The following is a 144,179-nucleotide window of genomic DNA, read 5'->3' on the forward strand; positions in this document are numbered from 1 at the left end:
GGCCTAGGGCTATTGTTGTTTGAGATATTTTAACAATAGGATGGGATCTTCAAACACTTGACCAAGGTGTTAGAATATTTATATCCTCTTGACATTTTGTTTAAGTGAGAGCCTTAGATGAAAGACTTTGCGTCTTTATCTTGGTTCATGTGCATAGAAAATCTTCTTAATTTTAATTAAATGAGAAGTAGGTAGTCTTTTAAAATCTAAATAAAATATTCAAGGATACAATGGATGGATACATTTAAGAAATTTTTAGGAACTCATATATTAGATCACATCATTAGTGGTTGAGAGGAATATTTTATCACATCATGAGTGTTTGAGAGAAAGATATTGAAGAATTTACCTAGGACCTTCTAGATTTTATCACATCATGAGTGGTTGAGAGGAAGATTTATCACGAGTTCTCCATTACCAATGAAGAAGAGGAATAATAGAGGCTACGATCAACGACTAGTTGAAAAAATAAGGGACCCCATGATTTTTAATATGTAAGAGTTTAGAAAATTGAGTGAACGTTAAGAGAAAACCCTATTTTCAAGATTTTTTGGATAATTTTTAGGCCAAAATATGTTAATTCTATATATATTGACTATTTTTTTAGTTTTCAAGCCTAAAAACTTAGCTCGCTGACCAAGGAAACCTTTGAAAAATAGCATTTGGCTAAAACTCACTCCTTAGTATTACCTTGTCAAAGAGAGATCACTATAGGTGAGATAATTGCAACACACTATTGGTGAGCTAAGAGGGGCTATATGCCTACATGATTTCATCCTTTGTGATTGAAAGATGTAGATGTTTTTCCCTTGAACCTTGAATTATTGTTGCTAGTCTTGTCAAATAGAACTCATGTCAAACAAACCCTTAATACTAGGTCACAAAACCTTTCCAATACTCCTTAGTATACTGATCATATGTGTTTGTGTGGGTTTCTCCTATGAGCTAAGCACATGTGTGATTTCAATATAGAAAATCTAATCAAACTTGAATGGATAAAGACAAAAAAAAATATTTTCTTAGTTTCATGGAAGAAAGGGTGAGGATCCTCAAAGGTTCCTAGAAAAGCTACAACTAGGTTACATTGTTCATTAACTTCTTAAACGAGACTTTGAGAGACTATGTAGACATTGGAATGGTGCCACGAGAATTCTCAAAGTAAAGCACATTGTGGATAAAATCCAAGGAAAAGTAAGGAAAATTTTGGAAATTAAGGAACCATACACATTTGAAGAGGTAGCAAGGATAGAACTTGAGAAAAGAAGTAAAATTGAAAAGTTGAAAAATAGAGATCATTTTGAAAAACCTAGAGAGTAGAGATCTAGTATTGAACTTTGGAAGCCTTGCCTAAAAGTCAATGACTAGAACTAGCAATTGTTGGCTAGATAGGGAGCTTAACTAACACCTAAAAATGAAGGCCAGTTAGCTACCTAAATACAAGATATGAGGCTTATTTTCTCGAAGGATAGATAATGGAGAAGAGGAGCTACAATATCTATTAGTGAAGGAATGTAAGGAGACATGTTTAGGAAAATTTATAGAGGGTTTCCAAAGGGAATTCCTACATGTTTAAATTGTTATGAGATTGATTACATAAGTCTAAACTTTGCATAACCTAGAACAATAAGAGGTCACATTTATCCACTCCCAAACAACTTACATAATAGGAGAAATCATTACAAGATTGAGATTCATAATCCTTCAACTTGACATGCATTCTAGCTGCGAAAACAAGGAAAGGTTGGCTGTAGTACATATTGCTAAGAGGAGAAAAGAACTAGATATGGATGAACATGAAAGTAGCAATGGTGGTGAGAGACAGAGAGTTGAGGGAAACTAACAAAGTTGGTGAGAGATGAAGAGCTAAGGGAAAGAAAGATGCAATGGCTCAAAATAAGAAGACTAAGGAGGCTACCATGAAGAGAGACATTAAGACTAGAGCTCCTAGAAGGCATTAGTATTCCACTAACATCTATTTAGAATTAAGAGAGAAGGATTATAACATAGTATCTCCTGGGTGTCAGGATAAAAAATGATATTGACATTGGCTCTAAGGGTCTAGCCAAGCCTCCTATTCTCATCAAATCATCCTCAGGGCCTCGTGGCAGTGGAGCATGTCTGGAGGCTATATACTAATCTAGCTAAATCATCATTTGTATCAAATTGTAGTCCAATGATTTTTCCCCTTCCCAACTTCAATAGAGGGAGTATCCCACACATATGGATGACTAGTACCTCATTGCACACACATACAGAGCACCCCCAACTGATCGCTATGGCTCTATGGCTCTTGTACACCTGAGGGATTAGCCCTAGAATGCATCATCTCAAACATAAGGCACAATCATAACATTGTCCACTCTCTTTCCAAGTTGTATGTTCCAAGAGATACTTTCTTTTTCTCACTTAATTAGTCCCCAAGGAAAATCATACTATCCTATAGCTTAGGGATCCTTATACTCTCATCGTTGGTCAATAGTTTTGGCAAGCGATTGCAATGCATCTAGGAGAATTTCTCTTTCTTGATACCATGTATGAGAATGCAAATGCAAGTTATAATTTCATATAGTGCTCAAACAAATTAACCACAAGTCAACCAACATGTCATGTAAAAACATTCTTTCAATGATTTCCTTTCTAATGTATTGCTTCGTTGCTTAGAACTAAGATGCGACTAATCTGTGCTATTGTCCCTTTAAACTTAAATGAAACAAGTCTTATATATCATGATATGCATGGAAGTCAAACATTGATTACTACTTAACTTTCCATAGCCCCTTTTTCCCTACTGTTTAGGCTTTGCAATCATGCATTAGTTTAAGAGGGAGTTTTATGTCTTTTTTTCCATGAAGAAAAGTAGTAAACATATAAAATCACATAAAGATGGAGGTAGGCCGAGGCAAATCCCCATGCCCCACCTTCATCATACATCTGTACACATATACCTAATTTATAATAAGTTTTTATACATAAAAAATAATTTTCCATATCAAAAAAATATTTTTAATTTTTAATTATTTATTATAATATTAATTATTATTATTTTATGTTTAAATTTATCAAGCTAATGTGAATTATGATTTAGTATTTTATTTAATATAACTCTATAGAAATATCATTTAAACCATAAAAATATGTGAAATTATCATTTCTCTATTAAATCTTGGATTGGACGTTTTATGATTTCGATTTTCATTACATGAATTTGCTTAAAATTACTTATTATTCTACGATTTCAAACATATTCAAGCATATTCAACTATTTTCAATCATTTTCCATCACAAGAAGAAAGATTCATCACAAAAATTCAATAAAGATACTTACGTTGTGTCAAGTGTTTTTGTGAAAAATGAAAAAACCTAGAAAGCTATAGATAGATAAGATTTTTGTTAGCTTAGTTGTTTGCATGACTATTTATTTTGTTGATTTCAAGTTGGATTTTTTGTGTTTTTGTCTAGCTTCTTAAGAAAATTTTTGTTGTTATTTTCAATTTTTGTGTGTGAAAACTTCATAACCTTGGTCAAGATTGGTATTCTTCTAGACAAGTTAGAGTTTGAGATTATTAAAAGTTGTTGATAGTTGTAAAACATGTATAGTTTTTAGCCAATACCTTTGCACATCGTAGGGATTTGGGGATCACAAGCACTTGAGGTTGCACTTGTTAGATACACTGCACTCAGAGGGTCATCTCCTGATTTTATCAATTATTTTCATGCAATGGGTTTGGTTGATGCACATTTTGCACCATCATTGAGCACTAGCATAGCATGATGCTCGTTGTAGCTATATTCATTAAATCTTAGATGCATATGCACATGAGGGAGCACCTTCATTAAGCATGCATTGTTTCTTGCATGCACGAGAGTTGGGATTTTCATCACCAAACTAGGAAATTTTGGATGAGTGGGAAAGGTGGTTGGGTGAGTTTGAGTATCATGTAGGACAACTTCAATTGTGAGATGGGTTGTTTTCCTGGTCAACATCTTGAGGACTGTTATTTTCTTGAGTAATTGTGAGATTTTGGGTGGGTGGAGTGGAATACAATATTTTTTTGTTGAGTCAAGAGAGGTGAGATTAAGGATCTAATTTAATTGAGAAATTTTATTTGCATTTTTCATGATGTAAGGATACATGTAGTTAGGCTAGGCACTATTTTTCCAGTGCATCCACCTTTTTGTGTGGAGCATCACTTTTTTGACTATATAGCATGGATTTGAGGTTGCATCTTTTCTCAAATCATGAATAGTTGAGCATGATGTACATTTTCAATAGAATAATTCTACTAGGGCTGATTGCATCAATCAAAAGCAAGAAGTGATGAGAGTGCAAGGTCGTCGAAGAAGCGGAAAGAGAAAGATAGTATTGTGGAAATCCAATTGCATCAACATTTGGTAAATGCAAGTAATCAGTTGGGCGCTGAAAACATTTTGCAAAGAATTAAGCTTGTGTTCACATCCTAGCAACAATCTATGGGTTACCCACTATTTTTTGGCGAATGAAGTCTTTTTATTTTTGGTGGAGGAGTGTTTTTGGGAAACTCTATTGGTGCCACAAGAGTTCATATCATTATCAGTCTCATCACATGTCTTGCCTTGAAGGACAACAAGATTGGCATTGCTGCGATAAGTAATGATAGGAAAGGCTCTTCATGCTAGAGAATGTAATTTTTGGAATGAATATCAACATCATGGAACAAGTGAATTTGATCATTTCCATGCAAGGAGAAGTAGATGTTGCTTCTTTTGGTGCTTGGGATTAGGAAACCATGACGTGGCTTTCTCTTGCTATGGCACAAAGCTATAGGGAATTTGGTCCCAAGGGAGCAGGGATGAGCATGCATGCAAGCAAACAAGGAAACTCACCACCGTTGAGAGAGTTTTTTCGAAGGCAAATGAACCTCAAAAGGAACTCCCTTGATTACTCTTCTAAGGTCTTACTTCTGCAAAATTTGGAAGAATATTTGAAACAAAAGACCCACACATAGAGGAGTTGGTTTCTTCTTCGATTGTTTGTGTCCATCCCAACTATGTGCAAGACAAGCCCAAGATGATGGTTAATCAACAAAGGCTTGATTTTGTATGTGAGAATTCATTGAATCTTAATAATTCAAGCTATCCCAATTTCGCGGGCAACCCTAGTTCATAGTGCATTGGTATGGCTTTGCTACAGAAGAAGTGGCATTGGTAATTGATGCTATGGTCTGTCATTGGATAACATTACAAGCTTGGAGAGAGAATTGATGTTTTGAATAAAGACAAAAAGAATAAGATGTGTGCGCGAAGCTACATGTTTCAATCTAAGCCACAATAATCAATTAAAGAGTCAATAAGAAACTGAGCTGCAGCAATTGAAATGAAAAGAGAGGTTAAGTAAACTAAGAATTGTGACACAATGGCTTTTAAGTCATTGTCGAGGACAAAATGGAGGTGAGAAGGCTGAACCAGATGGTAGCATCTTACGCATGACAAAACACAAACAAAGAGTGAGCTTTAGAGATTATTAAGCTTTTCGTTATTTTAAAAGTTAAAAGCCTTTAAAAAAATCCTAACTCAACATGTATTATGTGAGGAAAAATCTATATAAAGGGAAATTGTGAAGGCTTAGGGGCCCTTGTCCTTCCCTTATTACTCAACTTTCTGTGTTGTGAGAGAAGTGAGTGGAGGGTCCCAAACAAGTATATGGATACTTATTTGTGTTGAATCAACCTTACTAAAAATTGGATGCTAAAGAGTCAAAGTATTGTGTATAAAAAATCAAAGAGGTATGAAGTATACTTATTTTTAGATTCAAGATATCATATTTTGATGTTTTTGATGCTCAACTTGGGTTTTATCAGGATTACTTGAAGCTACAAGAGGTATATTTGGTCATTTGGGTTCACGTGTTGGTTGTGTTGTGTTTGTGAAATGTTGAAAATCTTTGTTCTTCAACATCCATTGACAAAGTCAATTCACTAAATGGCACTCCTTAATGTCTCATTTTTGGGTTGTGAGTGAGGATTTTCCTTGGTCATCTCTTGCTAAACGTCTCTGTTTTGGTGCCCCCATTGGGGAGGAGTGCCAAAATCGACTTTTTCCTCGATGTTGGTTTGAGTGTGACTTAATTTTCTTGCAATTGTTGATTGTTGATTAGTTGAGGTGGTTGATGACTTTCTTGAGTTATATGGCAATTAGATCGAGGATGCCCTAAGATTTTTAGAAAAAATTGAGCTATGTTGTTTGATCCAAAGAGTGATGGACCCTGAGGATAAACTCCAAATTACTAGGTATCAATTGCACGGAGAAGCAAAAATTTGGAAGGTTGACTTTGAGAGAATCTTGAAATTTAAAAAATATAAAATTGATTATGAGACCATTAGAATTACTTTTCTATATAGGTATAAAAAAAGAAAAAGTAAGAGTGAGATTTGGGCAAAAATAGAAACTTGTGTGTAAAAAGAGGATCAGAGTATTGAGACTTTGCTAGGCAGTTTGAAAGGTTGTGGGAATGATGGAGCTTGACATTGCTAGAAGGTGAAAGAGCCCTAGAAATGTTGAAAATATTGTATTTTGTAAATGGGTTAAAATAAAAAAATTGGAGATTGAAAATACAGGTTAAGAACCCTAAAGCTTTTGAGGAGGCAGTGAAGATAGAAAAATAATGTGAGAAGAAGACCAAAAGAAAAAAAGAGTTAAGATTAAACTTTGAGTTACCATGGAGAGGTTGAGTTGAATGCAAGTTGAGATAAAAGTTTTTTAGGAGAAGAGAGTTAGTTATGCCTATCTTGAAAGCGTTATATTATATTCTCTATTTAGGAGAGATAAGTTGACTTGTGAGGTATCAATCAAAGTATGTGAAGAGAAAGTCCCTAGGGTGGCTGAAGAAAAAAATACTTGTTTGAATGAATATGATTTGAGTGAAGAATCTAGGAGTGTGAGCTCTTATCCAAATAATTCTAGTCAAGCAATTAATTATTTATCTGAAGAGAAGGGATCTACCAACATTAATTTGGAGCTTGAGGGCTATGAGAGTGAGTTTTCAATAGATAGTAGAGATGAGTTGGAGATGGAGCTTAGTCTTAGGGAAAATAGGGAGAGATAGATTGCCTTAAGAGCCAATATATTTCATGTTCTTTGGGGGAAGATGAGAGTCCGAAAAGTTTTGATCTTTCTAATGAGGAAAGGAGTGATGAAAGTTTTGATAGTCTTGAAAGTGTTGAAAAAAGTAGTGGCAACTTAGAGAGTGAGCTTCTATGCCTTGATAGTAGCAAGGACATAGATAGATCCGATTGTTTGAGAGATAAAGAGAAATTTGAGGAGGATTTTTTGATTTTTTTAGAAGATTGTGAGGGGGAGGGCTTAGAAATTGGAAGATTTAATGTTTTAGTTGAGTATTTAGATTTTTTGCCTGATGAAGTTGATGTGTTTGAGTGTGTTAGTGAGTTTCTGGATATCGATGGTGTTGATCAAGAGAGTTTTGAGGTTATATGGATTCTGACTCTTTGGTGATGGTTTTATTGTTGTTGAATCTGGTGAGTCTTCTGAGTTGTTTGATGATGGTTTAAGTAGCCTTGGGGAGGCTTCTATTTGTAATGTTGTTAATGTGGTTTTGAGTAGACCTAACCTCATGCTTCTTGATGTTTGTGTGAATTATTGTATGGTTGATTTAGGCAATAATGAAGAAGAGAAAACTTCATTTGAAAGTTTTCTAGTTTCTTTAAGTTCTTCTAAAGTTTTTGATGATGATTGTGATGATTCTGATTGGGGGTTTTGAGGATCCTGAGGGTGACATTAGTGAGAATTGAGAGGTAATTTAAGTACAGCTTTGAAAAGAATTAAAAATTTGAGGGAGAAGAGGTTAAAAAGTAGGGAAATGGAGTTGGAGGGTAATTGTGAGGAGGTAGTTGAGGATTAGGGAGTTAAGGAGTATTTGGCTGAGGTTTACGATATGAAATTGTTGCATTATGATAATATTTTTTGTGATGATGTAGGCATAGAAGCTTCTTTAGTTTCTTGTGAGGATACTATGGAAGGTGTTTACTACTCTCTATTTATGAAGAAATTAATGGAGTCATGTATTGTTGATGAGTTGAGTAGATCAACCCATGTGTTGATGTATTTGGTGCTTGTGGTGTTGTGAGTTCAAAGTTGACTTCTTTTGATATTGTACTTGATTTGGATATTGAGGTGGAAGACTATTGCATAGTATCTTTTGGAAAAGTTGTTCATGATTGCATAGATAAATCTATGGATGAGTTAGGATTTGGCAATAAAGAAAGGGTTGAACCTTTGTTTAGAAACTCTAGAAGTGACATGTCTTCTACTAGGGTGGATGGGTGGGATCTGAAGAATTTGGAGGAAGATATGTTTCCCTTTGATGGTGAGGATTGTATTGAAGCTTTTAGATCAAAATTTTTTGGTCATGTTGATGATAATTTCATGGGTGACTTTTGTTTACTTGCAGAGGAGTTGCTAAGAGAGATGTAACATTGAATTCTTTAGATTTTGAGTTTGTTGAGAAGCTTGTGGATAGATTGTTGGATTAGATTTTTGATTGGCTCATAAACATTGCATCATTTTATGAAAGCAATTGTTTCACATAAATGCTTGAAAACTAGGGGAAGGGCTCAATATGCCAAACATTTTTGCAAAAACTAAAAACAACTAGAAAAGTTGTAGATATGTTGTATTTTTGTTAGCTTAGTTGTTTGCATGACTATTTATTTTGTTGATTTGAAGTTAGAAATTTTGTATTTGTCTAGATTAGATATTATTTATCGTTATTTTGGATTTTTATGTTTGAAAACTTGATAGGCTTGGTCGAGATTGGTACTTTTTTTGGATAGGCTGTATTGTTGATAGTTGATCATTGTGAAATAAGTATAATTTCTTACTGATATTTTTTCCCATCACATTGATTTTGGGATCACGAATAGTTCACATTTGTAATGAAAGAGACCTAACTGTCCTAACTAAGGGAGAGAAGAGAGAGAAGGACTACATGAGAAGAGGAAGAGGAGAGAGAAAGACAGGAAGAAGAGAGAGAAAGAGAGGAAAGGGAGGAGGAAGAAGAAGAAGAAGAAGAAGCCATGAGAGCTTGTGAAGGTGAAAAGAGAGATTCTTGATAATTCTGTGTTGCCTCAAAATACCCTCTTACACCTTATATACCTCAGTGTGACTGGTATGTTCCCATGCCATGTTCCTATGATCCCCGCTCACTACAAACCATCCCGTCTCACAAAGTTTTTGTCCTTAAAAACAAGGGATGTTGTCTTGTCCCGTAAGGGTGTGCTATAAGAAATCAGCCATAACTTTGTGTGAGAAACTCCGAATGGGACAATTGAGGTGTCGTTACGGAGCCCATGAGATGTACTTTCAGTCTATGTGGGTGAGGGGGCGCTGCAATTAGGTCAGGACCAAAACTGCTGCAAAATATAGGGCTGTCCAGGAGTTACTAGTGTGTTGTCCCAGATAGTATGGCTGGAGAAAAACAGCCATAACTTCCTCTAGGAAACTCCGATCGGGACGAGTCAGGTGTTGTCACGGAGCCCTTGAGGTGTACTTTCAACCCATGTATGGGGAATGGGGCTAAAAGGACCAAAACTGGTGCAAAACAGTTGGCCGTCCAGATGCAGACTGCAGCCCAAAACAAGTGTCATGGTTAATTCCAGCTAATACAGCCTCCTTGAGGTGTGGAAACTCATCCAAGATAGATGCTGGGCGCTAAGAAGCTTCCTCTATTGGTAGGCCTTTCCATTTGATTAGGTGTTCATGGATGGAACAACTCTGCAGAGTTGCTTTTCACGCTGCCTAATGACCGCTTCAGGAATATACTGGATAAGGCACTCCTCATCTATGGGGGATAGCTCCACTACATGATCTTTGGGAGTGCCAATGAAAGATTTCAATTGGCTCACATGGAAGAAATTATGGATCTTAGTAGTGGGAGGGAGTTGGAGACGGTAAGCCAATTCCCCAACCTTCTTAATGATTGTGTAGGGCCCATAGTAATGGTGTGCCAACTTGTTGCAAGAACTGTCCTTTAGTGTAGCATAACGGGACTTGGGAACCTTGGGGAGTACCAATTCACCCTCTTGAAAGTCGAGGGGTCTTATCTTTGCATCAGCATGGTGGAGCTTTATGTGCTCTTGAGCCCTTTTGAGGTTTGCCTTGCATTGTTGAAGTAAAGCTTACATGCGGTCCAACTCTTCTTTTCTAAGGGGGTTGAGCTTTTCATTGAAGATCACGGTGGGAAGTGGCACCCGATAACTATACAATGCTTCGAAGGGAGAGACTCCAATGCTTGAATGAGTGGAGTTGTTGTAAGAAAATTCAGCCAAGTGCAGCCACACATCCCAAGAATTCTGCACATCATGACAAAAATGTCACAAATAAGTTTCAAGCCACTTGTTGACTCGCTCGGTCTGCCCATCCATTTGGGGATGATAGGCTGTAGACGGAGCTAATTCGGTCCCCATGGAGCTGAAAATTGTTTGCTAAAACTGACTCATAAATTTGGTGTCCCGATCATGTAATAGATGTGGGGTAAGCCATGCAACTTAAAAACATGCTCCATAAACTGAATGGCAACTTGAGATGCTGTAAACTGAGATTTTGTAGGGATGAAATGGGCTACTTTAGTGAGTCGGGCAACTACCACATAGATGCTATCCCAATCCTTATTGGTTGTAGGAAACCAGTGATGAAATCCATGGTAATGTGGGTCCATTTTCCTTCGGGGATAGGTAAGGGCTGCAACAATCCACCCAATTTAAGAGTGCTATCTTTATTTTGTTGATAAGGCACACATCTAGACACGAAGTCTTTAACATCTCGCCATAGGCCTTTCCAATGGAAGCTTTTTCAAATGGGGTCATATGTTTTGAAGACCCCTAAGTGGCCAGCAATCGGTGAAGAATGCATCTCTTCAAGGATCTTTTGGGTGAAAGGAGAGGCATGAGGAATCACAATATGGCCATGGATCCAAATGAGGCCGTTGTGGAGCTGATATTGAGATTGTCATCCATAACACCTTGCTGTAATCTCTGAAAAAGAGGGCTGAATTTAGCATCAAGCAAGTAGGCCTCTTGGAGCTCTTCAATCCAATCATGGTGGAGTTCAGTGATAGATGAAACCTTGCATGCCCACATGTGAGAGAGTGCATCGGCCACTACATTGTCCTTGCCACGAGTGGGGTAATCTCAAAGTCATAGTTTTGTAGGGTAGCTACCCATCTACGTTGTTTGGAGTGAGGTTGGGCTGAGTCAAGAAATATTTGAGCACATGGTGGTCACTTTTCACCTTAAATTTACTACCTTACAAGTAGTGGTGCCACTTTTTAATAGCATGAATGACAATCAACATCTCCTGATCATAGACATGCAACTCTCTCTCTTTATCATCTAATTTCTGGCTCTCAAATGCTATTACCCCATGTTCTTGCAGCAAGACTGCACCAATACCCGGTCCACTAGCATCACACTGGATGGTAAAATCCTTTGGAAAGTTGAGGCATAGGAAGATAGGGGCTGAAGTGAGCAAGTCTTTCAGCTTCTGAAAACTACGATCAACCAAATCATCCCATAAGAAAGCCTCTTTTTTTAGCCTGTCGGTTAATGTTGCTACAATTGTGGCATAATGGCAAATAAATCTCTGATAAAAGGAGGGGAGACCAAGAAAACCACACAAGGAGGTAGTGGTAGTGGGGGTGGGCCAATCCCAGACACACTGCACTTTCTTAGGATCAGCTTGGATGTCTTTTTCACTAACAATGTGTCCCAAGTACTCAACCTCTGTTTGCATGAAGACACACTTGCTTTCCTTGGCAAATAACTGCTGCTCTCTTAGTATATCAAAAATTTGTTTGACATGCTTCAAATGCTCATGTAGTGACTTGCTCTAAATGATATATCATCAAAGAATACCAACACAAACTGGAAAAGCCATGGCTACAATATTTTGTTCATTAGGCTCTGAAACGTGGCAGGTGCATTACTGAGCCCAAATGGCATGACAAGGAAATGGTACAAGCCATGGTCAATCCAAAAAGTTGTTTTAACTTCATCACCCACTCTCATTTTGATTTGGTGGTAGTTGGATCACAAATCAATATTGGTGAAGTAGCGTGCTCCCTTGAGCTCTTCAAGCAAGTCATCAATTCTCATCAAGCAAGTCATCAATTCGAGGGATGGGGTATCTATTTTTGATTGTGATCTTATTGAGATCACGGTAGTCAATGCACAACCGGAAGGATCCTTCCTTTTTCTTAACCAATAGTATCGGGGAGGCATAAGGGGAAGAGCTAGGCTCTATGAATCCCATTTCAGTGAGCTCCTTGACTTGCTTAGCTACTTCCTATCTCTCACATTTAGAGAGCCGATATGGGGGTTTATTGATGGGCTTGGCATGGGGCTCCAAGTCAATCGGGTGATCCACCGATCTCTGAGAAGGGAGAGTTGTGGGGGGCTAAAATAGGTTCTCATATTCAGCCAAAAGTGCTTTGAGTGCTGCAATTTGCTTCCCCAAGGTGTGTTGGTCATCATTATCCTTATGCAAATGTAAGACAAAGATCTGGGAGCATTTCTTGAATTCCTTTTTGAGTTGTCTTGCTGTTATAAGCTGAGATCTGCAATTTCTTTGATGCCCTCCAAATGTACAAGCTGCCCATGCATTAGAAACTCCATATACAGCTGAGAGAAGTGCATAGAGATTTTTCCCAACTGCTGAAGCCAATCACAACCCAAAACAAAATCCACGGGGCCCATATCAAGGGTAATTAAGTCCAGCTTTGTTGTATAATTTTCGACCAGCATAAGAGATACTTGTGTGCATACATGGGAGCTTACTTCTTCATTTCCATTGGCCACTTGAACCCTAAGAGGTTGTTGTAATTCAGTAGGAACACATGTCAAACGGCCAAGAGTCGATTTATTCACAAAACTATGTGTGCTGCCACTATCTATGAGGATGTATACATTCTTGCCCTCAATGTTACCATGTACTTGTAGGGTGTTCGGGCTCCTAGAGCCGGTCCATGCATCCATGGAGATCGAGCAAGCTGATATAGTTGTAAATGTGGGGTGCAAGGGGTCATTCCCAAGCATGTCATCCATGGGGCAACCACCGGGGTCAAAAGGGAACCCATCCGGTGAGTCATAAAATTGATCGGTTTCAAGATCCTCTTCATATTCAACATTTTCAGCAAGTGTCATCGTGGGAGAGTTGTCATGCAAGTCCTCTTCCAACTTCTCACTATCTTCTAGCACATACATGCTATTAAACTTGACAATGGCATTCTTAAAGGGGCATTTGGATGCATGATCAGTCGTGTACTTATCCCCGCATTTAAAGCACAAGCCTTTAGCCTTGCAATCCTTGACAACTTCAGGAGGAATGAATTTTTGACCATTAGGACTGAAGCCATTCCATGTCTTATTTTCAGCATACTTTGGGTCACTTTTGGAGGGGGGTGCTGTCCCAAAACTGTCATATTTTCTTTCAACATTAAAAGTGGGGTAAGTGGGGATTTTGGGGCTGCCATTCCTTTTGTGTTGGTAAATTGAAGTAGGAAAAGAGCTTAGTGATTCCAAAATTCACTTTGTAAAATTCTTTTTAAAAGGACCTTTCCTCGAAGTATAATGAGCAATTTACTTCACATGTGTGGCAAGTATATTGTTGTTGCCTCAGAACTTATGCCATGTGTCACTGACCTTTATGGATGTTATGGCCCTTTTTTATGGCATTATCTTCTTTTTCTATATTAAATATAGCACTTTTTAATTACTGCATGGTACCTTTTGAGCAAGTTCCAAGGTGACCGTTTATAAATAAATACACATTCCCAAGTCAGGCTAGTTTTTACACAAACTCTCCTTCTATGCATTTTTTCTCTCTACTGCCAAACTAGACACTTTACACATCACAGGCCGAGAATACATGTGCTCTTTACCAAATAAATTCATGCTCATAAAGCAATACAATTCAAAGGTAACAAACTTCTATTTGTCATTTTTCTTGTGCATAGGCAATTGTTGCTGCGATAATTACCGGCATATGGGGATTGCTTGATAGGGTATCTTTGTTGTCCTGCAATGGGCTGCATGCCCTCATTGCGACGATATTTCCCACCATATCGTTCAGCCAATTCTATGGCTGTAAACAAGGTGGCTAGCTTTTGAGCCATTACATCCGCTGAAAGATGCGCATCTAGCCCATAAATGTATTTATTCAATTTGGCCTCATCATTGACTACCTCAACATACATGGATAGGTTCATAAACTGGTTGATATACTCCCTCACGGTGAGATTTCGATGATCAAAATGATACCATTGCCTAGCCAAGCGTTCTTTTAATATCGAGGAGAAAAAAACTTAGATCATATGCATCTTGAAATCTTCCCAATCATGAAACTGCTGATTTTCTCTTTGAAAAAATCTCCACCATGTGTGGGAAAAACCTTCCAAATGAAGGGAGGCAAAAATAATCTTTGTCTCATCGGTACGGGTGTAAATGAGAAAATAGGCTTCCAATTTAGAGGTCCATTCCTCTAATTCAGCTAGGGATGAGGACTACCAATAAAACTTAGTAAACACAATCTTGTCACATAGCTCATCTGGGCCTTGTTGTCCATGAATGCCATGTGCTACATGCTTCCCATACATGCCTTGCTGTCCAAACCCTCGCTGTCCAAAATTTCCATGGGGGCCATGCTGCCCATGCATTACATGAGGACCAAATTGCACATTAGGACCTTGCTGTCCAAAATGACCATGCTGCCCAAAACTGCCATGTGCATGTTGCCCAAGATTTGAATTAGGCCCTTGTTGGCCATTCCCATGAGTGTGCATACAGCTTCCGTTACGGGGGAGTTGTGGTCCCATGGATGGGCTTGAAGGATTCGTAATGGGGGAGGGAAGGAGGGGTTCATCATGTCGAGTGGAGGGCTCACCCGTCTCATAAGTGCTATGGGAAACACCATGGGTACCACCAAAACCTTGTGGGCTACGCCCAGTCTCCAAGGGGAGAGGGTGATTAGCCGCACGGGGAGAGACATACTCCTTGGGTCGATCGGAGGGGGGTGCAATGGCGGGGATGAGGGCGCCCATGTGCTCTATGAGTAAGTCCATCTTGGCCATCATCTCAGAATGACGGTGATCTTGGCGGGTTTCCATCTCCCTATGGCATTATTCCATCCCTCGATGTCATTTAGCATGACGGGTCTCATGTTGGCGTAGAGTTTGGTTGAGCATGAAGAACCAGCCCATCTTGGGGGCACCCTCTTCAGACATGTCTTCACGATCCTCTTGGGCTGAGCTAGGATGATTCTTTTAGAATGGGAGTCTCTTATTTCACGCTTGAGGTCCTCCTGGACCTTTGCTTAACCCTTGTGGCCTGCCATCCCCAATGCAGTCCACCAGACCCCTTGTTACAGAAATTGCAATAACTTGGGCTAGGGAGCTCGAATCGCCAAAATTTTTAATTCAAATTAAAGCTCTTAATCCCCTCTAAGAGGCTATGTAAAAATATCTCTAATAGTAAATGATCAGGGATTCTCTGTAATCACTTTTTGTTGGCTGACTATGTAGGACTGCTACCTATCCCACAGTACCTCTAAGCATAAAATTAAGCTTATCTCCCAAACCATAGGGCCGAATGGGGAGATTTTTGTTTCAGATCAAAGGGGGAGATGCCCTTTTCAAATAGAGCTATGGGGCGTGCACTCAATCACACAACAAAGCTTTAATATAATTGACTTTTGTGGGCTGACTATGTAGGATTGCTGATTGTCTCATAGTACCTCTGAGCACAAATTTGAATGTATCTCCCAAATTGTAGGGAAAAATGGGGAGATTTTTGGTTCAGATCGAAGAGGGGAATGCCCTCTTCAAAGCCGGCACTCTGTCACACAAGAAGGCTTTGGTCTAATCAACTTTTGCGGGCTAATTATGTGGGACTGGCTGTCTGCAATACCCTGCAAGGACTCCCTCAAGGAGCATACCTTATCCCAATGGTGAGGTGCTTATTCCAAGACATCCAGGGCCTCAACAGTGGTTCTCAATGCCATATAGAGCCATACATCATTTTCATCCATAGTTCTATTGCTAAGACCATTTCCATGACTGCATATCCTACCCTTCTTGCATGCATCCACCATACATTTCCGAGTGATACATGACATTACCAATGCATGTAGAGGGCTGTAGACTCAAATTATCAGGGCTCAGGCTATTCCATCAAGTGTACCTGCACCTGCAAGAATCTTTGGGCTCCAGATCACCGGGAAGTGGGCAAAGTTCCCCACGGACCGGGTTGTGCATCCCTTTAGGTCTTTGATGGCAAGGGGGGTCACCCTTCTTTTGTCTTGCCACCTCGCCTGGCATCGAGCTTTTCCTCACCCAGAATATACATGGCAGACATTTATTATTAAGCAACCAGCATGATGTGCATTTACAAATTGAGGATTGTTCCTTTCATGATATGCATGATCAATAAGGAAATGGGATGGGGAAAGGGGTTACCTCTGCAATTCAATGACTCACTGATTGCATGACTTACCCTTCTTACAAAATTTTTTATCAACCAGAATCAAACAAGAGTACGATTAAGGATTAGAGTAAAATCTTGAGCAATGGGAAAGAAATTGAAAGATTATCCAGTTATGTATGCATTCCCAGGGTGTGGGCTGAGGATGGGAATCCCATTGGCACTCTCAACCCAATAATTTCTTCCATCTCTCTCATCAAGTGGTTGAGCTCAACAATTGGATGTAAAAGAGAGATGAAGAACTGATTGACATACCTTGTTCAAGCATGGGGAAGAGTTATTGGCTGCCTCCTTCAAGAGCTTTGTGATTACCCATCTTCTTGCTACCTGTGGTTGTATGGGGGCCTTCAATGTCATATATCTTCACTTGTTGAAGCTTGTGGCTGCTCCCAAGGCTCCTGGGGTGAGAAAATTGGAGGGGATTTAGTGTGCCCTGAGCTGGGCTGAAGGTTTCATGGCTACCATGGCTGCTGCCCAAAGTAGGGTTTGAGGTATTATCAAGAACTAATGATGGGGGTCGATACCCATGCTCAAGCTTGGCGAGGAGTGTGCCAAGGCTGAGGGATGAAGCAAGGAGGGATGGGACTGAGCTAGAGCAGGAGGAGTGAGCCAGAAAGCTCAGCGCAAAATGTGCTATGTTTTTCGGGATGCTCCCTAGTGGCTCCAAACAAGACAAGCATGGCTCAAGGCTGCTCTAGATGCTGAGCAAGGTGAGGGGGAAGCTCTGGGACAAGTCATTCCTACTAAGGAAGAGGAGGGAGCAAGATCTCTGAGGTTCTTGGGGCTGAAGGTTCCATGGCAGCTTGACGGAAGGAGGAGAGAGAATGTCCTCTTGAAAAACATAACTAAGGTTTTGGTCTTCTCTAACTCTGCTACACTCTTTTAAACCCTCAGGAAACTTACATGAAAATTAGTGATGACCTGTCAAATTTGTCTGCCCGCCTCCAGATGTGTCCATGGTTCTTGAGAAAGCTCCAAGAAAGGCTGCCATAGTCTTTAAGAGGGCCGACAGCCTACTTGAGTACTCCTGTGTACCTGTGAGAGAGATGTAACTGAGGTTTTCTAACTATGGGAAAGTTGTGAGAACCCTAAATCTATGGGAAAAGAAAAGGATCAAGGACAAAGCTCTGATACCACTTGTAATGAAAGAGACCTAATTGTCCTAACTGAGGGAGAGAAGGACTGCAGGAGAAGAGGAAGAGGATAGAGAAAGACAGGGAGAAAAGAGAGAAAGAGAGGAAAGGGAGGAAGAAGAAGAAAAAGAAGAAGAAGCCATGAAAGCTTGTGAAGGTGAAAAGAGAGATTCTTGATAATTCTGTGTTGCCTCAAAATACCCACTTACACCTTATATACTGTTAGTGTGATTGGTATATTCCCATGCCATGTTCCCATGATCCCCGCTCATTACAACATTGCACTTGTCAGATACACTACATTCAAGGGTTATCTTCTGATTTTATCAATTATTCCCATGAAATGGGTTGGGTTGATACATATTTTGCACCATTGTTGAGCACAAGCACAACATGATGCTCAATACAACTATATGCAGTAAATCTTTGATGCACATACACATGATAAGAGAGCACCTTCATTAAGCACACACTATTTTTTGCATGAATGAGAGTTGGGATTTTCATCACCAAACTAGGAACTTCTAGATGAGTGGGAAAGGTGGTTAGGTGAGTTTGAGGGTCATGTAGGACACCCTCAGTTGTGAGATGGGTTGTTCTCTTGGTCAACATCTTGAGGACTATCATTTTCTTGAGTGATTGTGAGATTTTGGGTGGGTGGAGTAGAGTACAATATTTTTTATTGAGGGGTGAGATTAAGGATCTAATTTAATTAAGGAATCGTATTTGGATTTTGTATGACATAAGGGTACATGTAGTTAGGATAGGCACTATTTTTCCTGTGCATCCACATTTCTCTGTGTGGAGCATCGCTCATTTGACTATATATCATGGATCTGACATTGCATCTTTTCTCAAATCATGAATGGTTGAGCATGGTGTACATTTTCAACAACATATTTCTACTAGTTCACATTGCATGAATCAAAAGCAAGAAGTGATGGTAGTGCAAGGGTAGCCATGTCTCAAAACTAGAGCAATCCTCTAAGAAGCGGAGAGAGAAAGAGAGCATTGTGGAAATCGAGTTGCATCAACAATTGGTAAATGCAATCAATCAATTGGGTGTGGAAAACAATTTGCAAAGAATTAAGATTGTGTTCACATCCTAGTAACAATCTATGAGTTACCCACTATGTTTTTTGGCAAATGAAATCTTGTTAGCGGTGGAGCAGTGTCTCTGGGACATCTTGTCGGTGCCACAAGAGTTCATATCATTATCAGTCTCATCACATGTCTTGCCTTGAAGGACAACAAGATTGGCATTGTTGCGATAAGTAATGATGGGAAAGGATCTTCATGCTAGAGAATCTAATTTTTGGAATGAATATCAACATCATGGAACAAGTGAATTTGATCATTTCCATGCAAGAAGAAGTAGCTATTGCTTCTTTTGGTGCTTGGGATTAGGAAACCAGGAAGTGGCTTTCTCTTGCTATGGCACAAAGCTGGAGGTAATTTTGTCCAAAGGGAACAAGGATGAGCATGCATGCAAGAAAACAAGGAAACTCGCCCTCTAAGAGCATTTTCTAAGGCAAATGAACCTCAGTGGTACCCCCAAGAAGACAAGGCATCAAACTCATGCCTAGGAACCTACTAGGCCTTCACAAGGCAATGAACATTTGCTCTTGGAAATTTTCTTCCTTTGTTATTTATTTTAGGAGTTAGAACCCCTTTTTACATGCCTCCATACTTTATATATTCTAGATATACTCATTGGTTGTTTTTTTTCCGAATGGCTTTCCTATATATGCCTCACAAGTAATAGAGATTCCTAGAAACAACTCCCTAGCATGCTAGCAAAATAGGGTCACTAGAACTACCCTAAAAAATAGCTCTTAAGAGTTCCTGACAATGTCTTTACAAGAGGTGGATAACTAACTAAAACCTCTCGAGACATATCTAACCTAATCTTGGGACTTCATACCTTGAATGCCAATCCCCAACAAAAGAAAAATTTCCCAAGTACATACATATACACGTGAAGTATAAATGGAAAAAACTTGTAAAGAAAGGACATCACCTGTACTTTACCAGAAGAAGCTTCTATCTAGCTAGAGGCTCCCTCTAGGTGCTCCATTGAATTTGTTTAATGTAGCACTAGAACAAAGAATGGATTAACCACACCCACACCAAACAAACCAATGGCTCTAAAATAAAACAATTCTCTACAAGAATAAAGGGCCCTCTTGGCCTAAACAAAATGTAACCATAAAGAACACCATTCAACAACCTATTACTAAAAGCAAACACTTGGTCCCCACATAAATCCTATTGAAGCAAAAAACTAGACCAAGGGGATCTCCATTCACGTCCTACACTAAGTAAATCAAATTATTAGCTAACCTCCATGCGTAAATGGTAAAGGGAGTCCAATAAATATGTCATTGAATGATCTGATGCATCCATGATAGAATAGAAAGATGGTTAATTGCTATCTGGCTCATAATCCATACTAACCATAAGCTACCAAAACAAGACATGCTAGTAGTAGTCCCCATTGTAGCCTTGTAGTAACATCAAGAGGCAATTATAAAAGCCCCTCAGAACCACAATTAAGAAAGACCTCTTCAACAAAAGCATAATTAGTCAGGGGGTTTGCAAAGTGATTCCACTATTGGGGTATTAGGTTGCAAGTGACTGTCACAAAGATCTCAAGGGTGTCCAAGGTTGCATGATGGAATATCCCTAGAATGGGATCTCTCATACCATAGGTCCCATTCAATTGGTTGATCATTGAGAATGAGTTGCCTTTTATTAATAACTAGTGAATACCACCACATCCGGCTAGATTTAACCCCATAAGTAAGGCCTTGCATTCTACCATGTTATTCGTAAAAGTAGTACCTAAATGTACTCCCATTTTTAAAATCACTCGATGAAGGGGGTCTTTTATGACAACCCCTACACTCACATTCTTTGCAGCTACTCGAGAAGCTCGATTAGACTATATTGTGTAAACCACAACTTCATTGATATAACTTTCCATGGCAATCAACCTATTTGTACTTATGATAATCAATTTGTCTAAACTAGAGAGGGGATATAAGACAAGTACAATCTCTCCTTCCTCGAGTGAACTCAATAGGGATGCTAGTAAGAACCCAATGACAATGATGACAATAGAATCAAGTATCCCATATGAAAGAGTCGTCTTGCTACTCAATAATGTGATAATCCTTACTTCACCAGATCACTTTGCCTTGGTAATAATGCTCCTCTAAGTATGGATTCTCATGATAAAAATGACTTCTTCCATCCAATAATCTTGGTACCCTCTACAAGTTTAACCTCGATCCTAAAGGACCTACAAAGGCATCAAGTCCAATGTCAACCACTATATATAATAGGGCTCTAGCTTATTGAAGTTTACTTTAGTTTTGAACTACTCTATCCCTTGGAGATCTACTAAAAGAGATGTAGAGCTATTCTTTCCTATACAGACAACCTTATATGGACCATCCCATTTTGGTTCCAACTTGCTTGGAAAGATCTCACAATGGGCATCATAATATAGGATCAATTGACCCTTGGAAAATTTATACTTCCTAGCATGAAGATCATGAATCATTTTTATCCACCTCTTGTCCACTTTTGAATGTAACAAGCCTTCAATTGAATCTCTCAAGCTGTATAAGGGAAGTAAGCCTTTCTTGCAATGCTTCCCCTTTACCCAAACAATGGCTTAGAGCAAACCTTACTATAGGTAGCTCAATCTCCAAAGGTAAAAAACACTCTTTCCCATTTATTAATTTAAAAGGAGAGCAGCGTGTAGCTCTTTGAACGTTGTCGTGCCAGTACACGAACACATTGTGAAAAACTCTAGAATGCATTGTCATTCGACTTTCTTATTGATCTAGAGAGGCAATGCCATATTAGTCATTAATGTCAGTGTCTGTAGTGTGGATGGTCCAAAAATACTAGATTTTTGGACAAGTTTAGCCAATTTTTGATATTTTAGATATTATCTCTTGTAAAAATCCAAAAACTATAGACAACTTCTAGAATAGGATGAAATGTAAAAGAAAGCATGTAGCTTTTAGCCATTTTGGGAGGATTTTATGTAAAAAGAAGGATTGGCAAAATTTTTCAATGCACGATCGCAGTTTTCAAGTAGTGAACAACACTCCAAAGAACTAGAAGAAGAAGAAGGAGTAATCTGGGAGAGTTCTGGTTAGGTGTCTTGGTATTTTACCCCCCTTTCAAAGCCAAAGGAAGCATCAGATTGGCATTCTGAGTAGCATAGAAGAAGTTATTGTTTTATGCACATTTTTGTCTACAAGAGATTTATCTTCTCATAATGTAGTAATAAACTGATAGGCTTCACCTCAGTGAGTATTTTCTACATCTTCTATGTGTTTGAACCCCTTCTCTTCAGTCTACTCCTCTCCTTGAGTCTCCCTTCACCTTGTTGTCTCTTACCCCAATGTTAGAATTTTGACCCCACGTGCTCCGACAATATCGTATTATAAGCCTAAATAGCCACATACAACTTTCTATCCCAATTACACTTATCTTCAAATACAGTCTTGGATGAAATCCCCACAAGCTACTTATTAGTACTCTCTACTTGTCTATTAGCTTGCGGGTGGTAAAGCATTGTCTTATTATGTTTAATCTTCAATGCTTTTATGAAATCCTCAATAATTTTACTCAAAAAATATATCCCACATTTAGATACAAGCTACTTAAGTAGACCAAAATGGCAAACAATCTATTTTAAAATAAAACTAGTCATTTCCTTGGTATTATCATTTATCATAGCATGAGCTTTAGACCAGTTTTTGAAATAGTCTATCACCACAATGGTATGATGCTTTCATGTAGTTTACGAATGATATATAGATCCAACAAGATCAATGCCCCACTTTTCAAATAGTAGTATAGCCATGATAAGGGTAAGTGGGCACTTCCTATTCTCCCTATTGTCATGTTTCTAACATGTATCACATCTCTTAACATAGAGAAATGCATGCTAGAAAATGGACAACCACCAGTATCTAGTTCTTAAAGCTTTCTATGCAAACAACCATCTATCAAACTGTCCTCCACAAGTAAAGTCATGATACTATTTGCAAGAACCAAGTATGACACATTGCTGATTAACATCATTGACCCCTTTCCAACATCGTGTTCCTAAAATCAAGGAAAAATTCAAGGCTTGCTACCTAATTTTCCTCTTTTCAGCATTCGACAAAGCAACTCCAACACCTCTTGTGGATAGATAGTGCATTATGATACCATACCAGGATGGAATGGAGACAGTATCGATATTAAATAGACCCTTGAGGTTAGTACCTTTAGTCAAGACTACATTTGGCTCCCACAAGTCCACAACACATTCAATGATGACATGCAACTTTTGTGGCTTACTTCTAATTTCATACCCAAACTCCTGCAAAGTGATCAACCACTTTGCTAGGCAATCAGGTAGATAAACTCGGCCCTTCTATCTTCGTACAAAACACTACCTTTTCATACAAGATATAGTGCCTAAAGTTCTTCATTGCAAAGATCGTCCCAAGGCATAATTTCCCCATGTAGGTAGAATTAATCTTGGTCACTTCTAATTTGCGAGTTCGGAAAACATAATCGGATGGTACCATTTCTCCTCCCAAATCTGGGCTAAACAACCAGCTGATATTATGTGACATAGTCATTGTTGAAAATATATAAAATATCGAGTTATCCCTTTTAGGTGCTTCTGGGATTGGTACTTTTGCTAATTCTTGCTTTACATCCTTGAAGGATACTTGATACATATCACTCCAAATAAATAGATAACTAAAGGATAATAGATTCATCAATGGTAATGTCGTCTTAGCCACTACATCAATAAATCATCGATAATATTTGACTAACAGTAGAAAGCTATACACTTGTTTAGGAGTATGTGATGGACTCATAGTGATGATAATTTTTATATTTTTAGGATCGGTTGCAATACCAATTGAGCCATATGGCCCAACAACAATCCATAGGGCACTCCAAAGACACATTTTATTGGATTGAGAGCAATGTAGAACTCTCTGCACTAATCCAAACATTTTCTCAAAATAACTAGTTGTCTCTCCCTAGTGGTGGCTATCCCCAGGTCATCAATAAAGACTTTCATCTTCTCTAGGGAAATATCACCAAAAGTTTTATCAGTCACGCATTGTCGAAGGGTTTTTGAAAGCAAAGTCATGACCACAGAGGACTTTGAATAATTTCAGGATAGAAGGTCAATCTAGCAAGATCAAATTCAATTTGAAAGTTGAAATTCAGATAATATGTGACATACAATCAAATTCATCTGAATGGGAGCATCTCCAGTAAACATCTTGACAAAAATGTCTATTACTTCAGGTTCAGTTTGAAGGCTTATATAATATGTTAACCTGCTGGTCATTGATATTCTCTTTTTATCTAAATCTGTTAAACAGAAAATCTGCCACATGATGCCTCTGAAAAATATACTCTATAGCAAGAAATATCAGTGATAATAAACAAATCAATGGATCATCCTGTGTTAGATCCTTTCTATTCTAAGCCATTAATCTCCCCATTTGATCCTGGTGAACCAAAAGCTAAAGCTAGCTCTATTGGACTTCTTGTTTAACTGTTTTCCTTTCTTCTACAACTGGAACAGGAGCATAGATAGGGTTCAACATATCTGTTTCAACATTAGCATCATCATGATCAGAAAAATGGGATTTCTATTCCTTGCATATGTAGAATGGCCCAAGAACAACATCGTTGTCCTCAACATGATTTCCTCCTTCATTGTTTGACATAAGACTAATATTCCATTGAAGGCAGCAAGGAGAGTTGCAACCTATTCTACCACTTTATCGGCTTCTTCTACTATTTCTTTTTCTTCTCACATTCAATCAAGGTTGCCATAAGGGAGGGTAGGAGCATCATGGGATCCATCTCCTTCGAGGTCTTTCATCTACAGATTAGAATGTATGGGATCCCCAAAGGCTCTGACTTCTTCTTTAACTGTAGCTACTCCTTTCCTATGTTTTCTGCTTGTGGTGAGTCAGGGTCTTGAGTAGTGAGAACGGCCTGAATACAATGACAAAATCTTCTTCGTCGGCACCAAAAACATCATCTTCATAAGCTTCTTTCTCTTAGAATTCTCCTTTGGATTTGATTACTTCATCCAGCTTGCAAAAGAATTGATGCAAGCTCTAGGTGGGATGCAATTTCTAGACAACTATGGGTTCTTCTCGTGCATAGGCGGCTTCTTCTTCTTTGTTAAGGTTCTCGATAGGAGTCAATAGAGAGGGATCCATAGAAATTGGGCTTCTTGGGCTACATCTTCTTCTGCTACCTTTCTATCATTGGCTGCTTGCACTAAAGCAGGGTCAGCAGCATCATCGACTAGCACTGTAGAATTCACTGAAGCAAATGATAGCTTCTATATAAAAAAAATCGTGCTCATGCTGCTGCACATCCGAGCCATAAACACCTCCATTTTTGTTGTGCATGTGTGTTATCTTTTCGTGTGTTTCATTGTGTTTGATTGCTGCATTATCTTTCCATCCTTTTCAATACCCACATCCAATGTACATACTCCACTTGTGTGTTTATGTTTGTGTGTGTTTCTGTTTGTGTGCAAATTTAATGTGTGTCAGAAAAATATGAAAAACTGATGCCAAAGAATATTATCAAGCTGTTAATTTCAATGATGAACTCCAAGAAAAGTGCAGGATACCGTGGAATCAAAGGAAGCTTACATTTAAGCTATGAAGATAAAGGTTGCATGTGAACAAGGCCAACGTAACATGCGGAATAAAGCATTTTTGAAGAAGATACATTGGCACTACATGCAATGGAGATTAAGATGGAGAGGGGACCTTGAGACCTACTTGAGGATCAAAAACAATGGAGATTATGTTGTTCCGATGATGACGAGATAAAATCTAGAAGTGATAATGACGATGAAACAACACATCGGAGCCATTAGATGACGATGAACATGGGCGAGTTAGCAATCAGAAACTCAGCCATCCTCAATGAAGAACAATGTAGAAGGAGCCGATGCCTATGAGGATGACAATGAGAAGAAAAGACATGAGATTGATGCAGTGCAGGGATCCCCCAGCGAGACGAGGAGCGGGCCAATGAGTGAGTGCCAGCGCATGATGAGGAAGGTAATGGCGAGCATGACGATGGCAATGAGATGATGTTGAAGGGTTGCGAAGGGATAAGGGTTATTAGCAAAGGAAAAATGGAGGGAAGAGAGATGTCAACAGGGTGTTCTCCCTTTTTTTAAAATATTTTAATAACCATTTTAGAATGCAGAATGGTGGAGAATGAGCAGCAAGATCAGGGCCTCAACAACCCATCATCTTCTATATCTTCTCAGGCCCAAGCTTTTCTTTTTGAGGCTTTCATAAAAACTTGCTTCTTACAAGCTCCATAGCCACCTCTTTCCCGGCCAGTGCACCAAATGAAGAGCACCCTGCCACGACACAAATAGAACAACGAACCGACTAGGTAGAGGCTGCAAATACATTGCTGGCCATGAAACCTGCAAGAAAACTCTCCTTCTTCTCACCAAGAACCATGCTCTCCAAACGCACAAGAGAGAGACACACAAGAAATTTGACAATTCTTCCATCCTCACGCTCTTCCTCTTCCTCACTCTCCATTAGAAATGAGCATGAAGCACAAGAGAGGAAAGCAAGAACAAGAAAGATGAGAGTTGTGCCAAAATGAGAGAGGAAGAAATGAACCGTGAGAGGAGAAGATAAAGGAAGAGAGAGGGTGTAACCACCTCAACCTCCCACCTCCCCAAATCCCACGGATGCAACCACCTCCTTTTCCTTTCTTGAATTATAAAATTCAAATTTGCATACATTGGCTAAGGTCTAAGAGACCTTTCAATTTTTGGAATGAGACAAAAGGGTTTGACCTTTCCTTTTCCTAGGAATATTTTATAGTGTGTCTCTTTTGGACTACACATTTTACATTGCTTCATATTTGAAATTTTACAAAAAAGTACAAAAGCAAAGTGTCAATTTGCAAAGGATGTTTCCATGTTGAGCACATTTTTGTGCCTATGTTTGCACTGATTTGTCGGTCATCAACTATTGGCATTCTGGAGGATAAGCAGATCGACAAAATTCAAGAAAGAAAAGGTTCTAATTACCATCATTTGGCCTCAGAGAACCTTAGATCATTCAGCCGATTATCTAAGTTCAATAGTTCCCATGAAATAGAGTTGAAGGAAGTCTCTCAAAAGCTGCGTGAACAAGTGAATGTACATATTAGTGATATCATTCTGAAAGGGTGCGGAAACTCAAGCTCAGCAGCTTCTTCAATCATTAATAAAACCTGGTCTAAGCCAAAGGATAGGCCCTTGCTAATAGGAGCAACTAAATTTGTTGGGCCTTTTTGGGAGCTAGCCTATTCTGGTCAAAGGGGAGCTTTTTCGCTCTCTACTGGGGAGAAAAAGGAGGGAGCTTAGGGGCAATGGAGGCTGCAGATGATCCAGATGAGGAGCTTGATGAGAATGAGAGCTGACCGCTGGACTTTACATTGTTGTTGGGAGCGATGGAGCTTAATATGAAGCCGCCTCGCCCCTGTTCTTGTTCGGCTACTATCTGTGGACTGCGCCACGCTTGACGGTGGCCTGTCTCGTTTCGCCTCCCATACTATTGTTGCACTCTGGCCTATTCTTCCTGGGCGCAGACGGATCAAGGAATTGAGATTCTATTAGTGACTGGACAAGGGATGGAATCAAATACAGTTTAATCTTTTGGATTTTACAAGGTGTGCATATGGCACAAATTATGTAGAAACTCTTCATGTTCAAGTGCATGCCAATTGTCGCATTCGAAGAATCTATTTCTCTGATCAACTATATTCAGAAGAGGAGCTACCTCCATAATTCAAGTTGTATCTACCAATTCAGAAAGCTTAACATTCTCAGAGAGGACGTATACTGTACCTGCATTTTGCACCTCAAAAGACCACTCTGGGAGCACAAAATCTGATGCGAGTCTATTGTCATAAAGGGCATGAGAAAATACACACTGAAATGAAGCAATTAGGTGGAAATGTCTTTGTTTCAAGAAGTGTGGTATTTAGAAATAACTGGAACACAAGTAATCTTAAATGGTGATAGTGGCATGGCATTCCTTGATGGTATGCAACTTGAATGTTGATAGAAATCCAGGCCTCATGGCTACTGCTGAGTGCCACTAGGCACAGAAAGTTATGAACTGATCGAAAGGCTTGCATACTATGGTATCACTTCAAATCTTCTCCTATACTTCACAGAGGAGCTGAATTTACAAACAGTTTCTGCAGCCAAAAGTGTGAACATTTGGACTAGGGTCATCGCCATATTGCCTAACCTGGGAGCCTTCTTAGCTGATGCATACTGAGGACAATACAACTAAGTCCTGAATCTAGATGAATTACTTGGTGCCCTGAAAAGAAAGCTCTTATGCTTTATTGTAAAGCAATGGTCAGATTGTAATGCTTTGTTATTTATTTTGTCTCTATACTCATAAGTCTTCAACACTGGTCTATGAAAAGAGCTTTATCAAAACATTGCAGCCGAGAGATGCTTAGCCTATGCAAATTCCTGCACAAGCTAGATGTTCAGAATGAGCACGCATGGATCTCTTGTAATTTACTTGACAAGCAATATAGTCATCTTTGGCATCAAAATTTGAGATCTTCTTGTTAGCCTCTTTCCTTGTTGTATCTTGAACCCCGTGTTTTGCAGCTCTTGCATGAACTCTACGACATTTCTGGTGAACCTGACGTGAAAGTGCTGCGTTAATTTCTAGCAAGATGGGAGACTCGCAAGAAGAGATGACGGACGAGAATGTCATGAAGCATCTGTTTCAGTCATTTACATCCTATATGCAACAGTAAGCACACGCGAAATGTGATAGTGATGCCATGGATGCCTTGAAGGCTGTCCAACAGGAGATGAAGCAGTTCAACGGCCAACAAGTTTCAACTTACTTGCATTTGTATGAAGAAAAGATGAAGTTTTTTGGGGTTTCTCAAGACGTTTGGAGCCGCTACTTCTTGCGGATCGTGGTTCGCGCACTTGAAGTCTGAATTTCAGAAATTCAAGGAACACATGCTGGTTGGACAGAGTTTAAGAAGGCATTAAAAGATGAATATTTCCTGGAGGATACAGGCCTTATGAACCGCATGAATTTCTTAGCATGGGTTTCTATGCCTAATAAAGGACTTTCAGTTACCGCCCTTCTGCGAGAGTTTGAGAGCCACTATGAACAATTGGATGAAACTGAGCAGCAAGCTTTGGAGATGCAGAAAGTGGAATTATTTTTACAAGCTGCTGATGCTGATTTACAGGAAAAATTTGATGATCTTTTGGAAGATCAAGCTACCGATTCAGGTTTAAAGACTGAGTGCAGACATGTCATTGATGCTGTGAATGCGCTTGTTAAAAAGCAGCGCAGGAGGGTACAATTGCATCGTAATACAGGATCTGCTTCTGAAAAATCCTTGGAGACCTCTACTTCTACCCCTGCTGCAAGTTCTATGCCTAAGCCTACTCCTCCTGTTTTAAATCCATCAGTTCCTACTGCTCCAGTGCCCTTATCAGTAGATGATGTTATTAAAGCCTTAGCAGATTTGACGATAGAGGCAGTTAAAGCTGAAGTTGGGAAGTTAAAAGAGCAACTTATGTCAGTACCTGCTGTAGCACCTGCTCCAGTGACTGCTTTTCCAGCTGGCCAAAGAAAAGGGAGACGATGTATTTGGTGCGATAGTACAGAGCACCAACATTGCAGAGATTGTGATGCTTTTCAGGAAGCGCGTAAGAAGAACATAGTGTTTTGGGGACAAGATGGGAAGATATGGCTGACAGAGACTGGTGCTCCTCTTAACACGAACTTTGGTAAGGGAGGCATGAAGAAGCTCGTTGATGATATGGCTACGTGATCAGCTTATGTGAGTGTTAGAGGAGATGCTTCAGCTTATGGAGTCCAGCTTGAGCAGAAATCAGATGGAGACTCAGCCTTATGGTCCTCTGCCTTGGAGATAGCGAGAAGAGGGAAAGTTCAGGCATCCACTATGACTTGTGTGGGCTCCAGCATCCGAGGAGAAACGGGATGGGATTCTCCTATTGACAGGTATTCTATTTTTGCTTATATGGCGAAAACACAGGGTTTAGATGCCATGGTTGAGGAAAAGAGAAGAAGAGATGAGGAGGGTCTCAGCACCTCCAAAAAGACTAGAGGGGGTGACTTTGTTTCACCGCCTGTTACAGCTCCACCTACGACGAGTTCTCCAGCACAATTAGGTCTTGAGCAACCTATGGGAGACAAACAGATGAAAGAAAAGAGACAACCAAGAAAGGAGCCAGGATTCAAGCTATTGTCAGACCTTGATATGCAGGCGAATATGAGTAAGATTTTTCATGAAAGAATTTTAAATAGTGAAGTCACTTTTACTGTTGGTGAAGCTCTTGGGATTGCTAGAAGAGAAATACAGGATCAGATGCAGGATCTTTTGCGGAGGAAACGACATGCAATGGAAGGACCTGCTTTACAGGGGTTATGGTATGGAGCTCTTGGGGAAGAGCATGATGATGCAGTGATGGTTGAGAATGCTTCTGTCAATCCGCAGTTGGAGAAAATAGTTCAACCTATGTAGTATGAAGATGATGATACCCCTATTCTCATTCCTCGCAACCATTTTTCACGCAGTCATTGGGCTAGAGCAATCACTGAGACGGTGGTAAGGATTGGAGAGAAATAGATTCCTTTGGTCGCTTTAGTCGATCATGGTTCCGAGATTAATCTTATTTCTCGAGGTGTTTATGAGAGTGGCAAGTGGCCTATGGATGCAGAGCATGGCTGGCGCATGAGAGTAGCCAATAATACTTCTGGTGATATGTATGCTGCTTGTTCGAGCATCAGAATTTCTATTGGTAATGTTGAAGAGGATTATCATTGCTTTGTTTAGGATTCTTGCTCTTATCCAATTATTCTTGGACAACCTTTCATTACAGAAGCAAGAATGGAGACGAAAGTGATGGATGATGGCTCAGCCTATGCACGGATACGTAATAAGGATGGTATGCGAGCTGTTCAGTTTATGACTGTTGGAGTAAATCATCCAAGAAACAAGGACTCCTTGCGTGACGCACCACTACCTGCGAAGGAGTTGGATTTTCATTAGGTACCGCTGTCTTGCGAGATGCCAGTGGTACGGAGCGAAGAAAAGAGGAGATATCGCCTCCTGGCAGCCAGTCTTTCTCCACTAATTTTTATGGTTTTTCTTCAGATAGTTCAGTGAGTTATCAAAAAGTTTCAGATTTTTCTAGAGCTGCCAGGCAGTACATTGGTCGTAAGGAGAAAGAGTTGAAGACTGCAGGTATTTTGCAAGCAGAAGAGCATGTGGATGGGCTGTATGAAGGAATGTCTTATGCAGATACATTGTCTGAGATGGAAAATATGCTGAAAACTGATGTATGTAAGGGCTCAAGGATCATACCTGTGCAAACCTTGGATATGTATCAAGAAATTTCTGATTTTATGCTGAAAACAGAGTCAGAGGCTGAGAAAACTCAGCAAACCGAATCTATGGCTGATCATGAACAGCTTTCAGAGTTGTAGAGGGCTGAAACCTTTCAGCCAGCAGAGTTAAATGCTGAAAAAACTCAACATATAGAGTATGAGGCTGCATCATGGCAGTCCATAGAGCAGAGGGCTGAAACCTTTCAGCCAACAGAGTTTAATGCTGAAAAATTTCAGCATACAGAGTTTCAGGCTGCACCCATGCAGTCTATAGAGCAAAGGGCTGAAATCTTTCAGTCAACAGAGTTGAGAGTTGCTGAAAAATTGCAGAAATTGCAACAAATAAAAGAGTGCCTGACTGATGCCAAGGTTGACACGAAGTATAAAACAGTTGATAAGAAGGTTAAACCGGTTGCAGGGCCGCTTCCTCCTGATAGTGATGAGCAGATAGAAAAAGCTATGAAGCAGCCTATGTTGAGAGATCCTGCAAATATTGGACATAAATTTATAGCTGAAACTCTTGCAGAATTGAAGATTGGAAATGATGATTTCTTGCTTCCAGTGGAAAAAGAATGTTTTAGAGAGATGCTTGGACGACATGGCAAGGCATTTGCTTTCTTTCCTCATGAAATTGGCTGCATTAGTCCTGAATTGGTTGCGCCTATGGTCATCTTCACTGTTCCTCATGTGCCATGGAATATACGTCCTATACCTGTGCCTAGAGCACACTTGCCAAAGCTAATAGAATTGCTGAATGAGAAGATTAAGATGGGAATTTTGGAACCCTCTTCTGCACCCTATTCTAACAGGTGGCTTACTATACCAAAGAAGAATGGAACCTTGAGATTTATTCAGGATATGTAGCCCATGAATAAAGTGACAATCAGAAATGTGGGAACAGGTCCAGTTGTAGATGAGTTTGCTGAGGCTTTTGCAGGACGAGCTATCTATTCCCTAGGTGACTTGTATTCTGGTTATGACCAGTTTCAGCTTGCCTTAGAAAGTAGGGATATTACCACTATGCGGACACCTATTGGTCTTATGAGGATGTGTACCTTGCCTCAAGGTGCCATCAACTCATTTGCTCATATGATGAATGCTATGCATAGAGTTCTGTGAGACTATATTCCGCAGTATACCATGCCTTTCCTAGATGATGTGCCTATTAAGGGTTGTGCAGAAGAAGAAAAGAATGAGAGTCTTGATTTGCGAGGATGTAGACAGTTTGTGGCTGAACACTTGGTTGCTTGTGAGCAAATATTGATACGATTAGAGGAGGTGAATTTGACTCTTTCAGGGCTAAAATCTGTTTTTGGTGTTCATGAAGTCATCATAGTTGGGCATATGGTTGGTTATTATGGCAGGAAGCCTTCACCTGGAAAGGTGGATGCCATAAGCAGGATTGCAGAGTATTGCTCGACTACTTCAGAGGTGCAGAGATTTGTGGGAGCTTGTGTATTTTACATGATTTGGATTCCTCATTTTGCTCACATAGCAGATGTTCTCTATCAGCTGCTTCGAAAGGGGCAGAAGTTTCATTGGGATGAGAAGCATTCGAAAGCCATGCGTAAACTTAAGAAGCTGTTGCAGTCAACTCCTACTCTTCGCAAGGCAGATTATCAATGTGGACGGCCAATCATGTTGACAGTTGATACTAGCCCTATTGGCATAGGTTGGGTAGTGGGACATGATGATGCTGATGGGAACATATATGCAATCCTCTTTGGAGCTAAAGTTCTTAATGAGCGACAGAGGAGATATCCGCAGATTAAAAGAGAGTTGTGGGGAGTAGTCACTGCACTGAAGTGTGATAAAGGGTATTTTATTGGTGCTTCAGTTGTTGTGGAAACAGATTTCTTGCCTTTGCTTGGCATGATTACTAGCTGTTCGACTCCAGATATAGCGATGCTTCGGTGGATTGCCTAGATCAAATCATTGAATCCAGAATTTCGACACATAGCAGGAAAAGATAATCCAGTTGGCTGACATGCTGTCTAGAGCGAGATATGAGGATGAGGAGTCAATGCTTGCAGAAGATGATGAGACAGAGTTTGTAGCTTCTGTCCTTGTTCATGATTGTCATGTATCTACTGTTGAAGCCTTTACTGAAGAACTCTATGTTGGCGAGTGGCTGCAAATTGGTCAGTATCTGAGTTCATTGACTCGAAGAGCTGATTGGTCAGATGATGTATTCAAGAAAATCAGAAGAAAGGCTTATGGGTATTTCTTGAAAGATGGTTTTCTTTGGAAGCACCCAAAGAAGAGAGGCGGCCTATCCTTGAGAGTAGTTTGTGAGGCAGCGATGCAGATACAGATTATGCGAGAGTTTCATGAGAGTTCTTGGGCTGGACATAGAGGTGTGTGGGCTACCTATGAGAAAATCAAAGAAAGATACTAGTGGAAAGGGATGTATAAAGATGTTTCCCACTTTGCGGAGACTTGCAGGGACTGTCAGCTTTACTCTTTAGTGCGGCATCGTGATGAGTTGCATCCGACCTATCCGCTATGTATGCATTATAAATGGGTGGTTGACTTGGTTACTTTGCCAGTGGGACTTTGACAGATGAGATATCTTGTCTTGGCCAAGGAGGATCTTACAAACTATGTTGAAGGCAGATCTTTGCGGACGAAGACCACCACTACAGTATGTAAATTCTTGTTGGAAGAAATATTTTGCAGGTATGGATGTATAGGCAAGATTACTGCTGATCGTGGAGAGCTAGATGCAGATGAAGCTAGAGAATTTTTCTCACGGCTTGGGATTAAGTTGGCTCTTACTACTGCCTATAATCCAGAGGGGAATTGCAAGAGCGAAAGAGGACATCCGCCGATAGTTAAGGCATTGGCAAAAGCTTGTAGAGGTCGGATTGGAGATTGGCCAAGATTACTACCTTTTGCATTGTGGGCAGACTGCTCTACACATAGCGTGACTACTGGATATATGCCTGCAGAGTTGATGTATGGGCAAAAACCTATCATGCCTACTGAAATTTGTGCTCTCACGTGGAGTGCTCTTCCTTGGCATGAAAACTTATCAAGAGAGGAACTTCTAGCTCTTCGGATTCGTCAACTAGAGAGAAGGGCAGAAGATGTGCAGCTAGCAGTTGATCATTTGAAGGCAGCCCGACTCAGAAACAAGGACAGGTTTGATTTGAGGCATCCCTTGCAGCCTAGAGTCATAAAAGAGGGAGATTGGGTTCTAGTCTATGACAGTAGCCTAGAGAATCAGCATAGCAGTATGAGAAAAATGGTTCAAAGATGGTTTGGACTGTATGAGGTGAAACAGGTTTTTGACAATGCTACCTATGAGTTGGCTGAATTGGATGGGACGGTATTGAGGGTGCCCATTGCTGGAAAACGAGTCAAGATTTTCAAGAGAAGAGAAGATGAAGAGTATGCACTTGAAGAATTGGCAAAAGAAGAGCACTCAGAAGAAATTCTAGCAGAAGAAGTAGAGAATATGGATGATGAAGCTGATGGAGAAACAGGTCTACCGGAAATTGATGAAGGACTGGACCTGTTTGTGGACTTAGACGATCATGGATAGTTGGCTCATCTGGAGGATGCGCAGGTTTAGAGGGGGTGGATGTCGTGCTACTGCACATCCGAGCCGTAAACACCTCCATTTTTATTGTGCATATGTGTTAACTTTTCGTGTGTGTTTCATTGTGTTTGATTGCTGCATTATCTTTCCGTCCTTTTCAGTACCCGCATCCAATGTACATACTCCACTTATGTGTTTGTGTTTGTGTTTGTGTGCATGTTGTATGTGTGTCAGAAAAATATAAAAAACTGATGCCAAAGAATATTATCAAGCTGTTAATTTCAATGATGAACTCCAAGAAAAGTGCAGGATACCGTGGAATCAAAGGAAGCTTACATTTAAGCTATAGAAATCCAGGCCTCATGGCTGCTGCTGAGTGCCACCAGGCACAGAAAGTTATGAACTGATCGAAAGGCTTGCATACTATGGTATCACTTCAAATCTTGTCCTATACTTCACAGAGGAGCTGAATTTACAAACAGTTTCTATAGCTAAAAGTGTGAACATTTGGACTGGGGTCATCACCATATTGCCTAACCTGGGAGCCTTCTTAGCTGATGCATATTGAGGACAATACAACTAAGTCCTGAATCTAGATGAATTACTTGGTGCCCGAAAAAGAAAGCTCTTATGCTTTATTGTAAAGCAGTGGTCAGATTGTAATGCTTTGTCATTTATTTTGTCTCTATACTCATAAGTCTTCAACACTGGTCTATGAAAAGAGCTTTATTAAAACATTGCAGCCGAGAGATGCTTAGCCTATGCAAATTCCTGCACAAGCTGGATGTTCAGAATGAGCACTCATGGATCTCTTATAATTTACTTGACAAGCAATATAATGATCTTTGGCATAAGGAATTGAGATCTTCTTGTTAGCCTCTTTCCTTGCTGTATCTTGAACCCCGTGTTTTGCAGCTCTTGCATGAACTCTACGACAACGTTCCTTCAGATCATCCGATCATATGTGATTATCACATGTTGCCTTCACTACGCAATGATTCAGCCCGCTAGCTCTCTTCTGGATGCGTCAGTTGTTGTTCCCCTTCAACAGTAATCCCCCCCCCCCAATCCTCTGCTCCTTTGCTTTTTTTTTTCTTGTCAATCCACTATGCTCCCAGAAAAACGGCCTTCTTTCTCTGCTATTCTCAAACCACACCCAGCTTTTTCCTACCAAAAAGCGGCCTCCTCCAAACAGATTACCACTTCACTTTTGGGGATGAATGTTAAAAACCAGTGAAGTTTACAGGCAAAGCCTCGTAGTCTCCATTTTCAAGACCTGCTTCAGCCATTTCCAACAGAAATGCTTTTGCAAATCTTTCTGTGGCATGAATGTCTTTCATTGAGCCCAGAATACCCATCCAAAAGTTGGACTTTGCTTCATTCAAAATCTCACCTAACATGTGTTCTGGCATCCGGGAGCTTGCACCAAAACTAACTTCACTGACATCAAACTTCTGCTCAATGTATTGATGCAATCTAAGAAACATCTGGGAAGCAACAACATATGCATGACCTCTCGCCTGCAAAATTTTCCCAAAATTTCCCCAATAACAAGAAAGCTATCTTTTCTCTTATCACTATTAGAGCACTCAAGTTTCCAGATTTCTTCTGCAGCTTCTAACAACTGAGAGGTAACTGAAAGATGGAAGTTTGGTGAAAGCAGGGAAAAAGGTGCCTCTGGCTGAGCTTTGTCTGGTATGGAAGCAATTAGTTGTACCAAACTAGAAATTGTAAAGTTTTTCCCAGTTCTGTTACTCGTTATCACTGCATAATCATTGCTGATGCCTCCAAAGTCTAATACTATCTTCTTCAAACCCTCATTTTCAAATAGGCAATTTACCAAGAGCCTTTCAGCTACTACACATACAGATGTGTTCAAATGATATGCTTCATCAACTGCACTATATGCTGGCATTAGTGTTGGTACTAGACCAAACAAAGAATCACTTGGAGGAGCAATCATAAAGAACGAGTCGAATAAATTGGTCTGCTCATAGGATGTAAAGCAAGCCAGCCAAATTGACGACACTTAGCTAATTCCTTGAAGTAATCTTTGTAGTATGTCACCTAAGCCTTCCAAATCCTCGCTTGTCATATATCTTAGCAAAAGACCTATAGCTACAGTTATATAAATTTTATGTTGCATCTTAGTAGTTTGAAGGAAGTGTTCTCCTCCCCAAACATTGATAAGCTGCCAGGTGACATCTTTCCTAAATCCATTGTTGTCAATACTATGACTAGGTGGACAACAGAGTACTACAAATTGCAATATCCATCTTAGGCAACGAATTGGAAACACACAACAGCAAAAGAATTTCTCTGTGAACAACAACCTCATAGTAGATTGCTTTGCAACAAGTCCTCAAAACAAAACTGAAAGCATGCAATAAGCCATGCAATCTGTGACCCATACTCTCTCTTTGAAGATAAGCCTTCTGCATGTGCCCAGTCATTGCTACAATCAAGCACAACAGTGTGCCAAACAAAACAAGCGAGAGCATGGATTTGGTGTCACCATGTCTATAAAATCCACTTTGGAAGACGTCCATAGACATGCGACGAGTCCCAATCCACGAGAAGGGTGATCTAGAAACAATTATTTAACTGGTCAGCCCCTTCATGTTTCCAAACCCCTCTCCACTATACCGCCCATGCAAAACAAAATACAAAAATAACAACTATATATGTACAAAGTAACAAATGTCACACACACAACGTTTTGGTGGATTCCACACCTCGGATGCGCAAGAGTACGACATCCACCCCCTCTGATCCTGCGCATCCTCCAGATGGGCCAACTACCCATGATCATTTTTGTCAAGATCCACAAACATATCAATCTCTTCATTGTGTATTTCGAGTATATCAACAAGATTATCTGTCATATCATCTGTCTCTTCTATTGGAGTTTCTTCTCATTGCTCTTCCTGCGCATCCTCCAGATGGGCCAACTACCCATGATCATTTTTGTCAAGATCCACAAACATATCAATCTCTTCATTGTGCATTTCGAGTATATCAACAAGATTATCTGTCATATCATCTGTCTCTTCTATTGGAGTTTCTTCTCATTGCTCTTCTCTTGCAAATTCTTCCAATGCATAATCCTCATCATCTCTTTTCTTAAAAATCTTGATTCTTTTCCCTGCAATAGGGATTCTAAGCACTGTCCCATCCAATTCTATCAGCTCATATGTTACATTGTCAAAGACATGTCTGACTATGTACGGCCCAAACCATTTTTTCACCATCTTCCGAAGTGCAGTATGCTGATTTTCAAGGCTGCTATCAAAGACTAATACACATTCTCCCTCTTCTATTGCTCTAGGCCGGAAGCGATGCCTGCTGTCAAACTTGTCCTTATTTCTTAGTCTAACAACCTTCAACCTGTCAATAGCTAGCTGAATATCCTCTGGCCTTCTCTCCAACTATTGGATCCGAAGAGCTAAGAGCTCCTCTCTCGCCAAATCCTCCTACCAAGGTAAAACTGACCAAGTCAAAGCACAAGTCTCAGTCAGCATAACCGGTTTCTGACCATACATCAACTCTGCAGGTATATATCCAGTGGTAACACTGTGAGTCGTACGATCAGCCCACAAAGCAAATGGTAGAAGTCTCGGCCATTCTCCAATCCGTCATGTGCATGCTTTGGCTAATGCTTTCACTATCGATGGATGCCCTCTTTCACTCTTCCCATTTCCTCTGGATTGTATGCTGCGGTTAGAGCCAACTTGATTCCTAGTTGAGAGAAAAACTCCCTAGCTTCATCTGTATCCAGCTCACCATGATCTGTAGTGATCTTACCCACACAGCCATACCTACAGAAAATTTCTTCCAATAAGAACTTACACACTGTACTAGTGGTCTTCGTTCTCAAAGGTCTGCCCTCAACATGATTGGTAAGATCCTCTCTAGCCAAAACAATATATCTCATCTGCCATAGACCCATAGGCATTGTAACCAAGTCAACTACCCACTTATAATGAATGCATAGCGGATAGGTCGGATGAATCTCATCTCGATGACGCACTACCGAATACATCTGACAGTCTCTGCAAGTCTCTACAAAGTGAGAAACATCTCTATACATGCCTTTCCACCAATATTTCTCCTTGATTTTCTCATAAGTAGCCCACACTCCTCTATGACTAGCCCAAGGACTCTCATGAAACTCCCTCATCACCTGTAACCGTGTGTCTCTATCGCAAACAACCCGCAAGGGCAATCCACCTCTTTTCTTCGGGTGCTTCCAAAGAAATCCGTCCTTGAGAAAATAACCATAGGCTTTTCTTCTGATCTTCTTGAACTCTTTATCTGTCCATTCATCTCTTTTGCTTAATGCACTAAGGTACTTGCCAATCTGCAACCAATCTCCAACATAGAGTTCTTCTATGAAAGCCACAATATCATAGACATGGCAAACATGATCAACCATAACGGCTGAAATTTCTGCATCATCCTCTTCTGCAAGTAGTGTCTCCTCATCATCATATCTGGCTCTAGACAGCATATCTACAACTGGATTATCCTTCCCTGCTATGTGTTTAAATTATGGATTTAATGACTTGATGTATGCAATCCATCTCAGCATAGCTATATCTGGAGTAGAGTAACTCGTAATCATACTTATCAATGGCAAGCAATCTGTCTCTACCACAATTGAGGCTCCAATAAAGTACTCCTTGTCACATTTGAGAGCCGTAACAATCCCCAGTAACTCCCTCTTGATTTGTGGATATCTCCTGTGTCTCTCTTTTAGGACTTTCGCCCCAAACCGAATAGCATACCTGTTTCCATCTGCATCATCTTGACCACAGCCCAACCTATGCCAATTGGACTAGTATCAACTGTTAATACAATAGGCCTTCCGCAATTATAATCCGCTTTCATGAGAGTAGGAGCAATCTGCAATAACTTCTTCAATTTCCGCATGGCTCTAGTGTGACTCTCATCCCAATAAAATTTCTGCCCCTTTCGAAGCAGCTGCTTTCCAAAGCCGGCTGAAACTGATCATATCCCGAATACAAATCACCTAAAGAATAGATGGCACGTCCAGCAAATGCTTCTGCAAACTCATCCACAATTGGACCTATACCAACATTCTTGATAGTAACTTTGTTTATTGGCTGCATGTCCTGAATAAATCGGAGAGTACCATTCTTCTTTGGAATCATAAACCACCTATTTGAGTATGGTGCAGATGAAGGCTCTAGGATTCCCATATTGATTTTCTCATTCAACAAGTCAATTAACTTTGGTAGGTGTGCCTTAGGCACTGGTATAGGTCGGAGGTTCCATGGAATATGAGGAATAGTAAAGATCACCATAGGAGCAACAATATCTAGATTCACACATCCAATCTCATGCGGGAAAAAAGCAAACCCCCTTCCATGTCGCTCAAGCATCTCCTGAAAGCATTGCTTCTCTGTGGTGGGTAGCAAGAAATCACCATTTCCAATATTTAATTCAGCAAGAGTCTCTGCTGAAAATTTATGGCCTATATGCTCTGGATTCCTCAAAATTGGCTATTTGGCAGCCCTCTCTATTTGCTGATCACTGTCAGGTGGAAGCGGTACAGCTGCCGGCTTCACCTTCTTATCCACAGTCTTGTATTTTTGTCAACCCTAGTTTCATTATGATCCTCTGCATTACTCAAATCTTGCTGTAAATCAGCAATTCTGCACTCTAGTGGTCAGCCCTTTGCTCTGTGGACTGCATAGGAACAGCCCTAAACTCTAGATGCTGAAATATTTCAGCAGTAAACTCTGTTGGCTGAAAGTTTTCAGTCTCTGTGTCTCTATAGGCTGATCATAATTAGCCGAAAACTCTGTTTGTTGAATTTCTTCAGCACTCAACACTTTTTGCTGAGTTACCTCAGCCTCTGACTCTATCTGTGACACAAAATCTGCAATTTCATGAAACATGTCCAGGGATTGCACTGATACATTACTGTGACAACTCTGCATATCCGTTTTCAGTATATTTTCCATCTCTGTCATCGTATCTGCACAAACCATACTATCATACATCCCATCTATATGCTCATCATCCTCTAAAATACCTGCATTTTTCAAATTTTTCTCCTTCCTGCATATGTACTGCTTGGCAGCTCTAGGCAACTTAGAAGTCTTCTGATAACTCATCAAACTGTTTGTGCTGAAATTCCAACAAAACTGGAGGAGAAAACACTGTTGCCAGGAGGTGAGAACTCCAATCTCTTCTGCTTTGTACCACCGTCGTCTCGTGAAACAGCGGTACCTAATGAAAACCCGAATCCCTCACAGTGGGCAAAGGTGCATCTCTAAGAGTATCCCTGTTTCTAATATGGTTCACACACACAGTCATAAACTGAACTGCTCTCATACCATCTTTACTGCGAATCCGTGCATAAGCAGATCCATCATCCATTACTTTTGTTTCCATGCGTATCTCTGTGATGAATGGCTGTCCAAGAATTATGGGATAAGAGCATGAATCCTGCACAAAGAAATGGAAATCCTCTTCTACATCTCCAATGGAAACCATGACACTAGGATAGGCAGCATACAAATCACTTGCAGTGTTGTTGGCGGCTCTCATACGCCACCCATGCTCTACATCCATAGGCCATCTATTACTTTCATAAACTCCACGAACTATGAGATTAATCTCTGAACCATGATCCACCAAAGAAACATATGGCACATGTTTCTCTCCAATTTTTACCATCGTTTCTGTAGTTGCCCTAGCTCAATGATTCCGCGAAAAGTGACTATGCGGTATCAAGACAGGCTCATCAGTTTCAGCATAATGCATAGGCTGAACCCTCTTCTCTATCTGTGGAAAAACAGAAGCATTCTCAACCATAACCTCTTCCTCATCCTCATCCAACTCCCCAATCAAAACTCCCTGTGTATCAGTAGTAGGCAATGCATGTCTTTTACTCTTCAGGACTTCTTGGAACTGATCTTGAAACTCTCTTTTCGAGATGCCCAAAACCTCAGAAATAGTAAAAGTCACCTCACTGCCAAGTATCTTGTCATTAAACATTTTCTTCATGTCTGTAGATGTCTCAATATCAGACATCAATCTAAACCTTGGCTGCTTTCTCTCTCTAGGCTCTTGCCTCTTTTCTTTCTTTTGAGCATCTTGCATCTGTCGTTCTGGCCCTGGCCTCAAAGACAGTCCTGCAGTAGGTGGAGTAACAAACTCACCCTCTCTAGTCTTTTTAGCTGCATTTGGATTTTCTTCATCCCTCTTATGCTTCTCCTCAACAAGTACATTTGCTCCCTGAGACTTAGCCAAGTAGGCATCAATAGTGTACCTGTCAACAGGCGAATCCCAACCTGTCTCAGATCTAATGCTAGAGCCTGCACTAGTCAAAATAGTCTACTGAATTTTTCCCTTGTTTTCCATCTCCATAGCATAAGTCCATTATGCTGATTGATTCTCTGATCCTTTCTCAATCTGGAATCCATATGCAGAAGCATCTCCTCTAGCTGCCACATAAGAAGTACGCGCAGCCATGTCATCCCCTAATTTCTTCATTCCGCCTTTCCCAAAATTGGTAGCAAGCGGAGCTCCTGTTTCAGTCAACCAGATCTTACCATCTTGTCCCCAAAATACCAAATTCTTCCTCCTTGCATCCTGAAAAGATTCACAATCCCTACAATGCTGATGGTCTGTACTATCACACCAAATACATCTTTGATCTGTCCTAGGTGCACTAGGAGCACTCCTAGGTGCAGTAGGAGAACTAGAAGAAATAGTAGGTGCAGTCGAAGCAAGCTGCTCTTTCAATTTTCCCACCAATTCTACTTTAACTGACTCGAGTGTCAAATCCGTTATGCCTTTGATTATGTCATCAAGAGAGGAAGGCACCAACGGAGCGGATGGTTTTGGAGCAGAAGGAGCCGGCATCGGTCTTGGAATAGGAGGAACAGGAGGAGTAGAAACAGCAGGCACTGGCATAGGCCAAGAAACTGGCTGAGGAAGAGAAGAAATAACAGGGATAGAAGAAGGTATAGATGTAGAAGACGGCATCAGTGTCATAGATCCATTCTGTAGGCGGGTCTTCCATATCCTCCTCTTGGTTAAAGTCGAGACTGCATCCTGGGCATCTTGCCAATCTGTTTTAAGACCATAAGCTTCGTGCAATCCTCAAGAAGCTCTCCTAATTCTTCCTGAAGAGCAGGATCTGCAGCTTGTAAGAAAAGCTCAACTTTCTCAACGTCCAATACTCTTTGTTCAATGGCATCAAGCTGACTATACCTCTCTTTGAATTCTCGTATCAACTCTGAAGTAGCTAGACCTTTGTTTGGCATGTAGACCCACTCTCGGAATGACCGCCGTGTAGCCATCCCAAAGTCCTCAAGGAAATACTCTTCTTTCAGGGCCTTCTTAAAATCTTGCCAATGCGAATTTTGAAGAAAAAGATAAGTCACTTTTGCCCTCAAGGTGGGTGTGACAAGATGAAGGAAATACTTACTCATAAGTCATGTTGGTACTCCAAAAAATCCCATCTTGATCTCATACGTCTTCAAATAAGCCGAAACATTACAGCCATCAAATAGCTTCTTCTCATTCTCAACTGCTTCAATCGCCTTAGTCGCGCTGATTGCATTCTTCTGCTCTGAATATAGTTGCCTTTGCTGAGACAACTGTTGTTGATGCAACTACTGCTGCTACTGCATATACAATTGTGTCTGCTGATTTTGAAGCTGCATATACATAGACATATTCTGCAAAATCTGCTTTAAATCATCCGTTGAAGTACTTGAAGCAACAGTCAATGATGGAGCTGAAGTAGAGGACAAAGCAGGAATTGTAGAAGAGGCTGAAATTGATGCTGAAGTATCTCCCATCCTGAAATTTATGCGACGCTTTCACATCAGGTTCACCAAAGATGTCGAAGGGTTTTTGAAAGCAAAGTCGCGACCACAGAGGACTTTGAATAATTTCAGGATAGAAGGTCAATCTAGCAAGATAAAATTCAATTTGAAAGTTGAAATTCAGATAATATGTGACATACAATCAACTTCATCTGAATGGGAGCATCTCCAGTAAACGTCTTGACAAAAATGTCTATTACTTCAGGTTCAGTTGAAGGCTTATATAATATGTTAACCTACTGGTCATTGATATTCTCTTTTTATCTAAATCTGTTAAATAGAAAATCTGCCACACGATGCCTCTGAAAAATATACTCTATAGCAAGAAATATCAGTGATAATAAACAAATCAATGGATCATCCTGTGTTAGATCCTTTCTATTCTAAGCCATTAATCTCCCCATTTGATCCTGGTGAACCAAAAGCCAAAGCTGGCTCTATTGGACTTCTTGTTTAACTGTTTTCCTTTCTTCTACAACTGGAACAGGAGCATAGACAGGGTTCAACATATCTGTTTCAACATTAGCATCATCATGATCAGAAAAATGAGATTTCTATTCCTTGCATATGCAGAATGGCCCAGGAACAACATCGTTGTCCTCAACATGATTGCCTCCATTGTTCGACATAAGACTAATATTCCATTGAAGGCAGCAACCTATTCTTCCACTACATCAGCTTCTTCTACTGTTTCTTTTTCTTCTCACATTCGATCAAGGTTGCCATAAGGGAGGGTAGGAGCATCATGGGATCCATCTCCTTCGAGGTCTTTCATCTACAGATTAGAATGTATGGGATCCCCAAAGGCTGTGACTTCTTCTTTAACTGTAGCTACTCCTTTCCTATGTTTTCTGCTTGTGGTGAGTCAGGGTCTTGAGCAGTGAGAACGGCCTGAATACAACGACAAAATCTTCTTCGTCGGCACCAAAAACATCATCTTCATAAGCTTCTTTCTCATAGACTTCTCCTTTGGCTTTGATTACTTCATCCAGCTTGCAAAAGAATCGATGCAAGCTCCAGGTGGGATGCAATTTCTAGACAACTATGGCTTCTTCTCGTGCATAGGCGGCTTCTTCTTCTTTGTCAAGGTTCTCAATAGGAGTCAATAGAGAGGGATCCATAGAAATTGGGCTTCTTGGGCTACATCTTCTTCTGCTACCTTTCTATCATTGGCTACTTGTACTAAAGCAGGGTCAGTAGCATCATCGACTAGCACTGCAGAATTCGCCGAAGCAGATGATAGCTTCTATAAAAAAAAATTCGTGCTTCCAATTATTCACGTTCCTTCAGATCATCCGGTCATATGTGATTATCGATGTTGCCTTCACTGCGCAATGATTCAGCCCGCTAGCTCTCTTCTGGATGCGTCAGTTGTTGTTCCCCTTCAACAGTAATCCCCCCCAATCCTCTGCTCCTTTGCTTCTTTTTTTCTTGTCAATCCGCTATTCTCCCAGAAAAACGGCCTTCTTTCTCTGCTATTCTCAGACCACACGCAGCTTTTTCCTACCAAAAAGCGGCCTCCTCCAAACAGATTACCACTTCACTTTTGGGGATGAATGTTCAAAACCAGTGAAGTTTACAGGCAAAGCCTCGTAGTCTCCATTTTCAAGACCTGCTTCAGCCATTTCCAACAGAAATGCTTTTGCAAATCTTTCTGTGGCATGAATGTCTTTCATTGAGCCCAGAATGCCCATGCAAAAGTTTGACTTTGCTTCATTCAAAATCTCACCTAACATGTGTTCTGGCATCCGGGAGCCTGCACCAAAGCTAACTTCACTGACATCAAACTTCTGCTCAATGTATTGATTCAATCTAGGAAACATCTGGGAAGCAACAACATCTGCATGCCCTCGCCTGCAAAATTTTCCCAAAATTTCCCCAATAACAAGAAAGCTATCTTTTCTCTTATCACTATTAGAGCACTCAAGTTTCCAGATTTCTTCTGCAGCTTCTAACAACTGAGAGGTAACTGAAAGATGGAAGTTTGGTGAAAGCAGGGAAAAAGGTGCCTCTGGCTGAGCTTTGTCTGGTATGGAAGCAATTAGTTGTACCAAACTAGAAATTGTAAAGTTTTTCCCAGTTCTGTTACTCGTTATCACTGCATCATCATTGCTGATGCCTGCAAAGTCTAATACTATCTTCTTCAAACCCTCATTTTCAAAAAGGCAATTTACCAAGAGCCTTTCAGTTACTGCACATACAGATGTGTTCAAAGGATATGCTTCATCAACTGCACTATATGCTGGCAATAGTGCTGGCACTAGAGCAAACAAAGAATCACTTGGAGGAGCAAGCATAAAGAACGAGTCAAATAAGTTGGTCTGCTCATAGGATGTAAAGCAAGCCAGCCAAATTGGCGCCACTTAGCTAATTCCTTGAAGTAATCTCTGCAGTATGTCACCTGAGCCTTCCAAATCCTCCCTTGTCATAGATCTTAGCAAAAGACCTATAGCTACATTTATATAAATTTGCTGTTGCATCTCAGTAGTTTGAAGGAAGCGTTCTCCTCCCCAAAAATTGATAAGCTGCCAGGCGACATCTTTCCTAAATCCATTCTTGTCAATACTATGACTAGGTGGACAACAAAGTACTACAAACTGCAATATCCATCTTAGGCAACGAATTGGAAACACACAGCAGAAAGGAATTTCTTTGTGAACAACAACCTGATAGTAGATTGCTTTGCAACAAGTCCTGAAAACAGAACTGAAAGCATGCAATAAGCCATGCAATCTATGGCCCATACTCTCTCTTTGAAGATAAGCCTTCTGCATGTGCCCACTCATTGCTGCAATCAAGCACAACAGTGTGCCAAACAAAACAAGCGAGAGCATGGATTTGGTGTCACCATGTCTGTAAAATCCACTTTGGAAGACGTCCATAGACCTGTGACGAGTCCCAATCCACGAGAAGGGTGATCTAGAAACAGTTATTTAACTGGTCAGCCCCTTCATGTTTCCAGACCCCTCTCCACTATACTGCCCACGCAAAACAAAATACAAACATAACAACTAAATATGTACAAAGTAACAAATGTCATACACACAACTTTTTGGTGGATTCCACACCTCGGATGTGCAGCAGTACGACAGCGTTGCCAAGATCTTGGCACATTGCATAGTCCAAAATCCATAGCATGATACACAAAGGTATCAAATATAATGATAAATGTTGTTCTCAACTTATCTTCCTCTACAATAGCCATTTATTTACAACCAACAAAGCACTCCATAAATGAGTCTATATCCGTACCTGCTAGTTGATCTAGAATCTCATCAATAAATGGCAATGGAAATTTATCTTAAATTTTTTGGTTATTGAGCTTCCTTAAATCCATGCAAAGTCAGATTTGATTATTTTTCTTTTTTCTACTACTGGAAAACACTACTCTATGTGTTGTATAGAAAATATCAAACTAGTCTTACACAATCTTTGTAGCTTCTTAAATAGTCGATATCCCTTGGCTCAAAAGGTATAGCCTCACTTTTTGTTGAATAGGATGACTACTCTCCTTTAGGAGAATAGAATGCACAACTAGACTAGTAGAAATACCCCTCAGTTCATCATAGCTTCGGGTAAAAATATCACAAAAATCTTAGATCAAGGACATGTAGTCCTTCTTCTCTTGTAGACTAAGCACAGATTCTAATTTAATCGATCGTGTCACATTCAACATATCAAGATCAAGCTCAATCACATCCACATCTCCGATTTTATCTTGAGCTTCTATTGGCTCATTCAAAGTCACCTGGTAGACATCTTCTGTAGCGGATCCCTCTCTTCATTCATCATTTGGTGAAGTCTCACTGCTAGAGGGATCCTCTAATGCATCTAATTCTATTGAAGATATGGAAACTCTCTCGCTTTGAGGAGATTCAAGATATGCATCCACTATTATACAAGTGTAGTATCTCTACCAAAAATCAGACAACCAGTCGCGTATATTAGCTTAACACCTAAAGTACAAAATGCATTCCACATTAGTAATAGCCATGTGGACTTTGGCAATATAATCTTTCAATTACCTTAAATTTTCATTAGCCATCTAGAGAATTGTGGAGGTATCCTTTTGGATTTCTAGTCCTAACCATTCCATCAATTCTCAACTCATAATATTGATGAAGGATCTTGTATCCACATTGATATGATCCACTAATATGTTGTCAACATATGCTACCACCCTTGGGCAATGCTTTTCACCATGTTCAAACTAGTCATCTCCCACACAAGCTATTTCCAATGGTTTGACAATATACCTTGTGCAAATGATCTTCTTCAAATCGTTATGCACTCTTAGAGATAACTTGTTCAGCTTCTGTAAGAGATTCACATCAGGCTCACCTCACAAAGAGAATTGGCTAAGTTAAATTCACAATAATTATCAATGGTTCTCTTCTCCCACTAGAACATTCTTTATCTTGGTCATCCAATAGGCTTAGGTGCCTCTTTCTTGGCTTTTACCTTCTTCTTTGGTAGCTTCTAATTTGAGTTAGCTTTGCCATCATTAGCTTTTATAGGACTAGCTTCCATAACAAGGTTAAGGACTTGCATTTCCTTATCATCCTATTTAGGGTTTGCCTCAATAGGTTTTATACTATCCCTATCATCTTCTTTAACCTTCTCTCCTCTTGTAGTGTCTCATAAATTGGAAGCCTAAGTGATGTCGATATGTACAGCTTTGATAAGGCTAACACCACTACCACTAGGCAGCTCTTCCACGATAGCTTTTCCTCTTTGTAATATTTTCTTTGGTCTCTTATCTTGTTGAAGGTTATTCCCTTGTGTTCAATGATTAATTGGACTTGGCTACCTACTCCCTTGCTAAAGACTCCAGCAAGTAATGGCTAGATTATCGTACCTCCCACATATGTCACATTTGACATTAAGGTAGTTTTTGGAAAAGTGCTGACCATCACACCACTTACATCTAAATCTTGAGAGCAGACCACCCTCTTTAGGATGTTGACTTCCTATCAAGTTTTCCTTCTTCTTTAGAAAATTAACATCTACGACTATTTGTCTATATTGTTTCATTATCATGCAGATATAATGCTTCATCATGTACTTTACTTTGCCAAGAACATTTAATACATTGGAGTTATAACCATGATCATCTTCTTTCTGTTCAATTGACCTAACCACTTGATGGATCAGTCATTGATTTCTTGGTATGACATTAGAGTTTGTCATTTGGCTTCCATGATTTTGTGGAACCATTTGGCTAGCCATCGGCATAGCAACACTAAGAGGAGATGACAGCATGAGCACATTCTACATTATGATTCCTCTTGCATTCAAATTGGTCATAGCTATACTAGTTGCACCTTGACTTCCACTAATCAATGCTAAATTATTTCCAAGACCTAGACTCAAATTTAGGTTAGTCCTAGATACATAGGCTTCTTACAAGTGCGACTCTACCTCCTCTGTTCATGTAATAACAGTGTCTATATCAGCAAGAGAAACACTACTCAACTATACTTGGATATTGAACATTGATTTCTGAAACTCTTTGATGTGGAGCTTTGCATCTTCCTCTGCTAATCCATTAAAAATGGGTAGGGAGAAACTAAGGGTTGGTAAATTTGGTGTTCCTATAGGTATTGCAGTGGATTGTGCCATACTGATGATCAAATTTGATATAAGGGTTTATATTGGAGGGGTTACACTTCCACTCGAAGTAGATTGACTTTTCAAGGAAAGGAGAATTCTAAAGCTTCCTCCTTCTCATGATAGACTAACTAAGATATAAAAGGGTCAACAAGACCTCTTTCTCAAGAATGTTGGACTACTATGCTTAGGAGAATATCTCCTAAGTATCTCCACTTGCCGTCTAGCTTTTTGTCTCTTTCTTGATATTGAATATTAGCTTGATAGTGTTTATTAGGAAATAATGGATCTATTTTAATGCTTTTTGGTATACATTGAATTGTTAGCCTGTACTAACAAATATATTGTAATATTTCTATTAAAAAAATTTACTAGTCCAACTTTCCACACCCTACGTGAGACTCATGCAAAGGTCAATTCCGGCATTAGAGTTACCGACAGTGCAATCTATAAACTGTACGCAAGGAATCATGACCTCCCCATTGGAAAATCCGGACCGAGGATCAAAACCCGCATAACTACAGGTGAACTCCCTCTTGGGAGGAGGTCAAGAGGATAATGATGGGATTATTGCAAATTTTTTTATTCACCTTCCCCCAGCCGATGCGTGGCTGAGGGAAGGGGATGGGCTATTATGGGCAACTGGAGGAGGTGGAAGGGAGGATACCATGCAAGGGGGCCATGTGGGAGGGATCCCTCTCCCCCCTTGTCCTATATATACACCCTCTAAGGGGGAAGGTGGTAAAAGAAGGAGATCTATGACGCTGCCATTGCAGACATGTGTGGAGGAAGGAGGAGTGGAGCAACAAGTCGCCGCTTTTCTGCAGAAGAGCCACCGCCAATCCGCCAGCCGCCGTGCAAAGGGTGTAAGGAGAGAGAGGCTAGTCGTTGTGCTATGCCGTAAGGAGGAGAGGGAGCCACCAGCCACCATGCGGGCCACCATTGGCCATTCGGTGCAATCTTCACGCCACCTTCCAAATGGCCTATCGGTTTTCCCCCTTTCCACGTAGGTTCAGCAGCCCCCAGAAGCTTCTTAGAAGCTTCTAAGGGGGCTTCTCTAAGCCCCCTTGCTATTGGGATCCACCACAAGTCCATATTAGCCCCAATTTTTTTTAAAATCCTTCCCATTGGATCTCCATAAGACCATTGTACCCCGAGATTTAAGCCCTCCTTCCCCTTGCATCCCCCATAAAGCCATTTTACCCCGATTTTAAAGCCCCCTTCCCGTGGATTCCCCATAAATCCATTTTACTTCGGGTCTTGTAAAGAGGAAGAGGGGTTTCCCTACGCCCCTTCCCACTCGATTTCCCCATAAGCCACCCCTATTTTTTTCCCCTTGGGTCTTGTAGAGAAGAGGAGGATTTCCTTAAACCCCCTTTTTTTCACGATCTTTACTCGGGATTTTGAAGAAATTAAGTATAAAACCTTTCCACCAATCACCCACAAGCCCTAGGCTTGGGATTTAAAGTTTCCTTTTCCACAAGGGCCACAAAATCATTCCTAGCCGGAATTTCAAGGAGAAGAATCTCTCAAGCCTCCGTTTTGGCAAGGGCCTTCACAAGAACCCTAAGGCCTTCCAAAGCCAAATTCCGCAAGTCGGTACTTCTGTCAAGGAGCTGTACCTCAAAGGGATTTGCGCGTACGAGGGAGACAGCCAAAGATCATAAGACTGCGAGCCAAGGCAAGAAGTTCGAATCCACGAAGGCAAACAAAAAGTCGAATTCACGATGGCCCCTAAAAAGTCACAAGGCACAACTGCAGGAGGATTGTCTCCTAATATTCATGTGGATATTTCACTGAACCCACAAGTCCAGGTTTTCTTCCTATTTTTGATTTACGTCAAAGTATTGAAATTATGCATGGTTAATTCATGGAATTAGGATGCACTTTTGCGATTGAAATACTTTGGCTATTTTAAAGGAAGTAACTCACGATTGAAGATCGGTCATTTGTATTTTTCAATGGAATGAACGAAAAAGAACATAAGATGTCTATGCATTCTTAGCAAGTTGTTTTTGTGCATTGTAAAGTAACGAATCTAGATTAACTAATGACTATCATTACAAAGTCAAAATTATTGTAGTACACCTTCGATTACGCATGGAAAGATTAAATCGCATGTCGCATTATTAGACAAATCTTTTTTCATAATGATTCATTAAAAAGTCATTATCAACCATAGGAAACTGCAAAGCATGGAAAGATTCCAAAGTTGCATGAAGTAGGTTAACTCTAGCTTCAATTGGCATAAATATCATTTAAACTGTGTAGTAATTAGGAAAGGTTGCATAATTCCCATTCGTCGTACGAATAAATTCATTTAGAAACGTAGTTAGGGAAAGGCTGCATGGTTTGTTTAACATAAAACCTTAAAAGCTTAGTAGCATGAGTCGTAAATGCATGTCCTAGTAGGATCAATGGAAGTTATGCAAATTTTAACATGTGCTTGGTCTTAACAAGAAAAGTTAGGGATTGCGAATCTAGAGGAAATGAATCGCATGCTTACGTGAATTATGACGTAATGCAACTAGTTTTTCTCCTCTTTGATCAAGACAATATCTTTAGGAATAGTTCCTCCTTGTCGTATGACAAGTAAATTGGTTTACCCAAAACACCTAAACCGCAAATGATTCGCATAGGATGGTTAAATTGATACAATATACTCCAAAAGCTAACTAGGGTTTAGCACGTTAAGGACTTGACCTAGTCGCACTTATTGCCAAGTCGAAACTCTCATACCCTAAAGTCTTGCCCACATTCACAGAATGTAGGGACAATTGGACGTACCTGCAAGAAACGAATTAGGGTTTTTGCCCTAAAGATCACTCATTTAAAAGATGAAACTCGGACTGAGTTGGAACCCCTAGGACCGACGATGTCGGTCTAGTGCAATCAGGAATGGAGTGGATATGAAGACACCCTAAACCCTGTTCTTATCTAATCATGATTTCGTGATTAGAAGACGTCGACGGATGGGTGAAATAGTCCCATGGATTAGATGCGACACTTGTGCAACAAGCTGCAACGTTGCATGATCTTGTGGTTTGATCACAAGAGAATGGCCAATCCCTTGGAATGAGATTGGCAAATTCTTGCGCAAGTTTAACTTGCAAGAGGATGAATAGTCATTGTGTAATATCACCTTTCTTGGGAAAAGTTGCCAAGACAAGGGAATTAGGCATTTTCTTGGAAGCAAAGGACCAATCAATAATTTGGAGCAACATATTCGCCATGATTTACTGTTAATAGAACTTAAGGTATTGGTTAAGTTGGGTTAATAGGGTACGGCCCTAACCCAAGGACATAAGGGTTAACAAACAAACCCTTGGGAATCTTTCCGAGTCACAATTGATCCCAGATCGAATGCTCGATGCATTTGGAGAGAAGGATTCACTCCTTCGCAGTTGGCCAATTAACGACCACTGGAAATGATTGTGCTTGTAACAATTTAGAGAGCACTGTTTGCTTTGTTTTCTCAAGGAACTAAAGGATGAAAAGATATCTAATGCTTTAGGTTGAAGGCCTGAAGGGATAGGCAGCCTCAATTACCCTCGATAGTCTGCCTGACCCTAACCAGGGGGGTTGTTAGCCGCACCGGGAAGGTGGACTGAACCCACCACGAGAGGTCTCTCCGTTGAGTGCTACTTGGAGCAGGAGGATGATTGGGTGCCATGGGGGCTCTGGCCGTAAATCCCTAGCCTTCCGGGCCCTACACAAGAGGCCAACGTGACTCGAGATTGGATCTCGAGGCCCGCATACTAGTCTACGGGTGAAATATTGGATTAGTGATCCTGTGGATTGCTGGATAGCCTTTGGTCGGATTATGGATAAGCCTGTGGGCTAGACTTTATGAATGTATTTCAAAGATAAATATGATAACCTGTTGAAAAGAAACTTGGTTGACAATGCTTTTCTATGTCAAGTGCTAAGATTATGTAAAGGAACCAGTGTCTAACGGGCTAATTAAGGAAGCTGCTTGATACATGTCCAACTAAAATGTGGTAGGTAATTAGACAACTAAAACAACGTGAGGAAAGTGCAGTGGATGTGGCCATGGGTCCATCCTACGGATGGGTGGTCCCAGTTGGCCGGAAACTTTTCACAATCATAATGGACAACAAGGAGATCTTCTCAAAGGAAACGAATAGCAAGGGCGCTGACCTAGAGTCTAGGTTATAATAATCTCGATTTACACTATTTTAGGGGAACGGAATGGGACTATGCCTTATGGCAGGGAGGTCGAGCCTTGCATCCCTCCTGTTTCCCATTCTCCTTGAACCAAGTGCAGCATGAATCCGCTTCGACCTTGGCATTTCTGCGTAAAGTAGTTTGCTTAGGGTTCGATGCTAGTTGCCGGTTAGGAAATGACCATTAGGAAAAACCCTGATTCAGGTCGGTCCTAAGTGGGAATGGCCAGAATACTTCCGCTACGTGGCAGATGCGGAATGTCCTAGATCGCAAACCCCTTGATATTCTAAGGGAGTGCCGGGCGAAGCTTTCTAGACCCCATTTCAGATGGATTGCTAAGACGTGTCATGAAGGGAATAGGTGGACATGTTACAGTTGGTATCAGAGTGAAACAATGAAGGATTTGTTTTTTTTAATGAAATCTTAATAAGAAGAAGTAAAGAAAATGTTATCGTTCAGAACATTTCCTTACTTTCGATGCTGTCTTGCAGAATTATGAAGCGTGGAACATGTTCTTAGTGTTTCGAGTCATGTTTATGACCACAATGCATTCCCCGGATTATTGACAAAGGATCGATATGATGAACATCTTAGACCGTATTTATAATCCATTGCCTTTGTACGTGGAACGGTTCTTCTCAAGTAGATCAAGCCACCAGAATTTGACGGGAAAGGTACGACTATCCAAGCGAATGCTGAGATTTAAATAGAGTCCATGGAAGATTACTTTGAAGCAGCCGGTACTGCACCCACCAACTAGGCTATGCTCGCCAAGCTAAAGCTAAAGCTCACCGGCGAAGCCAGGCTTTGGTGGAAGCAATGGTGTAGAGATCAAGGGATCTCGGAAGGATCCGTTACCTAGGAAAATCTGAAGAAAGTTGTGCAAGGAAGATACTTACCACCTGTGTATCGCACGTAGAAAATGAATGAGTTCTACGAGTTGAAACAGCTAGGACTCACTCTTGATGCATACTACTCAAAATTCATCTCACTTCTTAAGTATGTGCCACGGATGGACATGACACAGCAGGTGTCAAACTTTTGTGCTGGTTTAAACCCACTAGTGAATACCAGCCTCGAATCTATGTGCCCAATAGATCTACAATATGCACTGATTCGAGCTATGCCCATAATTAAGGAGGTGCAGGCTAGGCCAAGAAGTAACAAAACTTGGTCTTATAATGACCCGAACAGAGGAGCATATACGCCTCAAATGAAGAGAGTTCAAGATCAAAACCGGGGACAAAGAAAGAAAGCAAGGACTAATAATGTCAACAACTTTGTCCCTACCCAAAGCAATGGCCAAAATCTCCATTGTTTCCACTGCAACGAGCCCGTCATTTCAAGAGGCAATGTCCCAAGCCTGGCGGAGGACATCATCAAGCACCTTTCCAAGGAACTGGCTGTGGTCAGGGAGCCGCTACCTGAGGCAGAGGAAGAACTGCTTGTGTTGCCAATAGGGAATTGTGGGAAGAAGAAGACCCGACCATGGAAGCAGAGTTTGAAAGGGCGACAGTACATGCCACTCTTCACAAGAAAGGCCCGAATCACCAGTTTTCGGTGATTCAAACACCATCGGACTATCAAGGTAAAGGTTTCAAAACCTTGATTGATTGTGGTAGTACACATTCCTATATCTCACCAGCTTATGCAAGAAGATTAGGAATAGCCATAGTAGAAGTGTTAGAAATGCGGGATCTAGAGCATGACATAACCGGAAGCTATGGAGGATGGAAGGAAAAGTGTAGACTCATGATGGAATGGACACTGTTTGTTACACAAGTGAATTAGGTTCCAAGATTGAGACTTGGACTCATAAACACAATCTTGTGTATGTGGACAATGACATTGACACTCTACTGAAATGAAAAGAGTACTATCATTGCATTAAGAAAGGAAGCAAGTACAATGCTTTATAGGAAAGTAGGAAACTGCAGTAGGCACTATTGTGCATATGGGATAAGTTACCCTGCATATCCTTGACCCTGAGATTCCATACAAAGAGGCTGTTTGAGTGTGATTGCTGATTCTCAATACCCCTCCTCAATCACAACTAGGAAAGGCACAAAGTGTGTAGAGGCTGTAATGAGAACCACCTGCAAAGTGTGGGTATACCACAGACATGGCAAAACACCAGAGGCTGTTGCAGAAAAAGCTAAGTGTGGGTACCATAAACATGGTGGACATCCAGAGGCTGTAACAGGGGCCTCACAAAGTGTACAGGGACTGTAATGCCAAGTTACATAAGGAGTTTACAAAGCTTATGGCAGGAAACATTAGGGCAAGGAAAATACAAGGCTATTAAAACAGTCTATCAGAATTATGAGAGTACAAGGACTGATGAGTCTTGTCCTTCCGATCCTGGTGGTCTTCATCTTCATCTTCCTTTGCTTCATTTTCTTCTTCTTCTTTGACTGCGACTAGATAGGCCTTTTGGGATCTCTTTCTTGCGTGGCAGAACTTCTCGGTGTGTCCGGTCCTTTTGCAGAAGTCACAAAAGAGCTGATCTTTCTTGCCTTTGTACCTGTTGCCAACATATAATGCATGCTCATCTCTAGAGGTACTTGGTTCTTCTTTAGTTTTTAGCTTCTTTTCTTCTTCTAACAGTGATGCCTGGATATCAACAAGTTTAGGATTTGGCATGTTGATTAAAGTTGTTGATACGTTATTATATTCAGGAGGCAAGCTCTTAAGTAGAACACCGATGCAAACATCTTCATCCATTTTAATGTTGATTCCTGCAAGTTGGGTTAGGAGTCCTTCCATGTAATTAAGATGTGTGGCAAGTGATGTGCTGGACTTCATTTCAAGCCTGAAGAATTCAATTAGGAGACCATACTTTGATGATTTAGATTGTGCACCGAACAGGGTGTCAAGTCTTTTCCATGTATCCTGTGAGGTCTCACAGTTATCCACGTGATGGATATAACTGTCATCTAGCTCCAATTTGATAATGGCCTGGGCTCTGTCATCATTCTTTTGCCAAGTAGTTGCAAGGTCCGCGTCTCGAGGTTTCTTCTCTTTGCCATTTGTGATGGCCCAGAGACCCTTCTTCATCAGGATGAGCTTGATGCGGGTTTGCCAAGTGTGGAATCCGACTCCTTTGAATCGAGCATTTGGCGAGTCTTTGCCCATGTTAGATTTACGGGAACAGTAGCAAATCAACTTCAGACTTTATTAGATTTGAGCAACAGAAGAATTGATTGAGAGACACAAGTGCTAAAAAGCACTAACTGAGTGTCAATGAATACCAAATCTGCAAAAGTCTTTTACTCCAAGTGATCTTCCCCTTCTTGATTTGATGCTGATGTCGTCAGATCTGAGTGACAGTACTTTAACGAACTTCAGAGAGTATTTCTCAGTGATTAAAATCACTGTTGATAACTTCAGTGAGAGAAACAGTGAAAAATGTCAAGATTTTGAAGCTTTTGGCTATGGTGGATTTAGGGTTTCTGAGACAGGGGCCTGGTTTTTTGCTTATTGCAGGAGCTACAGTGCATCATTTTTAAAACTTTTTACATATCTAGGAAGCTTATGTCATGGGCTACCAAAGCCCCATGAAGATTTGCAGATCGTGGTCAGTATAAGGCGCGCAGGTGCCGCGAACAGATTCGGCGCAGATCTGGACAGCGTGGTCGAATTTCTGCAATGCTGGAGCCAGGGAGCATCAATGTCATTGATTGTTGTGCCAAGATGAAACGCCTTGAGCAGAGGAACAACTCTCCAGAAGAAATCGTGGGCTGAAATGGCCTGGTTGAAGAGTTATGGAAGCTCCAAGCAAGGTAGGTCCTGTCTGGCTATGGCAGACACAGAACAGAGATTTGGGATTTTCACAATGCTGAGCTCCAGATGGTCCAATGTCCTGGATTGATGTGATACAGAGAAGCTTTATGAGTTGGGGAATACTTTTCCAGAAGGAAGCTGTAAGAGATTTGACCTGTGGAGTGAGATATAAGCAGTTCAATCTGATAGGGTGCTGCTGGCTATGGCTGCCATGGAAGCTTCAGTGAGAGTAGAGTTGGGAGATGAAGTCATGAGCTGACATTGAGCTGGATGGAGGTTCAGAAGAATCAAGAGAGGCTAGAGAAGCAAAGCCATGCCCAACTGGGCTTTGATACCATGTTAGAAATGCGGGATCTAGAGCATGACATAACCGGAAGCTATGGAGGATGGAAGGAAAAGTGTAGACTCATGATGGAATGGACACTGTTTGTTACACAAGTGAATTAGGTTCCAAGATTGAGACTTGGACTCATAAACACAATCTTGTGTATGTGGACAATGACATTGACACTCTACTGAAATGAAAAGAGTACTATCATTGCATTAAGAAAGGAAGCAAGTACAATGCTTTATAGGAAAGTAGGAAACTGCAGTAGGCACTATTGTGCATATGGGATAAGTTACCCTGCATATCCTTGACCCTGAGATTCCATACAAAGAGGCTGTTTGAGTGTGATTGCTGATTCTCAACAAGAAGCACCTACCTTGCTTGTGGAATTAGTAAATGGTCGTGAGGTCACTTGTACCAGGCAAATTGCTAAGGTGGAATTCTTTCTGGGAGGAAAGACGACTTCGGTCAAATTCAGAGTCATGAACCTAGGTATCCATGAGTGTTTACTCAGAATGGATTGGCTTAAACCTAAGGATGCCCACATTCATTGTGGAAAGGGCCAAGTTTCCTTTCGAAACTCTGAAGGGGAATTGATCACAACTCAAGGTGAGGCTGGAAAGCCGAAAATTCAATTGGCCAAAGCAGCTCGGATTATAAAGGGAGTTAGGAAGGGACTACCTATCTACTTGATTAAGCTCAATAAGTTAGATCAGAAGCAGGAGTTTAGTGAAGAACCTTCATGGCTAAAGGAGTACACAGATGTATTTCCTGAAGAGCTGACAGAACTCCCTCCTCAGAGAGAAGTGGATCATGAGATCAAGCTAGTACCAGGAGTTGCACCAATTGCAAAGAGACCTTATAGGATATCCATCCCGGAAGCAATTGAGCTGAAGGAGCAACTCAAGCAACTGCTAGATCAGGGCTACATCCATCCTAGCAATTCACCATGGGGTGCTCTAGTACTGTTCCAAAAAAAGAAAGATGGAATGCTTCGACTGTGTATTGATTACAGAGGGTTGAATCAATCAACTGTTAAGAACAAGTACCCTATTCCTAGAATAGATGAGCTTCTTGATCGTCTTCAAGGTGTGAAGATCTTCTCCAAGATTGATCTCAGGTCTGGTTACTATCAGATAAGGATCAAGGAAGAAGATATCCCAAAGACAACCTTCAACAAAAGATATGGACACTTTGAGTTCCTAGTTATGTCATTCAGGCTCACGAATGCGCCTGCCACCTTCAACAGGTTAATGTAGGATATCTTTAGGCCATATCTTGATAACTTCATACTCATCTTCTTCGACGATACCCTAGTCTATTCCAAACAAGAAGAAGATCATGAACCCCAACTTCGGATTGTCCTTGAGACAATGAGGGTACACAAGCTCTATGCTAAGATGAAGAAGTGTGTGTTCTTCAAGCGTCGGATTGAATATCTGGGATTCATCATATCAACGGAAGGAATCTCAGTGGATTTGGCCAAAGTCAGAGATGTTTTAGAATGGCCAATACCGACAACTGTCAAAGAAATACACAGTTTTCTTGGATTAACAGGATGGTATAGGGTCTTCATCAAAAACTATGCTTTGATTGCAGCACCTCTGACAGAGTTACTGAAGAAGCAAACATCCATTGCATGATTAGCTGCCGAACAATCTAGCTTTGATAGATTAAAGCAAATTTTGGTATCAACATCTATACTGAAACTCTTGGACCTCAATAGGAGTTCGAGGTAGTAACTAATGCTAGCACGCTTGCTTTAGGATGTGTGCTCATGCAAGAAGGTCATCATGTAGCATACTCTTCAAGGAAATTGAAGAGCCATAAGAAGAATTATGCTACCCATGATCTAGAACTGTTAGCTGTCATCCATGCTCTAAAGCTTTGGAGACACTACCTGTTGGGTAACAAGTTTACTCTAGTGACTGATCATAAAAGTCTCAAGTGGATCTTTACCCACAACAAGCTCAACATGAGGCAACGTCAGTGGATTGAAGTGCTGGAGGAGTATGATTTTGAAATCAAATACCGACCGGGAAAGGAGAATGTAGTTGCCGACGCTCTCAGTCGCAAAGTATTCCTTAATTCTCTAATCTTGAAAAATCCGTCAACAGCTAGATCTCTAGCCACAAAGGTATCCATGCCAAACAACCCAATACTTGAGCTAGTGAGAGAAGAAGCATGCCATGATCCAGCCTATCAAAAGATGCTAAGGGAGATCCCTATCAAGGAACATGACCACAAGCTACAGGCTAAGTATCATGAATTCTCTATCAATAGTGAACTTGTCTACTATAGAACGAGATTATGTATACCGGCAAGCCAGTCACTTAAGCAGAAGATATTGTGGAAAGCTCATGATTCCCCTTTCTCAGGACATCCTGGCTATGCCAAGACTCTCAATGCAATTACAAAGAGCTACTATTGGGAGAGGCTTAAAGGTGACGTTCTCAAATATGTCACTGAATGTTTGTCTTGTCAACGTATCAAAGCCGAACATGTCAAAATGCCAGGAAAGTTGCAACCACTTGACATTCCCCAAATGATATGGGAATTCATCAGTATTATGGACTTTGTTGTTGGCCTACCCCAAGTTCAGGGTAGATACAACTCCATCATGGTTGTGGTTGACATGCTTACTAAGGTTGCACACCATATTCTAGTAAAGACAAACTATAAAGCCTCAGACACTGCAAGGTTTTTTATCAAGGAGATATTCAAGCTACATGGGTTACCCAGAAGAATCATTAGTGATCTTGATTCTCTCTTCACATCACACTTCTGGAGAGCTATCTTTGAAGCCATTGGGACTCAACTCTGTTTTAGTACAACCTACCATCCCCAAACTGATGGCCAAATGGAGCAAGTCAATCAAGTTATCGAGGATATGCGAAGGGCGCACTGCTACCGTGAACCAAAAAGGTGGATTCAATACTTACCCTTGGTTGAGTTTGCCTACAATGCTTCTTACCAACAAAACATTCAGATGACCCCTTTTCAAGCATTGTATAGTCATGACTGTCAAAGTCCCCTAAACTTCTTAGATCCAACCTTGAGGGTTGAAGCTTGAAGGCAGATGTTGGAAGAGATGGATGACCAAGTAAAGTCAATAAGATAGGACATCCAAGCTGCCAAGGATAGACAAAAGGCATACGTGGATTTGAAGCATCAAGGTAGAACCTTCGAGGAAGGAGATGTGGTCTTCATTCACGTATGCCCAAATAAGAGTTCCCTATCCTTAGGAGATTGCAAGAAGCTAAGTCCAAGGTATTGTGGACCATACAAGATCCTCAAGTGCCTAGGACCTAATGCTAATAGACTGCAACTCCCTGAGAACCTAAAGGTTCATAATGTATTCCACATCAGCCTACTGAAGAAGTATGTACCTAATCCTAGCCATGTACTTGATGACCAACAAGTTGTAATGCCTAGCCAAGGAGTCCTTGAGCTAAGGCCTGACAGGATCTTAGATGTTAGGGAGAGACAACTGAGATCTAGAACCTTGAGAGAATGCCTCGTCTAGTGGAAAGATTATCCCGAGGAGGATGCCACTTGGATGGATGAAAGCACTCTCAACCATCAATATCCCCAGTTTATCTCGAGATGAGGACATCTCGATTCCTCCAAGGGGGAGAGAATGTAATACTTCTGTTAAAAAATATTACTAGTCCGACTTTCCACAACCCGCGTGAGACTCATGCAAAGGTCAATTCCGGCATTGGAGTTACCAACAGTGCAATCTATAAACCATACGCGAGGAATCATGACCTCCCCATTGCTAAATCCAGACCGAGGATCAAAACCCGCATAACCGCACGTGAACTCCCTCTTGGGAGGAGGTCAAGAGGATAATGATGGGATTATTGCAAATTTTTTTATTCACCTTCCCCCAGCCGATGCATGGCTGAGGGAAGGGGATGGGCTATTATGGGCAACTGGAGGAGGTGGAATGGAGGATACCATGCAAGGGGGCCACGTGGGAGGGAGCCCTCTCCCCCCTTGTCCTATATATACACCCTCTAAGGGGGAAGGTGGTAAAAGAAGGAGATCTACGACGCTGCCATTGCAGACATGTGTGGAGGAAGGAGGAGTGGAGCAACAAGTCACCGCTTTTGCTGTAGAAGAGCCGTCACTGAGGCTCAATAGCCACTGCCAATCCGCCAGCCGCTGTGCAAAGGGTGGAAGGAGAGAGAGGCTGGTCGTTGTGCTGCGCTGTGAGAAGGAGAGGGAGTTGCCTGCGGCCGTGCGGGCGGCCATTGGCCATTCAATGCCATCTTCATGCCGCCTTCCACGTGGCCTATTGGTTTTCTCCCTTTCTACGTAGGTTCAACAGCCCCCAGAAGCTTCTTAGAAGCTTGTAAGGGGGCTTCTCTAAGCCCCCTTCCTATTGGGATCCACCACAAGTCCATATTAGCCTCAATTTTTTTTAAAAGCCTTCCCATTGGATCTCCATAAGACCATTGTACCTCGGGATTTAAGCCCCTCTTCCCCTTGCATCCCCCATAAAGCCATTTTACCTCGGTTTTAAAGCCCCCTTCCCATGGATTCCCCATAAAGCCATTTTACCCTAGTTCTTGTAAAGAGGAAGAGGGGTTTCCCTAAGCCCCTTCCCACTCAATTTCCCCATAAGCCAGCCCTATTTTTTTCCCCTTGGGTCTTGTAGAGAAGAGGAGGATTTCCTTAAACCCCCTTTTTTTCACAAGATCTTTACTCGGGATTTTGAAGAAATTAAGTATAAAACCTTTCCACCAATCACCCACGAGCCCTAGGCTTGGGATTTAAAGTTTCCTTTTCCGTAAGGCCCACAAAACCATTCCTAGTTGGAATTTCAAGGAGAATAATCTCTCAAGCCACCGTTTCCGCAAGGGCCTTCACAAGAACCCTAAGGCCTTCCAAAACCAAATTCTGTAAGTCAGTACTTCTATCAAGGAGTTGTACCTCAAAGGGATTTGTGCGTACAAGGGAGACGACCAAAGATCATAAGAGTGTGAGCCAAGGCAAGAAGTTCGAATCCACGAAGGCAAACCAGAAATCAAATTCATGATGGCCCCTAAAAAGTCACAAGGCGCAACTGTAGGAGGATCGTCTCCTAATATTCATGTGGATATTTCACCGAACCCACAAGTCCAAGTTTTCTTCCTATTTTTGATTTACGTCGAAGTATTGAAATTATGCATGGTTAATTCATGGAATTAGGATGCACTTTTGCGATTGAAATACTTTGGCTATTTTAAAGGAAGTAACTCATGATTGAAGATCGGTCATTTGTAATTTTCAATGGAATGAACGAACAAGAACATAAGATGTTGAGGGCTGAAATGATGAACAGGTTGCCTCTTACCCCCTCTTACCCATCCAACCTCCAATCCTCACTAAGAGAACTAAAGATGGGCACCACCTAGCCAAAGGGAGGATGGGCTAGGACATCCCTTTTCTCAAAGCGAATCAAAATAACCAAGACACAAATTTACAAGAGAGAATATATATACTAGACAACCTATTAGAATATGAGAGAGAGAGATGAGAGGGGAGGGAGACAAGAGGAGAAGAGGTAAACGAAGCTTGCCATTATATATTCATGGAATGAGAAGATGAGAAGAGAGGGAGACAAGAGGAGAAGAGGTAGAGGAAGCTTGCCATTATGCTACATAATAAAAGAACTTACTCATAGCTTACCTCAAAGAGATGGACTAACATGAGGGTATTCTAGAGTACTCTCCTATGCTTGTCATTGTCCTTCTCCCCCTCTTCATTCTCCATGGGCTCTTTATATAGCCGCCATGAGGGATTAGATTAAGCTAATCTTCTTGATTAACATAATCCTAGATGATGTATGGCATCTTTGAAAATATGGAGAATAGAGTCTCCACCTTGGTCATCATGCAAGAAGCCAAGGGTGGTGGTAGACAAAATAGAGAAAGGGAGCTAGATTACAAGAGGTGGGTGCCCAAAGCACATTATTATAATATATTTACAAGAAGGATAGAATGGAAAGTTGGTGTGGTGAAAGAGAGAAGCAAATTGCATGTAGCTAGCAGTCTGCGCCTTCGTAACTTCAAATCCGTGAAGAATTTGAAAAAAGTTTCTTCTGCAACTTTGTAGATCAGGTCGAAACCGATCAGGTAATGCGAGAATTTTTTTAAAAATCTCTTTTCCTTGGGAGTTATTGAGATGATAAAAAATGGCTTCCAAAAGCTACTTTGACTTTAGTCCCCCATATATATATAAATACATATAAGCATGTGACAGAAGGGGTCCATGCTTGTAAGCTTTTGTGTAAGATCCAAATGACACCATGATGTGGATATTGATTTGTGTGCTAGGGTAAAGTGTCCTCTAATGATGGTGATAGATTCCAAATCTTAGTGATGTAGGCGGAGCCCTTGTGTAGTTGGAGGTCCTTTGAAAAATCTATGCACTCACTCAACTCCTAGGTGTAATCCTTTTCCATCTTCACTAAGATAACCATATATTTTACCATTTACATTGACATCCCTCCTAAGAACTTGTTTCCCCCATTTGCTAGAGTTATCATACTCGAGAAGCAATCTAGCATACCTAATGCTTGAAGAGTAAACCCAAAGTGATATGGTAAGCTCTTGATAGGGGTTTTGGCCAAAATTTGTGGTAGTAATCCGGGTTGTAAAAAACCCAGATCAATGTCTATGCATTCTTAGCAAGTTGTTTTTGTGCATTGTAAAGTAATGAATCTAGATCAACTAATGACTATCATTACAAAGTCGAAATTATTGTAGTACACCTTTGATTATGCATGGAAAGATTAAATTGCATGTCACATTATTAGACAAATCTTTTTTCATAATGATTCATTAAAAAGTCATTATCAACCATAGGAAACTGCAAAGCATGGAAAGATTCCAAAGTTGCATGAAGTAGGTTAACTCTAGCTTCAATTGGCATAAATATCATTTAAACTACGTAGTAATTAGGAAAGGTTGCATAATGCCCATTCGTCGTACGAATAAATTCATTAAAAAACGTAGCTAGGGAAAGGCTGCATGGTTTGTTTAACATAAAACCTTAAAAGCTTAGTAGCATGAGTCGTGAATGCATGTCCTAGTAGGATCAATGGAGGTTATGCGAATTTTAACATGTGCTTGGTCTTAACAAGAAAAGTTAGGGATTGTGAATCTAGAGGAAATGAATCGCGTGCTTACGTGAATTATGAGGTAATGCAACTAGTTTTTCTCCTCTTTGATCAAGACAATATCTTTAGGAATAGTTCATTCTTGTCATATGACAAGTAAATTGGTTTACCCAAAACACCTAAATCGCAAAGGATTCACATAGGATGGTTTAATCAATACAATATACTCCAAGTGCTAACTAGGGTTTAGCACGTTAAGGACTTGAACTAGTCGCACTTATTGCCAAGTCGAAACTCTCATACCCTGAAGTCCTGCCCATATTCACAGAATGTAGGGACAATTGGACGTACTTGCAAGAAACGAATTAGGGTTTCTGCCCTAAAGATCACTCGTTAAAAAGATGAAACTCGGATTGAGTTGGAACCCCTAGGACCGACGATGTCGGTCTAGCGCAATCAGGAATGGAGTGGATATGAAGACATCCTAAGACCTGTTCTTATCTAATCATGATTTCGTGATTAGAAGACGCCGACGGATGGGTGAAATAGTCCCATGGATTAGATGCGACACTTGTGCAACAAGCTGCAATGTCGCATGATCTTGTGGTTTGATTCACAAGAGAATGGCCAATCCCTCGGAATGAGATTGGCAGATTCTTGCCCAAGTTTAACTTGCAAGAGGATGAGTAGTCATCCTATTATATCACCTTTCTTGGAAAAAGTTGCTAAGATAAGGGAATTAGATATTTGCTTGGAAGCAAAGGACCAATCAATAATTTGGAGCAACATATTCGCCATGATTTACTATTAATAGAACTTAAGGTATTGGTTAAGTTGGGTTAATAGGGTACGGCCCTAACCCAAGGACATAAGGGTTAACAAACAAACCTTTGGGAATCTTGTTGAGTCGCAATTGATCCCGGATCGAATGCTGGATGCATTCGGAGAGAAGGATTCACTCCTTAGTAGTTGGCCAATTAACGATCATTGGAAATGATTGTGCTTGTAACAGTTTAGAGAGCACTGTTTGCTTTGTTTGCTCAAGGAACTAAAGGATGAAAATATATCTAATGCTTCAGGTTGAAGGACTCAAGGGAGAGGCAGCCTTAGTTACCCCGACTGTTTGCCTGACCCTAACCAAGGGGGTTGCTAGCCGTGCCGGGAAGGTGGACCGAACCTGCCGCGAGAGGTCTCTCCGTTGAGCGCTACTTGGAGCAAGAGGATGCTTGGGTGCCAAGGGGGGCTCTGACCGTAAATCCCTAGCCTTCCGAGCCCTGCACAAGAGGCCAATGTGACTCGAGATTGGATCTCGAGGCCCGCATACTAGTCTACGGGTGGAATCTTGGATTAGTGATCCTTGTGGATTGCTAGATAGCCTTCGGGCAGATTATGGATAAGCCTACCGGGGCTGGACTTTATGAATGTATTCCAAAGATAAATATGATAACTTGTTGAAAATGAACTTGGTTGACAATACTTTTCTATGTCAAGTGCTAAGCTTATGTGAAGGAACCAGTGTCTAACGGGCTAATTAAGGAAGCTGCTTGATGCCTGTCCAACTAAAATGTGGTAGGTAATTAGACAACTAAAACAACGTGAGGAAAGTGCAGTGGATGTGGCCATGGGTCCGTCCTATGGATGGGTGGTCGTGGTTAGCCGGGAACTTTTCTCAATCATAATGGACAGTAAAGAGATCTTCTCAAAGGAAACGAATAGCAAGGGCACTGGCCTAGAGTCTAGGTTATAATAATCCCGGTTTATGCTATTTTAGGGAAACGGAATGGGACTATGCCTTATGGCAGGGAGGTCAAGCCTTGCATCCCTCCTATTTCCCATTCTCCTTGAACCAAGTGCAGCGTGAATCCGCTTCGGCCCTGGCATTTCTGCGTAAAATAGTTCGCTCGGGGTTCGATGCTAGTTGCCATTTAGGAAATGACCATTAGGGGAAACCCTAATTCAGGTCGGTCCTAAGTGGGAGCGTCCAGAATACTTCCACTATGTGGCAGAAGCGGAAAGTCGTAGATCGCAAATCCCATGACATTCCAAGGGAGTGTTGGGCGGAGCTTTCTAGACCCCCTTTCCGATGGACTACTAAGACGTGTCCTGAAGGGAACAGGTGGACACGTTACATATACAAAAATTGCCACTTATCACTGACTCCCACCAAGGGCACCACTTGTATGGACTAAAAATAAACCTAATACTAGCTCTAAGGCTCTAGTCAAGCCTCTTATGCTTATCAAACCACCCTCACAGCTTGCAGCCATAGAAGCGTCTGGAGGCTATATAGTAATCTAGCTAAATTATGCATTTGTATCAATTTGTTGTTCAACAAATTTTTCCCTTCTAAACTCCAATAGAGGGAGTATCACACACATACCGATGACTAACACCTCCTTGTACACACATACAAAGCACCCCCCAATTGATTGCTATGGCTCCTACTATGACTCTCCTACACCCCGAGGATTGGCCCTGGAATGTGCTACCTCAAATATAAAACACAATTGTATCACTCTCCACTCGCTTTCTAAGCTGCACATTCCAAGAAATATTTTTTGTCTGTCCAGTAATCAGTCCCCAAAGAAAATCATACTATCCTATAGATTAGGGATCTTCATATTCTCATTGTTGGTGAATGGTTTTGGCAACCAATTACGATGCATCCAGGATACTTTCTCTTTCTTGATACCATGTATAAGAATGCAAATGCAAGGTATAATGTCATATAGTGCTCAAACAAATTAACCACAAATCAGTCAACATATCGTATGAAAATGTTCTTTCAATGATTTTCTTTGTAACGTATTGCTTCATTGCTTAGAAGTAACAATGAACTAATCTTGCTATTGTTCCTTTAAACTTAAATGAAGTAGGTTCTATATATCATGATATGCATGGAAATGAAAATCTAACTGATACTTAACTTTTCACAATTCCTTTTTCCCTACCATTTAGGTTTTGCAATCGTGCATCAGTTTAAGAGGGTATTTCATGTCATTTTTTAATATAAAAAAGTGATAAACACATACTTTCACATAAACATGGATGTAGTCTGAGAAAAATCCCTATGCCCTACCTTTACCATATATCCACATATATTTTATAGTTTTTTAATGAATAAAAATATTTTTAAATAAAAATTCATTTTTAATCTATTTTTATCATTTATTTTAATATTGATGATTGGTTTTTTATTTCATTCAATATAAGTCCATAAGAATACGATTTGAATCATAAAAATCCATAAAATTATTATTTTTCTACTAAATCTCACATTACGAGTTTTATACTTTTGATTTTTATTATGTAAATTACTGAAAATGATTGATTATTCTATGATTTTAGATATATTCAAGTATATTCAATTGATTTCCATCACAATAATAAAATATTCATTATAAAAATTCAATTAAAAACACTTATACTATAATTGGCATTGAAATCTATTACCCTAGCCTTCATCACTTGCTTTCTAGCTTTCGGGTGTAGTAGTTGCTTCATAATACCAACCCTTGCAACCATTAAATCGGGAGTCAAATGAACTCCAATCGAAAAATGGATACTTGTGTTGGATTCTTGGCATCAAAATGCATCTAAGAAAACTCCAACTCCTTGATCTATGATCATTCTATTTTTTGCAAAAGTTGTCTCGTTTACAACTATTGGGCAATCTTTGGACTTTGAATTTGGCTCTAAAATCAACTCTTACTATGAAGAAAAGGGAACATATCATTTTCTTATCTTCTAGAGCTTTATTGAAAGATGAGGAGAGAGTGGAAGAGATTGGTTAACCCTAAGGATAAGGAAAATAAAGAAGTACCAATGAGTATATTATTGAGTATAGAGAAATTACTTGAAATTTATCCTACATTAGAAGAAATATGGACTCTCTTTTGTGCCCCTTAAGGACTGAATAAATAAAAATAGACCTAAATAATGAGAGAGCTAGGATTTCAGATTCACGTAGCATGAATCTTTTAGCTGTAATAATAAAATAATAAAAAATATGGGGAATACAAGATTGTCACTTCCTCAAAGTTAGTGACTCGAATTTTCATTTTCTCATTTTTAATGTTTAACTTTTCATATCTCCCCATTTAAAATTTCCCCTCTTTTTTAGGAAGAACTCAAATTTATCATTTCTCTTTCCCCAGTTCTTATTTCTTGATGAAATTGTACAACCTCATTGTTGCTTATCGTATCTATAGCCCTATGAAATTTCATTGCCTCTACACAAATGTAGTGTAAGTTTCTCATGTTTTATGAGACTAGAGCTTATTCTAAAAAATCTACGAGAATTTATTTTATGGATATGCTATGGTAAAGTGTTGTCTCGTTTGGAAAAAACCTATGTAAGTTATGTTCACGCTTTGACATAAGCTTTCTTTTGTTTTGGTACTCTAGGAGTCTCTCACGCTCAAGAGCAACGATCTTTTAAAAAACTTAGCTTCTTCTTCAACATCTTTGCGTTTCTCTACAAATAGAGTTAAAGTTATGTTGTTTTGTTTTTTTGTTGCCCCATAGTTAAATTTCGTCTCCTTTCAATAAAAGCTATGTAACTTATATGCATACTAAGCTTTCCTTTGCTTTGGTACTCCAAGAATCTCCAAAGTGAAGAACAATGATTTTCGAAAACCTCAACTTCTTCAACATCCTGTAAAGAGAGCCACATATATATTGTCATTTTTCTATGTTACTCCATGATTAAATTTCAACTCAATTGGACAAAGCCTATGTAATTTATATGCATACGTTGACCTAATATTTCTTTTGCTCTTATACTATAAGAATCTCACAGTGAAGGAACAATGATCTTGTAATAAGTCAACTTCTTGTTCAACATCTCTAGGCTTCTCTATGAAAAGGACTACAAGTACAATGTCCTTTTTTTAAAACTGGTTCATGGTTAAATATTATTGCATTTGGATAAAACATTTGCAAGTTTTGCATTTTCGGAGTTAAACTAGACCTCCATCTTAGCGAGATACACCTATTCTCAAGAAATCGATTTCTTTTTTAACATCCTTAGGATTTAGGACTACAAAGTTTCTCAAGCACATTGCTCTCTGCAATGATTAAATGTAAAATTTTGTTTCAGTTGTTATAAGTATTTTTATGAATTATTATTGTTGGCATGTAGTTAGAATCAATAGGAAGAAATATCTAGTATAGATTTGAGCATTAAGTTTGCAATGTTAATAATTGTTGTATTTAGAAGTTAATAATTAAAATGCTATGAAGTAAAAAAAATTGTTGGTTTTTAATCTTGTTAGAAAATTTTATTTAGATTCTAAAACCATGGAATAACATGAGATAGCATCAGTGCTACAGTCTCATAGCATTGCATGATATTAAAATTGTATATGTAAAATGACAAAGAGATGCTTATGCATAAAAATATAATTATACTAATGATTCTATATATGGACGAGTTCACTTACATGTAATAATAAAAGCAAATAAGAACTTGTTGATATGTAATTTTTATATTTTATTAATATATATGTCTTCATAGAGGAAAAACATCAGTAACATACTTGCAATGGAGGTCTTCAACAGGAAGAGAGCATGAAAGATAGTAGTGGTGATTGGATTTGTGATAAATACTATAAGTTGGATTGGATTTTGATGCATCCAAGTACTCGAGGAAGTTTCAAGGTGCAGACCCTAGCAACATTGAAAAGGTAGAATTTTAGAGTTCAGAAAAGTATTTAATGAGACAAGTATAGTAATAGAAGTGTTGATCCAACATGTTTATATGCATAAATAAATCTTTGAGCATGATCAAAACTACATTATAAAATATAAACAAAACAGTAAGTTTCTAAATTTTATAATTGTTTATTCTTTTGCATTAGAGTTATTTTTTATTATCTTTGCAGTGTTCTAATTCAAATGTGTTTTACTAATAGCTCTATATCCATCAACTTTACATGAACTGAAGAATATGGAATGTTTGAGTGCAAGATACATGTTTGGCATGATGGCATATATTCTTTGATCTATGATAATAGCTTTTCAAGTCAACTTGCAACTCAAAATGTATATATTTTAATTGATTATATGTAGTAGAAAGTTAGAGATTGCAGCATGTCCCATTGTCGCCATTATCTAGTTGTGAATAGTTGATTGGTAGCTTGAAGTTGTCAGAAGAAGCACGTAAGTTGAAGATAAAATCTGACATCAATAGTGCTATAAAACCTACCACATGCTCCAAAGATGTGTATCTTAGTTGGTTTATTCCATTCTCATTGTTTGCATATTTGTTTGGTTCATGTAAGATTCAGAAGAAAATGAAGATTACTTATCAATGCAAGTGTTCATTCAAGGAATGGATGATTCTCAACTATTGGGTGAGTCATGGCAAGTAAAAAGGGCACATTTTGATGAGACGATCGAGTGCAAGATCAACCAATTAGATCTTACATTTAGGTAAATCATTGTTACTAAATTATATGTCTTGATTTAATTGATATAGGTATTTCTTAGATGAATTGTTGTGTTAGTCACTTTTACTTACCACATTTTTTGTTTCAATTACAGGAATTTCATTGCTAGACAAACTCTATGCATTCACTTTCGATATAAAAGATGGAGACTTTTGCGCGAGTGGATTAGCTTAGATCAAGATACGTGAGATGAGACAAATAATACTCTCATAGATAAGGTTATCTTGTGGAATGGTCATAATCCTTTTGTAGTCAACAGAGAGAGTCATTGGCCCACTTCTTTTCTGAGAGAAGAAATCCAATTAATATCCAATGAGTCCTTGTACAACTTCTATTTCAAGTTAGATAATAGAAAGGTCAGTACTCCAAATCAAGCGCTCTATAGCTCAATAGATTCCATTTTTCAAGCACTTTCCAATGATAGGTCACATCATATGGTTTTGAGAAACTTATGGCCATATTATCCAGGTGCCACCTTTTTAGTATTCAAAAAATGAGAATTGGGAGATTCCCAAACTCACTTATATTTTGTTTAATGAAGTGTTTGTCTATTTGAGTAATTGTGATAGTGGCTTTCAATTATTGAAATAAAGCATCTATGGTTAGGGTTTTAATTTGAAACTTAAAGATTAAAATTTTTATAAGAACATTTATTTAAAGCCCTTGATACATAAAAGTTAGATCTCTAAACTCATTTTCACTTTCATTCTCTACTTCTCTATACCTATGCTCTCCTTTGTTCTCTCTCTTTGTGCCATGGCTACTACTCCCACCTTTGCCACATAGATTCGCTCCACATGCTAATGTCTAATAGGAGATAAGATTTACCCAAGGTTTTGCATGATCTTAAATCTAGAGAGCTCACTTTTCATGGTAGATCCTAGCTCTAGCATATTGGAATCATTTTGTGATGAGGTGAATCCTCTCACTTGCTTCATCTCAAACTTTGCTCTTAGATGGATTCTGATAGATTTTTAATATTGTTTGTGTGCTAGATTGAGCCATGCAAAGGTAATAAACTAAGCTCTGGTACATGTGGGGCAACAACTCTGTGCTAGAGCTACATCCACCTCATTTCAAGACCACATCACAATGGATCTCATCAAGTGTGATGTAGTCTTTGCCATCTATATTTTGTGCACTGATGTGTAAGAGGACAATGAGGAAGATATCAATGCACTCTCTCAGCTATAGCTACAATATTTAGAGAGAGAGAGCTTGCAAGAATCACTCTCAATCTAAGTGAGGAGGCAACACAGACCTTAGCTATTGTGCACCCACCTCCTTGCCTAGCTACGATGTTGAGCAATGAGCCACCCCTTGCTTCTCTACATGTTGTCACTGTCAAGGGGGTTGAATAATTATTCATGTGAGATGTGTTGAAGATTTGAGCATAAGAGAAGAATAACTATAGTATATCATGGTGTGTGATGCACCGCACGAGATGATTTTATAGATTTTGATGTACACGATGCCCCATCACATGCGGATGAGGTAGCTCAATATGATGGCACAAGCAATCGATGACATATTTTCCATTGAGACCATCCAAAAGCAATTTAAGGACGCAACGCTAGAGTATGCCATCTTTGACCAAGACTTCGAGCACTTACAGGAAGGATTTTTGGTACAGAGTACCTTCCCATGAGAGAGATGAGTGTGGCTCGATTCCAAGAGCAAACCTAAATGCCCCATTATAGCGGTAGATAGATTATGCATAGAAGGTAATGTTTTCGGTTTTTAGCACAACTTTACCTATAGGGCCTCCAGGGCATGTGGACACACAAGATGAAATTTGATCGAGAGCGGACCCTTGTAGACAAGCGACAAGATGAAATTTGACCGAGACCGGATCCTTGTAGACATGCTACAAGATGAAATTTGACCGGGATTGGACCCCTGTTCTGCAGACAACCTGTCTGGAGGGGTCGGATCTTGGTCAAATTTCATCTTATGGGTCCACATTCCTTGGAGGCCATATGGGTGAAGTTGCATACGAAAATGAAGTATATATATTTAACACTCCATGAATAGTGAGTCTAATACCGAACTTAAGTGATGTAGGACATTATCTATATAGATGACTTTTTATCTAGGCAAGGTAGCCCATCTGGTAACCAAGGAAGGATACATGACTCCACATTGAAAGAGTACATTGGTTAGCTTCTCAATTATATAGTAGTATTTCATAAGACATGTTCTCCTTCTTTTCTTGAGAACTTCCTCAAGCTGAGGGCATTGATGAAGGTTTGCCCCTTCAAGACCATCCCAACCAACTTCATCTTGGAGAAAGTAGTATTGCTTCAACATTCAAAGCTACTCTACTTATTCACAAGTACTAGATCTGGCCCACGTTTCTCCATGGTGGCCCATGGTATGGTTTTCTGGAGTTGAAGACCCCATAGTAGCTCTAATAATAGGGAGCCTAGTTCCAAGAAGCATAGGATAGATTAGATGTACTTACTACCTAATGATATATATTTTTCAATTTAATGTAATTTGTAATCTTCTCTTAAATTAATAAAAATCAATGTTGTTGGATATGCATGCAATGTAGTTTGTGATATGTGTCATTTACTATTATCTGTATTTGCATGTAATGCTTATTTGTATGGATTATATGTAGAATGATTTGTTATTTAAATTTAATACTAGTGGTTTATTAAATTTATGTGTAACATTTATTTATCCAAAGGTTGGTAAGAATGACTTAAATAAATAAATAAAACAAATGACAAGCAACTAAAAAATAATAAGATGTGCCAGAAAATTTTATTCATATTTATAAAAATGTATAGAGGATTTGATACAAGCAGGGTTTTATAAAATCATTTCAAAAGCTAGATTCCATAGATGTTTCACTAGTAGACCCCTATTGTTGTTGCTCTCCCTCAGGACTGTCCCTCCATCCTTGAAAGAATCTCACTATCTGTAGATCCCTTTAAGTGACGGTGACCCTCCTTGCATGCATTTCTGCATAGACCGAGTCTCTGAACAAGACAATGAGGAAGGCTTCAGCAGCTTTGTGTAGTGCAAGGAGAGCCTAGATAATCCACTGATCAGGTTAATCCATACTTGAACTATCGAGGAAGTGCCTCCTACCATTTCTAATCAATATGTTATGGATTGTCTCTCATACCACCTTTGGGAATGTATCCTTTGGTTTCAAGAGGTGCATGGTCTTCTGATAATGGCAAATCTCTTGGACGGCCACTATGCCAGGCTTCCATCAGGTGCTTGTAATGGTGGCATGGTGGTGGTAGTGGTGGAGCATGGGGAGGTTACTATTATGCGAGAGTTCTCGGGAAAAATCTTCAAGGCACTTGCTTAGTGTGTGCCATATATGTCTTCCACGAGTGAGAACTTGAAACACAAAACTCAAATGGATAAAATGAGGTGAAACTTTCAACTTATAGCGAAACTTTTTAAAAATCCATAAACTTAAATTAATGTATCCAGAGTATAAAAGAAATATGACCAACGATCAAATTGACTTTGAATTTTACCTATGGACTATTCTAGGACACATCAACCACCCAAAAAGGTTTGGCCCCATTAGAAACCTCTCAGGGACACCTAGCCAAAGTCTCACGTGTATGGGGCGCTAGATCTAGGAAATCAAGGCTCCACATGCAAGCCTCCGGGCTAGGTGTCCCAAGAGTCTTTTGATGGGGTCAATTTTTTAGTTTTCATGAGTTCTTATTATGCTTGCCACATGGATGAAGTTTCACTAGATTCCAATTTATAAAATTGATGGTTGAATCTTTTTTTGAAAAATGCATTAACCGGATTATACTTCATTGAGAACAAAAGAAATTCATCTTGTGTATACTTGTGTATTAAATGTATACATGAAAAAACTACATGCAAAATTGAAAACTTAAAATTTCACAAAATATAGATCATGGAAAAAATGAAATATCATATATCAAATATTGGATATAGTATTGTCAAACCATAAAATATTGTAAAGATATAGTTAATCGACCCATGTACAACTCTTCACCAATGTGTGTGATTGCATATAAAATCTATCCTCAATAACGAAACTACTTGCAAAATTGGAAACTTAAAAATTCACACAATGAAAGTCATGTGAAAAATAGAATATCATATACTGGATATACCATTATGAAACCACAAAATACATGTTAGATAATACATTGCACTAAGTACAACTAGAGCTAGACAAAATTTAGATTCGTTTTGAAGACCACTATTATTAAATACTTAAAGGTCTACTAGAAGGATAACCTAAAACTAGGCTCCATAAAATCTACAACCAAACCTAAGCTAAATATAGATCCATTTACAAGGTAGCTTCTCAAAGTATGTTGTTGACGTCAAGATTAAATGCATCCTTTTTGTTGCAATTCTACGAACAAGAATCAAATGGCTGAATAGTGATACGTTGGGTGTGAATGGCTAGAAGTTGACCATCACTCATGAGATCAATCAAGTAGCTTTTAGCTACCTCTTGGAGAGCAAGCAAGGCTTGGCTTGACCATCACCCCACATTCCTTGTGTGGTTTCTTGAAAAGAACTTGTGATGATGCCCTGACTGTAGATCTTGTAGTATTTCTCTCACCAACCTAGAGAATGGTGTCTTAGGAATAATTAAGTCAGAAATCTTTTGGAGTTTTCTTATCTCACATAGAGCTATTACGTATGATCTCCATCTTTGCTTTTTATGTGTTGGAGGATGTGTATTGCTAGCTGGAGCAGTAGTGGGAGCTAGAGCACCTAGACCACCATTTTTGAAGAATGATGGACCATTATTTTGGATAGATGGGTAACTATTATTAACCACACTCAAGCCACCATTGTTGGCCACAAAAGCACTACCATTATTAGTTGTAGTAGCTATTATCACTCACAATATAGTTACTAGATTTAGAAGAGTGTTGAGCTCTTGCTCTTGAATGCACCTTCTTGATAGGAAGCTTGGATCGTACCATGGTTGTGATGATGTAGGATAAAAAAGTGGAGGGTAGAGTGAAGAGTAATGGGAAAAAATGAAAGGAGAGGTTTGACTTATACAAAAATTTTAAACTTATTGTAGTATAAATGAGCTTCAAGATTACTTTAGTATAAATGAACCTCAAAATTACTTGAGTATAAATTAGGGTTTTCTTGTTTGGTCATTAGCTAACAGCATCTAGCGTCAGACCCGAGCAAACTACTTTACGTAGAAATGCCATGTCCGAAGCGGATTCACGCTGCACTTGGTTCAAGGAGAATGGGAAACGAGAGGGATGCAAGGCTCAACCTCTCTGCCATAAGGCATAGTCCCATTCCGTCCCCCTAAAACAGCGTAAATCGGGTAAGACGTAACTCTAGGTCATTGTTCTCGTTATTTGTTTTGATGATGATGCTCATCCCGCTGTTCTTCGAGATTTTTTTGAGAAAAGTTCCCAGCTAACCGGGACCACCCAACCGTAGGACGGACCCATGGCCCATCCTCCGCACTTTCCTCCATTTGTTTTAGTTATGTAATTATCTAACACATTAATTTGACATATAACAATCAGCTTCTTTAATTAACCCTGTTAAGCACTGGTTCCTTCACGTAATCTTATCACGTGATATAGAAAAACAATATCAAGCAAGTTCTTTTAACATTTCATCATTTTATCTTTGAAATACAAGGAGTTCTGCCCGTAGGCTTGTCCATAATCCTCTCGTAGGCTATCCAGTAATCCCCAGGGATCACTATTCCAAGCTTCCGCCCGTAAACTAGTATGCGGGCCTCGAGATGCAATCCCGAGTCACGTTCTCCTCTTGTGCAGGACCCGGAAGGTGAGGGATTTACGGCCAGAGCCCCCCTAGCACCCAAGCGTCCTCCTACTCCAAGTAGAGCTCAACGGAGAGACCTCTCATGGTGGGTTCGGTCCACGTTCCCGGTGTGGTCAACAACCCCCTTGGTTAGGGTTAGGCAGGTAGTCGGGGATAACTGAAACTGCCTCTTCCTTCAGGCCTTTAATCTGAAGTATAGGTACTCATTTAATTTGTAATTCATAATTCAAACAGAGCCCTAAAATCTCTAGCAAGCACAAACATTTCCATTAATCAACCCAGTTGTATGGCAAACTGCTAAGGAAGTGTTCTTTCCTTTTTGAGTGTATCAGCACTCGTTCCCAAGGTGTCTTGTAAATTGGCAAGATCTTTTACATTTCGGTGTAGGGCATACCCAACTTGGTTAACCCTAAAGTTCCTTAGATATGCTAGTTTTCGATTTACAACTTTCCTTATTTAGAAGGATATCCAAAAATACGTCTTTTTGCAAGATAACTTGCGTAGGGATCTGCCATCCTTAATGAGGGTTTTTACCCTTTCTCCTTGTGAATCAATCACAAGACTAAATGATTTCATACTTGTTGCGCAAGTCCTGCGATGGAATAATCTGTTTAGATTCTTTAAGCTGATGTATGTCAGGCCTAGGGTTTCTTCTTTTAAGAACCTTAGGGACAAACCCTAGTTTCTTATCTTTACGAATTTATTGTCCCTACAGTAAGGAAAGTAGTCAAGTGCTTAGGGTATGAATGTTTCTATGTTTAGATTGGTTTAGTTATCTTTCAGAAGGTAACATTAATCATCTTGTCACGGTTTTGCTATCCTTGTGACAATTTACTTTCCAGTCAATATAGCTTAATTTTAACTTCCGTTTTCCTTACAGATGAACTCATGCCAAATAACAACATTTGCCTTGCTAAGATGTGCAATTAGCAAAGATAACTTCCTAGTAATTTGAGCATCGAAAGAAACCTTTCAAGAATTTAACCATTTACAACAATTCATTGCGAAAGGAATAAGACTAATGGTGCAAGATAGAATTTCTACACCTTAGGATTTAACTAAAATATACTACTATAGTAAATGGCTAATGTTGCTCGTAATTTAGAATGCTTGATGCAATTTGAAGGAAGCTAAGTTCTATACATTGTCATTCATAAGCTAAACTCCTTCGTTACAAATAACTCGAACAAATATATCCTATCCTTAACAATTTTTATTTGCATGATTGACTTAAAACCGAATTAAAGCCAAGAAGAAAAACCAGGTTTTGGGGTGAGATATCCACATGGATATCGGGAGATGACCCTCCCGCAGCTACACCTTGGACTTTCTTCGGCGGCATCGTAGTTCGAATGTGAGATAGCCTTTTCCTCTTTCTTTTGGAATTCCACCGTCTCTTTGGATCAAAAAAAGTTTATGGGTGAGTGTGGTTTTGCAACCACGGAACCCTTGGAGGATTTTGACTTGGGGTAGAAGGAATAGAAAACACTTATTCTCCTTCCTTCCCATTCTTTTATCTTTTTCCCACTCTTCCTCCTTCACTTCTTCTTTTCACTCCCTCTACTTTCCCTCCCTATCTTTTATCTCACGGCTACTTTTCCCTTACAGGATATCATCCGAGGCCATGATGATGATTTGGATTTTTAGGTTCAGGGGGGAAAAATAATAAGGGGGATACGGGGGATTAAGAGGAAAGCTTAGGGAGTTGTGGGAAAAAAAAGAAAAGAGTTATGAGGGGGGGTTGAAAAAGGGTTAAAAGGGTTATAAGGGGGTGATAAGGCTTAGGGGAATAAAACACGGGGGGGGAGGGGGGGGGGGGTAGGTTCCCAAAGTCAAGCGAGGGGCTTAAGGGGAAAAGGGAATTTAAAAATCCTAGGGGGGGTGTGTGGTTCCAAAAACCATGGGAAGGGGCTAAGGGGATTTTTGAAACCCGGGGGGGGGGGGGAGGGGAGGGGGGGGGGGGAAAGAGGGCTTAGAGGGATTAAACCGGGGGGGAAAAGGGGGTTTAGAGGGATTAAAACCGGGGGGAAAAAGGGGGTTTAGAGGAATTCAAATTGGGGGGGCAGGGGGGGGGAAACAAGGGGGCTTAGGGGGGATTAAAACCGGGGGGGGGGGGGGGGAAATAAGCAAAGGTGTGGGAAAGGGGGCTTAAGAAGGCCCCTTGGAAGCTTCCAAGGACCTTCTAGAAGGCTTACAAAGGCACGTGGGGGGGTGGGGGCCGTCAACAGATGGCGACAAGGATAAGGCAGCTGGCGGCTCCCTCCGGCGTTGGTAGCAGCGGCCTTTGTCAGAGGCGGTGGCTCTTCAGCAACATGCGGCGGCCCATAGCTCCTCGACACCCTCCTCTCCACGACGTCCCTCTGCAGCAGCTGTCGCAGCCTCTTCCCTTCTTCAACCTCTTCCCTCACAGCAACAGGAGGTGGCCCCTTCACAGCGTCTCGACCCCTCTCCCCAGGGCCTTTGTCCCCCTCGATTTTAAATAGGGGAGGGGAGGGGGGGAGGGGGATCCTCCCTCCCCTGCGTGTCATCACGCATGCTTCACCACCCTCGCTCCAGGCTCCACCAAGGAGCTTACTCAATCCTTCTATTCCCCTCCCCCTCCAGCTCGTCAGTCGGCTGGAGGGATAAGGGGGGAATAAAATTTAAAAAAAATTCATTTATCCAATTTTCATTTTCATTTGAGGCAGTTCACGCGCGTGCTTCTATTAGCGAATCAGAATATTACAAATAAACAAGTTGCTTATCCCTAAGACATTCACTTGTGACACCATCCACAATTTCCCTGAATTTATGATTTTCCAATGCATTTTTGGCCATATCCTTGCTAAGAACTTTAGCAATAGTGTCATTCTTTGCATGAGAAAACATATTTCTCATTGTAGCAAATCGAGCATATATCTGTCTATGATATTGTCTATTTTCTCTGGTTAATTAGTGAATTGGTTTAACTAATTGGATGCACTGATTTGCTTCTTTGGTTTTTAAACTGGGCCCAATTTCCAAAGTTTTTATGAGCTTCCTCTTTAAGTTTCTATTCTCCTTCTCCAACTCCATAATTTTAGACTATAACTTAATATTTTGTACATGCATAGCATGGATAGCATGTTGAATGACAAACATTGCTTATTGTAGGCTCTGATTCTTCCTATCCTTCTCAGCCAATAAATTTTTTCCATCAAAGATTACACCCACCCTTGTAATCTTGTTTGCATATTTTTCAAGGCTTGATGAACCCTTGGCTGATCCTTGTGTCATAAGTCTACATGTGTATCCATACAATCTTTGATATCCTTCACAAACAAACTTTACAAATGATGTAAGCCCATTAAATTGTGATGGCCTTTGAGTTAATGGATCATGTGGATGTATGCATCCATCAACCCAAAGATCCACATTTTATTTACGTGCGCTTCTTTCTTGTTGCATCTTGTATCTTATTGCATCATCCCTATCCACAGTTCTTTTGAACAATGGTACCTGTTCATCCTCCAATTAAAAGTGAATATCTCTCTTTCTCTTAGTATGTCCTTCACCTCTATTCTACAAAGCAAAATGTATGAAAATTTTAACTTTGATTAACATTCAAATCACATAATTATACATCTTAGATTCACTATATGTGTATTCATTTTATCCAATTGGATCTTGACTCTTTCACTTGATTTTAGTCATGATAGACTCTAATCATCCTATAGTTAGCCTTATCTTGTAATCAACTTCTAATTAGGCTCTAATCTTATCTTCTGTTCTATCCAAAATATTCTCTCTCTCTCTCTCTCTCTATATATATATATATATATATATATATATATATATATATACAAGAATTGGTAAAAAATTATTATTAACACATTTATAAAAAAGCTTAGATAGTGAAGAACAATAACATAATCTTATCTTCTACCCAAATGTACTCTATGTCACTCTATCACTTATTTTCTTAGTTTATCTCACATAGTGAAATAGTCTCTCTCTCTCTCTCTCTCTCTCTCTCTCTCTCTCTCTCTCTCTCTCTCCATGAATTGCTACTTAAGGATTAAACAAAAATTGCGAAGAATAATAATATCACATATATTAAAAAATAAAGATACCTCAATTATCACTTGATATACTTGTAGTATAGATTGTTGAACAGGGAGATAACTCATAGTATAGTGTTGAAGAAGGAGATTCTTTGTAGTAGTGTAGAGAGTGTTGTAGCTGGGGATTATTTGGTTTTAGCAAATGGCATCTAAATCACTCCTCAATGCTCCTTTAAAAGATTTTGCATACAAGAAACCATATTCTAGAGGGAAAGAGAAGAGTATACAAAATTTGGGATAAAACTAGAGCTTTTAGAGCAAAGGGAAAAATGCTTACAAATGGGCATATACTTGTCCAAAAGAGATAATAATTTACAATGAAACTCTAAGTCAAAAAGGTATCTTTGGGTTTAAAATAATATTAAAATATGATGTGTATGTCGACTTATAAAATTTTTAAACTTCTGTCCTTATATTTTAATGTTGAAAAGTCATGAGGGTATTAAAGAGTCATCTATCCATGATTGGCTCCAATTTTGAAAAAAATAGAATTGTATTTTTTTAGTTGTGAGGATTTTGAGAAAAAATGACCTTATCCTATAGTGTGGATAAAATAATAGGTAAATTATATAAAAAATAAAAATATGAGATTTTTTTTATTGTAAAAAATCCCTTATTATAACATTATTCTGGAATCTCTTTTTAGATAGAGAGAGAGGTGAGAGAAACTCCTTAAGGGAAAAAAAGAGAGTCCATATTTCTCCTAATGTTATGAATGTCTAATTCAAGAACAAAGATGTTTTAGAGACTTACATTGATGTTGAAGCATAGTTGTTGGGCTACATGCAATCAACATATTTGGGATGTTTAGATGCACTAGTATTACTTTAGGAGCTTTGACTATGTTATCAATGACTACCTCTTACATAGTCTCTCGCACTCAAATGCAATCATTCATTTATAATAAGTAGCATTGCATTCATTCAACTCTACAAAGTATGCTCCTTGCAAACTTCATAACCCAAGTGAGTGCTCCTTCATCCTTGAACTCTCTACAGTCTCAATATGTGAAAGAGAATGTATGGGCATGGCAAGAGAGAGTTCTTAGAGAGAAGAATAGAAGAGTTTTACCCTCGGTTCCTCACCCTCACTCTCTCTCTCTCAAAATGAAAGAAAGCAAGTGCATAAAGTTCACACACATATTAATAGCTTATTCTATTCATTATCATCCTTTTTAAACACTTTTTTAGGGTTAGGGTTTCTATATACCTCTAGGGGCATCTAGGCCACCTTTTAGACCAAAGCTCGATGTTGAAGCGTATACTATCTAAGGCATCTATGGGGGTTATGACGACAATAATAAAAAGTTTAAAGATAAAAAATAATAAGAAAATAGAGAAATAAAATCAATTTTAGACATAGAATATCAACATAGAAACCCCTAGAAAATCCTTTGATTCAATCTTTGTATGAGAGAGTTTGTCAAATATAATCACTGCATGCACTCAAATACAAGCACATAACCTAAGCTATGTGACTTTGACTCAAAGAGCACCCTATTCATTAACATAGCCTTGCATTAAAGGGCTTACTCAAATGATTTTAACTCCAAAATTATACATAAACTATCAAACAATGTCATATGTGGTACCCATTATCAACTACGCATAATGCCAAAGCTTCAACATATGTTAGATCTTGCTAAAACCATGTATGGGAACCAAATTAGTTCTTAAACTATATTATGATAGTATTATTATGGAAACAAAAAAGAATATGTATGCTATGCTAAATAACGATGTACTCTTACTATAACAAAATGATGTCCTCCCCAAAGCACTCGACACATGATGGAGATGCCTTTAAAGGCCCTTGAACACCCGAGAAACCTTTGTTACAATAGATGCCCTACTAGTTACTATTATTAAAATATTGAAAATGAAAGCCTTTGCTCCTCCAATCCTTTATAGAACCATGGATTCCTATTCTAGCAATGATCTAAGAGTAGTAGAGCATCATATACATAAAGGAGATGCCCCTTCAAGACTTGGAATCACCTTGTGAATGCTTTGTGGTAGTAGATTGCATGTTGGTTACTATAATTAAAATAGCATACACTATCTAAGATCCAACTTCTAAGAATCAAGCAACTCTCAAGATGTCATTAGGTCCACTCCCATTGAGTTTCTCTCTTATTTCAACTTTCTCATGAGCTATGGTGGCCTCTACAAGAGCTCCAAACTTAGTCATGTTTTTTTCAATGTTGCGCTTGTCTTCTTTTCTCCACTTTCTTTCTCCTTTTTCAACCTCACATTTTCTAAATTTTTTGTATGAGAAGCCTTAAAACAAGTCACTTACTTTAGTAACTTAGGCCATATGCACACAAACTTACTCTTCCTGTCTTGTGTGACTCAAGTTGAACATTCCACCTAATATGGAATTTGGAATGCTCATCACCTATCTTTTCATGCATTGGTATGTAATTGAAGTGAGAGAATAATTGGAAAATCCTACCTTTCACTATCGTGCATGTAAACCATGGAAGAACCTAATATATGATGTGTTAGATGCTTTCATGGTATAGACAAAAAATCATTTGATATCTTCCCTCTTAGAACTTGCACATACTTCATCATTTACCAAACTCTCAATCATTTGCAAATTCAAAGCTTTTACCATCCATCAATATATCTTCTTCCTCCTCTTCTACACTATCATGTCTAATACCTATATCAAGATCATATAGCTCATACATAATAGACTCCCACCTCCTAAAGAGCTTGATCTACTTCATGCCTATAGGAATATTTAATCATGTCCCATCCAATTCACTTAATGAATAGGTAGCATTTTCATCTGCTTGTCTTACCACATAGAGACCAAACCCATGCTTTGAGACTTTCTAAATAGCACTATATTGATTATCCAAATTGCAGTCATAAATCAGTACCCAATCTCCCTCACGTATGGCTCCTAGTTTGAGTCTATGCCTCTTGTCAAATATTTTCTTATTCTTTATTCTTATTGCCTTCAACTTTTTCAATGTTGGGTCAATATCCTCTGGCCTGGTTTCTAATTGTTTGTTATGCAATGCTAGCAAATCTTCTCTACTTAACCCTTCTTTCCACATCAATACATTCCACATTGTCGTGATGCTGCTCGTCCACCACTGCGAACCTGGGGGCGGATCTTCTCACCAAGAATTTGAATTCATTAGTCAGTGTCATTAGGAATTTGTTTTCCATTGTGTGTATCTTTATGTTTGACCTTCAATTTGGACTGTCAGTTTGAAAATTTTATTGCTTGGTTCCATTCTTTTTTTTGTATTTGCTTGAAATCAAGGGGAACATGTATATGGAGATCTATGGTTTGTCATGTGATTTACTCACATGTGCACTAGCTAAGATGGAAAGAAGGGGGGAACAAAAGACAAGACATAGAAGAGGAACATGAAGACAACCCCTTGGGCACACTACAATAACCACCTTTTTCTTCATGCCGAGTAGTGAGCCATGCTCGTCAACATCATGTAAAATGAACACATTAATAACAAACTATACAAAGTAGCATCCATAGGTACAGTCGAGGAATAGATTGTGATAATCAAAATGGGTGACTATTTTATTTGCATGATGTCCGATTTGAAAGGGTGAACAAGAAGAGAAGTACCAGCTCAAACTTACAAGAGTACATCCTCAATAGCAACACGATAAATGAGGAGAATGTGATGGGACCAATGATGCACCAACTCTTCACAAAGCAGATATTGGACTTGTAATGGGTATTGCCAACATGGAGGTAGCAAGATGAAGTGCAGATGTACTAATATTGGATGACAAATTCACAAGCAAAGTAAATGTTGCAAAATGGGGTCCCAAAGCTTTAGTAAAGCAAAGCTAATGTCAATCTTGCTTTTTGGGAGCAACTGGTAATTTTTGTGATGAGGAGGAGAAAAGTTAGGGAGGATGGAAGAATAAAAAAGCCTTACACTACTGTTGACAGAGAGGATGACGATGATACTTTGCAGAACTGCTAGATTGCAGATCCACAGTAGACTTGAAGCTCACAGTTTGGAGACATACATGCTTCATGTGTTAGAGTTCAATGTCAAGCTTAGAGTGTCAAGAATTGCGTGGTGGGGGGACTTGCTCAAGATGTTGCGCTGAACACACACAGAATGCACAAGGAGAAGCTCACTTAAGAGACAAGAAGAGAGATGAGGCCAAAAACGTTTTCTTGCTGGTTTCTTCTTCTTCTTCCACACACTTTACAATGTACACAAAGTATAGATAAGATACAACATAAAGGAAAGTGGCCTACTAAGTCAAACAATGCATAAACGACTACACTAGTCGACTGGCGCTATAACTATGCCAGTTGTAAATAGGTGTAACAACCTGAATATAATAAGTAATGAGTTAGTGGCCATGTGTGAGTCATAATGACCACCGACGTGCTAAGTGTAGACATGTGGACCCATCTAACCAGGCGGTCCATCATCAATGTCCGCATGTGTTGAGCTTGTCATCTCAACATAGAGAAAACTCTTCACTATATTTATCTTGAGAAGAAAACTAACAAAATGTGAAGGAGCTAGTATGCATGCTTCTGAGATATCATCAAATGGATCAAAACAATCGCTGCGAGACTGAGAGAGGGAAAAGAGTAGTTGCAGATCACACTAAATCCTGCTTTACAAGACAACTAAAGATCCCTCTACATGATGTCAACTATTACTTTAGTAATTTTGGATGACTCTCAGATGTCTTTCTTTTGAAGGAACCATTACCTTTGCAAAAGATAGTAGCGTCATGATCATTAAGGGGCGTTGATTTGGAGAAGGCGAGAAGAGGAGAGAAACCGGCCATTGTTGGTGCATGGGAGGGAAGAAGGGGGGAGAGCCCAAAGCTTGGAAGGTAGGGTGGCGTGTTCTTTGGGTACGAAGAAAACATGTGAAGGATGGGGTGATGATTTGAGTCTTTGATGTGTGTGTTGCTGAATGGACTTGCCAGCATGATGGAAGGAGGTAGCCACCTTGTTTGAGGGCACTAAAGTGAGCATAGGGGGTCGAATAACTGCTGGCGATTGACTACTGCAAAGCTATTGTGAATTGTCATCACCCTACCATCAGTAGCACCTTGCACTAGTTGTGTTGACATAACAAAGAAGCATAGAAGTCATCGTCACCTCCATGGATATTCCTTGCACCAACTCTTTGTCTTCTCACTCGCCAAGTTGTTACCATGTGCTTTGTCCTTTATGGGTTGCTATCATTGAGTCAAGCTATGCTCACAATTGAAAATTGTAAGTATGAATATACTATGAAGCTAAAGATTCTTGGAGAGAGTAAACACTATGACTTGACTTCCATTTGTGTTTCAACCTTAAATTGGAGGTGTATCAAATTGGTGACTTGATCTTTGAGGAGAACTTGAGTTTGGCTCTACCTTCTTATCCAGACAAAAGCTACCCTTAATTCATGAACTTACTTTGAGAATTCTCCTTGTATCTGTACATTTTCTTCCATGTAATTGCCTTGAGTCGAGTACCCTTCATAATCATTTGCTCCCATCTCACATAGTGTCCTCAGGCATGCGACTTTCACAAACTCTGGCACATATTCCGTGCAACATCTTTGGTAAACATGATATGAAAGTGTCACTTCTGATCATCAAGATGGGAGACCCTTTGAATAAACCACCTTTATCATTGACTATTCCTTCCTTTTTCCACCGATGAGATGAAGACTTTGTTAGAAACTCTTTCTTCAGCCATTATGATATGCAAAATCAACCGTTGCAATTATCTATGCAACAACAGTAGCAGTTGCATCAGCAACACTTGGATCAACAATGATTGTTGCATCAAGAATAAAAGCATACGCTTGGTGCGACTAAGGCGATCGTGGATGTGGTTAGTGAGTGAAAATTATTTGATAGCTAGATTGTTTCAACCTACATTAAGACTTTTGAAAGCTAGAAGCAATTTTTTGGAGTTCTGACCGACTAGAACAACCATTTCTTATGGCTTATCACGCGTGCTTTGTGGGTTAGAGCAACAAATCTGTTTGTACATGACTCTAATTCGGATGCTTTCAAGAAAGCACTCAAAGATGAATATTTTCTAGAGGATTATGGTATTGCTACACGAAAGACATTCAGAGAGTGGGTTTATCTGCCCAACAAAGGATTGGTTGCTTTTGAGTTGTTGCGGGAGTTTGAAGAGTGATACAACTAGTTGGATGCACTAGAGCAAAGAGCTCTGAACTCAAAGAAAGTGGAGTTGTTCTTACAGGAGGTGATTGATCCTACACTTAGGATGAGTTGGGAGAGCTGCTAGAGGACTGTACATCGTCTATGGGATTGAAGACAGATTGGTAGGACATTGTCGATGTAATTTCTACACTGATGAAGAGGCAAAGATGGAAGGCTTGCTTGCAGATTCTCAGCCTGTGTCTATGCCTTGGCCTATTCCTGCTACGGTTGTCAGATCAACTACAAAACTAATTGTTGAAGATATGTTGGAGGAGATATGAAAGAGCTTAAAAGACCTACAAATCAAGATGACTAGAATGGAGCAGCAGCCACTTAGTCTAGTCCCAACTTCTTCTAGTCTTGCAAATTCTTCTAAGAGTGATCATGTGTGTCCTTGCATGTGGTGTAATAGTCCAGATCATGAGTGAAAGGATTGTCAAGATTTTGAAGAGACAAAAAGGCTGAAGTTGGTAGTCTTGAAAGACAAGATGATATGTTTTGGAGATAGAGCAGCCAATCAAACCAATTTTGGGTAAGGGTGATATAAATAAATTATTAAAGGAGTCTCTTTTGCGCTCTTCTTACGTGATGTGAGAGGTGGCAAGAGAAGCTACTGCCTATGGCCTTCAGTTAGAGCAAGTGCTGATGCAAGACAAATCTCCTTTATGGTCCTATGCACTGCATGTAGAGAAAAAAGGGAAAGCTTCAACGTCTGAACTTTCAGCCATAGGTGATAATATCAAGAAAGGGATTGGATGGGATGATTGAGTTGATGTCTTTTCTATCTATGCCTATATGGAAAAGTCTCAGGGATTCAAAGCGCTTGTTGAGGAGAAGTGGAAAAGAGATGATAATCAGCTCGAAGGTTTGAAGAGGGTGACAAGGAGGAGTGATCTAGTTTCTCAACCTTCTTCTTTAGGACGAGAGCAGAGTATGGATGATGTTTGGAAGCCGAAAGTATAGGAAGACAAGAAAGCCCCGAAGACAAAGGATTCCAAGCCGAAAAAGCAACCTGGATTATTCAAGCTCCTTTCCAACATTGAGATGACTAGAGAATTGAAGAAGGTGCTTGAGGATTGGATTCTTAACTACAAAATTAAATTCACTCTTGGAGAAGTCTTAGGGATTGCCAAAAGAGAATTTCATGATTTTATCATTGAAATTATTAAAAGAAAATGAGAGATTATTGAAGAGACAACACAAGATATGATCCATTGAGAGGCTTTAGCCATTGCTAAAGCTATTATCTATGGATTGCAGATTGAGGACATTGATTCTGACGAGGAGATTACTGAGGAGTCTACAGATGAAGCTTTATGTATGTAGTCCAAGAAGACTCTTCAACCTTCACTTTAGCCTGTACAGTATGCAGAGAGTGATGATGCCTCAGGGGGTCACTATATATATATCCTCTATATAACATGCGTTCATGGCCTATTTATAAATATCCTAATCTCTAAATTTTTCTTGAATAAAATACAACCCTTTTCTATTGAATCTATAAGTAACCCCTTTATATGATACCCTTATGTATGTGAAAAATGTATAAAAATGATAGTTTAAAAACTCTTTATTTTTAACTCACGTTATATATGCATATATTCATGAGTGACCCCCCCCAAGGATGACACACCTAGCCATTTTTCTTGCAGTCACTGGGCTTGTGCGACTATGGAGATGGTAGTCAAGCTTGGTGAGATGGAGACCCCTTAGAGATTTGTATGATGCTTGTCTGAACTTGAAGATTTCTGTTGGAGATGTGGATGAGACTTATCATTTCTTTGTGCAAGATTCTTGTTCTTATCCTATTATTTTGGGATAACTATTCATTGTTGAGTCTTGGATGGAGACTAAGGTTTTGGAAAATGGGTATGCCTTTGCATGGATCCAAAGAAAGGATGAAAAGAGGGTTGTCCAGTATATGACAGTTTGTGTTAACCATAATCAAAATAAGGATTCTTTGAGGGATTCCCTCTTCCAGCAAGAGAGCTTGATTTTTGTTAGGTATCACTATCTTGCGAGACGATAGTGGTACGAGACAAGGAAAGCTCTTATCTTCTGGTATCAATAGTCTTTCCTCAGGAGTTTATGGTGTGTCTGCTGAAAGTACTTTGTGTTTTAAACATATTACGGATATGCCTAGAGCTGCTAGGCAGTAACTTGAAGAGAAAAGAAAAAGAATCCAAGCTTGCAGGTCTTTTATAGGATGAAGATAAGGCAGATGGTCTCTATGATGGGTTGTCATGATCAGATACTATGGAGGATCTTTCAGCATTCCTAAAAACTGAAAATCAAGAGCTGTCATATGTCTTGCAAGTCCATTCTCTAGCAATGTATTGTAAAATTGTTGATTTCATGCTACAAGAAATTTTGGGTGCTGAGAATTCTTAGCAAAAAGTACTATTTGCTTAAATATTTTAGCAAAAAGATTTCTAGGGTGTTGATTTACAGCAACAAATAGGATTTATAGTAGATGAAGTAAGTTGTGAGTCTCAGTGTTAGGGTGTTCATATGTAGTCCGAAAAAGATGTGGCTTATTTTTGTCAGTCAAAAGAGTTAGGTGTTGTTTACACACAGCAAAATTTGTGTTTACTAGGGTATTTACAACAAGGGCTGAAATTCGCAGGTTGTAGCAAAGAAGCTCAGACACTAAAAGAGATGAAGATTGGGACTAAAGATTTTTTACTTCCAGCAGAGGTGAAATGTTTTGAGGAGATGTTGAGCAAACATAGGAGAGCCTTTGCTTTTCTCCTGCATGACATAGGATGCGTTGATCCTAGGGTTGTGACACCTATGGTTATTTTTACCATTCCACATGTCCCTTGGAATCTATGGCTTATTCTTGTTCCTAGGGCTCACTTGCCCAAATTGGTGGAGCTTTTGAATGAATAGATCAGGATAGGAATTCTAGAGCCATCTTCATCTTGGTATTCTAATAGATGGTTCACAATTCCCAAGAAGAATGGGACACTCAGATTCATACAAGACTTATAGCTAATGAATAGGGTCACTATACGGAATGTTGGTGCAGGACCTATTGTGGATGAGTTCGTAGAGGCTTTTGCTCGATGTGATATCTATTCACTTGGTGATCTTTATTCTAGCTATGACAATTCCAACTTGCCCTTGAGAGTAGAGATTTGACTACGATGAAGACATCTATAGGCCTTATCCAAATGTATACACTTTTGTAAGGAGCTACTAATTTGGTTGCCCATATGATGAATGGGATGAACAAGGTCTTACAGGTTTTTATTCCAAAGCTTACCCTACCTTTCATTGATGATCTCGCTATGAAGGGTTGTTTGGAGAAAGAGAAGGATGAAACTTTAGCTAATCATGGATGCATGTACTTTGTGACCATGCATATCAGTGATGTTGAAAGGATTCTTTGTAGGCTAGAGCAAGTGAATTTGAACTTGTCATGGCTAAAGTGTATCTTTGGTGCTAGAGAGGTTTTGATTGTTGGACATATATGTGGTTATTATGGTAGGAGGCCTTCCCCTACGAAGGTTGATGCCATAAAGAAGATTGGAGAGATTTTCTCTTCTACTTCAGAGGTTTGCAAGTTTCTTGGAGCTTGTGTATTTTATCTTATTTGGATTCCTCATTTTGCTCATATTGCAGATGATCTCTACCAACTCTTGAAGAAAGGGCATTATTTTTCTTGTAACATGAGACACACTAGAGCTATACAGAAGCTAAAGAGATTGTTGAGAGTTGCTCCCATTCTTCAGAAAGTAGATTATGAGTGTGGGAGACCTATTGTACTCACTATTGATATTAGTCCTATGGGCATTGGATGGACTATTGACCAGGACGATGTAGATGGGAATAGATATGCCATTCAGTTTGGGGCAAAAGTCCTAATAAATGAGCAGCAGTGTAGGTATCCACAGATTAAGAGGGAGATCTTAGGAGTTGTCATGACTCTCAAGAATGATAAAGAGTACTTCATTGGTGTTGATGTGGTGGTTGAGACTGATTTCTTGCCTCTTCTAGGTATGATCACGAGTTTTTCTACTCCAAACATTACCATGCTTAGGTGGATTGGGTACATAAAATCCATGAATCATGAGTTCAAGCACATAGTAGGTAAAGACAACCCAATAGCCAATATGATTTTACAAGCGAGGTATGATGATATGGATTCTTCTTGCACTAATGATGTTGATAATGGGGCTAATCTTTCAGCCATGCATGTGAACCATACTTGCCATGTATCTTCTTTGGAGAGCTTTGATGAGTCTTTGAATATAGGAGAGTATTTGTTGATTGGCTATTATTTGAGTACCATGTCTAGACAAGATGGATGGACTGATGCAAACTTCAAGAAAATCTAAAGGAAAGCTTATGGTTTCTTCTTACGGAGCAGGTTGCTTTTTGGAAGCATCCACGGAAGCGAGGAGGATAGCCATTGAGAATTGTATGTGACAAAGCTTCACATGTGCGAATCATGAGAGAGTTTCATGAAAGTCTTTGGGCAAGACATAGAGCTATTTGGGAGATCTATGAGAATATTAGAGAGCACTACTAGTGGAGAGGCATGTACAGAGACATCTCACAATTTGTTGAGACATGCACTGATTGTCAGTTATTTTCTTAAGTGAGGCATAGAGATGAGCTTCACCCTACTTACTTGTTATGTATTAACTACAAGTAGGTTCTTGATTTGATTATTATACCTATTGGATTGTGGTAGATGTGTTACATTATTTTGGCACAAGAGGATCTCATGAATCAGGTGGAAGGAAGAGCATTGAGGACGAAGACTATTTCAGTGGTCTGTAATGGAGTATGTTATTTGCATGTATGGATGAATTTGAAAAATTATAAATAGAGGTGAGTTAGATGCTGATGAGGCTAGGGAGTTTTTCTCTTGCCTTGGCATTAAACTTTCTTTGACTTCAGCATGTAATCCAGAAGGCAATGGGAAGAGCAAGAGAGGCCATCCACCGATTGTGAAAGCCTTGGCCAAAGCATGCGGTGGAAGGGTCAAGGAGTGGCCTAGATTTTTGCCTTACGCCTTATGGGCTTATCTCACGACCCACAATGTGACCACGGGTTATATGCCAACTGAGTTGATGTATGGACAGAAACCAATCATGCCTACTGAGACTTGCACACTCACTTGGAGTGCTTTACCGTGGCAACGGGATGAAATGACTAGAGAGAATATTTTGGCTCTTCGTATTCGTTAGTTGGAGAGGAGATCTAAGGATAATGAGAGAGGTGTCCAAAAGCTCAAAGAGGCTAGAATTTGCAACAAAGATGGATTTGATAGCAGACACAGATTGAGACCTAGAGAGATTGAGGAGGGAGATTGGGTGTTGGTCTACGACAACAGTCTAGATAACTAGCACAATGCTATCCACAAGGTTTCAAGACGATGGTTTGGGCATTATTTGGTGTAGCATGTCCATGACAATGCTATGTATTTCTTATCAAAACTTGATGGTACGGCCTTGTAGATATCAATTGCAGGAAAGAGAATCCAACTGTTCAAGAGGAGAGATGATGCAGCCTATGCAATTGAGGAGTTGGATGATGAGTTATATGATGGACTTGAGACATGAGATGATATAGATGAGGATGTGGATATTGCAGATGATGTTGCAGAAGATGAGGAGATTGTGTTGATCGTCGAGCATAGCGGTGATGAGGATGGGTAGCTATGGCCCCATCCAGAGGCTGTGTAGGTTTGGAGGGAAAAAATGTCATGACGCTACACATCCACCACTGCAAACGTGAGGGTAGAGTTTTTTTCTAGGAATTTGAACTCACTAGTCAACATCATTTGGAATTTGTTTTCCGTTGCATGTATCTTTTCGTTTGCCGTTCAGTTTGGACTATCAGTTTGAAAATTTGATTGCTTGGTTCCATCCTTTTTTTTTTTGTATTTGCTTGCGGTCAAGGGAAACATGCAGATGGAGATCTATGGTTTGTCATGTGATTTATTCACATGTGCACTAGCTAAGATGGAAAGAAGAGGGGAATAGAAAATGAGACTCAGAAGAGGAAGACAAAGACAACCCCTTGGGCACACTGCAATAACCACCTTCCTCTTCATGCCAAGTCTAGAAATAGTTTGTGCTTATCAAGCTGGGTGACTATTTTATTTGCATGATGTTCGATTTGAAAGGGTCAACAAGAAGAGACGTACCAGCTCAAACTTACCAGAGTGGATCCTCAATAGTAGCACAATAAATGAGGAGAAGGTAATGGGACCAATGATGCTCTTCATGAAGCAGATATTCTACTTGTAATGGGTACGGAGGTAGCAAGATCGAGTGCATATGTAATAATACTAGATGACAAATTCACAACTAAAGTAAATGTTGCAAAATGGCATCACAAAGCTTTAGTAAAGCAAAGATAATGTTAACCATGCTTTTTGAGAGAAGCTAGTATTTTTGTGATGAGGAGGAGAAAAGAAAGTCTTGTCTTGGGTACGAAGTAAATGTGTGAAGGATGGGGTGATGATTTGAGTCTCTGATGTGCGTGTTGCCAAATGGACTTGCCAGCATGATGGAAGGAGGTAGCCACCTTGTTTGAGGGCACTGAAGCAAGCGTAGGGTCGAATAGCTGCTACTGATTAGAAGCTAGCCATTGACTACTCCAACCAGTAATGACAGCAAAGAAGGATTTCTTTCAAGTCTCAAATAGTAGATTTCTGATCCAAGCAAAGTGAAGAAAGTGACTCTGCAACAGGCTCTATTTATCTTGGTTTAGTTGAGGCCTATCTCAAAAACCTATGTTCTGAAGAAGCTCATCTAGCTCATGGAGTTTAGGCCATCATGAGGGCTCAAATGGTTGCCGATACAAGTACCAATATGATTATCCCAAATATTTTCTTGGATGAGCCCCTTGCGGAGCTGTTGTGAATTGTCGTCACCTTACCATAGTAGCACCTTGCACCTAGTTGTGTTGACACAACAAAGAAGTACAGAAGTCATCGTCACCTCCATGGATATTCCTTGCACCAAATCTTTGTCTTCTCACTCGCCAAGTTGTTACCATGTGCTTTGTCCTTTTTATGGGTTGCTATCCATGACGTGCCTTGTAACTAACCGCTTGATACACCATCATTGAGAGCATTCATCTGAGTTTTTTATAAATTAGATTTCTACCACAAAATTTGGCCAAAACCCCTATCAAGATCCTTACCCATAGCTTAAACCCTACATCTTACCACTTTGGGTTTACTTTTCAAGCAATAGGTATGCTACATTGCTTCTCGGTTATGAAAACTCTAGCAAGTGGGGTAACAAGTTCTTAGGAGGGATGTCAATGTAAAGGGTAAAAGAAATGGGTTATCTTAGTGAAGGTGGAAATGGATTACACCTAGGGGTTGAGTGAGTACATAGATTTTTTCAAAGGACTAGCCTCCAACTACATGTGGGTTCCACTTACATTACCAAGTTTTGAGATTTATCACCATCACTAGATGACACCTCACCCTTCTACACAAGTCAATGTCCACATCATGGTGTCATTTGGATTTGACAAAAAAACTTACAAGCATGGACCCCCCTCTGTCACATGCTTATATGTATATTTAAGTCAAAGCAGCTTTTCAAAGCTACTTTTTATAATTTCAATAAATCCCAAGGGAAATCGAATTTTAAAAAAATTCTTGTGCAGCCCGACCAGTTTTGACCTGATCTACAAAGTTGCAAAAGAATTTCTTTTCAAATTCTTCACCGATTTGAAGTTACAAAGGCGTAGATTGCTCATTGCACACAATTTTCTTCTCTCTTTCACCCTTATCACATGAACTTCCCATTTTATCCTTCCTGTATATTATAATGAGAGCTGGGTTTAGGACCCGATTTGGACTCATTCTTGAAGCAATGGAGCCCGTTTTTGGAGCTGAAAAGTGCCCGAGAGGCGTTAAAGAGCCAAATTTCATGAAAAATCAAACGGTGGTAGATGGCCCTGAGCTAGAGTTTTCCTAGATACATTTCGACATCAAGAATCCAACGCAAGTCTCGATTCGTCGATCGGAGATTGTTTGACCCCCCATTTAATCCTGCAAGGGTTGGCGTTGTAAAGTAGCTACTAGATTTGAGATCCAAAAAGTGCATGACATACCCAAGATTATAGATTTCGACATCACGAAGCCAGCAGTCCAGTCGAATCACGAATCGGAGTTCGTTTACACCCCCAAACAGGCTGAAAACCCTTCTATAATAGTGTGAAAGTGGTTTTTTTTTAAGTAGACATTTTATAAATGAAATGAAATGAAACTTTAAATGAAGAAAACATGCAAAAACATATCGTGATATAGGGAGGGGCGCTTTTTGATTGACGCCCTATTTTTTGGGGATGTATGTGCCTCTTGGATGCTCAATCATGTAGAGAGAGAAGGAGAGATCCGTAATCTATACAGAGAGGGAAAGATTTTGATTATGATGAAGGGAATGAAATTCTGATTTTTAGTCTTTCTCTCTCCACCCTCTCTCCTGCATAGAGGTAATTCATGTGGCAAGAATCAAGAAGAAAATCGGGAGATGGATGCTTGTCCGGGAGGCATCAGATTGTTCCAAGAGGCTGAGGAGGCTGAAGGCTGAAGATCTATGCTGAAATCCATGGCTGGTGGGTCGATACACAATCCCAATTAAATATTCAAGAAACCCGAAACACGCAAAAAGGCGGTATGCTCTATTTTATGAAAGAATTTTGCTTGTTTTTTATCGTTCATGGTCTAAATGGTGTGCACATCAGTTGAAATTTTATTTGAATATTTCTTGCATTATGTTTGAGGGCTGAAATCACTATTATGTAGAACCCATATTGATTTACAACAATTATAATTTAAAAAAAAAACTAATTTTGATGAAAATTGATAGTTTCTTTGATTTTAAATGGGGAAAAATGAGTGCACATGGGATAAAATAAGGAAAAATATCGAGTTTCATTTCAAATGATTAGTTATAAGAAAAAACTAAAAAATACCTATTTTCTACTAAAAATAAATAGAAAAAATAGAAGAAAAATAGGGAAAAAAGGGTTTTTTGCGTGGGAAAAAAAGAAAAAATAAGATCTATGTATGTGAATGTCTGATGGGGCTGAAGCATGAGGTTAAGCCTCAATTTGACCTTGCCCTTTGTGTTAAAGTGCATATTTATTACTTTTACATACAAAAAATGGCATATGAAACCCCCTACACCTATGCACTGTAGTAAAATTTAAATGGTGAGGGGGAGGATGATGTTATACCATAGTTTAATCATTGAGTGTTATAACATATCCTTTAATGTGTACATATTCATTCTACTCTAAGTGCATCCCATGAACCATAGGGATTTGTATGGACCTATATTGCCCTCTTGCTAGGCAAATCGTGCACATAATAGCTAGCATAAAGCTCAGGTTTCAAAATATCATAAGGGACTTATTAGGCCCTCATTGTCTTGCTATGATTAATGCATTTGTGAATCCATTAATTCTCCCCTGAATAAGATATGACTTGGGCCTAGACATGTTCATCTTTATTTTGCATTGAGCTAGATCAACATCTTCCTATCATGGCTTTTCTGAGCTTTTTTGGGCACAAAGGGGAGAAAGCTCTAGACTTTCTGGATGACTTAGAAATGGCCTTCCTAGTCAAAGGTCAGGATGATGAAGCAACCAAAGTACGGACCTTCTCTTTAATTCTAAAGGGTGATGCTCGAGTGTGGTATCAAGCTCTCTTGAAGGCTACAAGGGGTAACTTGAAGGATCTCAAGACCACATTCTTGCACGAGTACCAAGATACAGAGCCTCCTGAAGATATTTGGAGGAAACTCCTAGATCTTCGCCAAACCTTGCTAGGGGAGTACGAAGTATATGAAGGCATGTTTATAAAATTGTGGGATACATGGACAGCCTCCTTAGTCAAGGGAGAGAGAGTAGTTGATTACCTTAAGAAAGATTGTTTTCTGGCCGGACTCCACTCTCTTCTAAGGGGGAAGGTCAAAGGCAAGTTTCCCATATCCTATGAAGAATCAATCACTTATGCTAGGGAGAAAGATATGAAATTGAAGTATCAAGTCCAGTTGAAGGGGGGAGTTGAGCCCATGCAAGTTTTACCAACCATGCCAAGGCCTAGAGAAATATTAGAGACCCCACCGGAACCAGAGATGCCACAGCAAGAGCTCCTACAATGCATTACTAATCAACTTGAAAACCTTTCGTTCAATTTAGTGCAAGGAGTATGGTCCCCTCCCCTCGCAAATGAAGGGAATTGGGTTCCAAGGAGACAAGAAAGAGAGTATGTTTGCTATAATTGTGGGGAGACTGGCCATGGTATGTATTATTTCCCTCATCCTAGACATCTGCCGAGAAATAGGTTCCAACCAAGAAAGAGGCGACAACAAGTGACGCCACCTAGGGAGAGGCTTGTTCCACCGAATCCAGGGCTTCCACCGTCGCTTCAAGTTCTCTAGCATCCTCGATCACTTGCAAAGGTGCTGCCCTTTCCTGCCTAGTCAACCGCCAGAGAATCGTGACGTCAGGATGATCAGTTTGGATGAGAGTGATGTCAAAGGGAAGGCCAAAGTAACAGAGGTTGAAGCAATGCTGGTGAAGAAAGCCTGTAGAATTGAGAGAATGGAGCCTACACCACTAGAGGAGGTTTAAAATATGGAAGAAGAGACAGAGTCTTCAAAGGCTATAAAGACCCCTGGTTGAGTTTGCCTACAATGCTTCTTACCAACAAAGTATTCAAATGACCCCTTTCTAAGCATTGTATGGGCACGATTGTCATACTCCTTTGAGCTTCTTGGATCTAACCTTGAGGTTTGATGCTTCAAAGGAGATGCGGGAAGGCATGGATGGCCAAATCAAATCAATAAGACAAGACATCCAAGATGCCAAGGATAGACAGAAGGCTCATGCAGACTTGAAACGGAAAGACAGATCCTTCGTTGAGGGTGATATGGTCTTCATCCGCGTACGCCCTAAAAAGAGTTCACTGTCCTTGGGAGAATACAAGAAGCTAAGTCCAAGGTATTGTGGACCTTATAAGATCACTAAGTTCCTAGGACCTAATGCTTATAGACTACAGCTGCCCGTAACCCTAAAGTTTCATAATGTATTCCATGTTAGCCTTTTGAAAAAGTATCTACCTAATCCAAATCATGTACTTGATGATCAGCAAGTTGTAATCCCTAGCCAAGGAGTCCTTGAGCTATGGCCCGATAGAGTCCTAGATGTCAGGGAGAGGCATTTGAGGTCAAGGACCTTGAGAGAATACCTCATCTAGTGGAAAGCTTATCCCGAAGAGGATGCCACCTGGATGGACGAAGATACTCTCAACCAACACTACCCCCAGGTCCTCTCGAGATGAGGACATCTCGATTCCTCTAAGGGGGAGAGAATGTAATGGGCCATAGGAACCCTCCCCTAAATATTTTTAAGAAAATGAAAATTTTTATTATCCCTAGTTCAAATTTTTTTACTCCCCCCCGCCCTCTCTCCCCGCCGACAGTAGTCGGGGGAGGGGAGAGAGAGTGGGAGTGGTGGATGATGGGGGTGGAGGCATGCAACTGACTGGCCAAAGACCAAGCCACTTTTACCCAGGTTAACAAGCCAACTCCTGAGAGTTGTTGCACTAAACAAGTGATTATTGCACTAATTGTTTTAATTTGACTCAACTTAGCCTTCCCTAAAATCTATAATGTTGTTTGTAGTAGTCCAACTGCAAAGATTCTAAACTTCAGTAAATTATACTGGGCACTAACTATAGTTTCTCCTCATCTCTCAGAGGCAGCTCCTCATAATGTTCTCCTGCCATGCTAGTGGCGGTTTATCCAGGAAATGTTTTTAATGTTTGACTTTGGAAAGGTTGTTTCAAGAATATAGATCTCTTAGATCTATATGTATATCTCCATTTAAAATTCCTTTTTATGTTTCTCCTCCTGATTAAAATTAATTCTTTTTATTTGTTTAATTTTAAACAAACATTCAAATCAAATTTCTGACATACCATAAACCCCTAAATTTTAATCTCCCTTGGTAGATATTTCCCACTCCGTATATTAATTTCGTCGTTGCTTATTAGTTTTTAAATACTTAATTCATTTTGCGAATATAACGTCCTTTCCTTCTTTTCTATTATTAAACATCAACCAGAATAAAACAAGTTCTTTCATACTCTTATGGTTCACATTCATAATTTATTTTAAATTCCCATAACACCCTTTAATTTATCAATGAGTCCTAGTAGCCCTCCACTCCATATATTTAAGAAGTTGATTTTAAAATGAATAACATGTAAAAATTTAACATAGATGCTAAGACTTTTTCTCATGCCATCCAATCATTAAATTGTTTTGATTTTATTTTGGTTTTAATTTAAACTAAATTTTATAATTGCAACCTAACATTATAAATTATTATAAAGTGTTGTCAAACTTTTTATTTGTAATTTCCCATGTTTCCCAAATGTTCACACCGCATATAATCTCTCCTTTCAAAACCAAAACACTATATCTTCATTACGAGCATTTCTTAAGTAAAATATTATTAAATCATTATTTCTTTTCTTTAACCCTTACAACATAAATGCACTAACAAATCAAAGATTTTGTTTCCAATATTTCACTAAGAATCCATAGTTTATATCAATAAATAACACATCTTACGTAAAGGAAAACTATGCTTTTTCCCTAAATATAACTCTTTCCTAATTTTTAAATATAACAAAACATCTTTAAAAATCTTGATAGAAATTCAGTAAATTCCCTGACTCATAAGCTTTATAGGAAAAATATCAGAACTTATAAATTTTCAATCAGTAATTTTATAAAATTTTATTTATGATAATTTTGAGTCATTTTTTAGTGTTTTCGACTGTTTTTGATTTTTAATAAATAAAAACCAGTTCAAATAAATACAAACAACCATGTAGCATAAGAAAACAAGTTAAAAGACATATTTTAAAAATTATAAACTAGATAAATTATCATACCATATCATTTACTTTAGATAAACCAGTTAGACACTTACTTGTAAAACCTGCGAGTCGTCGTCACGTCCTTGGAGACCGTGTCCTCTTTACAATCCAGCTAATGTCTGTCTTCTATCCAGTCGATTCAAATGGAAGCTCATCATCTTGTTCTTTTCCCCACAGTTTCCCATATGCTATTCCTGCCTACGACTCCCACACTTATTCTTCAACCTCCATGTTACATAGAAAACAAGAAGAATCTCCCATCCGCCTTTGATCCACAAAAGAACATCTCCCACAACATAATAAGAATGACTTTGCCACCTTGAAGCTTTGTGCAAGAAAGGCCCATAAAAAGATTTTGCAATGCAACACACCCTCACTTAAGATTTGGTCGATGAAGATCTCCTCCCACGGCCTTGTGAATCTTATGCATGACTTTTGGGTATTCTTTAACTTAACCCTTACTATGATTAGCTTGTGTGTGATAGAGAAGAGATGTGCAATGACATATGAACTGGACTTAAGAGGTAGGATTTCTTTAGATTTGTTAATGAAAGAAAGAAAGAAAAGATATATAGCTCTTAACAAATCGATGATTAGAAAACTGTCTGTCGCTTCGTTCCATGATCTTCCAGCGGTGATAGTTGCAATGTAGCGTTGTTTTGATTTTAATCTCGTGATGCCACCGATTATGTCTTCATCTTCTTGCTTCTCTGGTGGGAAGAGAGGGTCTCTTCACCCTCATCTATCTCTCTCTCTCTATATATATATATATATATATATATATTTTGGGCATTAACTTCGTTTACTTGGCCTGTTAATATATATATGCAGAGCTAGTGGTTATTGGATGATCGCATCGCATTACAGCATTTGCATGTGAGCTTTCTCACTCCTTATGCTGCCACTTCTCTCTCTCTGACAAGGGGAAATACTCCCATCCTTTTTCCACCACGTTCGCCATGGCGCTAACGGAGATGTGGTACAAGCGTCAGCGGCCTCTCTCTGCCTCTCTGGCGCCTATCACCAGCACGCGGCGACGGTGTTGGCTACTTACGCCTTCAGCAAGCTGGACCGCGTATTCGAGCAGTAAATCTGCATCCATTTGAAATATCCATTCTGGCCTGCTTTCCGATTCCAGCGTCTGCTGCTTCGGCGTCTTCTTCTTCTTCCTTTCTGCTACGCAAAGGGCAAAATGCAAGACATGACTGGCTCACTCCGTCGCTCGCTGTTTTTCTCTCTCTCTCGGCGTCAAAGGTGCACTGAAGTGTGTGTGCTCCTGTCTAGAAACATGCGAGCCGGCACGGCTGATCTCTCTCTCTCCCTGTCGACGTCCTCTTCATCTTCATGACCCCATTCTCCTGTGAAAAATTTCGAACAAAAAATAGGCAACTCGCCATCCCTTGCAGCATCTCCTTCATCTTCTCCATCAATCGACGCATCTCCCCATTTCTCCCTCTCCTCCTTTTTCTTTGATAGTCTTCTCTCTGCCCTTAATCAATCGGTGCCTCCTTCAAGAATCCCATGCCCCCTCCTTTCTCCACGACATGTCCGTAACGGTTTCCCTCTTCCATCGTATTCATTTTGTTTTTTTTTTTTTTCTTCCTTCCTCTCAATCCTAATATCCTCTAACCTTAGAGTAGTCCCCACTATCAAGCATGTAAAGATTTAAGATACTTCTTCTTTCATGCTCTCACCCCAAATTATGCACTTCTCTCTTCAAAACGTGCATATTTTGCACAGATCCTTGAAGAATAGAGTGTTCTCTCTTCAGCTCAGTCAATTTTATTTTTAATAGACGCAACTCATTGAGCCGAAACCTATATTGAACTTGCCCTTTGCTAAGTGTCGACTGCTGAATCTTAATTTTTTTTCATACAGAAGTGATAGTTCTTCATTTCTTCTTATGAGTTGCTTTGTTTTTAAAATTAAGCGTTTCTGCAGAGTTTGAATCTTCAAAATCATCTCATAAGCTGTTGGATCAGTTCCTTCAAGCTGACGCCAACAATGAACATTCAAAGGGTTTTCTAGTTCCTCAGACAAGGCTTTCACCTTCGTTCGTTCTTGAAGTAGCTCTCGCCCCAATGGGCCTTGTACCTCTAAGTGATAGTTACCAAATCCATCTATGTAAGTGACTAGTTTATTGCTTGACTTCTTCATCCTCCCTACCACCCTGTACATCATGATGTTTGATTTCTTTTGGATATACTTGTGACAATGTGTAATCCATGGTAGTAATGTATATTTTTTTTAAAATAATAATAAGGATCGTTGAAATATGAAGAGACTACCACATGTGTTGTATAAGAGTGTTAGTTGATGAGGACCACAATACTTAGTAATCAATCGTAGACAGATCATGATCATCAAATCGTTTCCAAGTAGAAATCTACCCTACTCCTAACCACTGCATATCTTGGATTGATATTGCAAAATTTCCTTTGGCACTCTTTTGGATGTCACAAGGATAAATTCACCTATGACATAGTGTATCCTTATAACCTTTAACACCAAGAATACATCCTAGGTGGTACATCCGATCTTCCTTTTGCGAGTAAGTCCCTTTGGATCACATCATCCTTGCCAAGAGTCATCCTCTTGAATCTAATATTCAACACCTCCCCAAAGGAATCTCCATAATAATCATCAATGATCTAATGATCACCCTTTGATCATCACTACAGTATTACTGTAGACAATAATCACAATCATAATGCTATGTATTTTTCATAAAGAATTTCATCATTAGGAGGTAGGAGGTAGCATAACTAATGAAATCCTCCATATTGAGATTAATACTAAGATATCCTATCAACTTATCAAGACCTTGTGGTTTGTTTAAAATTCCCCCGAAAACTCCTAATTTATAAAAAGGTCTTATCTCCTCTAAGTGATAATAATCCCTACAGGAAAATTTTAAATAGTCATAGCTGAGATTCACTAAGTAAACCTATCAAATTTTGTCTAAAACTCCACCTTCCTCTCGTACAAGAACTTTCCCATAGATTCATCTCCTAGCTAGACTGCAAGGACACGGCCTCCAAAGACAGCAACAACGAACACCGCATCTGCATTGAATTCATGTAAAAATTTAGTAATAAGGTGTCAATTGTATACAGTTTTGCCAAAAAATTGTTGCAATAAATGGCATGTTTTTAGGTGTTGTCATTCCTCCCCCACTGAAATGCGAAGCGTCCTCGCGAGCACAGCTACATCACGAACATCCAGCATCACGAACATTGCTACGCAACTTTGAAAGAAAAATATACTCTCCTCCACTTAATTGCGAAGCGTCCTCGCGAGCACAGCTACAAGATCTGCAAAACCGCACACGGACAACTAGTAGACACTGGAAAAGTAGAAAACAATACTTATTTGTGTCATATTAAAATGCAAACAATATAAATGTTTCAATGAAAAGATGTAAAAACTTGTACAAACTAACATTCTCCCTTACTCACTCTCTACACTGAAATGCATAACAGAGCTTCATCCATTGCATAGAATATACCAACTAGGAAACTGTCTAGAGCCGCTAAACAACAATAATCCCTCTAGGCAATAAATTGCCACACTACTATCCTACTAAAAATATTGCTTCTGAAATAGCATCACTGATAAGGTCGTTACTTAACAAAGAACCCAAACAAGGTAAACTAATACTACAACACTAAATAGGACTCCTAGGGTTTAGCTGCTAACCCTCCATGTTCTACTAGAACAACCAGCCAATGGTTCATAACTTCTAATTGCCCAAGGCTCTTCTTTAAAGTTTATGTTTAATGTTTTGTTTTTTTTTTAAATGTCAAAAGAGTATATACATTGATTCTCTTTCCCAAAAGGTCCCACCCCAAAGAGATACAAGGCATCGGACGCAGGGCACCCGTCAAGGAAATCCCTACAGCCTACTAGGACCTCAGAGGCGATGGTTATCTTCTTTTGGTTGTTTTTTTTTTCTTTCAAACCCTGCAGTCTCAGGGTGTTTTTTTTTTTCTTTGTTTTTTTTTATTCTTTCTTTCTTTCTTTAAAAAGAATAAATATATAGACTCTTCCGAACTTTTAATATTTGGATTTTAAGGATTGTTTTGTTGTTATTTTTTTTTAAAGGATCAACTAAGAGCTAAGAAGACATCACTTAATTGAACGGTCAAACATTTCAGCTCAACAACTTTGCTCGAGGAATCTAATCTAGCGCATAATACTAGTCACTCTGCCTAGGCAAATGATAAGCAATGAATACTCACCAGCTCAGCATCTTTCTTCCACGCTACTCCTAGTCAAAATTTCGTGGAGAGAACCTTGTTATTCAGCTATCCCGCTTATCGCTAGAAAAGCGACCAAAAGATAAGGCAAAACTCTATAGGATTCCTAATCGGACACCCATACAATGAAATTCACTATGTTATGCACACATGTCACCCTTTTTTTTTTTTAATCACTCCCTAATGCTAAGTCCCATCCCATGTGAGTGGACTTCATATAGAGAATTGTGTATATATATATCATTCATATTTGTTTGAAATATCTATTTATAATTCCTTTGTAATTTACTTAAGTGTTTTTTTCTTCTTCTTCGACATCTCTAATTTCATTCCATCAAATTTTTCCATGTATTTTTCAAAATGAATATGAAATAAAAAGTTTAGGTATGAAACAACCTTATATGTTCGTGGATATTGCAACTCCAAGAATAAATCAGAAACATACAACAGTGTGTAACGCAAAATCATAGTCAAATCTGCACATGAAACATACACTAGCCAGTACAATGTTAAAGGGTTAGATAAATAATAAAACTTCTCCATGTACCAAAGAATTGTCAAATACTCATGTCACAATCGCGATCAACTAGACTGTCATAACGCTCCCACAGTATATTCCTCCATTTGATAACCATTCTTACATATAAAACTGTCCTTCTTACTAACTTAAATATCCCAAACTCCAGCACTGAAAGGAATATCCTGACCGTGCGTGCAACTAACTACCTAACTCCGTGGAAAATAAAACTAAAGTGCATGAAAACCTACAGGATATCAATAACTCAAAGCATTGTATTTTTTTTTTTTTTTAAACGATATGTATTTTTGTTTGTTTGGTTTGGTTGTTTGTTTTTTTTTAAATGTAGAATAAAAGAAAAAACATAAAAGACTAAGAAAACAAAATATCTAGACTAAAATCTTCAAAGTCTCTGAGATCTTCTAGTGAAAACAATAATCCTAATCCAAAATCATCAACTCCATCTAAGTCAAACCTATTAACTAAACTATCATCTATAGGATGCTCAAGAATAGCCTCTAGCGTAGACATGTCAGAAGTCACAGATCCGCTATCAGGTGCATCGCTAAGAACCTCCATCACATCATGGAGCGAAGCCGAAGCTGCATCATCATAGTAGGGCATAGGGGCCACTGGTAAAGCATCTAAGGAATGCCCCTCGGTCGCATCCATGTACCAACAAATATAATCCCAACATGGGCAGGGAACACTAGTCTGCAAATCATGGTAAGATGGAGTAAGGCGGTAGACAGTGGAACGATATCTCGCAAATTCTGCTTGCTCTCTACCTACCCTAGACTGACCAGCGCCGCGCTCAGGAGAAAAAACACTATTATAATCATGACGCTGGTAGGTATAACCAATCATTTCCTGCATGGCAGTGGTACCATAGCGTCGAAAGTATGTGCGACACTGCCAACACAAGAGCTGAGCACGCACAAATAAATGCCGCTGACAAGACCTACAACCAAAAGGTGGATGATACTGTAAACAAAAAATAATCACAAAGGAAGAACCACAACAGGCCTCCCCTCTCGGTGCATATAAAAACCTGTCATGCGTCTGAAAACGCGGAATATCGTAAGGTCCAGCATGAGCAGGATCAGTACTATCGGCATCAATACGAGGGTAAAGCGCATCCATCCACAAAAAGGCCATACCTGCATCCCATTTAAAAAACCCCCCAAGAAAGAAAAGACATCCAAGGGTGGATTAGACAGAATATTATTTTAACTACTAACCTAACTATACCTAGCTAGCCTAAGTCACAAAATGTTTAAGGCGCAGGCCATTAACCCTAAATATCTCATTTTCAGCATTAATATCCTGCACATCAAGAGAACCATTATCATAAACATTAATCACCTTAAAAGGTCCCAACCAACGAATTTTAAGCTTCCCAGGAAATTTATAATAACGACTGTCATAAAGTAAAACTAAATCGCCTTCTTTAAACTCCCGTACTTTAATATTCTGATCGTGCCATGCTTTACGACGTTTTTGCATTGCTTCTAGACTTTGTAGAGCTAATAATCTTTCCTCATCCAACTTTACCAATTGTAAAATCCGTTGTTTCAAAGATTCAACCTCACCTAATCGTAATGATAGAGCTACTCGTAAAGTGGGCAACTCTTGCTCAATAGGGAATATAGCATTAGTGCCATAAACTAAATTGAAGGGTGTATTTTGCACTGTCACCTTATAAGTAGTTCTATAGGCCCACAACGCTTCATATAAACGTTCATCCCAATCTCGCCTGTGGGAAGCAACCGTTTTAGTTAAAATCCCACATATAATGCGATTGGTTACTTCAACCTGACCGTTAGCTCTGGGATAATAAGGTGTTGATTTGCGATGTTTAATTTTATAGATTTCCATTAACTCGCTAATAAGACCATTCAAGAAATGGGAACCTCGGTCACTTACTAATTCTAGTGGGCAACCAAAACGCGTAATAATATTCTCATACATAAACTTAGCCACATCAATGGCTTTATCCGTTTTAAGCGCTTTCGCTTCCACCCACTTTGTAATATAGTCAGTACAGACTAAGATATAACGATTCGATCGATATCTAGTAGGCGGATCAATTGGGCCCACAAAATCAATTCCCCATTTCTCAAAAGGTGCTAATGCTAATATAGGTGTCAAAGGCGTAGCAAAACTCTTAGAAGGACGACCAGTCCTTTGACATACATCGCATTTGCGACAATAAAAATGAGTATCTTTAAATAGAGTAGGCCACCAATAACCAGCTAATAGAACTTTCCTTGCAGTCAATTCACCGGCAAAATGGCCACCACACGGCTCATCATGCAATGCCTTAAGAACCACTGGTACTTCATCTTCCCTTACACAACGTCGATAGATACCTTCGCGTGGAAAAAATTTATAAAGGTAACCCCCTAATAGTCCGTAGGAGCGTGATTGCATTAATATTTGACGTTTCCTGCGCTTATCAGCACCAGGTGGATATCGAGCAGTACTAAGAAAATTCGCAATATCAGCATACCATGGAACTTGTGTCTCCACAGTAAAAAGTGATGCATCCGGCAAATCATCTTCCACACCTTCCTCCTTGTCTGATGTTAATAATCGTGATAGATGATCTGCTAGCACATGAGCTCTACCAGGACGAGTAACTATTTGAAAATCAAACTCTTGGAATAACAACATCCAACGAACCACACGTCCTGAAAGTTCTGCTTTATTAAGCAAATACTTTAACGCCTCATGATCAACATATATAGTAAACTTGTTCCCTAATAAATAATGACGAAATTTCTCCACCGCAAATACCATTGATAGGCATTCTTTCTCAGTGGTGGTATAATTCCTTTCTGCATCACTTAAATTTCGACTCGCATAATAAATTGGATGATCCACCTTATTATCATCTGCTTGACACAAAACAGCTCCTACAGCATACATAGATGCATCAGCATGAATATGGAATTCTTTTGTCCAATCTGGGGGTGCGAGTACTGGTCCTTCAATTAACTTATGTTTAAGAAATTCAAATGCTTTCTGGCAAACACCATCCCAAATAAAAGGAGTATCCTTTCGTAGTAGATTTGTCAAAGGTGATGCCACCTTTGCAAAATCGGAAATAAATCTCCGATAATAATTTAGATGTCCTAAAAATCCACGCAATTGCTTAAGATTTGTTGGAGGTGGAAGTGCAGAAATCTTAATAATTTTAGCTGGATCCATTGCAATACCTTCTTTAGAAACGATATGCCCCAATAAGGTTCCTTTTGGTACTCCAAAAACACATTTATCAGGATTCAAAGATATACCTACTTCATCACTACGTTCAAACACTTGCGTCAGTAACTCAGGCATTTCTTTTGCCGTACCATAGACACAAAAGTCATCTAAGAAAACTTCCATCCATTGACGTAGAAAATCTTGATAAGCTGCAATCATAACTCTCTGAAATGTTGCGGGTGCATTGCACAAACCAAAAGGCATTACTCTATAAGCAAATGTACCCCATTCAGTAGTAAATGTAGTTTTGGATTGATCTTCAGGATGAATTAGTACTTGGTTATAACCGCTAAATCCATCCATGAAAGAATACAGCTCATGACCAGCAACCTTATCAAGTACCTGATCAGTAAATGGCAAAGGAAAATGATCTTTACGTGTTTTGCTATTCAGCTTTCTATAATCGACACAAATGCGAATTTTCTTACTATTCTTCTTAGGTACTACCACAATAGGAGATACCCATTCACTGTATGCAACAGGATAAATAAATCCAGCATCTAAAAGCTTAGTAATTTCAGCTTTCACTAACTCTGCATACACAGGGTTTGTTCGTCGTTGACGTTGACATACAGGTTTTGTGCCTGGTTCTAGATCAATATAATGCTGACATAATTCAGCTTTGATACCCTTAAGGTCCCTATATGACCAAGCAAAAGCGTCAACATGCAATCGTAAGACTTCTTCGAATCTTTCACGATGTGGCGATTCCAATTGGTCTCCTAAATTTAAATATTTTCCTTCTGCCATTTTAAGCTTAACTACTTCAACTTCAGGCTCTTCAATAAATAGAGAGTCTATTCTTCGTGGCTTAATTGTGGGCACATCTTCGGATATCTGCATCAATACATTTTCAAGCAGGTTATTCTTAGTACTTGATTCCAGTGCTTCTTCTCCCACATTCACAGAATTCACTAAGGGTAAAGCCCTATAAGGAATAATAGCCAGATTATCTTGCGTAGCACCATCAACTTCTACTCCATAGACATTTACTAACTCAGGAAAGGATTTTTCAGTATATCTCTTCCCATATTTAACTAAATCGCCATTATTGACATTTACATTTTTACGAGATTTCATGGTAAATGAGGTTCTTACAGAGTCAATTACGCTAGGTATCTGCTCTGAAGTACATGGATATTGAGCATGTAACCTTCGGCGATATCGACGTAAAATGTCGTTATTCTTTTCTAAACATTCCTGATCATCTAAACTCCAAAACCATTGATTATCTTTAAGCTTGAGAATTAATGAATGTAGATTCTCATCCTTCTCGCCCTGAATTCGACAACCCAAATAATGTATAACTTGTTTCAGTTCCACAAAATTCCTAGGTGCTGCAGGTTCAAACCATCTAAGTTGTGGCTCTTGCCCATCCCCATAAATAGTAAAATCCATTACTCTTTCTTTTGGATGAGGCAACACCACCGCTTGCATATTGTGCAATTTAACCTTAGTAGGTTCAGATTGGACTTGTTGATAACCAATTATAGGTCCCCTTGAACGGCGATAAATCTTCTGTGCAATTCCAGTCGAACGCCTAAAAGAATGACACAACCAGGGAACATTTGTAGGGTTTTTCTCTTGAGTCTCTAGTTCAAAAATATTCTTAGATTTATGTTTTTCCAAAAACCTATCAGTGTCTTCATGTTCTTCCCAATAATTTGTATCCATAGATAACGCTTGGTCCATCTGTAACTCACCCCTACTGAATTTAGATTTCTCTTCTTCTAAATAAAATTCTAAAAGCGAGATTTCATCTAGATATCGCCTTTCTCTAAACTGAAACTCTGCCTTTTCCTTTTGCAACTCAGTAATCTTTTTCATTGCTTCATTTACAGCAGTCAACGTTGCCTCACGCTCTACTTCCAATGCCTCTTCCAATTCTCTAATAATCCTAGCGTAATTACCATGATGTTCACGAGAAGTCTGTGAAAACCTGTTAAAAGCCGAAGCTGAATCATCCTCATCCTCACGAGATAGTGGTCTTTGTAAGGGTTTGCACCTATGCCTACTTCTCCTTTCTCTTTCCTTCGCTTCTAGCTGATAGTAATAAATCCTTTTAGCTCTATCTGGCAGTTGTCCAAATCCAAAGGGTAAAGCATTTTCCCCATAAGGAAGAGCTTCTAAAATCCTACTCTCAAGCATACTATTATGATTATCAGTAACATCATCTTCTCCCATACCTTCTGAAGAGGTTATTGAAATGTCAGCCACATCAGATATCATTAACTCAGGCATTTCTTCCTCCTCTAATTCATCCATAGAAATCACTTCCGACCTGTTGTAAGCAGAAAATACATCTTCTTGATCATTTCCTTCTTGATCCGTAGATAATTGAAAACATGTTTCAAGCGAATCATCAGGATACTCTGCTTCCTCTGCTGAAAGCATTAAGCAGTCGAGGGTTGTATCTTCGGATGTGGATAACCACTGAGTAATATCACTATCCGAATCATTGTCAGATGAAAACGCTATAGCATACTCACCAATACCCATCTGTTCTACCTTGTGAGGCTGATGTACTATATTGACCTCTACTTTCTCTGCTCCTGCTGGGTGTGGTGTCTTAAATAACCAGGCATAAGGCCCTTCATGATCAGTCCTCTCCATTTCTGAATCATAAAACTCACTGTTGGATTTCTCATCCATTTCACTAACTGCTTCATCTCCTGAATCTTTCAAAAATCCTTTTGAAATAACTTGTATCTTAACCCTATCATTTCGAGGACCAATCACAATTGAACCTTTATACCAGTCCTGAATGCATCTTGCTTGGTATAACCAAGGTCTTCCCAACAGGACAGAATATGATGAAATATTTGTTTGCGAACGAACAATCAAATAGTTCACATGAAATTCTAATCCGGCTACTACAGATTTCACATTTCGCAGTAACCCCAAAGGAGTTACTTTCCTTTGATCAGCCACACGTAAAACAATATGAGTAGGTTCTAGATCCTTCAACCCTAATTCTTGCATAGCTTGTTCTGTCATCAAATTAACTGCTGAGCCACCATCTAACTGCACTTCATGTAGCAAGTGGCCATTAATAGTAGTATCGATAACTGGAGCTCCTGGGTCCACAAATAAATCTACTATTTTTACATCCTTAGTTGTTTTTCCTTTGGAAGAATTTTCACGGATTTTAGAAACGTTTATCTCACTCCTCTTCCTTCGACGCCGAACTAATTTATGGTAAAGCTGTTTCCGACAAACAGGCGCTATTTCTAACAATTGCCGAAGATTAATAGTCAATGATATTTCTTCTAATGCAGCCCAAAGATCATAGGTCTTATTTACGGATTCTACATAATCTTTACTCCCTTCCTTAGGAGGAACCAATCTTTCGGGAAAAGGAGCTACTCCCACTTGAATCTTAGGATTTACTAAGGGCACAGGTAATAATGGATGGTCAGAGGAATGCTGCGGAGAATCCGATTCAGGTAGTTCTATATTAGGATCTATGTCCTTAGACTTATCCTTCACTGCTCCGTTTAATTGTGGACTCTCTTCCTCTAAACCTTGCTCCTTCTGTTGTTGCTTTTGTGCTCGAGTAATAACACCAATCATAGGGTCAGCCCTAAAGGTCACCTTACGAGGTATAAATTTTGATTTAACTCCAATATCTTTCCTTATTGTTTCTACTTCAACTAAATTTGCAGCAGACGTTGAAGGTTCGTTAGAGGTTTGTTTCCCTTTGTCAGACATTTTATTATCCTCTCGCTTAGGACAATTCTCTTCATAGTGTCCTTCACCACTGCACCTCCTGCAAAGAGGAGTATAGTCTTGATTTTTACGCGCATTTGGACAATATGTGGCTATGTGACCTTCTTGTTGGCATCGATAACAAATTACTGGTCCCCTAGGTCTTTGTTGACCACCTTGTCCCATTGAATTACGAAAATTTCCATTATTTCTTCTAAAAGGAGAATTTCTCCCTCGATTGCTATCACTGTTGTAATTGTTTCGAGGCACTGGGGGTCTACCCTGGGTGGGCAATCCTCGTGGCCTAAAAGGTTGATTGGGTGGTCCAATCTCATAAGTCCTATTATTACGATCCATGTAATTGTAATTCGTTTGCATTGAACGAGCTTGTTGTTGCTCTTGACCTAATTTATGCCAACAATTTGTATCTAAATGACCAGTCTTGTGGCAAAAAGAGCAAAACGGTGGATGATCGGGCATTAACCTTGAAGGCGTCGGACACTCTGTAGCCACATGGCCGTAACCATGACACTTACCACACCAGATATTAGATCGAGGTGGGTTTGAAGTCGAATTTCCCGACGATTGCTGAGCACTAGATCCTTGTGTCGTTATCGAATAAATTTCCTTCAAAGGTGCTTGTACTGCAGTCATAATTTCCTCCTTTAATTTTCCTAGAGATTTCGCAATAATATCTGCTACTTTTGCTTCATCCAGAGGAGATTGAGATTGCGGCATAGAAGGCATTCCTGTCTGCATCATATAGGCTGGAATTGAAGTGTACGGATTTAGAGGTACACTCGACATGTTTGAGCTTGCAGTTACCGAGGGATTTAGAGGAACGGTCACATAAGACACGTTCTTAGGTACCCCACCTGAAGTGCTTGGATATTCTGTCCGAGATTCTTTGAATAGATCTCTCCGCCGTTGTTGACTAAGCTGCACTTCTTCCCACCATCTAGCATGTGTTTTAGCATCTGCCAACGTAGCTGGTCGTTGTAAACTAACATGCTGATGAACTTCAGGATTAAGTCCATCAATAAACTTACGTTTTTGCGTGGGATCGTCAGGAGCAGGATTCATCTTACGAATGATTGTCTCCATGCGCTCAATATAATGTTCAACACTTTCAGTTGCTCCTTGGGACAGATAATCCAATTGAAGAGCCAATCTATCTTGAAAACCTTGTCGTCTAAATTTTTCTAGAAAAGCTCTTGATAAGGCATCATAGGTCCCTTTATGTTGAGCATCTAAATTCCCATACCATTTTGCTGCTTCATCTTTTAATGTTGCAGGGAAGATATGAAGCTTTTGGTCGTCATCTATTATCTCATTGGCGACGCAAGTCACCTCAAATCTTTGCGAATGGGCATCGGGATCTTCGTCCCATAATCCCCCGAATTGCGTGAAATCAGCTAATCTAACTGGGTTGCGAGCCATTGTTTCTCTAAATAGTAGCCCTAACCCTAAATCGTTGATAGTATCAAACCACGGAGGTTCCTGAGGTTCCTTAAATAATTGACGCAATCCGAAGTTTGACTCTAAATCCCAGTCAAAGAACAGTTCAATACTACCGACTGTAGCATTAGCTTCACTCTCCCTAGTTTCCCTAATTTGCCTACCTCTTTCCCCAGTGACACTGCTAGTACTGGAGACAACTTGATTCCATTGATATGAAGCTGCTTCACTTTCTTTCGATGGTGTTCTATCAGTTGATAAGCTAGGCTGAAGAGGTTCTACCGTTGAGTTAGACACAGCGTCTACTCCCAAATTCAGCAATGCATTGACCCTCTCTAGCCGTTCTAATAGCCAAGCCTCTTGTCGCACTGCTCGTTCTCTAACTCGCTGATCCCTAGCTTCGTTTTGCTGCTTCCGTCTCTCTTCTGAATTCATCCACGAGTACAAAACTAGCTGTTACTGTCATACTCCAAAATTCCGCTCGTTCTATTTGAGCTATAAAATTAGGTTGTCGCTTGTATGCGCACTTAGAAGGTTCAAAATAGTCGGCAACTCTGGGTCTATCTCCCCAAAAGGTAACTTTTCTTCTTGCTCGGGGATTAAACCTAGAATTTCAGCAACCTCTCTAATGTCTTTCGTGTCGAAAGAAATTCTTAAACCTCTGGATACACGTAACCAAGGCAACACATCATCCCACACTACTCTTCTAAACGTCCGATAAGCTGTGCGGTGATACCAATCAAAGTGGTACGATACACTGATTGTATTTATTTCTACCGCGTCTATTAACCCAAAGTGTGTCGCTAGTAGAACTATAGTTTGCGCACAGTCGTTATAACCCCAGCTCCAAGAGGATAATTGTTCAACGTCCACAGTTAATTGTGGCCCGAAATATGTGCCTCCCTCTACTAACTCTGTATCTCTCGCCCAGTCTAGCACTTTTCTTTGACACTCCTGGGGCAAATTAGGAAAATAGTCCCTTAGAAAAGAGACTGCGTATTCACTCATAAATAACACTTAGGATCTAAAATACCCCCGGAAGATTTATCACTCGATCGAGCGCACTTGGCTCCCGGCAGACGCACCAAAAATGACTGGCCAAAGACCAAGCCACTTTTACCCAGGTTAACAAGCCAACTCCTGAGAGTTGTTGCACTAAACAAGTGATTATTGCACTAATTGTTTTAATTTGACTCAACTTAGCCTTCCCTAAAATCTATAATGTTGTTTGTAGTAGTCCAACTGCAAAGATTCTAAACTTCAGTAAATTATACTGGGCACTAACTATAGTTTCTCCTCATCTCTCAGAGGCAGCTCCTCATAATGTTCTCCTGCCATGCTAGTGGCGGTTTATCCAGGAAATGTTTTTAATGTTTGACTTTGGAAAGGTTGTTTCAAGAATATAGATCTCTTAGATCTATATGTATATCTCCATTTAAAATTCCTTTTTATGTTTCTCCTCCTGATTAAAATTAATTCTTTTTATTTGTTTAATTTTAAACAAACATTCAAATCAAATTTCTGACATACCATAAACCCCTAAATTTTAATCTCCCTTGGTAGATATTTCCCACTCCGTATATTAATTTCGTCGTTGCTTATTAGTTTTTAAATACTTAATTCATTTTGCGAATATAACGTCCTTTCCTTCTTTTCTATTATTAAACATCAACCAGAATAAAACAAGTTCTTTCATACTCTTATGGTTCACATTCATAATTTATTTTAAATTCCCATAACACCCTTTAATTTATCAATGAGTCCTAGTAGCCCTCCACTCCATATATTTAAGAAGTTGATTTTAAAATGAATAACATGTAAAAATTTAACATAGATGCTAAGACTTTTTCTCATGTCATCCAATCATTAAATTGTTTTGATTTTATTTTGGTTTTAATTTAAACTAAATTTTATAATTGCAACCTAACATTATAAATTATTATAAAGTGTTGTCAAACTTTTTATTTGTAATTTCCCATGTTTCCCAAATGTTCACACCGCATATAATCTCTCCTTTCAAAACCAAAACACTATATCTTCATTACGAGCATTTCTTAAGTAAAATATTATTAAATCATTATTTCTTTTCTTTAACCCTTACAACATAAATGCACTAACAAATCAAAGATTTTGTTTCCAATATTTCACTAAGAATCCATAGTTTATATCAATAAATAACACATCTTACGTAAAGGAAAACTATGCTTTTTCCCTAAATATAACTCTTTCCTAATTTTTAAATATAACAAAACATCTTTAAAAATCTTGATAGAAATTCAGTAAATTCCCTGACTCATAAGCTTTATAGGAAAAATATCAGAACTTATAAATTTTCAATCAGTAATTTTATAAAATTTTATTTATGATAATTTTGAGTCATTTTTTAGTGTTTTCGACTGTTTTTGATTTTTAATAAATAAAAACCAGTTCAAATAAATACAAACAACCATGTAGCATAAGAAAACAAGTTAAAAGACATATTTTAAAAATTATAAACTAGATAAATTATCATACCATATCATTTACTTTAGATAAACCAGTTAGACACTTACTTGTAAAACCTGCGAGTCGTCGTCACGTCCTTGGAGACCGTGTCCTCTTTACAATCCAGCTAATGTCTGTCTTCTATCCAGTCGATTCAAATGGAAGCTCATCATCTTGTTCTTTTCCCCACAGTTTCCCATATGCTATTCCTGCCTACGACTCCCACACTTATTCTTCAACCTCCATGTTACATAGAAAACAAGAAGAATCTCCCATCCGCCTTTGATCCACAAAAGAACATCTCCCACAACATAATAAGAATGACTTTGCCACCTTGAAGCTTTGTGCAAGAAAGGCCCATAAAAAGATTTTGCAATGCAACACACCCTCACTTAAGATTTGGTCGATGAAGATCTCCTCCCACGGCCTTGTGAATCTTATGCATGACTTTTGGGTATTCTTTAACTTAACCCTTACTATGATTAGCTTGTGTGTGATAGAGAAGAGATGTGCAATGACATATGAACTGGACTTAAGAGGTAGGATTTCTTTAGATTTGTTAATGAAAGAAAGAAAGAAAAGATATATAGCTCTTAACAAATCGATGATTAGAAAACTGTCTGTCGCTTCGTTCCATGATCTTCCAGCGGTGATAGTTGCAATGTAGCGTTGTTTTGATTTTAATCTCGTGATGCCACCGATTATGTCTTCATCTTCTTGCTTCTCTGGTGGGAAGAGAGGGTCTCTTCACCCTCATCTATCTCTCTCTCTCTATATATATATATATATATATATATATTTTGGGCATTAACTTCGTTTACTTGGCCTGTTAATATATATATGCAGAGCTAGTGGTTATTGGATGATCGCATCGCATTACAGCATTTGCATGTGAGCTTTCTCACTCCTTATGCTGCCACTTCTCTCTCTCTGACAAGGGGAAATACTCCCATCCTTTTTCCACCACGTTCGCCATGGCGCTAACGGAGATGTGGTACAAGCGTCAGCGGCCTCTCTCTGCCTCTCTGGCGCCTATCACCAGCACGCGGCGACGGTGTTGGCTACTTACGCCTTCAGCAAGCTGGACCGCGTATTCGAGCAGTAAATCTGCATCCATTTGAAATATCCATTCTGGCCTGCTTTCCGATTCCAGCGTCTGCTGCTTCGGCGTCTTCTTCTTCTTCCTTTCTGCTACGCAAAGGGCAAAATGCAAGACATGACTGGCTCACTCCGTCGCTCGCTGTTTTTCTCTCTCTCTCGGCGTCAAAGGTGCACTGAAGTGTGTGTGCTCCTGTCTAGAAACATGCGAGCCGGCACGGCTGATCTCTCTCTCTCCCTGTCGACGTCCTCTTCATCTTCATGACCCCATTCTCCTGTGAAAAATTTCGAACAAAAAATAGGCAACTCGCCATCCCTTGCAGCATCTCCTTCATCTTCTCCATCAATCGACGCATCTCCCCATTTCTCCCTCTCCTCCTTTTTCTTTGATAGTCTTCTCTCTGCCCTTAATCAATCGGTGCCTCCTTCAAGAATCCCATGCCCCCTCCTTTCTCCACGACATGTCCGTAACGGTTTCCCTCTTCCATCGTATTCATTTTGTTTTTTTTTTTTTCTTCCTTCCTCTCAATCCTAATATCCTCTAACCTTAGAGTAGTCCCCACTATCAAGCATGTAAAGATTTAAGATACTTCTTCTTTCATGCTCTCACCCCAAATTATGCACTTCTCTCTTCAAAACGTGCATATTTTGCACAGATCCTTGAAGAATAGAGTGTTCTCTCTTCAGCTCAGTCAATTTTATTTTTAATAGACGCAACTCATTGAGCCGAAACCTATATTGAACTTGCCCTTTGCTAAGTGTCGACTGCTGAATCTTAATTTTTTTTCATACAGAAGTGATAGTTCTTCATTTCTTCTTATGAGTTGCTTTGTTTTTAAAATTAAGCGTTTCTGCAGAGTTTGAATCTTCAAAATCATCTCATAAGCTGTTGGATCAGTTCCTTCAAGCTGACGCCAACAATGAACATTCAAAGGGTTTTCTAGTTCCTCAGACAAGGCTTTCACCTTCGTTCGTTCTTGAAGTAGCTCTCGCCCCAATGGGCCTTGTACCTCTAAGTGATAGTTACCAAATCCATCTATGTAAGTGACTAGTTTATTGCTTGACTTCTTCATCCTCCCTACCACCCTGTACATCATGATGTTTGATTTCTTTTGGATATACTTGTGACAATGTGTAATCCATGGTAGTAATGTATATTTTTTTTAAAATAATAATAAGGATCGTTGAAATATGAAGAGACTACCACATGTGTTGTATAAGAGTGTTAGTTGATGAGGACCACAATACTTAGTAATCAATCGTAGACAGATCATGATCATCAAATCGTTTCCAAGTAGAAATCTACCCTACTCCTAACCACTGCATATCTTGGATTGATATTGCAAAATTTCCTTTGGCACTCTTTTGGATGTCACAAGGATAAATTCACCTATGACATAGTGTATCCTTATAACCTTTAACACCAAGAATACATCCTAGGTGGTACATCCGATCTTCCTTTTGCGAGTAAGTCCCTTTGGATCACATCATCCTTGCCAAGAGTCATCCTCTTGAATCTAATATTCAACACCTCCCCAAAGGAATCTCCATAATAATCATCAATGATCTAATGATCACCCTTTGATCATCACTACAGTATTACTGTAGACAATAATCACAATCATAATGCTATGTATTTTTCATAAAGAATTTCATCATTAGGAGGTAGGAGGTAGCATAACTAATGAAATCCTCCATATTGAGATTAATACTAAGATATCCTATCAACTTATCAAGACCTTGTGGTTTGTTTAAAATTCCCCCGAAAACTCCTAATTTATAAAAAGGTCTTATCTCCTCTAAGTGATAATAATCCCTACAGGAAAATTTTAAATAGTCATAGCTGAGATTCACTAAGTAAACCTATCAAATTTTGTCTAAAACTCCACCTTCCTCTCGTACAAGAACTTTCCCATAGATTCATCTCCTAGCTAGACTGCAAGGACACGGCCTCCAAAGACAGCAACAACGAACACCGCATCTGCATTGAATTCATGTAAAAATTTAGTAATAAGGTGTCAATTGTATACAGTTTTGCCAAAAAATTGTTGCAATAAATGGCATGTTTTTAGGTGTTGTCAGCAACCTCCAGGTGGAGGGTGGCCATGCCACCTATCACCTCCCCTCCCCTTATATAGGGGAGAGCTTCTCCCCTCCCCGAAGAGGAGATAGAGGCTACGCCCCATACCGCCCCGCCATCCTGCCAAAACAGGCTCTAGGTCCTCGTCCCTAGCCACCCCGCCGCTGTGATGTATCACTCTGGCCATCCAAACGATGTTCTTCCCCCCTGTGACCTGCCGCAACATCAAGCTGCTAGTCCGGGGCTAGCTACTCCGCCACCCAGCTCCCATGTGTCACCTACCCCCAATCAACATTGCATGGGCCATCTGGGGCATTCGATCCTGGTCACATCCCCAATTACAAAATGTTGCGGGACCCTCCTTGGGCCCCCAAACAAGCCACCTTTTCCCCCCCTGGTTGCTTCGTGCCCTGGGGAGAAAAGAAAGAAGAAGAGGCTAAGAAGGAGAGGGTGAGGGAAGAGAAGGGAAGAGGGAGAGAGAAGGAGAAGGTGAGAAGAAGAAGGAGTGGGTGAGAGAAGAGAGAAGAAGAGGGAGAGAAGGAGAAGTAGAGAGGAAAAGGAGTGGGAGAGAGAAGTAGGAGAAGAGAAGGAGGAGAAGGAGTGGTAGAAAAAAGGGAGATAGTGGGAGAAAAGAAAGACGGAGGGAGAGAGAGAAGAGGAGGAAGAGCGGGAGAGAAGGAGAAGGAGAGGAGAGAAAGAAGAAAGAGAGAGAAGAGGAGGAAGAGAGAGAGAGAAGAGGAGGAAGAGAGGGAGAAAAGGAGAAGGAGAGAAGAGAAAGAAGGAAGAGAGAGAAGAGGAGGAAGAGGGAGAAGAGAAGGAGAAGGAGGGAAGAAGGAGTGGTAGAGAAAAGGGAAGTAGTGGGAGAGAAGGAGTGAGGAGATAGAAAAAGGAGTGAGAAAGAGAAGAGAAGAAGGGGAGAGTAGTAGAAGAAGAGAAAAAGAAGAGAAGGAGAGAGAGAGTAGAGAAATAAGAGAGAAGGAAAAGAGGGATAAGGAGAGAGAGTAGAGAAATAAGAGAGAAGGAAAAGAAGAGAAGGAGAGAGAGAGAGAGTAGAGAAATAAGAGAGAGGGAAAATAAGAGAAGGAGAGAGAGAGAGTAGAGGAAAGGAGAAGAAAAGGAGAGGGAGAGAGAGTCGAAGAGTAAGAAAAAGAAGAAGAAGAAGAGAGGGAGAAAGAAAGAAGGAGGAGAGGAGAAAAAGAAGAAGAAGAGAGAGTAACTGCCACAAGTCACCCAAACCACTCTCTCAGCAACGAATCCCATCCAGCGGTCTTTCCTAGCTGGAGGTGTCAAACCGAAATCGCTAAGGTCCGGACTACCCAAATCTCCGTGAGGCGAATGGCTCCTAAGAAGAAAGTCGCGGGAAGCGTAGGCATCCAAGCCACCAGTAATGATGGAGGGGCGAGCGGAATGACCAACGCAGCACACACGAATCAAGACCAGGTTCCAAGCCTTAAAATTATTTAAGTAATATTATTCATGGAAGAGATGAAATGGTTTGTTCATGGAACAAGAACGAGTCTTAGGATTTTGTTTACTCTATGAACTAAGTTGCATGGGCAAATGGAAGAGTTTAGAATTCACATAAAATGATAAGGTTATCGCCTTATCTCACATGAAATGATAGCTTTTACTCACATAAAATGATAGGGTTATCACCTTACTTCACATAAAATGATAGCTTTTTAACCAGTTCAGTGCATGAATAGTCATTTGGAATTCACGTTTCGCAATCATGGTTAAAAGAAACACATGAAATGTTAATTTCTGTTCATGAGATGCATTTGTATCATTAGACCAAACCCTAGACTTTCATAGACGCAAGTCACATGTGTTTCGGTGAATTAGAAATAAGTATTTGTTGCCAGGAATAAAGAGAGATAAAAGTCATTTAGGAGGTACAACTATACTAAATGCACAATGTGCACGATGGTTAAGGTTGATTGGGAAATCTTGCATAGAACCACACTAAGAAAATTGGAAGGATCGCATGCATCTAGATTGCATCTTGAAAGTCTAGATGAAAAATCATGTGTTGCTATGTGTGTTAACTGAGCTTGGTTGGAATTAGAGGTTAAAAGACCCTTGGTTAGGCTGTGAATAAGGCATATCCAGCTAATGCTTGAGTTAGGGACTAAGATACCCTAAGGTAAAATGCAAGGGAAAAGGGCAAGTATAATTCAACTTACCAAGACCATTTGCTTGCGCATCTTGTTCGAAATTATTGGGATCTCGCCAAGTCGCGAAAGGACCCAGGATTGGGTGCTGGGGAGCATCCGGGAAAAAGGGAGTCACACCTTAGCAGTCGGCCGCACAAACGACATCTAAAAATGTTCGTGCTTGTACTTAGATACATTATTTGGTCTCTTTGCTCAAGGAACTAATTCAAGGAAAACACTTAATGCTTCAGGTTGAAAGCCTGGAGGGAGAGGCAGCAACAGTTACCTCTGACTGTCTGCCTGGCCCTATCCAAGGGGGTTGTTAGCCATGCCAAGTATATGGACCTAACTCCCGCGAGAGGTCTCTCCGTGGGTACTGCTTGGAGCGAGAGGATGATTGGGTGCCAGGGGAGGTCTCGCTGTAAATACCTTGCCTCCGGATCCCGTGCAAGAGGCCGACATGACTTGAGATGGGATCTCGAGGCCCGTATACTAGTCTATGGGCGTAACCTGGAGCAACGATCCTGTAGATTGCTGGGATGGCCTTCGGACATGATATTGGATGTAATCTGGGTTTTTGTGTCAGTCCCTAAGTTACGTAAAGTAACCCGTGATTAATTTGTTTAATTAAGGAATCTAATTTTGCATGTCAAAACGTAATGTGTTAGGTAATTAGATAACTAAAGCAAACTGAGGAAAATACGATGGACGTGACTTAGGTCTGTCCTACGGAAGGGTGGTCTCGGTTAGCTGGGAACGTTTCTCAAATGATGAGATGATAAGACAATGAAGACCTAGTGTTAGAAGATGTAGAATTTCCGATTTATTCTATTTTAGGGGAAAGAAATGGGGCTATGCCATACGGTAGAGAAGTTGAGCTTCGTTTCCCTCTCGTTTCCCATTCTCCATGAATCAAGTGCAGCATGAATCCGCATCGACTCTATTGTTTCTACACCAAGTGGTACAACTGGAGCTCGACACTAGCTCCTTCCTAGAGACTTTGTTGATAGGAAAAGAACCTTGACCTCAGGTCAATCCCAAGTGGGAACGGCTGGACACTTCCGCTCAAGGCAGACTCAGGAAGACCTAGATCGCAAACCTTGTGTCATTCCCTATGGGTGCCAGGCGGAGCCTTCTAGACCCTCCTCCCGATGGACTACTAAGACGTGTCCCGCAAGAGGAAAAACGGGCACGTCACAGTTGGTATAAAAGCGAACCAATGGGATCTAAGATTTACAAAGAAACTTAATGGAGAAAGTAAAGGGAATAAGGGGACAGCTAGGGGAATGTAAGTGGAATAGAGTAGTGGTTTCTGTTGAAAACATTTCCTTACTCACTTATGGATGCTGGGTTGCAAAGTCACGAAGCATGGAACAAATTCTTGGTGTTCCAAGTTATGTTTATGACTGAAACATGTGCTTTGGATCATTGAGAGAGGCTAGGCATGATGAATATTCTAGACCGCATCTACAATCCTTCACCTTTGTACGTGGAACGGAGATGGATGGGAGAATCAGGAATATACTACATAGCAGTCCACGGACTTGCGTACCTTCAGACCAACTTGAATAGAGTCAAGTGGATGGAGGATTTAAAGATTGTGAAGTTGTTCATCTTTGTCAAAGCTCATGCAAACGCAACCCTGCAAGTTGGTGGTCGGCAAGTCAAGCAGAACAAGTATGTGTATGAAGAAGTGACTCGGGTGATCCATGCTGACAGAATAAAAGTGCTGGGGCGTTATGAAAAGAACGGGTATCAAAGAAGGGATACCCCAAGCTTCCTATGACTTATCGTTTCCTGAAAATCCATGACCCCACTCCATATAATTACTCAGTCCTTGTAGCCAATTGTAACACAATCCTATTGTCCCTAAACTGATATATCAATCAGCTTGTTCTACTTTCCCAAAAATAAATGTACTCAAAGGGCTATGACCTCATAAATGAACAAGATTTTTACTACTGTCCATCTTGACTGTAAATGTTGGCAACCGAGTTAAGTGATTAGGTCACTTGGCTAAAATATGTGCTAGTCATGTTAACGTAACATGAGAAACGTTTGATAAGTTTTTAACATAAAGAATCTTATTATCCAAGTATAACCCCAAGTGCAGGTTCAAAGTCTGACCCCTGCACTAAGTACGGCTGTGATTCAAGAGAAGAAGTTCATTTTCAAACAAATCAAGCCACCTGAGTTTGATGGCAAGGAAAGGACTGTTCAAACTGACAGTCCGATCTGGATCGAGTCCATGGAGGACTATTTGGAGGCAGCAGGAATTGGACCTACTAACCAAGCTATGCCTGCCAAAATTAAGCTTACAGGCGAAGGAAGACTTTGGTGGAAACAGTAGTGCAGAGACCAAGGGATCTTGAAAAAGGGACAGTCACTTGGGAGAAGCTTAAGGAAGTTGTGGGAGGGAGGTATCTGCCACCTTCCTACTACACACAAAAGAAGAACGAATTCTATGAATTGAAGTAGCTTGGACTATCCCTTGATGCATATTATTCAAAGTTTGTCTCTCTCTTAAAGTATGCACCTCCAATGGATATGACACAATAGGTGTAAATGTTTTGTGCTGGGTTAAATCCACCCATAAACACCCGCTTGGAATCAATGCACCAAGTGGACCTACAAGACACACTCATTCGTGCTGCACCACTAATACAGGAGATGCAGACCAAGCCAAGGAACAACAGGACTTGGCTTATAGGGATCAGAACAAGGGAATGTATAGGGCTCAGACTAAGAGAGCGCAGGGTCAAAATCAGGGACAAAGGAAGAAAGCTAGGACCAATATTGTCAACAACTTTGTTCCTACACGAGGTAACGATCGCAATCTCTGTTGTTTCCATTGCAACGAGCCTGGACACTTCAAGAGGCAGTGTCCCAAGCTTAGCAGAGGACAACGCCAAGTGCCATTCCAAGGAGCCACCCATGGCCAAGGAGCCATTGCCATGGCCAGAGGGAGAACCTCCAATGTTGCCAATAAGTAGCTGGGCGATGAAGAAGATCCATCCATGGATGCTAACATTGAGAGGGCAATGGTTCATGCCGCTCTTCACAAGAAGGATCCGAATAGCCAATTCTCGGTGATCCTATCTCCATCAGATTATGAAGGTAAAAGGTTCAAAACCCTAATTGATTGTGGTAGTACACATTCCTTCATTTCACCGAATTGGCAAATGGTCATGAGGTCTCTTGTACTAGGAAAACTGCTAAGGTGAAATTCCTACTGGGTGGGAAGCTGACTTCGGTCAGATTCAAGGTAATGAACCTAGGTGTCCATGAATGTTGACTTCGGTGAGATTCAAGGAAATGAACCTAGGTGTCCCCACAAATGTTTGCTCGGAATGGATTGGCTAATACCCAATGGTGCCCACATCCACTGTGGAAAGGGCCAAGTCTCCTTCCAAAAATTTGAAGGGGAACTATTTACAACTCAAGGAGAGGTTGGTAAGCCAGAAATTTAGCTGGCAAAAGCAACATGGATAATAAAAGGAGCTAGAAAGGGCCTACATGTCTATCTGATTAAACTAAATAAGTTAGATCAGAATCAGGAATTTGGGGAAGAACCCTCATGGTTAAAGGAATATGCATATGTATTTCCTGAAGAGCTAACTGAACTTCCTCCTCAAAGGGAAGTCGACCACAAAATCAAGCTAGCGCTAGGAGCTGCAACTGTCGCAAAGAGACCGTATAGGATGTCCATACTGGAAGCTATTGAATAGAGATACATCGTCCTAGCAGTTCGACATGGGGAGCTCCAGTACTGTTCCAAAAGAAGAAAGATGGAATGCTTTAGCTATGCATTGACTACAGAGGGTTGAATCAATCAACCATTAAAAACAAATACCCCATTCCAAGAATAGATGAACTACTTGTCCGTCTTCAAGGTGCAAAGATCTTCTCTAAGATAGATCTTAGATCTAGATATTATCAGATAAGGATCAAGGAAGAAGATATCTCGAAGACTACATTCAGCACAAGGTATGGACACTTTGAATTCCTAGTGATGTCATTTGGGCTGACAAATGCTCCTACTACCTTCAACAGGTTAATGTAGGATATCTTTAAGCCCTATCTTGATGAATTTGTACTCGTCTTCTTTGACGATACTCTAGTATACTCTAAACAGGAAAAAGATCATGAACCCTGGCTTCGCATTGTTCTTGAAACAATGAGAGCATACAAGCTTTATGCCAAGAAGAAGAAGTGTCCATTTTTCAAGAGGCAGATTGAATATCTGGGATTCATTGTATCGGCGGAAGGAATTTCAGTAGATCCAGCCAAGGTCAGAGACGTTCTAGAATGGCCAACACAAACTTCTGTCAAAGAAATACGTAGCTTTCTTGTTTGGACAGGATGGTACAGGATCTTCATCAAAGATTATGCTTTGATTGCAGCACCTCTGACTGATCTACTAAAGAAGCAAGTAGCAATTGTATGGTCACCTACCGAATAGACCATCTTTGACAAGCTAAAGCAAAGCTTAGTATCAACACCCATCCTAAAACTTCCTGATCTTAGTAAGGAGTTTGAAGTGGTAATTGATGCTAGCGCACTTGCCTTAGGATGTGTGCTTATACAAGAATGTCATCTCGTAGCATACTCTTCAAGGAAACTGAAGAGCCATGAAAAGAATTATGCTACCCACGATCTGGAGCTGTTGGCTGTCATCCATGCTCTCAAACTTTGGAGACATTACTTGCTGTGTAATAAATTTGCCTTAGTGACGGACCACAAGAGCCTTAAATGGATCTTTACCCAGAATGAGCTTAACATGAGGCAACGTCGATGGATCGAAGTGCTGGAAGAATATGATTTTGAAATCAAATATAGGCCTGGAAAAGAGAATGTAGGTGCCGATGCACTCAGTTTGCAAGGCATTTCTGAATTCTCTTATTTTCCAAGATCCATCAATAGCAAGATCTCTAGCCACAAAGATATCAATGCCAAACAACCCAATTCTTGAGCTAGCTAGAGAAGAGGCATGTCATGACCCAGTCTATCTGAAATTGCTAAGGGAGATCCCCATCAAAGATCAAGACCCGAAGCTAAATATGAAGTATCAAGAATTCTCTGTCAGTAGTGGACTTGTCTACTTTAGGACAAGATTATGTATCTCTGCAAGCCAATCTCTCAAGCAGAAGATACTTTGGGAAGCCCATGACTCCCCTTACTCCATCTTGGCTATGCCAAGACCCTTAATGCAGTCAGGAAGAGCTATTATTGGGATAGGCTCAAAGGTGACATTCTCAAATATGTCATGGAATGTTTGTCCTGTCAGCACATTAAGACAGAACATATCAAAATGCTAGCACTTGACATTCCCCAAATGAAATGGGAATTCATTAGTATGGACTTTGTTGTTGGCCTGCCCCAAGTTCAAGGAGGATACAACTGTATTATGGTTGTGGTAGATATGCTCATCAAGGTTGCACATCTCATCCTTGTCAAGACGAACTATAAAGCCTCAGACATCGCAAGATTATTCATCAGGGAAATATTCAAACTGCATGGGTTACCCAGAAGAATCATTAGTGATCGTGACTCTCTCTTCACATCACACTTCTGGAGAGCTATCTTTGAGGCCATTGGGACTCAACTCTATTTCAGTATAGCTTACCATCCCCAAACAGATGGTCAAACAGAACGAGTCAACCAAGTCATTGACGATATGCTTAGGGCATATGCTGTCCCGAACCCAAAAAGTGGATTCAATATTTGCCACTGGTTGAGTTTGCCTACAATGCTTCTTACAAACAAAGTATTCAAATGACCCCTTTCCAAGCATTGTATGGGCACGATTGTCGTACTCCTTTGAGCTTCTCGGATCCAACCTTGAGGGTTGAAGCTTCAAAGCAGATGCTGGAAGACATGGATAACCAAATCAAATCAATAAGACAAGACATCCAAGCCCCCAAGGATAGGCAGAACGCTTACGCGGACTTGAAATGGCAAGATAGATCCTTTGTTGAGGGTGATATTGTCTTCATCCGCGTATGCCCTAAAAAGAGTTGACTATCCTTGGGAGAATACAAGAAGCTAAGTCCAAGGTATTGTGGACCTTATAATATCACTAAGTTCCTAGGACCTAATGCTTACAGACTACAGTTTCCCGCAACCCTAAAGGTTCATAATGTATTCCACGTTAGCCTTTTGAAAAATTATCTACCTAATCCAAATCATGTACTTGATGATTAGCAAGTTGTAATGCCTAGCCAAAGAGTCCTTGAGCTACAGACTAATAGAGTCCTAGATATTAGGAAGAGGCATTTGAGGTCAAGGACCTTGAGAGAATACCTCATCCAGTGGAAAGATTATCCCGAAGAGGATGCCACCTGGATGGACGAAGATACTCTCAACCAACACTACCCCCAGGTCCTCTCGAGATGAGGACATCTCGATTCCTCTAAGGGAGAGAGAATGTAATGGGCCTTAGGAACCCTCCCCTAAAGATTTTTAAGAAAAGGAAAAATTTTATTATCCCTAGCTGAAAATTTTTTACTCCCCCGCTCTCTCTCTCCGCCGACAGCAGTCGGGGGAGGGGGAGAGAGAGTGGGAGTGGTGGATGATGGGGGGAGGCATGCAACCTCCAAGTGGAGGGTGGCCATGCCACCTCTCCCCTCCCCTCGGCTTCTCCCCTCCCCGAAGAAGAGATAGAGGCTACGCCCCATACCGCCCCGCCATCCTACCAAAACAAGCCATGGGCCCTCGTCCGTAGCCACACCATCACTGTTGTTGTATTACCCCGACTGTCTAAACGGTGTTCTTCCCCCCCTGTGACCTACTGCAACGTCAGGCTGCTGGTCTGGCGGCTAGCTGCTCTGCCACCTATCTCCCATGTGTCACGTCCCCCCCATCAACACTACGCGGGCCATTTGCGGCCTTCGATCCTGGTCAACCCCCCAATTAGAAAGCACCGTGGGACCCTCCTTGGGCCCCAAAACAAGCCACCTTTGTGAGCCTCCAAACAAGTTGCCTTCCCCCCCCCTAGTTGCTTCATGCCATGGGGAGAAAAGAAAGAAGGAGAGGCTAAGAAGGAGCGGGTGAGGGAAGAGAAGGGAAGAGGGAGAGAGAAGGAGAATGTGAGAAGAAGAAGGAGTGGGTGAGAGAAGAGAGAAGAAGAGGGAGAGAAGGAGAAGCAAAGAGGAATAGAAGGAGTGGGAGAGAGAAGTAGAGGGAGAGAAGTAGGAGAAGAGAAGGAGGAGAAGGAGAGGAGAAGGACTGGTAGAAAAAAGGGAAGTAGTGGGAGAAAAGAAAGAAGGAGGGAGAGAGAGAAGAGGAGGAAGAGAGGGAGAGAAGGAGAAGGAGAGGAGAGAGAGAAGAGGAGGAAGAGAGAGAGAGAAGAGGAGGAAGAGAGGGAGAGAAGGAGAAGGAGAGAAGAGAAAGAAGGAAGAGAGAGAAGAGGAGGAAGAGGGAGAAGACAGGGAGAAGGAGAGAAGAAGGAGTGTTAGAGAAAAGGGAAGTAGTGGGAGAGAAGGAGTGAGGAGATAGAAAAAGGAGTGAGAAAGAGAAGAGAAGAAGGGGAGAGTAGAAGAAGAAGAGAAGAAGAAGAGAAGGAGAGAGAGAGTACAGAAATAAGAGAGAAGGAAAGGAGGGATAAGGAGAGAGAGTAGAGAAATAAGAGAGAAGAAAAAGAAGAGGAGAGAGAGAGAGAGTAGAGAAATAAGAGAGAGGGAAAAGAAGAGAACGAGAGAGAGAGAGAGAGTAGAGGAAAGGAGAAGAAAAGAAGGAGAGGGAGGGAGAGTAGGAGAATAAGAAAAAAAGGAAGAAGAAGAGAGGGAGAAAGAAAGAAGGAGGAGAGGAGAAAAAGAAGAAGAAGAGAGAGAAAGAGAGTAACCGCCACAAGTCACCCAAACCACTCTCTCAGCAACGAACCCCATCCAGCGGTCTTTCCCAACCGAACGTGTCAAACGGAAACTGCTAAGGTCCGGACTGCCCAAATCTCCGTGAGGCGAATGGCTCCTAAGAAGAAAGTCGCGGGAAGTGTAGGTGTCCAAGCCACCGGTAATGCTGGAGGGGCGAGCGGAACGACCAACGTAGCACACATGAATCAAGCCCAAGTTCCAAGCCTTAAAATTAATTAAGTAATATTATTCGTGGAAGAGATGAAATGGTTTGTGCATGGAACAAGAACGAGTCTTAGGGTTTTGTTTACTCTAAGAACTAAGTTGCATGCGCGAACGGAAGAGTTTGGAATTCACATAAAATGATAAGCTTATTGCCTTATCTCACATGAAATGATAGCTTTTACTCACATAAAATGATAGGGTTATCACCTTACTTCACATAAAATGATAGCTTTTTAACCAGTTCAATGCATGAATAGTCATTTGGAACAATCATGGTTAAAAGAAACACATGAAATGTTAATTTTTGTTCATGAGATGCATTTGCATCATTAGACCAAACCCTAGACTTTCTTAGACGCAAGTCACATGTGTTCCGATGCATTAGAAATAAGTATTCGTTGCCAAAAATAAAGAGAGATAAAAGTCTTTTAGGAGATACAACTATTCTAAATGCACAATGTGTACGATGGTTAAGGTTGTTTGGGAAATCCTACATAGAACCGCACTAAGAAAATTGGAAGGATTGCATGCATCTAGATTGCATCTTGAAAGTCTAAATGAAAAATCATGTGTCGCCATGTGTGTTAACTGAGCTTGATTGGAATTAGAGATTAAAAGACCCTTGGTTGAGCTGCAAATAAGGCATGTCCAGCTAATGCTTGAGTTAGGGACTAAGATACCCTAAGGTAAAACCCAAGGGAAAAGGGCAAGTATAAGTCAACTTACCAATACCATTTGCTTGCTCATCTTGTTCAAAATTATTGGGATCTCGCCATGTTGAGAAAAGACCCAGGATTCAGGTGTTGGGGAGCATCCGGGAAAAAGGGAGTCACACCTTAGTAGTCGGCCGCACAAACGACCTCCGAAAATGTTCGTGCTTGTACTTAGATACATTATTTGATCTCTTTCCTCAAGGAACTAATTCAAGGAAAACACTTAATGCTTCAGGTGGAAATCCTGGAGGGAGGGGCAGGAACAATTATCTCCGACTGTCTGCCTGGCCCTATCCAAGGGGGTTGTTAGCCGCGCCGGGTATATGGACCTAACCCGCCACGAGAGGTCTCTCCATGGGTATTGCTTGGAGCGGGAGGACGCTTGGGTGCCAGGGGAAGCTCTGGTTGTAAATCCCTTGTCTCTAGATCTCACAAAAGAGGCAGACGTGACTCGAGATGGGATCTCGAGGCCCATGTACTAATCTACAGGCGGAACTTGGAGCAGCAATCCTATAGATTGCTGGGATGGCCTTCGGGCATGATATTGGATGTAATTCGGGATTATGATAAATAAAGAATCGATAGTTGTGAAAGAGAAACTTGCTTGACATTGTTTTTGTGTCAGTCCCTAAGTTACATGAAGCAACCCATGATTAATTTGTTTAATTAAGGAAGCTGATTTTGCATGTCAAAACGTAATGTGTTAGGTAATTAGATAACTAAAGCAAACTGAGGAAAGTGCAGTGGACGTGACTTAGGTCCATTCTACGGAAGGGTGGTCCCAGTTAGCTGGGAACTTTTCTCAAATGATGAGATGATAAGACAATGAAGACCTAGTGTTAGAAGATGTAGAATTTCCGATTTATTCTGTTTTGGGGGAAAGGAATGGGGCTATGCCATACGGTAGAGAGGTTGAGTTTCGCATCCCTCTCGTTTCCCATTTTCCATGAACCAAGTGCAGCATGAATCCACATCGACTCCGTTGTTTCTACACCAAGTGGTACAACTAGAGCTCGACGCTAGCTCCTTCCTAGAGACTTTGCTGATACGAAAAGAATCCTGAGCTCAGGTCGATCCCAAGTGGGAATGGCTGGCACTTCCGCTCGGGACAGACTCGCGAAGACCTAGATTGCAAACCCTGTGTCATTCCCTGTGGGTGCCAGGCGGAGCCTTCTAGACCCTCCTCCCGATGGAGTGCTAAGACGTGTCCCGCAAGAGGACAAATGGGCACATTACACATTTACTTCGAATTCTTCATCACATCACTCCCCCTTCTCTCTTGAATTGATGCATACGAACAATAGCAAAGAGGAGAGAGGAGACAGGAGAGAGAAATACTAAAAAATCTGATTTCTCATTCCTTCATGAAATCCAACAGGATTACAACCATCTTCTCGCTCTCTCTACGTGGATCAGTAATCTCTCTCTCTCTCTCTCTAAAAGATTGTCAAATGAAGAGGCACCGATCAGATTTGGAGAGGGTGCAGAAAAATATGCATTGCCCCTTCCCCTTGTCGTCTGATTTTTTTGAGTTTTTAGCTTCTTTTAATAAATCCTAAGGTTAAATCTTTAAATTAATCGGTTCAGGCCATGACATGTTCACACTAAATCGCAAGTGGATATTTTGATTTTGGGTGGGCAAACGGACTTGGATTCGAGATCTGTCTAGATAGCAAAATCTATAAACCTAGGCCCCATAGTGCACTTTCTAGCTCCCAGATCCAGTAGCTGCTTTATAACATTAAACCTTGTAGGGATTAAATGGGGGGTCAAATGACCTCCGATTGAGAAACCAAGACTTGCTTGGATTCCTGATGTCAAAATGCATCTAGATAACTCTGCATCATTTGATTTTGTTGAGAAATGTGCAATCACATCCACCATAGCCTCTTTGTATGGGACAAACAAGGCAAAGAAACAAACTGCAAATAAAGCCTTAGACTAGGTCATATATGCATGGTTTATTAAAACCACGGTTGTTGAATACCATGGTCCCTTTCCACCTATCTCCACCTACCAATACCACCTATTGTAAGCCTATAAAAGGCACTCATCCCCACACTCATTCATCAATCATTATTAATTAGTTTTACTTGCATTATGCTTGGATAATATTAGTTGTTCTTCCTTGTCAATGCTTCTGCCTCATTATGATTGTCTATTTGCTCATCAGTGATCCTCCATAGCAGGCATTCTCGGTATTTTAACAGAATTTTCATAAAAAATTGATATTTTGCGCTTCTCGGGTACTTTTAGCTCCAAAAATGGCCTCAAATGCTTCAAGCATGGCTCGAAATTGGCTCCTAGAATCGAGCTCTCATTGGCGACCATGGAATAGGGCAACTTAGCCACTCGAAGCCCACAAACAGATCTACACATACATAATCATAAGGAGCATCAAGTTAATACAAATAAAACACAACCAAACACTCATAGCTCTCACCCTATCCCCTGAAAAAATCAAGGCATGAAAACCCACAAGGGATAGGCCCAGCATAATCTAACAGAAATCTAGAGTGAGTCTCTAACCAACTTCTCTAACACGGACTGGCTAAAAGCTATCAAAGAGGTAATCCTCGTGGGAGTCTGAACTACCTATCTAACGTAGGACAACTAACCCAAGACCTCCTACTAGGTGAGGACTCCTATAGCCTAGGGCATCATATTGTTCTTCTTATAACACACTTTCCATTCAAGGTTTCATACTCAGCCATGGAAAAAGGAGGGAGCTAAGCGTAGAGTGACCCAAGGAGAATAGGGCATTGGCCTTAGGTCTTGACTCGGTATCCAAGAACCTACCAAGATCTCACGAGGCGACACTGAATCATTTTTTAACACTCACTTTTATTTTCGCTCCAACCTTCCTTTTTGTTATTTTTAGCTAGCTGCTACTCCTAAGAAGACAAGGCATCAGACTCATTGCAAGGAATCTACTAGGCCTCCACAAGGCGATAATCAACTGCTTGGAGGAATATTCTTCATTTTTCTTCTCCTTTTCTTATTCAGGGGTTAGAATGTATAGACAATCGATAGATTGGTTGCAACCCATCTCTATGCTTTATCATGGAATACATCTGTCAAACACGGTATGATTACACATAATGCTCCATATCTTTTTATGTGTTTTGCTATCAATACTTATCTTTGCACCGGGATGTGAAATGGGCACGATACTGGCTCTCTAGCACTAGTTGGACCTCTAAGACACACAAGACACCCGACACGGCCTTGCAGCCAGGAGCGTCTAAGGCTCACACTACACTAAACTCTAATATTGATTTTGTGTTTGTAATAGAACAAAGTCCAATGTTTACCTTCCCCTACTCCTCAGAGGGAGATCCCATAACATATAGGTAGAATACCTTGTATCACATACACATGAGGCAACCTCTCGACTAAAACACCGCGGCCTCACTGTAGCTCTCCTACATCTCGGGGATTGGCCCCAAGATGCGCTGCTTCAACATAAAGAACAAGCGTACAAGCTCCACTCTTTGATTCATTGAACAATTCAGGAGTTGATGTTTCCTCACTAAACTTATCCCAAGGAACCACTTGTCTAATCTACAAGAAGGACTTTCTCACACACTCAGTGTTGGTTAATGTTTGGCATATAGGTGCTATGCATCCAAGATTTTATACCATGTGGCATGAAAAATGCAAAGGTGGATGCTTATTATGCACAACCATTTTATTTTAAAACAAATTAGCAAAGTGGAGTGTAAAAATCAGCCCTTCAATGATTTTCAATCTATGCATTGTTGCTACGTTGCTAGAGACTAGCACCAAGTTACCTCGTGCTACTAGCCTCTTTAGGCTTAAATGATTAATCACCCTATATGATGTGTGTAACCAAAAGATCAGACTTTACTTCATTTTCAACACTTAAAGACTTCCATAACCCTTGTTTTCCCCCTACCAGATATAGATTGCATCATTGCATAGGAGTAGGGTTTGTTTTTGTCATTTTCAATGTATAAAGCAATAAAAACACATTAAAACATAAAGTCAAGGGCTGAACTGAGGCTATTCCTCATGCTTCGGCCTTGCCACACATGCACAGACATTAATTGTATTTTCACCTAATTTTTAAAGCACAAAAATCTTATTTTTCTTTTTTTTTAAATTTTCATATTTATTTATCAAGAAAATAGAGCATTTACTAGTTTTTCTGATTATGACAAATGCGAATCACTCATTTTCCACATTTCATCCCTCATGCATCATTTTTATCAAACTCGAAATGATAAGAAAACCCCATTTTCTTTGTAAAATGTGTGTTCTTTTGGGTTTTAGAAAATTATTTTCAGCATGGTATTATGTATTCTGATTTTTCTAATATAGAATCATCAAACATACAACAAAAAACATTTCTACAAATTTTCATCCAATATTAACATCATTTGGCCAAGCAAATCTAAAAAAGAATCATTTTTTCCTTTATAAAATAGAGTTATCGGGTTTTTATGGTTGCGAGTTTCTAAGATCAAATTTGGGACAACAAAAAATTCCACCATTAATGATCAACCCATCTTCAGTCATCCATCTCCAGTCCCAAGTCGACTTGAAAGTGATCCAATACCATGCCGGACAAGCATTCACCACCCGGGCTTCATCTCCCTCCACATGCAGAAACTGCCCCTTACAGGAGGAGAGAGAGAGGGGAGAGAAAGACTAGATTCACAATGGATCCGAGCAGCCATTGGAGGAGTGGAGGCTAGTGATACGGAGTGGAGATCTTCTGTATCTTGCTGGTATGATTGGTTTATGGGGTTATATTGAGGTGGGAGATACCTTGTAGCCCTCCCCCCCCATTTTGCGCCCTCTGCTACCACCCTAGCTCTTTTTCCCTTCGCCAACCAAACAAATGTCCCCCCAACCTTCATGTGAAAAATTAGGGGTGGAGGACCCAAAGGTCACACCCCTTCTACCCCTCAAGTCCTTTTTGCACTTGGCTCCTTTAGTCTTGGGCTTGGACACTCCCATTTCTGCGTCGGGCCTCCGATTTGACTCCCAAAAACTATTGCATGTCTGTCTCAAAGTCCCCCACTATCGGGCATTTCATGAAGTCCTATATGACATCTCGATAAATTATAAAAATTCCGCAACCGTTTCTTGGTGAGTCTTTAAAGCGGTTTGGAAACCTATCTGCTACTTGTCGCTTAAAATCGACCCAATTTCTTTTGTCACCTTCGATAGAGTTCAAATTTTCCTTGAAATTCGGATTTTTTGGAAAATTTTGAGCACTTCATTAGGGCCAAAAACGCTTCAACAATGGCACTTGTAAGAAAGTGATTAAGTTGCTAATTAGTTGAGGTTTAGGAAGAATAAAACCTCTAAATTTGGTTGTCCAGATGTGATTAATGAGAGAATATTTGGTTCATTGAAGAGGTCGGCCATTAATTGCCCTCATCTTTTAATCCAGGTCAAGGGTCACCTTTTCGGCCGTTTATTGTCTTGGAACTCGAGAGATTTTGTATTTTCGAGATTTTCATAACCACTTCGCATTTGTTTGCTCCCGCGTTTTCTTTCTATACACTATTCTCTTTTACCATTCCTTTTGCTGCACTTGCTTTCTATCACTGTGAGATTCTTGCTCGGTTCATTTGCTAGAATGTCTAGCAATACTACTTCAAATAACACAGGCGCAAGCACACGTAAATACAAGCTATCTATTCAGCTAGATCTGACTTACACATCTTGGAGAAGTATACATCATCGAGTATTGATAGATGAGATTGAAGCCAACAGGTTGCGAACACAAGGAATGAAGTATATAGATTTTTGGGTGGATGGAAATATCTATCCCAGGGATCCTTCTACAGGTAAACCACCTCCTTTTTTGAATGTCCATGACTATATAAGATATGCTGGAGAAGGTTACAATGGAATGCTTGGCTACTGTATGAGGTTATACTCTGCATCTTACACATATATAGCTCAAGTGCATGAAATGAAAAAAGCACTAGAAACTACACAAACAAAAATTTTAGAGTTGACAAGTCAGATTGATATTTTGAAAAATGTTAACAATTCATTGCAGAATAAGCTAATAAGCTTGAGAGAAACTCCAATAGGATTTAGAGAGAGGAAGAGACCATTAAAAAATATAACCAGCTTGTGTGAGAGAGCAAAGAAAAGGAGACTAAATCTTACAAAGAAATATGTCTCTAACATGTTAGGCATAAATATCCGAGAGAATGAGGAAAGAATCAAACTTTTGAAGGAAACCATGAATAAGAAAGACATTTTGAGGATTCTTAAGTCACCAGAAAATGTGGATTTGAGAGGTCCAACTCTGAGAGAGTTAGTGAAGGATTTAAAAGGCACAGTGAAAGCAAATGAAATCGTAGAGACATGCGATACTGTGGGTATAAGTCGAAAAGTTTACCGTGCTATCTCTGGATTACGGTTTAAAAATCTTAAACGCAATAGGGTAACTATATTTGGATTGCCCCGAGCCCTTGCAGTTCCACTGCAAGAATTTCCATGAATCGCAAGATTCCACATGTTTTTGGAGATTACTTTCACATCGAAAGGTCTATGTCCTATGAAAAATAAAAAAAACAGGCAATTTTTGATTACAATGAGTTTAACAATATATGGGTTGATCTAAAAAAGGTGCAAATTGCAATGGTTCACATGTATAAAATCACAGTTTGCCTTGAAGTTGGATGAAGCACAGATTCAAAAGGGACAGAATATGGAAAGAATTAGCATTTGCCTCATGAACATGGCATTGGACCATGGCAATGGCGAGGGCAAAGCTCCATTGCATAAGATCCAATCCGAGATGGAGATTTGGTGGATTGGTGCAGCCCAGGTACCAATTGAAAATCATCAAACGTTGAAATGGTTGTTCAACCATACAGGTATTCCAAATATCATTAAGTCTCAAAGTGAAGGCGAAATGTTGGTAGTTGATGGGGTTGGTAAATTTAATGTGGAATGGCATATGAGTGCTGATTTGAAAACTATCAAATGTATGCTTGGAATATGTAATGGTGCAAATGCAAAATATCCTTGCATTTATTGCATGGAAAGTATTGGATCCAAAGATTGGAGTAGTTTGCGACCAGTAAGAAGAGCCCCAAATAGAGACTCTATAGATTTGAGTAAATTTAAAAACATAGAAGACATCTGGGATCCCATTCTTTCCATCTCTCTTAAGAATGTTCATATTTGTACTTTGCATGCAGAGATTAGAATAATCGATAAGCTTCTCAGGTTGCATCTTGACTACGCATATTCCATTAGGCCATTATCTTTATCAGATGAGTGTATTGATAAATGCGAGGCATTGCTATCGAAAATGGGATTTCATGGGGGCCAAGTTCACTTGAGAAAGGATCCAATACTTTCAGGAAAAACAAGAGATATCTTGGCCGATGTCTCTATGGGAGGCTCAAAAGCTAGACGATTCTTAGGAAATCATTCAGGAAAGCAGGTGAATGTGGCTTGGGAGTGTTGGAGAGAGCTATGTGAGATCACAACAAATGTTGCAAGCACGCCGAGGCTTGCGTTTCTTAGAATGGAGGTCTGGATACACCTTGATGTTTTTCTGAAACTCCTCAGGCAACATAAGACAACATATACATATGCAGAAGAGTTCAAAAGATCAATCACAAAGCTTGTTCAGGCGATAAAAGAGGCATGGGGAGAAAAAGATATCACTTTTTATCTGGTAAAGTAATAATTATTTAATATGGGCTTATTTTGATAGGTTTTTCAATTGGTATAAAATTTGTGTTACTTTGTATTGCAGCATATTCTTCATATTCATGGACCTTTCTTTGTGGAGGAGCATGGCCCCTTAGCAACTTATAGCAACCAAGTCATGGAAAAATCCCACTACCAAGCACGCACAAGTTATTTTCGAAGCACAAGGCATGGGGGAGGAGTTACAAAAAGCAATGCTTTGGAGGAGTTATTCAACTGGTTTTTTCGACGACAACTTCAAAGAACGCAAATAAAAGACGGCAATGACACATGATCAATCGCACTTTTATATATAAGAAAGAATATATTCAAAGCTCGTTTTCCAAAACTCTCACATTCTCTTCCTCCTCAGGAATCTTTCCTCTATAACGTAGAAATTTTTTTCTCTTGTAGCCAGCTATAGATTTTACATCAGTTCTGTCTGCAGCTAAGGCGTAGGATGAAAACGCCAAAAAGTATCCTGCTCTAGAAGCAGAGTAACCTGGACCGTAGCCAAAAATCCTAATTGCTGCAGTCTTTTCCAAAAACATTATTTTATGGGCATTATATTGTAATCCTGAGAAACCTAGAAGCCTTGTAAGAGCTTTAATACAAAGTATCGGCCATGCTGCGTCCTCTGAGAAACTACTATGAAGTACAAAAAATGATTCAGGGTCAATCCTAGCCAAGTAGTGGCCGAGTGCAATGTCTTTGGTGGTGTTACTAGCAGCTCTCGATCCTTTGCCACGCCCCAAGAAGTTATCTGTATCGGCAATCTCCAACTGCAAATAAAACCCATACTGAATGAGCATGAAATGTAAACCTACCAATGTGTAAAAGCAAATTCAAAATTATCTTACCACTTGATTTTCATCGTACTCCAATTTAAACGGATTCCATAAATTAATTGATGATGCTGTCTCATTGGTGTTAGTCAATTCTTTAACATATTCAGATTCCTCTCTTCCAAAATTGGAAATGCCGAGCTCGCTTTGAATGCGATCGAAGTCCTCATCAGTGATCCTCAACTCTTTCTCAGCTTCTTTGGCCTTTTCAAAACAAAGAGAGAATGCCTCACCAGCATCAATAAACTTATCATCTAGAGTTTCTTTATCAAGTTTCAGAATCTCTTCCTTTGATTCATTTTCTGTGTCAATTATCCCATTTGCAGCATCAGAAGCCTCTGCAATAATTGCAAGACAATAATCTTCCCTGATATTAAAAAGTTTTTGAATATCTGATAGTAAAATGTACTCCTTGTCCTTGAAAGGTATACATGGCAGGGAAGGAACAATATGGTGAGAACTCTCATCAGGTTGAGGGTTTGTATCTCCTTGGCTCTCCTCAATGATAGTCTCAGCTTTGAAGTGAGCAACATCCAAATTCTCAGCAATGGAAGCCTCAAAATCTGTATCTACAACCTCCTCTGTTTCCCTTTCATCTGCTAGATCATCCAACATGCAAAAGCTGGCAGTCTTTGCTCCTTCCAACTGTTGCTCCTCAGCTTTCACAGGGTATTTGACAAGGCTGAAAATAATAAAAGCAACAGATTTTCTCATCATCTTGCACTTTTTGGAATGAGTGCAGCAAAATATGTCTGTTGAATGAAACCTCTCCAGAGAGTGGGCCCTGCACTTTCTAGTAAATATTGCCTTTTCATTTCCTGTTGACCCAATGGGAATATGGACATATTCAATTGTGCCAACTTCAACAGAAGGACTTGCAAGAGTTTCAAACTCCAAAAAGTCCTCCATTATATATTTTTCACAAGATTTCAGAACTTTGTCAAGTTCCCAATCAGGATTAAAAATATTTTCACAACTCCATAGAATGAGAGATCCATTCCATTCTGAAGCATAAAATCAAGTAGCCTCTCTGATGGAGTGATATCAATGAGCTCTGATACTCCTTGACCTCTCACTACTGACGTTCGCTTCCCTGGAGATGTACTTGGCTTTCTCACACTGGTGGCAGAGGATGGAGAGGAAAAAGAATACACAGGCTGATCAGATGTTGATGCACTTGAGCCTTTTGAAAGCTTTCTTCTTTTACCAGTTCCTGAAGAAACCTTGGATTCTATGGGTTCAGACATGTTTCCAAGTTCTAACGATACAGCGCGATAAGAGAGAAACGATTCAGACGGAAAGGCCCCCTCGTGCCGTATCGGTGATCCTAGTAAGAAGCGCTAGAGCCACAAAAAGGTGGTCACACGAGCTTGAGGAACGCTGAAAGAAGACTAGATCTAGAGAACCTCCAAAACGAAGCGAAGAGAGGAGAGCGAAGAAAACCAACAGTCTCTCTCGCGCCGTATCAGCAATAGAAACAGAGGTCGGAAACCGAAAAAAGCCGTACAGATAAGAAACACACCCTTATGTAGGCGTGGATTATGCCACCTGGCAGTATCCGTTAGTCTCATACACGTGGCAGTAGCCGTTGGGCAACACGTGGCCAATAACCACGTGGCGAACAAGTGGACCGGTCATTACTTGACACGTAGCATACGAACCATAAATGCAGATACGTGGCACAATCAGTATCGGACACGTGTCTGACACATGTCATGATTTGCCTGGGTATATAAGTGGTCATTTTTTCGACGTGTACACTTTTCATTTCTCGAGCTCTTCCCGCATTGCTTGCCGATACGGTGCGATATAAGTCCTTCTTTCGCTAGCAAAAAGAGGTGTGCCGATACGGTGCGATACAAGTCCTTCTTTCGCTAGCAAAAAGAGGTGTGCCGATACGGAGCGAGGGCGTCCAAACGGTGTCCTCGTTTCCTCCGTATCGCGCCGTATCGTCATCTGATCTCCAATACGGAGCGAGGGCATCCAAACGGTGTGCTCCTTTCCTCCATATCGCGCCGTATCGGCATCTGATCTCCAATACGAAGCGAGCGCATCCAAACGGTGTGCTCGTTTCCTCCCTATCGCGCCGTATCGGCATCTGATCTCCAATACGGAGCAAAGGCGCTGTTCCATTCTGCTCGTTTCCTCCCTATCGCGCCGTATCGGCATCTGATCTCTAATACAGAGCGAAGGCGTTGTTCCATTCTGCTCGCTTTGTTCATATCGCGCCGTATCGGAATTGCTCATTTCGTCTTTTTCCTCGCCAATTTGTCTTTTAGTTATTGTCCTTCTGGTTGTTATTTTTGCTTTTCTGGATGGCAAGGACAAAGCAAATTGCAAGAAGAGTGTATCTAGATGGGAAGGACAGTGGGGGTAGAAGAAAGTTAAAATTTGATGAATCTAAGGGGGTAGAAGAAGCTGGTCCATCACAAGCTCCAGAGCATTTTACAACAGAAATCCCCCCTACACCAGGTGTTGTCCTTACATCTGCTATAAATGTTTCTTCACCTGAAGTTGAGGAAGCAAAGGATGAGGCTTACCCTGTGAAAGATTCATTCCCTACAATGGTACCTGAGCCCACATCTGCTGAAGCCACTGAACACCCCAAGCCACAAAAGAGAAAGAGGAAGTCCAGGTTCTTCTATATGCAAAGATGTTTCAGTGAGATCAGGAAAGCCCAGAGAGCTACACAGCATGTCATTCCAAAAGCTGCTTTTATAAGGGTGGTTAAAGAGATCTCTGATAGATTGTCTCAAGTGGCAACTGTGTCTGGTCTAAATAAGAAGTGGCAACTCTCAACCATTCTTGCCCTGCAAGAGGCCGCAGAAGATTTTGTTATTGATTTCATGAACGACGCTTACATTGCTGCCGCCCATGCTCATAGGATCACCCTTATGAATAAAGATTTCAGCATCATCAGCAGAGTGAGGTATAGGTTTGACAAAGTCCTGAGGCCCTTGCCTTCCAATGATCAAAAAGCCTTTGAAATCCTTAACGTTCCCCCAAAATTGTCCAGGAAAGAGAAAAAGCTAAATGTTGAGGATGTTAGTCACCTTTACCCTACAAGGGGTGCCACCCAGGAGGAGGCTTTCTTGAGTGAAGAAAATCAGGAGGTGTTTGAAACTGAAGACGATGTTTATAAGAGGAAAGCCGCATCACTTGCTCCCGTCAATAGCGAGAGGATGGGCAAAGTGTATGGGCAGATTCTTGTGAATGTTGCTGGGGAACCTGAGGAGGAATATCTTAGTATATCTCCCGAGGACAAGCCCATGTTGGAAAAAAGGGATCTCCAACTAGCTGACTCCGTGGTATTTTGTTGCATAAGGTAAGGTTTTTTGTTGCATAAGTTAAGTCTTATAGGTTCAATTATATTTTGGATGAAATTGGTATTGAATAGCTTTTGCTATTATCTGCAGGGCATTGGTCTCCTCTCTCACTCTCGATATCCGAAGAACAATATACATTGTTGATCCACTTCTCTCTGTGGGACTTTTTGCAAAATCTGGTTCTAATATTTCACCATTTTTTCGTAGCTTCGATAGTGTGAGAAATTACCACATCTTTTTCCCTTATGTAGAAAGGTATTTTTCTTTTTCTGTAGAGGAAAATTTATGTTCATTTGCTTTCACCCTTCTACTCACCTCTTTTATCAATTTGCAGAGGGCATTGGAGTCTCATCTACATTAATTGTCTTTCAAGGGAAATTATCTTTATGAATTCTCTCAGCGGTGTTCACGGTCAAGCACGAATGTATGTTGGAAGAAAATTACTTACTTTGATTTCTTTTATAAATAATATTTTGAACTTACAAAGCTTCCTTTTGCAGTGTTGCTAGAATCGTTTCTACATTTTTGGATACAACATACGAGGATCTTGCTGATCCTCAAAGGCCGTATACTTTTCTTCTACAAGAAGTTCCATTGCAAAGCGATGCGCATTCTTGTGGATGGAGAGTTATCTCAAACATTTGCAGAACAGTGGATTCAAAGCTGTTACAAATAGGAGTGAATGTAAGTTTATTTCATTTGATGTTTGTGTAACCCTTATCATGATGTCTTTTCACTAACTTATAATATTTATTCTTACAGTGTAGAGACTATCCTGAATCATATGTTTGGTGGATAAGGGAGAGATGCATCGAGCTGATTCTAGACAAAGCAATCACACCGTATGATCCTGACTCCCCTCTTTCTCCCAAAACTTCAATGGCCAAGGGCACAAGCAAGGGAAAGGTCAAGGGAAAGGGTAAGGACAATGGCAATGGTAAAGACAAGGGCAAGGGAAAAGGCAATGGGACCACTGCTACAGAGTCTAAGAAAAAAGGAATGCCAGTGCTCTCTCCTCTTAAATTTGATCCATCCCCTCTTAAGCCCCAAGAAAAGAGACTACCTGTAAAGGTCAAATTTTTTCAACAATCAAAGAAAGGCCCTGTGAGAAAAAATATCTTTGAAGAAATTGATAAAGAATGAAAATAGCAAACATAAGCATACAAGAGCCTTTTTATTTTGGCTTTGTACATTTTTATGCAATTTTTGTACCTCATTGTGTAATGAAAATTTTCACTTGTAAATCGAATGTAATGTACATTTTATACACGAGCCTTATTATTTTGGCTTTGTACATTTTTATGCAATTTTTGTACCTCATTGTGTAATGAAAATTTTCACTTATAAATCGGATGCAATGTACATTTTATTTATACACATTCGAAAGGTGACTTGCTTCACGATAGCTTATGAAGTTCCCATTAAAAAATATCTTAAGGACAGTCTATTAAGATAAATAATGAAAATTTTCACTTATAAATCGGATGCAATGTACATTTTATTTATACACATTCGAAAGGCGACTTGCTTCACGATAGCTTATGAAGTTCTCATTAAAGAATATCTTAAGGACACTCTATTAAGATAAATTCCTGCCAAGTTTTCATTCTCAAGGCCCCAAACTCACAATTGTGGGAGACAAACAACTCGTACAAAAGAAAGAGCGCTCGGCTCTTTTACCAATTGTTACACCATTCACTTTGAACTTATATCTAGGGGATGTATTGTCTAGCAATTCCAAGGTATCCCTCACATCTTTCAGACTCCAATTGGAAGTAACATTCACCTTCTTTACTTCATGCGGAAAAACGTGCACCACAAGTTTATATGGTGTGTTATCTGTATCAGAATCCAAGGGAACCCAAATACCCAATCTTAGTTTGTATCACCTGTAATCAAAGGCCAAAGTAAGATTTTGGCGAGGAATACTGTAAGCCAAAGCCAAGGATTGAGGGCATGCACTGCACCTCAAGATATCACCTTTGTGATCGCACTCTCTAGATTTCCAATGCATCCCTATAGTGTTGTCCAAATCCTCTTCCGAAAAGTTTCTACTTAACCAGGATACCTTCGTTCTTTGTAAATTTGCTGTTTTGAAGCAAGCCACGAAGATATGGAGGGGTACAAACCATGATAAACGTATTCTTCTTGAGATCCTTCCAGCTGTCATGGACTTTTTAATATCCTGAGATATTTTGAATTTGAAACTCTGCACTGTTACCTTGTCAGGAATCTCCCAATTTAGAGATGAAAGCCTTGGCAATGGCAAATCTTCGATATTCCCATACCTATCCGCTTTAGAGGGAACCACATACTGTGCATAATATATAAAAACCTTGCATTCACTATAAAAAGACACAGGTTGATCGGCATAAATAATGTCTGCCAATACCTTATGAATGGCATGGAAAGTCCCACTTAGGCTTTCCACAGGTT

The 144,179-nt window shown here is 39.9% G+C and overlaps 1 protein-coding gene across 1 annotated transcript; it reads right to left on the minus strand.

Annotated features, from left to right (window-relative positions):
* Nucleotides 1–45,104: 45,104 nt before the first annotated feature.
* On the minus strand, nucleotides 45,105–119,117 carry LOC148024703 (uncharacterized). Its single transcript, XM_087693604.1, has 3 exons — nucleotides 119,039–119,117; nucleotides 116,822–116,940; nucleotides 45,105–45,893 (listed from the first exon to the last, which is right to left on the minus strand). Exons 1-3 carry the CDS (start codon nucleotides 119,115–119,117, stop codon nucleotides 45,105–45,107), a joined length of 987 nt encoding a protein of 328 aa, XP_087549730.1.
* Between the last annotated feature and the right edge of the window lie 25,062 nt (nucleotides 119,118–144,179).

The sequence above is a fragment of the Lygodium microphyllum genome, chromosome 15 (assembly GCF_053477565.2).
Source record: "Lygodium microphyllum isolate KBCC chromosome 15, Lygodium_microphyllum_v1.1.10, whole genome shotgun sequence".
Lineage (NCBI taxonomy): Eukaryota > Viridiplantae > Streptophyta > Polypodiopsida > Schizaeales > Lygodiaceae > Lygodium > Lygodium microphyllum.

Bases quoted from the DNA above. Each gene is read 5' to 3' on its own strand.
- LOC148024703 (XM_087693604.1), bottom strand. From the start codon at position 119,117: ATGGCCAGAGTGATACATCACAGCGGCGGGGTGGCTAGGGACGAGGAC. The intron at 116,941-119,038 runs GTATGGGGCGTA...TTTGCGTAGCAG, and splicing joins TTTGGCAGGATGGCGGGGCG to AAAGGAAGAAGAAGAAGACG. The intron at 45,894-116,821 runs GTAAGTAGCCAA...TCCTATGAGCAG, and splicing joins CGGTCCAGCTTGCTGAAGGC to ACCAACTTATTTGACTCGTT.